Source organism: Marmota monax, unplaced genomic scaffold, assembly GCF_021218885.2.
Source record: "Marmota monax isolate L192 unplaced genomic scaffold, Marmota_monax_Labrador192_F-V1.1 WCK01_AAM20220418_F8-fsc00056, whole genome shotgun sequence".
In the NCBI taxonomy this organism is placed as follows: Eukaryota; Metazoa; Chordata; class Mammalia; order Rodentia; family Sciuridae; genus Marmota; species Marmota monax.
This window is the reverse complement of record NW_026695212.1, coordinates 5825181-5969359: the sequence shown is the minus strand read 5'-3', so window position 1 is coordinate 5969359 and position 144179 is coordinate 5825181. Positions and strand designations below refer to the sequence as shown.

The 144179-nt window shown below is 39.1% G+C and overlaps 3 protein-coding genes and 2 long non-coding RNA genes across 8 annotated transcripts; 2 read left to right on the top strand and 3 right to left on the bottom strand.

Moving 5' to 3' along the window:
* Positions 1 to 41035: 41035 nt before the first annotated feature.
* On the top strand, positions 41036 to 104193 carry Cpm (carboxypeptidase M). Of its 3 annotated transcripts, XM_046430624.2 has the most exons (9): positions 41036 to 41177; positions 41457 to 41619; positions 77045 to 77142; positions 82774 to 82946; positions 84261 to 84445; positions 85117 to 85287; positions 89087 to 89239; positions 93951 to 94099; positions 100192 to 104193. In XM_046430624.2, the coding sequence occupies exons 2-9, from the start codon at positions 41460 to 41462 to the stop codon at positions 100432 to 100434; spliced, it is 1332 nt and encodes a 443-aa protein (XP_046286580.1). In that variant the 5' UTR covers positions 41036 to 41177; positions 41457 to 41459; the 3' UTR covers positions 100435 to 104193. The 3 variants fall into 3 exon arrangements, with proteins under 3 accessions (XP_046286580.1, XP_046286581.1, XP_058430618.1); XM_046430625.2 differs by lacking the exon at positions 89087 to 89239; XM_058574635.1 differs by lacking the exons at positions 41036 to 41177; positions 77045 to 77142 and having other exon boundaries at positions 41480 to 41619.
* Positions 97745 to 99780, bottom strand: LOC131423682 (uncharacterized). Its single transcript, XR_009225553.1, has 2 exons — positions 99743 to 99780; positions 97745 to 98921 (listed from the first exon to the last, which is right to left on the bottom strand). It is a non-coding gene; the product is annotated as an uncharacterized LOC131423682 (long non-coding RNA).
* Positions 104194 to 107851: 3658 nt separating the features above from the next.
* Positions 107852 to 132227, bottom strand: Mdm2 (MDM2 proto-oncogene). 2 transcript variants are annotated; one of them, XM_046430615.2, is made up of 12 exons: positions 132088 to 132227; positions 131515 to 131586; positions 131288 to 131372; positions 128196 to 128270; positions 126014 to 126147; positions 122783 to 122832; positions 120658 to 120725; positions 120429 to 120525; positions 116982 to 117139; positions 113646 to 113801; positions 112884 to 112961; positions 107852 to 110915 (listed from the first exon to the last, which is right to left on the bottom strand). In XM_046430615.2, the coding sequence occupies exons 3-12, from the start codon at positions 131366 to 131368 to the stop codon at positions 110343 to 110345; spliced, it is 1470 nt and encodes a 489-aa protein (XP_046286571.1). In that variant the 5' UTR covers positions 131369 to 131372; positions 131515 to 131586; positions 132088 to 132227; the 3' UTR covers positions 107852 to 110342. The 2 variants fall into 2 exon arrangements, with proteins under 2 accessions (XP_046286571.1, XP_046286570.1); XM_046430614.2 differs by having other exon boundaries at positions 131515 to 131683; positions 132088 to 132222.
* A 177-nt stretch (positions 132228 to 132404) lies between these two features.
* LOC124083873 (uncharacterized) lies at positions 132405 to 136534 on the top strand. The gene is made up of 2 exons (XR_006848942.2): positions 132405 to 132783; positions 133208 to 136534. It is a non-coding gene; the product is annotated as an uncharacterized LOC124083873 (long non-coding RNA).
* A 496-nt stretch (positions 136535 to 137030) lies between these two features.
* On the bottom strand, positions 137031 to 141904 carry LOC124083871 (sperm motility kinase 2B). The gene is made up of 2 exons (XM_046430613.2): positions 137909 to 141904; positions 137031 to 137743 (listed from the first exon to the last, which is right to left on the bottom strand). The coding sequence occupies exon 1, from the start codon at positions 139585 to 139587 to the stop codon at positions 137926 to 137928; it is 1662 nt and encodes a 553-aa protein (XP_046286569.1). The 5' UTR covers positions 139588 to 141904; the 3' UTR covers positions 137031 to 137743; positions 137909 to 137925.
* Positions 141905 to 144179: the final 2275 nt, after the last annotated feature.

The following is a 144179-nucleotide window of genomic DNA, read 5'->3' as shown; positions in this document are numbered from 1 at the left end:
ATTCAGTTGTTTAATGGCCTAGTACCAAAAAGATGGAAGGAAGGAAGGAAGGAAGGAAGGAAGGAAGGAAGGAAGGAAGGGAGGGAGGGAGGGAGGGAGGGAGGACAAGCGAGCAGGAGGAAGGAAGCTGGGAGTCAGCCCTCCAGTCCCATGCACTGCGGTGGCTGGTGAGGAGCCAGCACCCTGAACTTATCCTTATCTTCACAGGTGATGTGTCCCTGCCAAGTGAGCTAGTGCCAAGAGGAAATTCATCACTTCTGTGGCTTCCTGACAACTCCAGCTAACAACAACTGATCTCACCCTCCCCTCTGGGAGGCTCAGACAGAAGCACCAGAGCCTTCTATGGAGACTCTAACTCCCTGCTCTATTTGCAGTTCATTTTTATACTTCCCCAAAGTTGTCTCACAAGGGTTATCCCTATTCCCAAACCAGACTATGAAACACTCATCACATGCGTTTTAGATTAGTCTTCTGCAGGAAGGCAGTTATGGATCAGAACACCACTAAATTTCATGAAATGTTACTAAGAAACCGAAAATGCTTCACCGAGGTTGGGATAGGCACTCATAGACAGTTGTTGGGGTGGAGAGAGCTATTTAAAGTGAATAATAGATTTTAGAAATATACTGCCAGATATCATGAGAATATCTCATTAGTCCCATGAGGATGGAGGTGACCCTTAAAGGAAAGGACCCCTGTCAGCTACCCTTAAAAGGGTAGATTAGAGAGTAGATCTGGATCTGGCCAACCCTTGGTGCTGTCTCTTGTTATGGAATTGCCTGGAGCACTTCTGTTGGGCTTGTGGCTTTCCTTATCACAGGAAGATAACCTGGGAGAAAGGCAGGGGCGGAGCCCTTAGGAAAGGGCCCCAGCCTGGCCCCGATGCAGTATGTTTGATTCACTCTCTGTGCCACGTGTCCTTCATGATCGGCACATCCTGTCCTACACTGGGTCAGGGAGAGGTCCACAACCAAGTGAGGTCAAAGTGATACAAGGAAATGTCAGGTCTCTTCCCTTGGGTTCAGAGGGCCACAGGGCTGCGCAGCTGCCAAAGCATTCACTTGCGGTTACCTTGGGCAAAACACTTAACCAAAGCATCTTGTCTCACTTCCTCAGTGGTAATATGAAAAGAAACAATGTCTACCTTTCAGGGTTGTCATGAGGATTAGTGCAAATATGTGCAAAGTAACTGGAATTTTATATGTTTGTTCACCTCATTCCACAAGTTGTAACCACTATATGCCAAGCATCAGGCATTAGTAATACAACAGTGAGCAAGATAGATCAGGGTACGGCTCAACCAGTGTTTATGTTCTGTTGAGGAGTGGGGCAGACAGAAACTTTTTTTTTCCTTTTTCTTTCTTTATTATTTATTTATTTGGTTTTTGGTACTGGAGATTGAACCCAGGGATGCTTCACCAGTGAGCTACATCCCCCATCCTTTTATTCCTTATTTTGAGACAGGATCTCGCCTCTCACCAAGTTGCCCAGGCTGGCTTTGAATTTGGGATCCTCCTGCCTTAGCCTCTCAAGTCTCAGGATTACAGGCCTGCACCACCACACTTGCCAGATAGAAACTCCTTAAAAGTATTTCCCAGCTTCACAACTTGTTATTTAATAAACACCATGCAACTTTTTAGGATCATTGTCAAGTTTTGGGGAAACCTCTAAATTTCTCTCCTATGTGAACAATAAGCTTTGAAAAAAAGCCCTACAGACTTGCTTCTGACTCCTCACATTTCAAATTCACTTTCCTCCCATATATTCTGTGTCTTCTCTGGGCATCTTCTGTTGCTGGGTGTCAAGAAACACATTCACATTGAGATGCCTGCACAGGATGATAATGACTGATGGGCAGTGAGTGATAGGAGAATTCCGGGGAATCACAGTTGCCCCAGGGCACCTTGCAACAACATAGCCATACAAGCAAGGACTGCAAACCTCTTACATAGTTCCTCTCAACTCAAACTAAATGAATCCCTAAATCAACAACCCCTCCCCCAAAATGCCTATGGCCCTCTAATGTCACCTGAAGACAGGAAGCGTGAGGGAGGGAAATTGGGGTGAAAAGATGCCTTATCCGTCCATTTTAGCTGATTGTGATTAAAATATTTTACTACTGCAACATTTCCAAAAACTCACAGGCAAGTGACTAGATTACTAGGTCCCTCCCAGGACTTAGAAAGAACTGGTGCCAGTGAGGGACTCTGAAATATAAGCTTCTTGAACTTCATAAATCCACATCTGCCAGCGAGCCGCTCTCTGAGGACTGATAGATAAGCTGAAAGCACTTAGATAACACTCAGTAAATTATTACTAATGGGGACTCTTGATGAATCAACTGTGGTCCTTGAAGGCAGAGATCACTGGCTCCACCCTGAGACTCAGACCAATTTAGGAAAGGACAGGAATATACGAACTTCCCCAGGAAGGTCTCTAAATAGAAGTTGCCTGCATCAGAGCCCCCTGCACCCATCGCCCCCACCCCAAATTACCCTTATGGCCATTGGCTTCTCATGCATACAGGTGATGAAATGGTAACCTCTGCAGTACTGGTTGGAATTAGTAAAGATTTAAAATCAGTGCATTGTTTGGCTGTGATTTGTCGTCTTTCTTCTTGGACTCGCTCTGGGTCTCTGGGTGAGGGAGACTATGCCTGCCAGGTGTTCTTGATTAAGCATGATCTCTCAGCCTCATCATTATTTGTTTGCCTGCCTATCTCATTTGCAAAAATGAGCTGTGCCAGGGCAGGGGCCCTGTCTCATTTCTGTTTGCATCCTAAGGGCCTAGTACACAGCCTAGCAGATAGACAGCAATAGATTCATGCTGCAAGATGAATGCATTAACTGTCCATTCAGGAGTGTATTAAAGCAGGAAAAAAATCATCCTATTAGTTTTCTTTATTTTATCTCCGATTCCCAAGAATAGGTAAGTTAATGCTTTATTCAATTTGGTCAATAATTTAATACTTGACTCTGAACTACTTAAGAATATTTCTGGTTTTCAGATCAGCAGAAAGTATGAGCAAGTTTACATAAATAATTGTCACTGTTTCATAGACACATTCACAAAATAAAAGAGAAATAACGTACAATATGCAGTTTTCATCCTGATTACACTGCACCAAAATATGGGACAGATTCCCTTTCTTATTTTTGAGAAGGACAAGAGAGCTTCTTGTGTTCCCTTTGTCAATAAATAAAAGGTCCTTGTGTTTGCAAGGATTTCACATGATGTACCATAAAAAAAAAAATGAAAAAGGCGTGTAAAGTTTTTTCAGAGCAAATGCGCTTGCTGAATTTGCTTAAACCTCCTAATTGCTGAGATTCAGGGATAAACCTACTCATGTGCAGTGTGCTATTAGAAAGGTCACAGATGTCTGTGTTTTTTTTCTCTGGGTTTCCTCTTTCCTCTCTAGCTTTCACAGATTAAAAAACAAAATAATACGCTTATTTTTAAATTTAAGCTGAAAATTTAAAGCTGACTTCTAAGGGACTAACAATATCTGACATTGGGCTAAGTTAACAGTAGGGAAAATATTTTTTTCCTGCATTTAAACTACCAACATTGTTTAGCAACAGCAACTTAAATCCTTTATAAAGTTTCCAAAATACTCAAATAAACACTGGACTAAGATAAAAGTCTATATAACTCCAAATATGTTAAAGGAATGAAGCAATATAGATATTTCCTTAATTAAATCTAGACAAATTCCGAAACCAGTAAATGAAGATTGACTCTGGATATTGGAAAAGATCAACACCTGTTAAATATCTATGTAAGGCAAGAAGAGACTTGTTTGTTTGTTTGTTTTGGTACCCGGCATTGAACACAGGGGCATTTAGCCTGTAAGCCACATCCGCCGCCTTTTCATTTTTTATTTAGAGACAGGGTCTATTATGTTGCTTAGGGCCTTGCTAAGTTGCTGAGGCTGGCTTTGAACGCTCAGTCCTCCTGCTGTAGCCTCCTGAGCTGCTGGAATTACAGGCATGTGCCATAGTACCTGGCAACATTTACTTTTATTAATGAAGGAATAACAAAGGCTGGTAATTTAACTTGGTTAAGTTAAGGTCAAGGGAGTGGGAATGGGAATAAGAAAGACAGTAGAATGAATTGGACATAACTTTTCTATTTTCTTAAATGAATACGCCACCTGTGAAACTTCACATCATATGAAGAATGGTATCCTAATTAGAATAAGTTATACTCCAAGTATGTATAATATGTCAGAATACACTCTAAAAATAACAAATTATAAAAATAATTCTTTGAAAAAAATTTTTTTTCTATGATGGTTTTGTTATTAAAATACTAATTCAATCAAAAAAATCAAGGTCGATTCTTATAGCTCCAGGTGAAGATGCTCACCTTACTGCCCTATTTCTTAGGGTAATTTTGAATGATATCAGAAGTTTTTGCCTAACTCCCCTAAACTATTTCTGCCCACTAGTCTATGATGTATGTGAAAATCCCAGGATCTACCTCATTATTGGGCTCTGCTAAAATACATTAGCTTTTATCAATCACTGACACCTTAGGTTGATAATTGCACTGGGAAGGATATGAAGAAATTAACAGTATGTTGGCAGGTGGGCTACAGGGTCAGGAAAGGGGACACAGCCAATGGTGTCCTAAAAGCAGTAAAAGTTACTGGCTCTAGGAAAGAGATATCCCCTCCCTGGTGGAACTTATAGAATGAGGTGGTCCAGAAGGACCCTGCAGCCTGTGATCAACTCACACAAGTCAGGCCCTCCTGGAAGGCTTTTCAGGAGATGACAGATACCCTTCTCCAGAGCCTGTGTTTCCTTCTTTCTCAAAGTGTTATTATAGTGGCCAAATGCATGAACTGGGCAGCCAGACTGAGGTTTAGTCCTCAATCACAATTTCAGTCCTATGACCCTGGATGCGACACATTTTCTATTTTTGGTTTATGCATGCTGGTCCCATTAAAGTGTAATTTTATGAGGACTTTTTGTTCAGAGCTATAGAAGAGAGCTTCCTGCACGGTAGGTGCTTAACACTTATTACTTGAAAGAATAAATGAACAATAAGTGAATAAAATGGAAGGATATAGTGCTTAGTCTCCTCTGGTCTAGTTTTCTTGTCTATAAAATGAAAATAATAATAGCACCTAGGTTGACATCAGTACAGGTAGAAACCAGTGTCAGGATGCAGGAACAGGCTTACCTAGCAAGGAGTCCTTTATGTTCTTCCTGTTTGGGGAGAACATGGTTTCCAGATGTGTAGCTACTGACAAAAGAGCAAAGGTCGAAGCAAATGCAGGTGGCTCCTGTTAGGCATCCTCTAATTGTGCCTACTCGGAAATTCACTCTGGCCTTTCAAGGAGGAGATTTGGTCATACAGATGTCCTTAGGTTACGCTTCTATTTTTGTTTTTCGTTAAATAGTCATTTGTATTTAATGAAGTGAAAAATGATTCAAATAATATGAGATTGAAGAAGGAAGGAAGGAGCAAAACTTTCCAGTTACCTCTCCTAGTTCTCCTTTTCTCATTTGACCTACACAGCTTGGGCGGGAAAATATTTTTAGAATAGGATATGCTCAGTTATAAACTAAGTGTAGAAATATTGGCATCTTTCCTACATATGACTGTGTTCAGTTGGAAAAAAATAATAATGCACATAGTTTTGTAATACCATAACTAAATATTAAACACTGGTGGATAAACTTTACAAGGAATATAAAGGCCTGAATGAAGGATAAAACTTGACTGAAAGACATAAAAGAAAACAATGAAAAGACATTTTATTTCTGGATAAAAAGATCGATTATTTGTAAAGACATCAATTGACAAATTATTTTATAATGTGAGAATTTCCATAGCATTTTTCTTGGACCAATTTTAAGCATCAAGAACTTACAAGAATAATCAATATTATTTTTTAATAATAATAAGAAGAAGGTTAATGGAGAATTTGTCTTATCAATTGTTTAGTAAAACTAATTATAAAGCTTTGATAATTAAAAGTATAATAATTAAGATTGCTAGTCATGACTCTCTTCTGTTTATCTTATAGCCTACTGAGGGTTATTAACTGGTTTGAAAAATAAAGATTTATAAATAGCCCCAAATGGACAATTTGGTTATATGTATTATAGTATGGTCACAATGCAGAATATATTTAGCTATTAAAAAATAATGTGGTAGAACTATATTTATTAGCATGCAAAGATGTTGACATTATGTTCGTAACTATATAATTTATTAGAATCACCCATTTTGAAAGAACAAAATACCATATATGCTTATATATGCAGAGGAAAAAATATAGACAAATAACTGCCAATCTATTAACAATAGCCTATTTATCTCTAGGTGCTAAGTAAATGAGTGAGTGAAATCTTTTTACTTACCTATAATGAATATATATTAATAATTCAAATACAGATTTTAAACATTTTAGACTTAAATAATGTATGAATTCTGTTTACCCTTTTTAGTCTAATTTTCAGGAAAAAAATGCAGATCTGGCCCTTAATATATATTTGATATTTATTATATTATGCCCTATCAAAAATATAGCTTCAACAAGAAATTTAATAAAGTCAAGCTTTCCTGACTTTCTTTAACATTAAATGTGTAGCAGTAAGCAATTCATAACCAAGATAAATACATTTTTAGTTGTAAAACAGAAGGCACTTTTTCCAATTCCTGCCACAGAACTTCTCTAAGAATAATACAGCTGCTTAGCTACTCCTGCCTTTGAAGGGGAAAAATATCATCATTCAACTGCTGCTTTGCCTGTCTATTCAAGTCCAGTAGCTGCTATGCAATACTGTGGCCTCTTGTCATGCTACCATGCTGCAGTGGTCCAGGCTTACAACTGGCTCTAACCACAGCTGGTAGAATTCAAGATTTATTTAGGCCAGGGCTGCTGAATAAAGCACTTACTCATGGGGACATTTTTACCCCAGGACATGTATACCCAAGGCAATGGGAAGAAGTCACAGACAGACAGTCTGGACCTGTGTGTTTATCTCAGGAGAACAGACACTGGTGAGAGAAGACTGCTTGCAGGTTTCCAATAGTACATCTTTAGCCCTGTATGATTGAGTTGCCTATGTCATTGATCTTGTCCTCTCTCACTGCTGCCCTGAATTTCACCCACTTGTCTGTTTTCTAGAAAGACTATCAAACACCTTCCAAATCATTTGTCTCAAGCTCAACATAGTCTGGAAAAGAACTGATTGGTAATATGAGGTCAATTTCATGCTGTCTTCAAATAATGACATTTCCAAGGGTAAAAGTTGATTTTTGATTGAGTTTCATAGGTCATGTCTCTACATGTTACAATTTCACTGTATTCAAAATTCCACTGGAAACATATTTTATATATTTATGAGTTGAAAGACCTAGAGGAGATTGTTGTCTACGGAAGCATTGAGTTAGGACATTTTCTGGTACATTGTCTGGCATATGGGAAGTTCCATAAGATGGGAAGTTTATCTATAGATAGTTTGTATCCTATTTCATTGTTTTACATTGTAACAGTGTATTCAGTGCTCATATTATCAATGTCTTGACAACCTCTTCTTAACAGCAGCATGTCATACCAAAATGTGATTATGCAATTATTATGTAAATCTTTTTTCCAATTTTTATATTGTTGATAGTATTATGATTGCTAATGTTATAAATTTTTTCTTCAAATTTCACATGATAACCCTAAGATAGAGTCCCAGAAATGGAATTATCATAATAAACATTTTTAAGGCTACATTGCAAAACTATTTTCTAAAAGGGTTGTTACAATGTTCATCTCTACCAGCAATATACTATCATTGTACTGTCACTTATTTTCAGCATCTCATTTTAAAAACATGAATAGATATAAAACTTTTTAAAAATATTTGCTATTTTGATAGGTTAAAAAATTTTGTTCACTATTGTTTCTAATTTTTATTTCTTTCTATTTACAGTAAAGATTGAACACATTTCCATATGCTACTTAGTCATTTGTATTTCCTCTTTTGTGTATTGTTGTACATACTTTTTGCCTGGACTATTTCCTTTTCAGTAATAATGAACATTAACTATTATAACAATTACTATGACATAATTCTTTTCACTCCCAGATAATGTATTTTTATATATTCTCATGTTAAGATTCAGGGTCTAGAAACTTCTCTTATCTAAAGTGCTTCCTTATCATACCCTACAAATTTATTACAATCATTTATTGCCAAGGATAGTATTACGATGATACTTCAAATGTAAGGACTTTAAATTTCCTGTTTTACTCTCAATGTGCCTTGAAAAGTAATTTTAACTGCTATGTTTAAGAAATTGATTTACACAGCATAAAATTTCTTTATGAACAATGCTGAATAAACAAATTTGTTTCAGAAAAAAAATTGAATTTTATTTAATTTGGAAATAAAAATTTATTTAGATCCTCCCCTTGCAAAAAAAAAAAAAAATCATAATAAGCTGAGGAAGCTGGAACTAACTCTTGATCTTGATCTCAGTCATGGACAGAGCTTCCATGAAATCCTCAGAACATAGTCACAGTGCCATGGTGAAGGCAGTCATTATTTTGTTTCCATGAGCTGGGTATTTTATTAAATAAAGGAACTTTAAATCAGTGTTCTTAAAACTGTGAGTCATGACCTATTAGTGAGTCACGAAATCAGTTAAGTGGGTCAGATGAATTTTTTTTAATGAAATAAGATGAAAGGGGGAAAAAGGGGAGCAAGGAAAGAGCATTGTATGTAATAAAGGTATTATTTCACGTGGATGTACCAGGTTGTTATGTAAAAATGTATCTGGTCAGATAGGTTTGGAAAACACTGAATTTAATAGCTTGTGTTCTTAGAAAAAAAAAATCCTACATTAATTCTATTCTCAACCCAATGATTACTCTCCATTAACATCAGCCTTTAATAACTTAAATTTGTTTTAAAGAGGATTATTCATTTGCTTCTACCACATGCTTGGAGCTGTTCTAGGCACTGAAGACATAGTGGCAATAAACCAAGATCCCTGCTCTCCTAGAGCCTCCATAGAGTGGAACTCGGATGAAATATATGCCAGACACATGAGGGGGTCCTGTGAGCATTAGGAAAAGAAGGGAGAATCAAAGGCAAGGGATTTGGGTGCCATTTTATATGAGATGTTCAAAGAAGGCATCACAGAGAAAGTGACATTTGAATAGAGTTCAACATTTTTTAGTCTAGCATATGAAATGCTATTTTAAATTTAAATGAACACTTTAATAAATAATGGTGTTGCTGACATTTAAAGCCCTATTATGTTAATTAACTTTTTGCTCATTTATTTAAGTCATTTATTAGACATATATTTATTTTATGCTTACTCAGGGCTGGTCTCTGTTCTGGGTTCTGGAGACTGAACTGAGAAAAAGACAAAGAAACATAGTTCCTGCTCTCAGAATAGTCCAATCTACTGGGGAGGAGAGAAAGAGAGAGAGGGAAAGAGGGAGGGAGGGAAGGAAATAGGCAATTCCAATGTGGGAAGTTTAAGATGGGGGAGTGTAGGTTGCAATTCCCTTCCTGGGAGATCAGGACAGGCTTCCTGGAGAAATAATATAAAACTTAGATAGTTTTGGACACGTCCTCATTGTAAATTATAGTTGAGACCACAGGCATTTCAACAGTGCTTAATAAGAAAATTGGGGTTGTGACAGAGGTGCTTTTAACGTCACTGAGTTAGTCATTACCCTCTGATGAAAAATTGACAGAAGGAGGTTAATAATATTTGCACACCTGTTGCCATTAAATTTAAGTTAAATCTATAATGATTCTGTATCTTGTAATCATGAAATTAGATTTCTCTCTGTTCAATAAAGAGTTTCTATAATGTTCTGAGGTGTGTTTTTGTGATTGGAAGGCTGTTGCACTGTAACCTAGAGACCAAGAGTGACTGTACTGCAGAACTGCATCTGCCTACTAGAGTGTTGCAGAGAATTGTGTTTGTTCACTTGAAGTTGTAAACTGCATTTGTCATATGAGGTCAAGCTTGCTCACCAACCTTGTGAAAATTTACCAGTAATGAAACTGAAGTTGGCGATGAAACTAGAGTCTCTGCTTTGGCTGGCAGGGGGTCTGTGTAAGCAGCAGGCCTCTGCAGCTGAGAAAGCCCATTTTAGTGTTAGCAGCTAATCAGTGAAGAACTGCTGGAGTCAGTTCCAAGGGTCACAGCTGGCAAAGTTGAATTCTTCTCCACTGCTATGGAGTGGCGTGTTGCAGCTCTTAATGACAGGCTATGTCCTCCACTGTCACAGCAGACCCCAGCAGCTCACCACTGATTTCTTTCTGAGCTCTTGTCTTGCAAATTCAAAGAATGAAATCTATGGACCACAGGGGAAGGAAAGAGTGAAAGGAACAGGATTTATTTTAGTGGGAAGAACAGAGAATTCCCACAGGGTGAGAGGGGACCCAATATAGGGTTGTCACTTAAGTGTACTAGTCCAGGGACTTATATAGTTACTGTTTAGGGACATTGATCATTATCTATGTTAATCAGTCTTAGAAAAGTACCAACACTATTAGTCAAAATCTATGCTAAACAGGTATTAGAAAAGTACCAATGTTATTGGTTTGGTCTGTGACTTTCTAATTGGCTGTGCCCTTTTAGCCCTTGAGTTTGAACTTCTCTGTAACCTCCATTTGGGTCCACCCTCACTTCCATTTTCCCTCCACTCTGGGACAAAGGTTTGGCTGGAATGTTTGGTGTGTTTCTACAGACTATTTTCATAAGAGTGTTAGCAACTAATTAATTTTAAATGCAATATTATTACATTAAAGAAAAACTTTAATCTGGACCTCTTATATCCTATCTCATTCAGTAAGACCTCACCGGGGCCAATATATTGAACTCAATCAGTATAAAAGATTGAGTTTTCCTGGGGTGAGCAAAATGGCTGAAGCCTTTTCCTTTTTGCATAGTATATGCAAAAAAGAATAAACAGGTAAAGCAAAACCAACTAACTTTAAGTACAACCCCAAATCTGGTTCTTCCATAGACATTAATGGGAAAGGTGGAGCCAAGAGTCTAGTGTTCCAGGTCAAGGGAATTGGATACAGCCAAAGCCTGAAGGCAAGAACCAGCAGGTTAGTTTCAGTAACTGAAAGTAGTTCAGATGAAAAGCTTCCAGGTGAAGAGGGTGGATAGAATAGATGCGTGTTATCTTCCTCCCTTTCAAAATTAATCCACTAACACAATGCTCTCCTGAAATACATTTCATAACCACCACCACCCAGTTTTTATCCAAAGTATTTATTACTTTCTAACATACCATGTATTTTATTTTCTGACACCCCTCCCATTAGAATGTAAGCTCATGGAGATCGATAATTTTTGTCTATTTTCCTTACTAATACTCCCCGGTAAGGGCCAAAGACTAAAAACTGATTGGAACTTCAAAGGTTTGGTCTATTGATTTTGGTCTTCAATCTAGGTTCAGGATGACATGGGTATACTCCGTGGACTCTCCTCCTTCTTACCTCTAATCCCATAGTAGTATCTTAAGGAATTTCCCCTTGGGGCTTGAAGGGAATTTTCTAGGGAAGAATCTGCCAATTTCCTGTCTGGAGGGTGAGATCTGACAAACTGTCACGTTCTCAGAGGGAGAGAAGTCTGGAAGATTCTGCATCATGGGCATCAGTGTGTAAGCTATCTGCAGAGGGTGTCATTCCTTCAACTGTGCCTAAGATCTCCACAGAAAATAAACTTCCAGTCTTGAAGGGGTCTGAGCCACTCATAGGTCTGGAGTTAGGCAACAGATGATCTGAAACATAGTGGGGGGAAAAATCACCTTTTTCCTTCTTTCATGATTAATCTAACCCAAAAGGAAACCAGATCCATGTGTATTTCTATTTTAAATTGTTAAAAGACACCTTACCACATTAACCAAAACCAATGAAATCCAAGGAAACCATTGCTTTAATACCCATTAAGAGAGAAGAGCTCCAGCTGCCTTAATAAATATTTGCTTCTCTTGATGTGCTTTTTAGGGCATACTAAATAAAAGGCCCCTCGTGAAACATTAAATACTAAGCTAAGCATTTTGCTTGAACCCATAAACACAATGGGAGGAGAAGGGTTTGGTTTAAATGTTTGACATCTTACATTTGTACAAAATTGATAATTATAGTAATTATATATGTCTGATGGCACAATGAAAAATTCTATTATCTGTGTTTAGGAAAATATTAAATTTCTCCTGATAACCCATGTTTCCAATTCTCTGGGGAGCACAGAGGAACTAAAAAAGATATCCAACCACTTAATGATTTGCCTGGGGATATTTCTGAACAGACTCAACCTTTTCTCAAGTCTGGTCCTAACACCTTTTATATATATATAGTCACCTTTTATATATATATTTAGTCATAGATGGACACAATAACTTTATTTTTTTAATTATTTATTTATGTGGTGCCATGGATTAACCCACTGCCTCACACTTGCTAGGCAAGTGCTCTACCACTGAGCTACAATCCCAGCCCCCTCACACCTTTTACAAAGTGATACCATTTAAACTAAAAGTCCACTTGATTCTTTAGCCAGAGTCTTCCATTACTCAACGTCCAGGACCTTGGTTAGATACACTTACTAGGAGGTGAAAATATTCATAGCTGCAGCTGGAGAAAAGGTTTAACTTCTTTTGGAAAACCTTCCCAAACCAGTAGATCTTAATGTTGCTGTGTTTCCCATCATAGTACAGACCACACGATGCCTGCTTCACTATCCCATCCCATACATGTCTAGAGTGAGAATCCTACTCACTAGCTTTTAGTGTATTATCAACTCCTCTACATTGCTTTCCATACCCATGGGAGCAAACTCATGTCCAAGTTAACTCAGCTCAAGACATAGAAGCAAAAAGCTGAATTCTTTGTCCTATATCTTCTCATTCTATGCTTCCTACTTCCGCCAGTTCCCTTCAACAGTCAGCTGCTCTCTGTTAGGTCCTACATATCAACTAAAATATCGAGGTACTATGTGTCTATCACTTTAAGTCTATAACATGCTCCATTGGAATCTCTGATCTGAGACATTGCCTCTTGTTCTTCATTGTCTTTCTATCCCAGATTTGCCACACCAACTTATTTAGGACAAGAGCTGTCCTTTTTAGGAACAGGACTTATTTATTTCACTTACACAGGAAAACAGATGTTTTGCACAATAATTGAAGTCATGTGTATTTCTGATCAAAGAGGATGAGGTGAAGGCAAATTCAAACAAAAGAACTGTCTGGAAGGCTGGGAGTTCCTTAAACAGCATATCCAGGATATTTATAGAAAGTTCATGAATTTCCTTAAATCTATCACATGTACATAAAGAGCCCATCTGAGTTTGATGAGCTTGATCCAACTCCATGAAGTCAAATTAGTAAGAAAAATGGTCTTCAAAATCAAGTCCTTCTTTGCAGAACTTTCCATTAGTTTCTACTGGTTCCAAGTTGTAAAGACAAGTCTAGGGCACTATTTAGCCAGGAGTTAGATGGGGGTCCCTGTTAGGCTTAGATAAATGATGACACCTTTCCCTAATGATGGTTTATCCTGCCATTTTTTTTAAAAAATTTCAGTCAAAACAATCTGCTGTTGATAGCAATTAAGAAATTTTGTTCAGTAGAATTTCATTCGAGAAAAGCACCACACTTGTTAAAAAAAAATTTCTATAATCCATTTTGAAAGTACAAAAAAAAAAAAAAGCAACCCAAGTGTCCATCAATGAATGAACAAATAGACCAAATATGATGGCAGGGACATGAACATGCCATCGCAAAATATGTACTTTGTCAAAAGGGCTATTTTGAGTTGAAGACAATTAAGAAATAGATGTAGAAGAAAACTCTGTCTTCCCCCTATCTGGCCAAAAGCAGGAAATAGAGTCCATTTGTACTTGGAAATTTCTCTCTCTCTCTCTCTCTAGGACATCTCTCAGTCACCAGAGAGGACAATAAACCTCACTGAGAGGATGCTGACTGACCAATCTTACTAAACCACCCTTTTCTTCCTTGACTTTTCCCAAATATTTTTCTTCCCACAATTTACCACTTCTCGAAAACTCCCCTTATCCTTTGTTTTGTCAAAGGATTCTTTTTTTTCCCCTTAAGACTCTTACTGAACTTGTGACCTTTATATCCCAATCCTTCTGACCACTGTCCTACAGCATTCTGTTTGGAAATGACTGTTATCAACCTACCAAGTCAACATTAACAAACTTTCCAAAGTTTTGACAAAAAGATGATAGTTCTCAATAATAAATTCTGTGACCTTTCAACTGTCTGATTGTATAGTAAAAAGTCAAGGTAAGTATTTATTTATTTGTTTGTTTATAGTGAGGTCCCGCTAGAAACCTGTGCCCTGGAAATTCCTGTTACATAGGTCTGCAGTGAGCCCAAGAATCTCTACTTTTTAAATTGCCCCCAGGCATTTATGATGATCTTCAAGGCAAGGGACACACCACATTAGATGGAAAGTATTAAAATATTTGCATGGGCTACTAATATCTAGAACTACTTGGGACTGGTATTTGGAGGTGTTTCTGAAGTTCTTACCAAAAGAGTTTCAACTTTAAACTGGAAGGTGCTCAATATTCTTACATTAGAAACTTGTTTTAAAGTTTTATTTTCTCTTACTTGAAGATCAAAATTATATAAAGAACTTGACTTTCTCCTTTAATTGTCATAGTTAATCAGCATAATTAATGGAAAATGTATTGATCTTTTTACCTGTTCTGCAGATAAGGAAAGGTAGGTTCATGATGGTTAATCACCTGAACAAGTCATATTAATGTTCTGGTCTGGAACAGGGAACTGGGCGGAGCAAGCTCTCTGGATTTGAGACCTGTGCCATGGGACCTGAGGCACGAGGCCCCTGATTTGAAGAGCACCACACTTGGTTAAATGTTCTGCTGTTGCCATTTCGAAGTTCTGAATATTTATTTAACAATGAGCCTGTCTTCACAGACCTAGTAAATTATAAAGAAAAGATTTTTTGATTCACAATTCTAGAAGTTCAGGGTTGAGGGGTCACATCTGGGGGGTGGTCTTCTTGCTGGCAGAATTCCAAGATTGTGCAGAATATATTATATGGTGAGAGAGAGCAGGGTATGTGAGAGACCTGGCCAAACTCTATTCTACAGCAGACCCACACTATGGATAACCCATTAACCCATTAATCACATCAATAATGATTAGATTAGTCCATAATAACTCATAAAGGAGAGTAAATTTCAGTGAGTTCTGGAGGGGACAAACTATCTTCAAACCATAGTGAGGTCTCATATTTTCATTTTGCACTAGGCCCTGCAAATCATTCCTATGTTCTGGAACTTGGATCACTGGTTCCACAATATGATATTCTAGAGTCAGCAGGAGAAGGGTCATATGAACAAAAAAAAAACCCCAGCATTATTTTATAATTCTGTTTGGAAATGACTATTATCAACCTACCAAGTTGACATTAACAAACTTTCCAAAGTTTTGACAAAAAGACGATAGTTTTCAATAATAAGTTGTGTAACCTTTCAACTGTCTGATTGGGTATAGTAAAAAGTCAAGGTAAGATTCTAACTAGCTATGCAAGATTCTAACTAGCTATTTCATACAAAAATTTTCCTCCTAGTTTTTCCATGTAGCACTGCAACGCTAACACTAACACCCACCATTTAAAGAGAAGCTGGAACACACTATAGTTATATCCAGTTTTCAGAGAAAAATCTTCACAAAGACGGATCTCATTTTTCTCATAAATATTTACAAGTTTCAAATAGTTGGACATTAATCATTCTGTTTATCTTGCAGTTTCCTTGTGAATGAAGCCCATCCAATGTCTACATCTGATTGAGAAAAATCTGTGAAGCTAATGCAGAAAGAAGAACCAAGAGTGCCAAAAATAAATGTTTCCATCCTGAGCCAAAGAATGAATCGCTTGTGCATTCACAAGTCATAGAAAATGTGATTCCTTTTTTTTCCAGTTTTACTAGACCAACACCTATCAGAAACAGGAATTCTTACTTTTACTGATTTAGTCTAGGTCTCAAAAGCCATAAAAAGGCCGTTCATGGAAATGAACAAAGAATGTATTTGTATCTTTATCTGAGAATTCTTGTCAGAATCCATTTCAAATCAGCAGAGTAACATTTGCTTTTACATTGGATGTTTTAGTGAATTTTATAAACCCTGAAGTTAAAAGACTTTTGCTTGTAGAGAAACCAACTGTTACTAGAAGTAGAGTCAAAATGTTTTTGCCTTATTTATTAAATATCTTTGCTCTCACCAAAAAATTGCCATAGTCAGTCTTCTCAGAAGGTTCTAAGGTGCAGAATTTATGTTTCACTTCCTCCTTATCCCTACAAACACAAACACAATGCTAGCATGCAGAATGAACTTAGCAAACCCTCTCTTCACCCTAAGGTAATATTTTGTACAATAACAATAACATTTTAAGCCAGCAGCCAATGAAGTAAGTCTAAAACCTGGAATTTCTCACTAGGCAGTTGAGATTTTTAAACACCTATGAGTCTCATTATTTAAGTGGCAGCCTATGAGATATTCATTCCTTCAATTATTCAATAGTCAAACAGGTCCTGAGGACTTACCCTGTGCCAGGGAATCCTTGCTGTAGGTGCAGGGAACACAATGTTGAACAAGATAACCAGGTCCTTATTCTCATTCTAGGGACAGGGGTGGAGTATATAAACAGATAATAATGAAGTATTTAGTAGTAAGTACTGTGATGAAGATAAGACATGGAGATGTACAGATTGCTGGAGGCCAGACCAGGGCTACAGCGGAGTGGCAAAGAAGTCCTCTCTGAAGAAGTGAAACTGAGAGATAAGAAGGAACCAGACTTCCATTGGACTGTCAAGAGGAGGGACACTTCCAGCATAGGGTGGAGCTCGCGCCAAGGCCCTCAGGAGAGGGCAGCTCCTATGCTCAAGGTGTGCTGTGGGTAGAATGCAGCTTTACAAGGGAGGTGAGGCTTGGGAGAAGGTGGCGGCTGGTTCCTGTGGGGTCTCAGAGGCCAGATTGCTGAGTGTGACTAGGAGCCACTGGAGTGGGAATGACACATGCAGCTTATGTTTAAAAACAACCTGCTGGCATGTGAGTTGTGACTAGACCATAGGTGGCAGAGAGAAAGCAGGGATGGGGTTCGACCAAACACGGTGGTGGCTTAGGCCAGGATGGCACCAGTGGAAATCAGCAGACGACAGAGTCAGGACCCATCAGGGAGACAGCGGTAACACAACCTACTGATGTATTTAAATATGGAGGGAGGATAGGGAGGGAAGGAAAGAGCAGAGTCAAAGATAATAACTCCCGGGGGTGGGGCTGTGGCTGTGGCTGTGGCTCAGTGGTAGAGTACTTACTTTCCTAGCATGTGTGAGGCACTGGGTTCGATTCTCAGCACCACAGAAAAATCAATGAGTCAAATAAAGGTATTATGTCCACCTATAACTAAGAAAGTGTTTGTTTGTTTTATTTAAAAATTACTCCTGGAATTCTGTTTTTGAGTAACTGGATGTATGAGAGTGTTATTCCTGAGAGGGAAAAGCTGTGGGTTAGGAATCAGATGAAACTGGTGTGGGATTGGGGGTGGGGAGTGGGGAAAGAGTTACATTTTTTAATTTTTTTTATTTATTTAAACTTTTATTTTGGTACCAGGTATTGAACCCAGGGTCGCTTAGTCACTATGCCACATCCCCAGCCCACTTTTTTTTTTATGCTTTAAGAGAGTTACATTTTTTTTTTAACATTGAGTTTGAGATCCCTGCTAGATACCCAAGTAGAATTGTCAAGCAAGGATTTAGATATGTCAATCCAGAGCACAGAGGAGAAGTCAAGGGGTAAATATTTAAACCTGAGAATCACTGGCATATCAATGAAGAGGGTAAATGGAGAAGACAAAGAATCCAGGACACCATCTCTTCACAGAGAAGTCAGCAAGAGAGCCAGAGGAGGCAGAGCTTTGAAGAAAGAAAAAAATTCAGATGGTGTAGCCAGGCTTGGTGACACACATCTGTAATCCCAGCAACTCAGGTGTCAGAGGCAGGAGGATCACAAGTTCAAGCCCAGCCTTAGCAATTTAGTGAGACCCTGTCTCAAAAATAAACAAATAGATAAAAAGGGGGACTGGTGCTATAGTTCAGTGGTATAGCGTTAGCTTCGCACATGTGAGGCACAGGGTTCAGTCCTCAGAACCACACAAAAATAAATAAACAAAATAAAGGTATTGTATCCATCTACAACTGAAAAATATTTTTTAAATATAAAAAAAATTAAAAGGGCTTGGGATGTGAGTCAGTAGTTGAGCACCCTGGGTTAAATCCCTGGTACAAATAAAATAAAATAAAATTCAGGCTGTGTGTCTCAGAAGCCAAAAGAGGGTAGTATTTCAAGATGAGGGAGTACCTTGAAGTACCCTGCCAATACCCATGAGAAGTTTCACAGGAGGCAGACAGACAGTGGCCCTGGCGGTCTTTGGCAACCTTAACAAGGCAGTTTCAAAGTTATAGGAACAGAGTGAGGAGACTGAAGGAATACACACCATATTCTCCAGGTTGGGCATTACCCCAAACCTGTGCAAGACCTAGAGCATAAGATGTTCTTAAAAGCTTTTAAATTTTTCTTTTTTTAAAAAAAAAAGGCACACAGAAAATACACAACCCAAAAAAGTGCTGTAAAATTTTCATTGCCATGCATATAGCTCATAAATCTTGAAATGCCATGAAAGATCTCCTAAATAACAAGCATTAATAATTTTATGGGGTAACTCTCCAAGACATCATGAAGGAATAACTAATAAACGCAACTGTAAAAAGCCAAACAAAAGATAGAAAAACTGGTTGCAAATAACTCAGGCCTGATGAATTTCTGTGTTGCAATTCTATTAAAGCTATCATAAACACAGGACAATGATTTTTGTGGTTAAGGCATTACAACAAATCCCACAATTGGTGAAACCTTTGTCTAGAATTGTGACAGACTTCTCTTTCACTTGTTCATAAAGTGCTCCTGAAATGGTATCATTTCATTAAACAAAAAACAAAAAAAAAATATATATATATATTTTCCATTCTGGAGATTGAACCCAGGGATACTCTATCACTGAGCTACATCCCAGTTCTTTTTATTTTTTATTTTGAGTCAAGGTCTTGCTAAGTCATTGAGGCTGGCCTTGAACTTGCAATCTTCTTGCTTCGGCATCCCAAGTCTCTGGGATTACAGGTGTGTGCCACCAGGCGTAGCTCAACAAATATTTTTATTGGGCAGAAGGAAGGAGAAACTTGCTGCTGAGGAAGACACAAAGATGAGTCATAATGGACCTTGTCTTCAAAATGCTAACAAGACTTCCCTCTTGCCAGGCACATTGGCACACACCTGTAACCCCAGCAGTTCAGGAAGCTGAGGCAGGAGGATCATAAGTTCAAAGCCAGCTTCAACATCTTAGCAAGGCCCTAAGCAACTCAGCAATACTCTGTCTCTAAATAACATATACATATTTAAAAAGGAGAGTGCTGGGGATGTGGCTCAGTGGTAAAGGGCTCCTGGGTTCAATCCCTGGTACCAAAAAAAGTAAAAGAAAGAAAGAAGAAAGGATTCCCTCTACCACCAGTCTGCTTCCATAATAAGGTCAGGGACTCTATGAATTATCACTGTCACTCAATACCTGGATGTAAAAGGGACTCAGTCAATATTAGTAATAAGTAAATAAATTCAAAATAGAGAAAGATAACTTTATCTAGTACATAGTAGATGCCTGATAAATTACTGAAAAAAATCTTAGAATATTGTTATGGTTTGGATGTGAGGTGTCCCCCAAAAGCTCCTATTAATGCAGGAGTGTTTGGAGGTGAAATGATTGGATTGTGAGAGCTGAAACCTAATCTGTCCACTCTAGTTTGAATGGACTGACCAGGTGGTCACTGTGGGCAGGTGGGGCATGGCTGGAGGAGGTGGCTCACTGGGAGTGTGCCCTGGAAGGGTGCATCTGCCCTACCCCTCTCTCAATCTCTCTCTCTCTCTCTGCTATCTGGCCAATAGGAAGTGAGCAGCACTCCTCTACCAGGCCCTTCCGCCATGATGTGCTGCTCCACCTTGGACCGGGGCAATGGAGTCATCCCACAGTGGAATAAATCTCCGAAACTGTGAGCCAAAATAAACTTTTCCTTCTCTGAGTTGTCCTTGTCAGGTATTTTGGTCACAGTGACACAAAGATGAATAACACATATATGGTACCAAATAAGCAGGAAAATCGTAAACAAAGGGATATGGGATGAGGACTGTCAGAAAAGATTATAAAACTCTTGTGGCTTCTAAAATTTGCCTTGAAATTTAGGCAGAACTCCAACAGGTAGAAATAGAAGGAAAGCTATCCCTATCATGGAGAAAGGAAAGAACTGCTTCTATAAGATCTTTAACCACAAAAGGGAGTGCTCAGGTTCTTCTTCTCCGGTTCTTGCTTAATAAAGGAGAAAAGATCTACATGCTGAAGGAGGTCCATTTTAACTAGGCTTCTGGAATGTGCTGTGTTGAGTTGATTTTCTAATATTGTACCAAATATTCTGTAGCAGCAATGTATATGTGAATATCTTGGCTGGGTCTACAGTAATGATACCCAGAGAATGTTGTTTACTTTGAGCTGGACGGTACCTATCTCCTCCCTTGTTTGATGTCTCCTTCTTGAAAAATAGAGGCAGTTTTGGTTAGGTCATATGTAAATTTGGAGTAAAGATAATATGCCATCCAGCCTCAGCAAGAACCCTGCAGTAGACCAGGATATAATGTAGACAGCAGAGTTCAAGCACCATGTTCTCCTGATCCACTAAAAGTATGGAGGAGGTATCCATGGTTAGCTATATATGGCCTCCCTCTCCACTTAGCTTCATGAGGAAACCAAAGCAGGAATCAAGGATGCCTGCAGGACTAATGGACAAGATGGCAGCTCCCTGGAATCTTGCCCTGTCTATCCTCTTCCCAACAATTGGGAGAAAGCAGAGACTCTGGGGGACACATGAAAGGATGCTAAACATGACAATCTAGAGAGAAACATCTATCTCTCCTCCTTCAGCTGGTACTCTGCCTTAAAAATTCCCCAGACATGTGTTGGAAAGAAGGGAGGAGAGTCAGCATCATAAGTGTGGGAGCTGCCCAGTTGTTGGGGTCCTTGGGCTTCAAAAGATGTCATGCTTGGTTTAATGCTCTGCTATCATGATCTTGAAGTTGTTACTTATTTCATTTTTCTCTGGACCAGTCCTGGAGGCGGAAGTCAGCAACAACCAGGCTTCATGGAAAGCAAGCTCAGGCCTGACTCTCCTAGGCCTTAACCTGGTGCTGTTTGACCTTCTCCCCCAAAGTATAACCACTGTCAGAGCAAAGGGAACCTCAAATTTACTAACCTGGGTCTGAGGGAGGAACATGAAGCAGCTCTTCGCAACTAAGACATTCCTTTGAAGACACATAGTTCAATGTAAAAAAAAAAAAAAAATATATATATATATATATATATATATATATAATGTTCTGTTCTATGATATAACTGTTGATTGTATTTCTAATATAAGGTATGTTTTTCTACTAAAAACAATCTGTAAGTAACACGGATGCTTCAAGAAGACACAGTCTTATCCAAAGTCCTTCTGGCCCCCAAAATAACCTCAAATGCTGCAGTGGGCGGGGGGGGGGGGGGGGGGCCGCCGGGCAGAGAAGAAGGTCCAGGTCAGCAAATACTCATGGGATTTCAACTTCCTCTCTCTCCTCACATGGTCTCCCCATGGTGTTCACGGCACATTGTGTAAGTCATGGCATTCAGCTCCTTTTTTTCTACCCTTCTTCTTCTCCTTTTCTTATAAAGTCATACTGACTTGCTAGAACACAGCCCTAAAGTAGGTTTGTATTTGTGTTCCCAGCCTAGGGGTGCTCTCATGGGAAATCTGGCTGGCTCCTGGTGAGGCCTCCTGGCTCCTGTTGGTGCTCTGCTCTCCCAGGCTCCGCTGTCTCTCAGTTATCACCACTTCTCCCTGCTCTGGACATAAGATCCATTGATGGTGGGAGATGGCATGGCCAAGATTTGCTGGTGCAAATGCTGTGCTGCCTGAACTCTAACAACCATGAGAAACACCAGGCTTTCTTACCTCTCAGGTTGGATTGCACAATGCCCTCTTCCTACAGTGAAGGAGGAAGACTCCCACCTGTCCTCAGGTCCCAGACACAAAAGGCCACATATGAATGATTCCATTGATATGAAATGCCCAGAAGAGGCAAATCCATGGAGACAAAAACCAGATTCATCCTTAAGAGGAGCAGAGTTACAATCTGTCCTTGTCCTCAAAAAGCTAACAAGTTGGTCTGTGTGGATAACCACTGTCATTCAACACCTGGATGTAAAAGGTACTCTGCCAATACTAGTGAACAAATGAATCAATTCAAAATAGAGAAAAAAACTGCATGGTGGCTCATGCCTGCAATTCCAGCAGCTTGGGAGGCTGAGGAGAATCACAAGTTCAAAGGCAGCCTCAACAAAAAGTGAGGCACAAAGCAATTCAGTGAGACCCTGTCTCTTAATAAAATACAAAAAAGGGCTGGGGATGTGGCTTAGTGGTCAAGTGCCCCTGAGTTCAATCTCCAGTACCACCACTACTCTCTGCCAAAAAAAAAAAAAAAAAGAGAGAGAGAAAGAGAAATTTATCCAATACATAGTAGATGTGTGATAACATTTTAGAATATGTTACCAAGCAGACAGAAAAATCATGAACAAAAGGATATAAGATGAGGACTGGGCCAGACATGGTAGCACACACCTGTAATCCCAGCAGCTTAGGAGGCTGAGGCAGGAAGATTAAAATTTCAAAGCCAGCCTCAGCAACTTAGCAAGGCCCTAAGCAATTTAGTGAGAAAACCTGTCTTAAAATTAAAAATTTTAAAAAGGGCTAAGGATGTAGCTCAATTGTTAAGCACACCTGGGTTCAATCCCAGGTGCAAAAAAAAAAAAAAAATGAGGACTATGAGCTTGTCATCCACCTATGCATGGAGTAGGTGGCATCATAGTCAAATGATTCTTCATGGCCAAGGACCTTTAGGTTTTCCATCTCTGAGTTTGGCAGGACAGGAAACCCAGAGAGTTAGAATAAGTTATTTCTGTCCTCCAAAGTTCCAGAGTCCCCTAGGAGTCACACATTTACACATGACAAGTTGGGTCAAGATAGAATGTGACCAAATGCCCAGAGAGAGGCCCAGGGATCACAGGTACTGAAGGAGGTCTGGCAGGATCTGAAGGGGATGCTGCCCCATGCCAACCAGATGAGCCAGTAGAGAAGTGACAGTGGACATAGAGCTGCAACGGCTCTGGTGCCCTGCACTGACCTTCTGAGCATAAATAGGATAAGTGCTTCACTCCCATCTTCCAAACCATGGGTAAAGTGTCTCTCCTGACCCAGTCAACCCGCTGCTATGCAGGGAAAGGAATTCTGGGAAAACCAGATCCAGCTTAGCTAAATCGATACAATGTAAATCTATGTGGCTCCCTCTCTGTTGTTTTACTGTTACAAGTTACAAAATAAGATTTCCGTTCCCTAAAACCCAATGTTTATAACATTAACATAGGGCATGTTGTAGTATATAAATGCCCCCGAGAATTATTTCCATTACCAATTTTTTCCCCATAAATCTCAAGGGAGAAGGGAGTTTACCTAGGTCAGTTCTCTGATCTTTTGTCTAGTTTTTCTGGGGCCCCTATTCCCAGAAAACAACTTGGAGGAGTTGTTCCAACTGAATTGGTTATCAAAAGCCATTGTCTATGTCCTTGGGAACTTGGATCTTAACAAAGAGGAACATGCCCTCCCTCACAGCATTGCAATCAGGAATTTGGACTTGTGAAAAGCTAGAGGAATGTAACAGGCTGCTATCTTTTTCTACACACTAGTTATTTACATTTTTCTATAATTTGTTCCTCAGTGTGCCCTTCCTCTATTCTTAGTCCATCTGGTTTGGAAATAACTATCCCCCTCCATCCACTCTAGGGGTGAACCCAAGCCAGTGAGTGTAGTGCCCCCACGGCCACAGCAATGGGCTCAAGCCCATGCACAGAGTCCCTAGTATTCAAGCCAGTAAGACCCAGCTCCTGATCACTGAGTTGACCTGGAGGGAAGCAAAACCTTACATCCAGGTTTTGGGCCTGGGGAGGACAGCTTGCCTAAGAATGAAGCTAACTTACCAAAGGCAGAGCCAGGACTGGAGGTAAAAATAGGAAGATCAGCTGAGCCCCTGGTGAGCCATCCAGAGCCAGCCTTCCACAGAATTTTCAGGTGCTGTGCTTACCTGGGTTCTTTTGCCTGAGCTCCAGCAGCATGTTCAATAATTAAACAAGTGGATACAATTTTCTTGAGCACCTACTGCACAACCCCTATTAATAATAGCCAGGCACACTGTTGAGTGCTTCATGTGGACAATTGCATTCAATCCTCACAACATCCTTATGAGATAGATGCTATCAATTATCTCCCTTTCTACAGGAGAAAACTGAAATGTAGAGGATTAAAATCAAGGTAGCAGATGAAGGTGGAATATGTTTTAAGTGGTAAATATGTAATTACGACTCTATATACTGAACCCACAGTGTATCCAGGTCTTAGGATTTGAACCCTTACCTCTTTGACTCTAGAACTTGTACTCACAACTCCCATAATATCTTCCAGTCTGTGCCCCAAGTGGGGTGCTTTTACCTCCCCTCCAACCTGCCTCTGGCTGCTGCACCATGGCTCCAAGGTTGGAGCATCATGTTTGGTCACAATGTCCACTGTCAGCTTACTGAGTTGTGTGGCAGCAATGAACAGACCCTGAACCAAAAGATGTGAGATTTGGGCAATACCATTTTACTTCTGGAGTGACTCCAGGCTTCCCACTCATTCGTGAATTACCCTGCATTGCAATTCCTCTTGTTACTGAGATGTTGAGAGTCGAATCACTAACACTGTTTGCTACCAGCTCTGCCGCTGCATGCCGGGAAACAAAACTTTATTCAGGTTGGGAATTACACTTCCTCAGATTGCAAAGCCAAATTCTGAAGTTCAAGAGAGAAAGTAGAACTGGGGTTGCAGCTCAGTGGTAGCATGCTTGCCTAGCACATGTGAGGTACTGGGTTTGTTCCTTGGTACCACATAAAAATAAATAAATAAAATAAAGGCTGATATCTTATTTTAAAAGATATTTTATTTTTAAAGGTATTGTGTCCATCTACAACTAAAAAAAAATTTTAAAGAGAGAAAGTAAACTTGGTAGAGCACCCCCATATACACATACACACACAATCCCAAAACATGGAAAATTTTCCCAACTCTCTATATACCCTAAAAGATAGCCATTAGAAACTAAATAATTGGGTGGGCTTGTCAATAATCCACTGGTTTTATATTCTGAATATTTTCCAATTCCTTTTTTGTGCCATCCATTCATGTCAAAAATCTTTTCCAGTTGTAGTGGTGAGCCCCAACTACTTGGGGGGGGGGCAAGGCAGAAGGATTCCCTGGGCCCCAGAATTCAAAGCTGGCTTGGGCAACATGGCAAGACGCTATCTTAAAAGCAAAAAACATTTAAATTCTCATCTCGCTGAGGCCTACAAAATTACCCCATTGGGTTCTCTTCTATCTCCCATACCTGCTACTTCCATATTCCCTAGTGAAGGATCAATCATTTAAGATCATAAAACAGTTTCACACTTTCTGTGTAAACTCTAGGAAACAAACTCTTATAAGTATCTATGTGATCCCTATATTCTAGCTGTTATAGAGAGAGAATAAAATCCAGGGTGCTTGGAAACACAGTCAAGGGCAAACTCATAAACTTGAGTTTCAAAGTTTCTGTTGATTCTGAAAAGGTGAAACTGAAATAGTTCATCTGTTGTCTGATGATTGTTCCCTAGCAGGAGTCAAATTAAAGTCAGCAAAGCTTGAAGTCCCTGGAGGAGTTGGTCTGTTAATGCTTTGGGATAGAAAAGCCACAAGATTTGTTTGGAGAATGAGAATGTTAGAAGACAACTAAAAATATTGCATTAGTATAAATCTGTTTTAAAATGAAATTATCCCTTATCTTTATATTGTTTCTAATATGTATGAAGAAATATAACAAAAATTGTATGAATGTATAAAATAAAGCATATTACCTGCTCTGCCTTGATCCTCCATTTCTCCATGCTATAAGTTTTCACTTTCAACAGACACATCCTCAAGAAGCTTCTATGACCTACTCTTGGGCCCACCTGATCCCCTAAGTGCTTTCTGTTAGTGTGTCTCCTGATGTCCTGAAATTCCCTTTGTGTAATGTGTATCAAAATGATACCTGAATGCTTGTTTATCTCAGTCTTCCCACAGAATACTTACTCTATTAGAATGACATCTGTTTCTCTTTTTCACCATCGTATCCACAGTGCTTAGTATATTAATAAATGCTCAAAAAATAATTATGAACAGATTGAATAAATCACTCACAATTCATTCAAATTTACAAGAGAATTTGTTTTGAGTGTTATCTAAGTATATTTACAATTTGATATGTAATGATATTGACAATAAGGAAGGTCATTGTTAAATAGAAAAGATTTAGGCTGTTTTCAAAAGGGTCATTGAAAAGTAAATGATTAGCTGGGTACAGTGGCACAGCCCTGTAATCCCAGCTACTCAGGAGGCTGAGAAGCAGGAGGACTGCAAGTTTGAGGCCAGACTTGACAACTTAGTAAGACCATGGGCTGGGGGTGTAACTCAATGGTAGAGCACTCCCCTAGCATTAGCAAGGGCCCCAGGTTTAATCCCCCACACCACACACACACACAAAAAAAAAATTGTAAATGATTAGATGAGTTTACAAATATCAACAATATTCAAATAGTCTGGTTTTTGTCATTCTTCTACCCTAATTTTAAAGTGAAATTTTCTTTTCCTTTATTCCTACTCTATTTCTTCTTGCTGTAGGTATGGGATATTAACAAGGTGGTAGATCCTTTCTCAAATTGAGAGGTTTGAAAAAAAAATTGCCATTTCTCAACATTTAAGACAAAGCTAGAGCAGAAATGCAATTCAGTGATTACCTGTTTTCTAAAGAGACAAGGGTATATTTTTCATACTCTTATGCCAAATAGGTTGATGTCCACATGATCCAGTGATCCTTTATAATGCTGCTAAATATTACTGCCTTGACTTTGCAAATTTGCCTTCTGAAGTTCAGGAAGCTCTCAAACCCATTGTACATATAATGTACAGCAGGAAAAGTGGGAATTACTTTTATACTTGAAGACCATGCATTAAGAGAAAAAGTCACTATTTTAACTATTGCTTCCTACTGGCAACTTATCACAATTTATTATCAATAATGCTCTATTCCACCTTGGGAATATATTGGAAGGAGCTAGAATATAGAAATAAAATAAATAGAAGCATATACCATCAATTGTATCCCTTTCTGTCTTATTCATTTTCGTTATGTTGTGTTAAAAATAATAATCATTGTATAAGTTTGGGACTTATAAAACATTAACAATATGTCAGGCACTATATGTTCTTAAGCTTTTCATATATATTAACTCATTTAATACATTCAATCCTATATGATTCCTGCAACTCAATAAGTTCTACGCCATGATTTAGTCCTGTTTTATAGATAGGACATGAAAGCACAGAGACACTAAGTAACTTGCTCAAGGCCCCTGTGAGTGACAGGTGGGGTTTAAACTATTCCAGTGTGGATCCCTAGACTTTGCTGCCAGCAATGTTCTACTTCAGTTTTTATGTATAATCTATTGAAGCCACATCATTCCTAAAGTAACAATTTTTTTAGTAATGTGCTTGTTGGCTTAAACACTAATCTGTGCCTAGGAAAGTTTATAGTGAAATAAGAGAATTCTAAAAGAATGTGATAATGAAGGAAATGGAGAGTGGGAGCTGGGCACTTCCCTTATCTCCAATCTGTAGGAGAGGATCTAAACAGAGTCACCTTGGTTGTAAAGCAAAAGAATGTACTCATAAAACATCTGAGGAAATCCACCTGCACAGTGGGCATGCAAACTGTATTCCCCCAGCTTCTAGGCAGAGTGTGGCCCTCCATTGTATCTAGGCCCACTGCCACTGAGGACTAAGTACTAAAGTGTCTAAAACCTCTTCCTTTGAGATTGGTAAGCAGTATGCTTGGGGCATTTGCAGCTCTGAGGTTACACAGCACTCTTTTAGCATCCATGCTATATCCTTCCCATAGTACAACTATAAACTAGCAAGCTCTGACCTAGAGGTCCTAGGGCAAACAAAACAATATAATGTGAAGCATTATACTCAATTTGGGATATCTTCCTGAATGAAATTAAATTTTACATTTGTTTAGATTTTTCCTGGCAGTGGTTTTAGGACTACCTGTCAGATCAAACTTGGATCTGGTTAAACATCAATTTTTCTTCACCATCAGTAGATAGAATGTTGAATTAAGGTCATGCAAGGCAGCCTATAATGTGGTGCAGACCACTGAGAGTAGACATAAGAGGCAGAAGGTCATGTTACACCAGCATTCTCCCCACAAGAAAGATTGCAGATGTCTGAGAACATGTGAGATTCTCCAGTGGAGGATTTTGGCTCTTGTGGAATATAAGCCATATGAGAGCAGAGATTTGGCCTCTTTTGTTCACAGTTGCATTGCCTCTGAGCTAGTGCAGAGCCTGCACAGAGTAAGCAATAAATAACGGGTTAATGAATGAATGAATAAAAATAAGAGAGTGGGGCACAGCAGAATAGCATTACTCCCACAGCAACACAGTAACAGAAGAGGGGTAATAGAAAAGTCATAATGACAATTGCTTTTACAGTCACTGCTACATATTGTTATTTTCTTCCAGGAACTATGGTTGTGCTTTTTGATGACTTCGATAGTATTTTTTTTACCCCCTTTTAATTCTTCCTGTGTGCTATCAAAAATTCTAAGGGGCTGAGGCTGTAGCTCCGTGGTAGAGCGCCGGTCTCGCATGTGTGAGGCACTAGGTTCGATCCTCAGCACCACATAAAAATAAATAAAGATATAAAATTTAAAAAAATAAATTAGATGTTTAAAAAAATTCTAGGATTTAGTTCATCAAGAGCACGAATGTGAGGGCTGGGGTTGTAGCTCGGCGGTACAGTGCTTGTCTCACACGTGCAAGACCCAGGGTTCAATCCTCAGCACCACATAAAAATAAATAAGTGAAATAAAGGTATTGTGTCCAATTACAACTAATATATATATATATATATATATATATATAAATTTTTTTTAAAAAAGAGCACAAATGTATCCATGAATATTTTTTGAATCCCCCAATGGAATGTTAACATAGTTATAGTTGTAGACCCAAAATAAAAGAACTATTCTGTTTGGATTTTGATGGACAATTTGCAAAACAAACAGAAAACACAGTCGTAGTTTCTAGAGAAAGGCTTATGAAAAAGACATACAGTTCTAAGAAACAAGGACTATTAATGTTTTAAAAAAGGACAATTTTTTAAAGATGTACTAAGTAGACTACAGAGTTCTTGTTTTAAACAAAGAGTGCTTGAGTTGAAACATGTTCTTTAAATTTCTGGGTTCCACTGCTTAGATATCGCTCTGGAATAGTCTAGGGAAAGGATAGAATCTTGGACCTTAATGAAAAACTTGTAGCTTTTCACTAACAATTTCCATATCCCTGGCTAAAAAACAGCAATCTTTCCATTATTTAGCATTATGAAATTAATTTCTTCTTTCATCTTTATCAAGAACTAAAAAAATCTAATTTTTGTGGAAGTATAGATCTGACTTGGGAGAACTAGTTTGGAGGAAGTAGATAAAAGTAATGAAGGTGGTACCAGGTGAGACAGGCTTAAGATCAATACCCAGCTGCTCTCAGATATGTGGAAGCAGTTGGTGATAGAATTGTTGAGCAAAATTACAGGCATAGTAATCTGCATCTGAAACTTCAAGGAACTTGTCCGTTTTTAAAAAAAGGAAAATACAACTTTAAAAAGTTTTCTTGTCTTATGAATTATTCCTGAGCAATAGACTTTAAAGTTTGACAAGACTGGGTTTCCCTCCTGACTGCCATTTTCTCACTGAGTGATCATGGGCAAGTTATTGAAGCTCTCTGAGCTTCACTTTTTTCATCTGTAGAAGGGAAGTAGTAATCTTTACTTTCTAAGGTTATTAAAAAGGTTCTATAAGATACATCTGCAAATCACTTATCACCTGACATTCATTCAACAAGTACCTATTAAGCACCCAGTATACATCAGGCACTCTGCTGTGTTCTCAACATACAAGAGAGAAGAAGACAGTTAAGTTCCTTTTCTTGCAGGGCTTTGGAATCTAGTGGAACACTGACAAATAAGCAGGCTACTTCTTTGTCATGGCATGAGATTTCACCCTACTTGCAAGCTAGTAAATTTCTGTGTCACAGATGCTGGCAGAAGATATGAGTTTCCTGGGACAGAGACAGAGGACTTTACTAATCATTCCATGATAAGAAGCATGAACTTCATGTTTTCTTTGGTTTCCCTTGGTCCCCAAGACCTGCAGGGGCAATGTGGATGTGCCCACGTGGATATTGCAATGTGGCAGGTTTGTATAGTAGCTGAGAAGCGCTGAGCTTGGGAATTCACTGCCTTTATCATAAGCAGAAACTGGATTGTTCTTTGTACTAACCATGTTATCTCATCTCAAGGCTGATCATGCAAATATAACCCTGATGAATGGCAGTCAGGGCCTTGCATTCTTGACATACTCAGTAAGGACATGCACTATTATGTTTGGGATATGAGGTGTGCCCCAACAGCTCCTGTGCTAATGCAGGAATGTTCAGAGGTGAAATGATTAGATTATGAGAGCAGTAACCTAACCAGTCAATTCTAGGCCAATTTGTCCCAGACATTGAATATAATAATCAAGCAAAATTTCCTCCTCACCTTCTGAATTCTTGAAATGGGAAACAGCCATAGGGTTTTACTACCATTTTATTAAATGTGGGCCTCACAACTATTATACTAGTCATTAAAAGTCTCTCTCATACTATATTAGCCAAAGCAATCAATTCAATGTAATCACTATCAAAACCCCAATGGTATTTTTCTTAGAAATAAAAAAAATGATCTTAAATCCAAATAGGTAAAACAATCTTACTAAAGAAAAAACAAAGCTGGAGACTTCCTGACTTCAAAACATACTACAAACCTATAATAATCAAAACAGCATGAGACTGGCATAAACACAGACCTAGAGATCAATGGAACAGAATAGAGAACTCAGAAAGAAACCCCTGTGTATATGGTCAAATGATCTGTGGCAAGGCTATACAGTTGGAAAAGGAAAGTCCTTTCACAACTGATGTTGGGAAAAATGGATACACACACACACACACACACACACACCCCAAAAATGAAGTTAAACCCCTATTATGCCATATAAAAAAATTTACTCAAGATGGATTGAAGGCCTAAACATAAGACCTGAAACTGGAAAGTTAAGGGGAAAAATTAGGGGAAAGCTTCATAGCACTGGATTTGCAAGGATTTCTTGTATAGGACACCAAAAGAATAATCAGCAAAAGCAAACATAGGTGAATGGGCTACATTAAATTTAAGAACTTCTGTGCAGCAAAGGAACAATCATCAGAGTGAAAAGGGACATATGGTACCAGAGAAAAGATTTGCAAACCATATCTGACAGGGGGTCAATATCCAGAATATATAAAGAACTTCTACAATTCAACACCGACAAAAAAATAGAAACAAATAACCTGATTAAAATATGGGCAAAGGACTTGACTAGACATTTATTTAAGGAAGATATACAAATAGCCAGAAAACATATGAAATGATATTCAACATAACTAGCTACTGGGAAAATGCAAATCAAAACCATATTGAGATAACATTTCTCAGCCATTAGGATGGCCAGTATTAAAAAACAAAAACAAACAAACAAACAGAAAATAACACGTTTGTGAGGATCTGGAGAATTTGGAAACTGTATGCACTGTTGGTAGAAATGTAAAATGGTACAGCTATTATAGAAAACAGCATGTAATGTCTTCATATAATTAAGAATAAAATTATCATATGACCCAACAATCCCACTTTAGCTGTGTGTCCCAAAGAGTTGAAAACAGGATATTAAAAAGGTATTCAGACATGTATGTTCATTGAAACACGAATCACAATTGTCAAGAGGTAGAAACAACCTAAATGTCCATTGGTGGATAAATGGATAAAGAAAATGTGGTATATGCATACAATGGAATAATATCCAGATTTAAAAAGAAGGAACTCCTGTCACATGCTACAATATGGATGAGTCTGTAGGACATCATACTAAACAAAATATTTATCCCCAAAAGACAAAAACTTCATGATCCCACTTATATCAAGTATCTAAGTAGTTAAACTCTTAGAAACAGAAAGCTGACTGATGTCGGCTAGGTACGGGACGGGGGAAGAGAAAAAGAGAAAGATGGGTATACAGTTTCAGTTTTGCAAGAGGTGAAAAAGTTCTGGAGGTCTATTTCAAACAATGTGCATAGAGTTAACACTCTTATACTGTTAAGATAGTAAATTTATGTATTTTATGCCACAATAATCTTAAAACAATATTAAGAAGGGTATGCTTTCAGAATATAGAGCAGACTTTTCTAAGAACAATTTACAATCCAATTTCAACATAGTATTAGTGGTCTCCTCTTATTTCATTGTAAACTACTAAAAGTGTCAATCTTAGTGCCTTGAAACCTCTTATATAAGTAAGAAGAACCTCAGAATGCCAATGCCCCCAGCACTGCTCATTTGGGCAATGGTCCACTGGAGGGTTTGGAGATTAAACCACCGGTAATAAGGAAGCTGTGTTGCCTTGCCTGGTGCTCTGGAACATGTTCTCAGGACAACCTTTAGTGGATAAGGGTCAAAGGTTTGGAATCCTGGGTCCCAACAGAAGCATGTCATCACACAAAATCACATATACCTTACACACAACATGAAAATAAATTCTAAATGGATTAAGAATAGAAACGTAGCCAGGTGCAATGGCATGCACCTATAGATCTAGTCACTTGGGAATCTGAGGCAGGAGGAATGCTTAAGTCTAGGAGTTCATGGCTAGTCTGGACAACATAGTAAGACACACACCCCCCACTTAATTAAATAAGTAAATAAATGTTGGGAAGGGAGTGAAAGATGAGCAGGTAGAACACAGGGGATTTTTAGGGCAGTGAAATTATTCTGTATGATATTGTAATGAAGGATACATGTCATTATATATTAACCAAAGCCAATAGCTTATATAACAAAAAGTTAACCATAAACTATGGATTTAGTAAATAATTATAATGGTTAATCTGATTTGGCAACTTGATTGAATTAAGAGGTGCCTAAGATTAAATGGCTTCTGGGTGTCTCTGGGAATAAATGTCAAGTGAGATAGTCAACTGAAGGGGAGTCTGTCCCCTAAGTGTGGGCAGCACCATCCAATAAGCTGGAGGCTTAGGTAGAATAAAAGTTGAAAGAACAAGGAAGCAACAGCAGATGAAGGCTCAATTCTTCTTGAAAGGGTTCTTTTTTTTGGGAGGGGAGGCAGATTGTAGCTTTATTTTACATAATACAGAATAAAGCATGCAAAGACAATTTTAGGAATGGAATATTTTGTTTTGTGACATCAAAGTCATGTTAGTGGGTAAATTACAGTTCTCATGCTTACATGTAGATATTTACTATGGAGAAAGTACACACATGCACACACATACACACATACACACACATATCCTTAGCTAATTTTTTGTTCTTTTTAATTATACATCACAGTACAATATATTTTGACATATCATACATACATGGAATATAACTTCCCATTCTTGTGGTTATGCATGATGTGGAATTACACTGGTCATGTATTCACATATGAATATAGGAAAGTTATGTCTAATTCATTCTACTGTCTTTTCCATTCCCACTCCCCTCCCTTTCCCCCATTTCCCCCTGTCCAGTCACGTGAATATCCACTCCCCACTCCCCACTGTGAGTCACATCTGCTCTCAGAGAGAACATTTGGCCTTTGATTTTTTTGGGATTGGCTTATTTCACTTAGCATGATAGTCTCCAGTTCCATCCATTTACCAGCAAATGCCATAATTTGAAAGGGTTCTTGGCTGCTATGATCCCTTGAGGACATCAGATTCCAGATCCTTCACTCTTCAAAAGTGGACTCTACCAGTGATTCTCCAGGGAATTTCCAGAAGCCTTTGGTCATGCACTGGCGTAACAGCATTGATTCCTCTAGTTCTGAGGCTTCAGCATCTTGTACTGCACAGTTACTGGTTCCTCCAACTCCCCAACCTGCAGAAGGCCACTGTGGGGCTATCCAACTTCTGGTTGTATAAGCCAAGCTAATAATACCTTTTTTATAATAAATAAATAAATATATATATATATATATATATATATATATATATATATATATACACACACACACACACACATGCATATATATATATAAAATCCTATTGGTTCTGTTCCTCTATAGAACCCTAATACAATAATAATGTATCAATATAACAAGTGTACCACACTAATTCAAGATGTTAAAAATAGTGGAACCAGTGTGTGAGGATGGGGTTTGTAAAGGGGTATATGGGAACTCTGGACTTTTCACTCAATTTTTCTGCAAACCTAAAATTACACTTAAAAAGTTAATTTTTGAGCAAATTTCATCATATGTATATATTGTTATAAGAAATAAGAATTAGAAAAAAAATGAAGATTTAAAATATCTCCTTGTGTGTCTGCAATTTTCTCCAAACAGTTCAATGTTAGGGTATAAAAATAAAGTTAATAATTACTGGGAAAAAAAGTTAACTTAAACAATGAAACAGAGAAGATGTGGGGGAGTAAATGTGAAACATAATGTCAAAGAACTAGAAGGAAATATAGACTAATAAATACAAAATTAAATAAAAATGAAATTTATACAATATATTTAAAAACTATAACATAAGAAGGAAGAAACTATACACTGCTAGAAAAAATGAGCAAAAGCTATAAACTATTTTTTAAAGAAGAGGAACAAATTGTCAATAGACATTTGAGATAATTCATTTTAAAATGATGAGATTTTATTTGTCATCTATGAAATTGGCAAATTTTAAAAAAGAGATAATAGGGATGGTGAGGAATCAAACAGGCACTTTCAGATATCACTGGTAAGGACTGTAAAGTAGATAAACTTCAGTAAGAAAAAATGATCCAGACCTTGGCAAACCAAACATAATTGCAATGTTTTTGTTTTCATGTTAGGACACCCCCTAACAAGTACACCCAAGGGCCAATTGAAAATAAATAAAATAAATAAAACTTTGACTTGTTAGTTATTATTGATTTACATATTTTGCAAGTATAAATGTAGACATTAACTTGTATAAAATTGTTAATATAATATTTTTGTTCAATAGAATATAAATAATTTTTGTCTTGCATAGGTGAAAATTTTTTCTGCTCTGCAAATAAGATAGCACCAAAGGCTATGGTTTATTGTCCTGTAGGACATTAACCAGGTTTACATCTAGTTTAACAATGGTTTAGAATAATTATGGTATTTTCTTTTTCCTTATACTGTTTCATATTTTTCTTTGAACCAGTTTCTTATTCTGGTTTCTTCATTATAAATAAAATAAAAACTTAACCTGGGTTTACTCAGGGTTTGTATGAGAATTATTTGTTAAGAATCTGAATATTATACAGGAGCATGTTTTGGCCAGATATTTTAAGTCTTAAAAATGCACATCTTGGGACTGGGGTTGATGCTCAGTGGTGGAGTACTTGGCTAGCACATGTGAGGTACTGGATTCTATCCTCAGCACCACATAAAAATAAATAAATAAAATAAAGGTATTGTGTCCAACTACAACTAAAGAATATACATTAAAAAATGTACATGCTCTTTTACATAATGATTTCAAATGTAAGAATTGCTCGGGTTGGGGCTGTGGCTCAGAGGTAGAGTGCTCACCTACCATGCGTGAGGCACAATGTTTGATCCCCAGCACCACATACAAATAAAATAAAGATATTGTGTCCACCTATAACTAAAAATTAAATATTAAAAAAAAAGAATTGCTCCTAATGGGCTGGGCTAAAAGTCAATGGTAGAGTGCTTGCCTCGCACGAGTGAGGCATTGGGTTTGATCCTCAGTACCACATAAAAGTAAATAAAGATATTGTGTCTATCTACAACTAAAACAAAAATTAATAAAAAAGAATTGCTCCTAAGAAGATAAAAATGTACTCAAAAATTTATCTCTAAGAATGTTAATGAGGAGGGGGGATAGTAGAGGATAGGAAAGGCAGCAGAATACAACAGACACTAGTATGGCAATATGTAAATCAATGGATGTGTAACTGATATGATTCTGCAATCTGTATACTGGGAAAAAATGGGAGTTCATAACCCACTTGAATCAAAGTGTGAAATACGATATATCAAGAACTATGTAATGTTTTGAACAACCAACAATAAAAATTTTAAAAAAAGAATGTTAATGAACACACTATATCCATTAATAGTGAAAAATCAGAAAGAAATGTGCAACATTAGGGGATCACTTAATCCCTAAATGTGATCTTAGAAATGACTTTGTTTCCAAGTAAGTAAAATTTGTAGATTTTTAAATTTCCTTTCATCTCTTTTATATTTCTTGTGACACTTTCGAAAGAAATAAAACAAAGTTTGAAAGTTACAAAGCCTACTTATGTTGTTTTTTTCCATTCTTGTTAAAGTCTGTAGAGATAATTTTTAGCCTCTGGCTGTAGAATTTCCCTCTGTTGCTATCTCAGGGAACTTCAGAGTCTTTAAGCAGAAATGAACAATGCGACACCTTACTTTTCAATACCCTAATATCCCATTTTTTCAGTAAAAAGAAATGGGGTCACTTCCAAATGTTTTAGATCCTGTCTTCATTCATAACTTCGCATCTCCAATGGTTCTGTGGCTTTTGCTCTGCTTTGCTTTTAGATTAAAATGCCTTCATTGCTTTTTCTTTCCTTTTTTTATTAAAAAGTAACATTTATTGGAAAAACTATTCAGAAAATACATAAATATTTCTTAAAAGAAAATTAAAACATTACAAACCAAAGATTGACACTCAGCATTTTTATAACTTTTGAAACTTTATGCTGGGAATATTTTTTTGATCTGCTGTACCTAAATGGGATCCCGCTATTCATTTTACTTTCTTTCTGTATACCTTTACTTTATTTGTTTATTTTTATATAGTGCTGAGGATCAAACCCAGGACCTCACACGTGCTAGGTGTGTGCTCTACCACTGAGCCACAACCCCAGCCCTACTCATTTTACTTTTATTATCTGTTTTTGTCACCAAATGATTTATCTTACCAAGTTAATTAATATCATTCTTATAGGGTATTGATTTAACATTCGAGCAGCCATCTTATGAGATAAGTTTTTACTTTCCTGTACTTTCTCCAAACTCCCCCCACCCCCATTAGTGACCTACCCCATGGTACCATAATCCTAAACCAATCCCATGCTATTCCCCACCCACCTATGTCTGCCACAAGCACCCACAAACCTATCCCATAGCACCACAACTACAACTCAAACCCCTACCAAACAAAAGCTGAACACCCGAATATCTCAGGCACCTCTCTCCACTCTATAGAGGGATGGCCTTTATTTGTCAGCTTTTACAAATAAATCTTTGTGTGGATCTCTGCCTGTCTCTGTCCTTCATTTCTTGCTCACCCATCTCTCGCTTTCTCATTTTCCTTTCAATTCTACATCATCATTAGTATAGCTGAAAAACAACGTATTATATGGCTACAATATTTTTTTTTTATCTAACTCAGGATGTGTCAACATTGACGACTGACATTTTGGGCTGGATAATTCTTTGTTGTGGGAAGCAATGTTATACATTGTAGGGTGTTTAGTAGCCTCTCTGTCCTCTGTATCTGTACTAGATATCAGCAGCACCTTCTCCCAAGTCCTGACAATGGAAAGTATCTCCAGATGTCTCACAGTGGACAATACTTCCCCAAATGAGAACCAATGATCTAACCAATCTGCTACTATTTGACTTTTAGGTTTTTATCTATTTTGTTGCAATTTAAAACAGCAACACTTGAAGTTCCTGACATAAAGAGCATAAACCCAGCACATCTTTCAATGATTTCTATAACCTATTCTTACTAAAGAATAGGACATTTAAAATTTTTATGTCTATTCCCAGATTGCCCACCAGAAAGACTGTATCAATTTACAGTACCACTGAAAGAAGTAAATGTCATTTCTCCTGTTTTAGTCAGCTTTTTCAATACTGTGACTAAAGGATCTGGCCAGCACTACAGAGGAGGAAGAGTTTATTTGAGGGCTCATGGTTTCAGAAGTCTTAGTCCATAGAAGGCTGGCTCCATTTCTCAGGGCTCAAGGTGAGGCTGAACATCATGGTAGCATGTGTGGCAGAGGGAAGCAGCTCATATCACCATGATCAAGAAGCAGAGAGACTCCACTCACCAGAAAATTTATATACCCCAAAGCCACACCTCACTTTCCATCTCCTCTAGCCACACTCTACCACTTCAGTTAATCCCATCAGAGATTAATTCACTGATTAAGTTAAAGCTATGACCCAATCATTTCTCCTCCAAATCTTCTTGCATTGTCTCACACATGAGCTTTTGGGGGATACCACATCTAAACCATAACACCCTGATCCCATAAATCTAGGTATTATCAATCTTTTTAATCATTCTTAGTAATAAATCAAAACAAAATATTACTTTGCCCTTTCAATTTGCAATTCTTTAATTGCTATCAAGGTTGATAACTTTTACTATGTTTATTGGCTATTCATATTACTGCACTTATGAACTATTAATATCCTTTGCCCATTCTTGATTTTTAAGAGCTATTAATTTCGTCCTTCAATTTATTTTCTTGTAACTTTCATGCTGTGTTTTCCTGTGCAGAAAGCATACATTTTTATGTTGTCAGATTATTAGCCTTTTGTTATGGTTTTACCTTTAATGGTGTAATATTTAGAATGATCACCTCTGAAATCTTAAACTTACGTTTTACTCTATTGGCCTTTTACTCTATTGGTCTTCCACACTCTGACATTGAACCTTTTTTTTTTTTCTATTTCCTTTTCCCTTAATATCTAGATAAGAGCATCTTAACTGTATGGATGCATCTTCTGAAAAATCTTTTGAAGATGCAGGCTTGGAAGGGAAAAAAGAGATTTTTGCATTTCCAACAAGGTATTGTTGATATCCCTGGACCCCAGTTTGGGTCACAAGGTCCTAAATCTTCAGACCTCAATCTTCTGTTTTCCTTATTCCATTCTTTGTCTGTCTCTGAATTTGCTTCCCTTTCTACCTATTATGTGCAACCCAAGGGCAGCAATTTCAACTCTAATTCACCCCTTTGTTTTTCTGGAACAACAATTCTGGCACTCTCTACCCCAGTGAAGCCATCATTTCTCCTAGTTGCTAGTCACAGCAAGTCACAAAGGTTCCACTTCCTTCTGTTATAAAAGTATGATTTCTAAAGTCCATCAGCAACCCTTCCCTTTGTTCCCAGCCACTTCCCTTTCCCATTCTTTATAGTAACTTTGCCTAAATAACTAATCTCCTCAAGACCTATTCCCCCTCTCAGGGCTCTTAGTCAATGAACAATGAAAAGGGAACTTCTTCAAATCATCTGGTGAAAGTCATAAGCATAGTAAGTACTGCATACCCCAAAAAGTCCACTCAAAAACAGTGTCATATAAAGATTTTCCAACAATTAGAAAATTACTTTTAAAAAAGAAAATTACCTTTAAAGATTTATGAACTAAACTGGATTATTTATTTAATAAACACCTCTATTTTTACAATGGGCCTGCCAACCTTATTTAGGTAATTACAATTTCCATTTTACAGACCAGGAAACCAAGACACAGTGAGTTGACAATGCAACTGAGATGTCAGAGCAAGGACCTGTACCAGCCTGAGACTCCATGGTTTTAGTTCTTAAAACTACTTGTGTTGCCTCAGCAGAGTCCCAGGGGAGCTCAGGGATTCCCTAGAGCTCAGTTCCAGGAACAGCATCTTTATCTGCAACAAAGGGCCAGGCAATCACTCTGGCAGTACTCAACTCTGGAAGGCACATTGGACTCACTCATGACTGTCTTAAATTATCGTTTCTTAAGCCTCCCCAAGAGACATTCTGCTCATCCAATTGAGGTGGGACCCTAGGATCTTTATTTTAACCTCTCAGAGAGGAACGTTATCTCAAATCAGTGGCTTTCAAACTTTCTGCATTCCCCTGACCCTTCCACATGTCCATAATACCCTGACAGGGCTCCTAAGATCCATCAGATAGATTGTGAAGTCTGTGGCCCCTGCCACAAACCACCTCTCAGGTTCCAGTGGTCTTTATTTTCCTTGGTGCAAATAGATCACCCCCCCCCCCATCCTTCTAGAAAGCAGAGTTTTTAGAAAGAGAGAACTGAAAACAGCCTAAGGAATACAGGGGAGTCAGATTTGTGACAATGGCTCTATATTTTTCAATGCGCGTTTTAAACTTAACTCTGATTTGGTCAGATCCCATCCAAATAAATTTGTCGGAAACTTCTGTATTCCACACTTGATGGCACTTCAAACTCCCACACACATACAAACTCGTTCTTCCTTTTTACAGTCCAGGCACTTGCAGAACGGGGCTGGAGAGCCTGGCGCGATTTCCGGCCGCGGTCCCGATTCCAGGTGGGCCAAGCGCCGCTAACCGCAGGGAAACTCGCCACAGCCGTCTACACTCGATGGAGCGCCCTGGGACCTGCCCTGGGGCGCAGCCATGGCCGAGGTCCGGGCATACTTCCAGCCCTGGCGCGGGAAAGGGCAAGTCCGCGAGCCGGGGCTGGGTTTCCAGCTGCCCTTCGACGCCCACCTGCGCAAGTCGCCGCACCTTAAAAGCCCGAGAGGTTCGGGAACCGGCTCTCCGAGGTGCGAAGGCGCCCAGGCCCCGCCCAGGAGAGACCTGCGCGGCGCCCAAGTGGGCCGGAGGGACGTCCGGGGGCGGGTCCCGGGTGCGACCGCCCCCTGACCGCGCTATAACTTCGGGCCCCGCCGGGCCACCGCGGGCGGTTGGAGACGTGCGCCTGAGCCCTGGTGAGACACGGCGCGCGGGGCTGAGCGCAGCTGCTGCAGCTGCTGGACGGCGGCGGGAGGTGGAGACGCCCGGAGGAGGATCGGGAGGGGCGGCCGATTGGGTGGAAGGCAGCGGGGGGCTGTCTGTGCTCCCGGTCGCTGGTTGCACTGCTAAGCCCGAGGGTGTTGCTTCCAACTTTTATCTCCCTAGGAAGCAGGGAGCGTGTCGGGAGACCCTGAGAGTAGGAGGCTGAGCCGGGCTCTTCATCTGTTCTCAGCTTTATTCTTATTCATCTCTAGAACATGGACTTCGCGTGCCTGTGGCTAGGGCTTCTGCTGCCATTGGTAGCTGCGCTGGATTTCAGCTACCACCACCAGGAAGGGATGGAAGCGTTTTTGAAGAGCGTTGCCCAAAACTACAGTTCTATCACTTACTTACACAGTATTGGGAAGTCTGTGAAAGGTATGACTCGTCTCCTGCACACTTTCCCAAACCCTCAGCCCTCCCTTTTATTCATTAAATATGCCTCCCCTTTCTGTCCCCTCTCTACGAAGTTACTCTGATGGGCTCCAAACAGGTAAACCAGTGCCTTGCAAGTTGGTGGGTTTCTGGTTTCGTTTTTTGATTTGTTTTGTCGGTGGAGTAGTGGGAAGAACTGAATGTTACTGAGCTTCTTTATTGTAATTTAGAGTCACTGAGTCCTTTGCATTTTTGGTGCCACGTTGTTTTGAATCATTCAGACGTGGTTTATCTAGGATATCTAGGATATGGGTCTTATTTATATATGGGTCTTAGGTCCTTTTCAGGATAAAACGTCCCCACAGGAGTCCGTTTATTCATTCCAGTTTTCCTTCTTGTTGGCTTCTTTAAATATGATTTGGACTGTTAGGACTATTTCTTCAAATCTCTTAAATTAAATTAGTGCAGTTTATTGATGAGATTTCTATCTTATGTATAATTAGCCCTATGGCTTAAAGTTCTGCCAAAAAAAAAAAAAAAAAGGTGGTTCTTTGACTATAGGCTGTATTTAAAATGTATCCATTTGAGGAAGACAATTGCTAGATAATAACTGTTAGCAGTGACTGAACTCTTCCTAGCATTTTCATTTGTTTTCTCGTTTTCATTTAGAAAGTATATGTAGTTTCATATTTTTGTAAACAGCAAATTCGAATTCATAGAAAAAGATTAAATTTTTTGTTGAAACTCACCCAGATGATGTGGATTTTATAGCCTGAACTAACTTCTGGACAAGACAAGTAATTTTATGAGATGTTATTTTCTAATCTTTTGTTACATTGATGCCCCCAAAGAGATTACCAGAAAACTTAAATTCTTTAGTTAAAAGTTTTTTAAGGCTTATACAGATCCCAACTCTGTAAGGTGTGTTCAAATCCTATCTGGATTTTAGCTCTGAATTTTTGAGTCAGTTAGGAATGTGTGTGTGTGTGTGTGTGTGTGTACATACACATACACATTAGGTGGACACATATCTTTATTTTATTTATTTGTATGTGGTGCTGAGGATCGAACCCAGGGCCTTACACATGCTAGGCAAGCATTCTACTGCTGAGCCCCAGCCCCAGCCCTTAATTACCATATTCTTAAGTAATTATTTTCCCCAAAAAATTGAAGTCATGGTTCTCATATTAAAGAAAAAGTATTAACATGCAATGCAGAATGAAAATCCTTGGTTGTGTGTACTAGTACCTATATTTTTAAACAGCATTGCCAAAGAGTTGGTGCCAAAATTACACTATATTGCTCTATAATCCAAAATTATAGAGGCTGGATGTATGAGAAATCATATCTTGAATCAGCATATGTATTTAATCTTTTGAAACCATTTCCGCCTCAGGCTAGAGTAAAACAATTTAAAAAGAGCTAAGATTGCTAATTATGTTAATAAAGGAAATATAGAGCACAACTAGTTTGAGTTATTGTTCAGTCATCATTTAAACCACTAAATGATGAGGGTGTTGTTATTTTTTAAGTACTAAATGAATTAGTAAGTTTTTAAATTTTCAAACACAAAGTGCTTGTGAAAGACTGTTAGGAACCCTTTGCAAATGTGAACCAGCCATTCTGATCTATCCATCAAGAAATCAAACCACAGGAATGGTGGAAAGCCAACAGGCTTAATTTTTGTTTACCTTGTAGGCACTCGTGTGGTTAAAGACTGGAGGGGTTATCATGTAAGAATAAAATCGACACTAGCAGTCAAATGTTTATGTATGTTGCTCAGAATAATTATTCGGATTAAGAAAAATCCCAAATCTGCCATTAGGTTCCAAGTGATCCATGAGTCAGTTGCCAAAGTGTTGGCATATTAACGTGGCAGTTGAGATGATGTTCCTTTGTTGTGTTTTTTCATTCTATCTTCTGGTGTAGTATAAGTTTGTGAGCAAATGCAATTTACTATATGTGTCATTTGTTTTTATTATTAAAATGGACAACCATACCCAGAAGAGAAAGTAATAGTCTTACCTGGCCAAGTACATTTTTTGTGTTTGTAAAACCTATTACACATACTTTTATTGCTATAACTATGGATCATATTCTGCCTTTTCCCCCATTTCCCATGATTTCATTAATGTATTTCCAGGAATTGACAAGGTCTGTAGATGTGAAATAGTTTTTCTGTAGTATCTTATCTTTTTAATGGTGTGAATTTTTTTTAGTCATTTACCCATTAAGGGCATCAGTGTGATTTCTGATTATCTCTTATAAACAATGATGATAGAAAACCATCGATATATGGTTACATGATACATGATAATTGCCTTCTATTCTAATTGGTGATTTTTTTTCCACCTTTCATTTTGGAAATTTTGAAACCCATACACAAGTTGAGCACACTTAGTCTTTTTGCCTAGATTTGGTCAGAGTAGATGGACCATGTTTTTTAACTTTTTGGAGGAATTCTCTCTACCTGGTGACATTGTAAATAAAATCTTAAGTGAAGCAAGAGAAGCAGCTCAAGAAAGAGACTGATGACTAAGTTGAGAAAAATCAGAAAAGGTACATTGTTCATCAGTTCATTCATTCATTCATTCATTCATCCATCCATCCACGGGAGCACCCACCTTTTTATTATCAACTCCTCTGTCTAGCAGAATGCCTGTAATATAATCAGTAGTCTTTATCTGATTATTTAATGGATTGAATATTTGCTGAACAAAAGTGGTGGGAAGCAAGGAAAGTGGTCTGTTCCCTGCCATCAGTAGCCTCCCCTTTCAAATACAAATGTAATTATGATGAATTTCTCAGACTAGGCTCTCCACACACACTCAAAACTCTGCTTAGGACTAGTTTTTTTTTTTTTTTTTTTTTCTCCTCTCTCATAAACTTGTTTTGAGGGTTGACTTTCAATAGATTGCCATGAGAAAGCTGCTGCGCTACATGTGAAATGAGATTTCCTCCCATCTCTTTTATAAGAATCTTGTCTTGACTCCTGCTAGGTCTAATCTTCATTTTATCTGATTAAGGAAGAATAAGGAAAAGGGATAAGTGATAACAATCTTTTTTATCCTGTGCTTTCCGTGCATTAGGTGTTTAATAGATCATTTCAATCTCAACAACTCAAATCAGGCATTATCCTCATTTTCAAACTTGTCAAATGAAGCCTGGAGAAATTAATTAACCTGCTGAACCTGACACAGCTAATAAGATTTAGGGGGAAGATTCACACTTAGGTCTGCCAGTCTTCCAAGCTTCAGAGAAACAACCTGCTACCAATGGAGATGGTTACATTACATTTTGTTTGTTTCTAAACGTTTCCTGTGTTGAGCAATGCTGTGGTGAACACCCTCCTATATAAAACAGCAGAAGTTGTCTGAGTACCGGCTTTGGAACCACCGTGCCCAAGTTCTAGATACTTAGCTTTGAGCTGTGTGACCCTGAGCCTTTAGAGCAATGTTCAGGACATAGCAAGTGTTATGTGACACCTGCTGTTAATATTTTCATTGTTGCAATAGTTCTAAAAGGAAAATTTTGAGTTTAAAGCAGTTTTAGGAATTTGATGCATATACCAAATTCCTCTAAAAAGATTGTATTGATTTGTAATCTCTCAGGAAATTCAGGAAAAATATAAAACTTCTAAAACTTACACTAGTTATATGCTCAATAAAACTAGCATTCTAGTTGTAATATCTAATTTTGTTATTAGTGATGTGAAAGATTACTTTTTGCTGCTAGGTTTATAGTATAAGGGAGAATGCATTTTTCATGCTTCTTTCTCCAAGAATGTTCCCTTTCCCATTCATTCAACAGCCAATTATTGAATTTCTCTTCTAGGAGTTTCACACTGTCTCAGCTGTTCAGAAATCTCCCTAGAATTGACTTAGATTCTTGCCCCTAAAAGGCATTTACTGTGTTCACATACACAGATCTTTCAAAGTCTCTGGCTCTTAACTAGATTTTAGCTAGTAGTTTACCCTCAAAAAGTCACGCTATATATAAAATTTAGGTACGATTCTTGGTTTTCTGTCATACTCTGCTCATTTCCCAGATATGGTCCTAATACCAATTTCTTGAGATCCTGTAGAAAATGCTTAATGTAATGCAAATATTAAGAAAACCATTAAAATCTAGGAATCTCAGTCATAATATACCTGTTTGTGTTGTGAAGTTATATAAGGTTATCAAACCTTTCCTTTCTGATATTAAATATAAAGCCCCTGAGACATCTAACAGATTTTTATTCCAAATTTTAAATCTCTCTAAACGGCAATGCTCTAAAGCCAAGTGATGTTTGAAGCTTTTATGAAATAATGGTGACAGCCAGCATTAAGTGAATTTTACTTTTTCCCTTGCGCTTTACATGTTACAATCATCCTAACAATAGTATGAAATACCATTATTATCACCCTAATATATATGTAAAGAACTGAGATTAAATAAATTATCTATTGTTAGTAGGTCACAGAGATTGGACTGGAACCACAGCCCATCTCATGACAAAGACTGAATCCTTAAGCCCCTTTGCTGTAAAGTTTCTCCGGCTATCTTTTTCTCTGTTCTTGTCTCCCTTGACTTGTCTCCTGCTCCTCCATCTGTACCCCATCACCCCTGAGAAAGGGTCTGTATTAAATGTTCTTTTTGTGCTGATATTCTCCCATGGAATTCTGTGGTCCCTTCTCAATAAATTCAAAGTAGTTTGAATTTCCTCTTTTGGTGTAGAGTTGGGATTCTCTCTCCCCTCCTGTTCCATGTGAAAAAGCTCTTTGATTATGAAGCAAAAGGAGAAAACTGTCTATTTGCACAAGTATTTCACTCCCCCAACCTGACTGCCATGTTGAGTTTAAGATATTGAGCTAAGAATGGAGCATCTCATCAAGGGCAGTACCGCCCCCTAGGGGGGAATTTAGGTGAAAGACCTAAAACCAAGCTGTTTTGTTCACACACATGAAACAGTTTATATAAATATTGAACTTTCCAGAAATACAACTGTATGTAACCTGAGGGAAAATTACATTTGTTTGCTCTTAACTTGATTTTGAGATATTTTATATTCTGAAAATATTGATGCCATTGTTCAGAATTAAACCAATCTTCATTTGTGATCTATGCCTTTACTGTGACTCTTGATGGAAATATAAGCATCTGACTTTCTCATTATGTCTCTGGTGGAGTCATCCCCAGATTTTTACATTCTGATGCTATATTTTATGTAAATTGCTCTATATATAGTTTTAACATTATGTTAATCTTCTAAATAGTGTGTAAATAAATGTGTTATGCTTTCTATGAATCATATACTAGCAGTGGTAAAGTGGAAGTTACAGAATATTGGATGCACAAAAAAAGAGGCATTGTCTTTAGGGTTAAGAACTATCAATCTAAAATCACAAACAGAGCTGATAAGGATCCACTTCAAGTTAATGTAGCCAGCATCCAAAAGGTGCTTATTTCTGTTCTTAATCCACAAACATGTGTGTCAATAACATTGGTGACAACCGTATCTGAAGTTGAGAGGTGATAACTGCCATTAGCTCTGTTTTCTCCTTTCAGTTTTCTTATTTAGAATGTCCTCTTCTCTGAGATCACAAAGAAAGTTGGAAAGAATCTTTAAATTGAAATGTTTTTAAAGGTTATATCAAATACCAACATGTATTTGGGGAAAGAAATTAAATCTAATCAAATTTTTATATCTAGTGATTTAAAGTAATTGACATTCTTTCTGCCTCCCTAGCAATTAAATATAACAGCAGTTTGCTAAGAGGCTAGTAAGGCCTAATTTGAGTTTGTGTTAAAATAAAACATAAGTTGCACATTAAAAAAGATTTTTCTCATCTCTGTTTTCCTTCTTTTCTTTCTATCTTTTTTTTTTTTTCCTTTTGATACTGGGGATTGAACCCGGGGTGCCACTGAGCTATATCCCCAGTCCTTTTTACTTTGTATTTTGAGACAGGGTCTTATTAAATTACTGAGGGAATAACTAAGTTGCCCAGCCTGACCTCTAACTTGTGATCCTCCTGCCTCAGCCTCCCAAGTCACTGGGATCTCAGGTATTTGCTGCTGTGCCTGTCCTCATCTCTGTTTTCTGAGGACTACTTCTTGTCAGATGTTTTAAAAGTACAAATGTCCTGATCCATGACATGAACCTTCACATACATACCTTTATCAGTCTCAACTGGAGGGCTTAATCCCCATTGCATCCAAAAAAAAAAAAAAGCAAAAAAGTCAACTTTGAAAAGCTGCTTCCTCAGTAGCTATCCAGAGGTGGATATGGCAGCCTCCATGTGGGGAGGCCAAGGTGTTGCCAAAGCCTTCATCCTATCCCAGAATTCTGAAGAAGCTAACTAAATCATCCTTCTGTTGGTTTAAATAAAGATCTTTCCATTAGTTGCTTATCCAGTTTTTAAACTTTCCGGATAGGAAATTCTCTATTAAAACAGAACCAAATTGAAAGATTACAACTAAGGTCACATGAACTGATAAGTGTCCAAACGAGTAACTGAGACTCCTTTCCTAAAAAATGCACAGGTATGTTTATGACTACAAACAGGAGAAATTTAGTTTAATATCATATTTTTGGAGCAAAAGTTTTTTTATATTCCCTGGAGCTGTCAGAATCTTCTGGTACTCCTCTTCCTGAGCATCCTCCCATAGCTCTGTCTGGAAGCCAGTGACCAGCTTTGTCCTGCTTTGTATTTGGTCCTAATGTGCTTGTGATATATAATATAGGCATTCTAAGGGACAAACTGGAAGAGTTTTCCATGCTGTTTAAGGGAAGCATAGGAGTTTAAAGATAAGTTATATGTTATCATAAAGTGTAGAAGTATAAAGTACATGTTTTATGTACTTTGTTTCAGGAATATATATATCCCTTTATCATACTCCTATTTTTAAAAATTTTTTTTAGTTGTAGATGGACACAATACCTTTATTTTATTTGTTTATTTTTATGTGGTTCCGGGGATGGAACCCAGCACCTCATGCATGCTAGGCAAGCCCTCTACCACTGAGCTACAGCCCTGGCCCCATATGCTCCTATTTATAATTACATGTATATAAGGACTTCATTCTCTCAGGAAATGAAATTGTTTTCTTGCAGTGTAACCTGTTTTACTAAAACTCATTTTTATGGTAAGTAGTACGTTAACTTAGGTAGAATTGGAATACCATACTTATGACTCACTCCAAGATAAGTCACTGAAACACAGATGGAGGCCTTAGAAATTAGTGTCCTTCAGGGGGTGAAGGACTAACTGAATTATTCACTGACAGGCCTAAGGTGGTTCTACCTGCCTCCTTTGCCCTCAGCCCCCCAAACATTAACCAAATGTGTGTTAGGAGAAGAGAGAGTCAATATTTACAAATCCTCTCATGGTGAGGTATGCACTCCTGTAAAAATGAAGACATCTAGAGACATTTAGGAACATATAATCATCTTAACATGAAATTCCACAGGTGTTTTCTCATTATTTTTAAATAAGATTTATTTACACCTTACTAATAATACCAAATGTACATAGAGTTAGATTGCAGATACAGGTTGCTCCATTGGGGAAAATATTTTTTTTTTTATATTACTCTTGGAGACTCTGGTGAATACCTTCCTGTGATAGAGATAACATAGGCATGCACATAGTTGGTTTATCTTTTATTACGGGAAAGTGCTTTTCTACATGTGAAGAAACAAAGATGAGTTGGGAAGGGAACATTCTAGCCTTTTAAGAATATGTTCTTCTAAATGTAAAAATGTGTTTTCAGAGTCCATGCTATACAGTTCCAGCAAACAGCACAATGTTTGTTGCAGAGACTTTCAAACATTTAAAATAGAGCTCTTTGGTCAAATGATCCTACAGGGAAGTAAACATCATTTTTTGTGCCAGGCTGTGTATTAGGCTAGGGCTGTAGCACTGAACAGCCTCTGCACTGATGTTTCTTATACATGCTAATAGGGACAATTGACAAAAAACAGAGTGAATAAAGATTTTAATTGCTATGAAGCACATAAATAATTTAATGGAGAGTAACAGTCCCCCTAGAATATAACTTCTGTGAAGACAGGGAGTTTATCTTGTTTATTGCTATGTAGGAGTCCCTTCGTATCCATGGTTTCAGCTTCATCCGTGGTCTGAAGGTACTAAATGGAAAATTCTAGAAGTAAACAATTCATAAGTCTCATAGTGACGTTAAGTGTTCACACCACTCTGAACAGTGTGATGAAGTCTCATGCTGTCCCACTTTGTCCAGCATGGGGTGTGAATCATCCCTTTGTTTGTCATAGGATGTACTACGGGTCCTGTTGTCTCTTAGTAGCCATCTCCATTATCAAATCAAGTGTCATGGTATTGCTGTGCTTGTGTTTAACTCTTATGTTACTTAATTACAACCCCAAAGCACAATTATAGTGATGTGCAAGAGTACTATAATAAATTACCACCTCACAGATAAGGGGGAACTACTGTATTCTCAGTGCCTCGAACATAGCAGTTATTGTTTTGAGAGAATGTTGCATGGAAAGACCATGATACTGAAAAGATGGTAGATTTGAGCTGAGATCTGAAGGGTGAGAGAGAGCTAGTCCTTACAGCCTAATTCAGATTGCATGAGGTACAGAGGCCTCAACTGCAGTAGGTTGGCTGTATTCTACAGAAAGATGTGAGGGCAGCATAACCAGAGCATAGTGAGCCCACCCAGGAGAGTGGTGTCTGAGGAAGTTGAAGAAATGTTCAGGGAACAAGTCATAGAGAGCCTTAAAATCCAACTCTAACATGAAAGTTTGAATTTTGAAAATAATGGGAAACCATCAAAGTATTTTAGGCAGAGAATGATGCCATAGGTTTAAAAAAAATTTTTTTTGACTGCTAAACAGAGAATTCATTAAAAATGGACAAGTATAGAAGCAGGGAGAATACTCCAATTATGGAAGTCCAGGCAAATGTTGATGATGGTGATTTGGATTAAAATGTTGTATTAGAAATGGAGAGAAACAGAGAGATTAGAGATTTGTTCTGGAAATAGAACCAACCATGTTGGATCATGGATTAGATTCAGAAGGAGATGAGTGTGAGGAAAACAGAAAAATCAAAGATGGCTGGGGGTGTCGCTCAGTTGTAGAAGTGCTTGCCTCGCACACGTGAGACCCTGGATTCAATCCCCAGCACCACATTAAAAAAAAAAAAAAAAAGTCAAAGATGTTTCTTAGGTTTTATGTTTTGGAAGCTCAGTCTATAAAGTGTTGTTAACCAAGGTGGAGAAACCAGAAAAGGACACAGATGGGGTAAAAACAAGAGCTCTGATCTGGATGGTTTTCTTAAAATTTTGAAATCTTTAATTGATATCCAGTTGGGATGTTCAGTAGGCAGTTGGGTATATAAGTGGAGTATGGGGGTAGAAATGAACTTGGGAACCATCAACATATAGATGGTATTGAAACCCATGCAACTATAAAATAATCTAACTAAGAAAAGGTGGAAATGAAATTGGCAATGAAGTAGGAGGAGAACAGGGAGCGGTATCCCTGGAGAGGGAGTAGCTCAAGGAGGATGTTTCAGGCGTTTCACAACCACCACTAGTGATCTGCTGGAAGGACAACTCAACATAAAGTTATACTCAAGACTGAGCACAGCAAAGGATACAGTGCAAGAACAAGAGGCTAAAGATCCACAATGTCAGAAACTAGAGGGGGCAGTGTAGGCTTCTTGTTCTCCCTCTGTAAGAATCTGTCCCACATTTTTCTTGGGGATACGTGTTTCTATGAACTGCAGAGACACATGCAAAATGTCTCACCTAGGGAAGCCCACTTGAGTCTTGGGAGTTCAAAGTTCTACAAAGGAACTGGTCACGTATCCATGTGACCAGCCAGAGTGCAGACTCCTAACTGGGTACCAGGTGCACATGAAATGATGCATCATGCTTACTTTGAACAGAGATTTTGGCTTGGTACATCCTGACCCACTGTCTTGGGGTACAAAAAAAATATGAATTAGTATACATTTCAAGAGTTTAGTGCTCAGAGTTTTGTTCAGGGTCATTGCCATGACTGTAGATGTCCCCAGAGATAAGCAAGGGATGAGGAAAGTAGATTGGCTATGGTAATTCTTTCCTCTCAAGGTCATGGTTAATGTTGTGTGTTGGCTGAAAGTCAAAACTGAGAGCCACAAAGTTAAGTGGTATATCCCAAAGAATAATTTATGAAATTCTTGTTTCTCTGTAGATTCATTTCTTTCTTTTCTTTTCGTTTCTTTTTAAACATTTATTTGAATGCCTAACATAGTCTTTTGCATGTGCTAGCACAGGAATATGAAGGTAAAGAAGTTAGGCATGGCCCCTGCCCCAACGGAATTGAGGCAAACAGATCTGGGTTAATGAACCAGATTTATCAGATAAATACAGATGCAATTAGCACCGTGGGGGTGAATGGCAGAGAACTAAACATGGAAGACCTGAAGAGAAAAGAGAAGTTAGCTGTGTGAAGAAGAGGAGGCAAGGCAATAAATAGCATCTTCAAAGGCCTGAAGGTGAAGGAGCACAATGAACTTGAGGAACAAGGGGAAAGGAGGATGAGAAAGGGAGGGGAAACTGAGGAGGAAGGGGGACGTGGAGGACTTGTCCACTTCATCTCGTTTTTTTTTTTCTTCACCCTAGGGGAGACACAAACATCCTAGGGGATATATGCCTGATAGAAAAATGACAGGTTTATTTTCTTGATTGGGAATTTTCTGGTAGTTTTACAATTTACTTTATATTACAGTAAAGGTTCCTTTTAAGAAATGTGGCTAAGGCACACCTGTAATCTCAGCAACCCAAGAGGCTGAGACAGGAGGATCAACAGTTCAAGACCAGCCTGGAACACTTAGCAAGACCCTGTCTCAAAATAAAAAATCAAAAGGGCTGGGAATGTAGCTCAACAGTAGAGCACCCCTGGATTCAATCCCCAGTACCACCAAAAAAAAAAAAAAAAAAAAAAACCCTCCATGATTAAGTTATTTACATTCCCATTTGACAGGTGAGAGCAAACAGATTTTATTTTTCCCCTGCCCATCCTCCCACCTTTCAGATTTTACAAATGAAGAAACTGATGACCCCAAATTATATCTTTTTTTTTTTTTTTTTAAGGATTGAACTCAGGGGCATTCAGCCCCTGAGCCACATCCCCAGCCGTATTTTGTTTTTTTGTTTTTTTGTTTTTTTTTTTTTTTTTAGAGACAGGATCTCACTGAGTTGCTTAGTGCCTTGCTGTTGCTGAGGCTGGCTTTGAACTCCCAATCCTCCTGTCTCAGCCTCCCAAGCCCCTGGGATTACAGGCATGTGCCACCACGCCCAACCCAAAATTATATCTTAGGAACCAATAGATTTGGTTCATTAACCTAGATCTTTTAGAAATTCATTTATGGGGCTGGGGATGTGGCTCAAGCGGTAGCACAGTCACCTGGCATGCGTGCGGCCCGGGTTCGATCCTCAGCACCACATACAAAGATGTTGTATCCGCCAAGAACTAAAAAATAAATATTAAAAAAAAAAAATTCTCTCTCTCTCTCTCCCCCTCTCTCTCTTTCACTCTCTCTTTAAAAAAAAAAAAGAAATTCATTTATGTATTCATTCAACAAATATTTGTTTATTGAGCTCCTACTGCCTACCAGAACTTTTGTGGGGGTATACAAGGAACAGGACATGGACCTTTCCCTTGAGAAACTAGATCATGTGCCCTTAATACACGGTCCCCATAATGGGAGAGACATTGCAATAGGGCTGTGCTCCCCCATCTCGCCTCCAGAGTGCTTGGTAAAGTTGTCAAAGGCTCATCAGGGAAGTTGGTGCTTGAACAGTTTCAGCATTTTACCAGACACACAGGTGAGAGGGGCAGAATTCCAGGTAAAGTGAGTGGGAAAACACCTCACTTGCTTGTATACCAGGGGCCATCCACAGAGACTGGAGTGGGATGGGTCTGCCCTGGCAGAGGCAGCAGAACCTCAAAAAGGAGATGGGATGTCTCTTGAATATATGATCCAGGATAAAAACTTGGTGGCAATTTATTCTAATGCATTTTTTAGCATTAGAATAGTTTTAGAAGGCCCCTGTCATTGTGGGTTTTTGTTTTTGAAAAGGAACTATTCAAAGAACAGTGATAAGTAAGGAAAATATTTTGACTCACGTAATTTCTCACTGAAACCGGCAATATTTGTAGTCCCAGGGGAACTATGTTTCCATAGGACATTCTGTTCTCTGTCTTTGGGAAACTGTCCTTTAAAAAAAAAAACAAGTAATAAAGGGAGGTATTTGAGGATTAGTAATAAAAGTTATATGCTTCATTGAATGCTTTCTGTGAACTGGTCCTTTTCTATATTATTTTAAATTCTGACACCAGCAAGGTGTCAAGTCATGTTCTGCCCGTTTTACAGATGGGGAAACCAAGACCAGGAGAAATGACTTGCTTGAGACAACTTGGCTAGTAAGGAGCAGAGCTGGCAATTCAGACCCACTCCTAAAAGGATTCAAAGCCTCTGTTCCAGTTTCTAACAGGGTCTTTAGGGCTCTGAGGCTTCTGTGGAGGTGGCCTTGGGTCCTTCCCAGGTGAGGAGAGAGTTGACTCTTGAGGTCCCCTTTCTTAACCTAGAGTAGCTCAGCTTCAACTGTTTTCCTTGGGTTTCCACATAAGATCATATTGGAATAAATTTCCATTCCCGGGTTGAGTAATATGGAATACCTGGTTGACCCTGGTACCTTTGCAAGAGTAAACTGAGGATGTGCCATGAGCCAGCTAAAGGGCTAGACTCTGCAGGGTGTCAAGGAGGATTCGTCCCTTCTTTTGGAATGTAGCATTCTAGTTGAGTCCTTCACATAGGTGATACTTCACAAAGGTTCAGAGCCCTCTGAAACAGATCAAAGTGTCATTATAGAATATTAAATGTATTCTGTTTATCAAGCCAAATGCTATGAGCTTGTGTATATAACATGGTGTCTTGGCTGATGACCTGCACATTGGGTTAAGCAAAAGATCTCGCTCCTTACCTCTACTCCCATTGTGACTATGTCCTGGCAGACAGCCTCTGAATGCTCAGGAACATTAACCACCTGTCCTGATTTATGCAGACTCAGAAGCCACCTCACAGTCATTTATGATTCAGATTTATGCAGATTCCTTGGAGGGACAAGATGGAATGAGAGGGTAGGGGTAGGAAAGAAGGAACAGAATCTGGCTTTCAGGAGCTCTGGATTTTCCACTGAGCACCACCAAGATCCCTTGTCTGCTACAGGCCTCTGGGGGAAGACTGCATAGACCAATGAGGAGTCTAATGGATACGAAAGAGCCCACTCAGCATCCTTTCCATCTGGGAGGAAGAGATGCCAGAGCAACATAGGACACTTGGGCCTGCCCTGAGCAGCCTCAACTCCTAGGCATTTTGCAAAGAAGGTGGTAGGATCACACAAGTAGCTATGTCATTATTCACCACAGGGGTCCCATTTACTAGAGAAGAAGGCTTTTCCCTTTTGCTAGATGAAGACAGGAAGGAAGGAAAACAAAATCACCTTGTGTTGGGTAGATTAACAGAATCCCAGGTGGCTGTAACACTGAGGCTTGTGCAGTCAGCAGCCCAAACTCTATTTCCTCTAAGGGACATGTTATGAGCTGGCGAATGGGTACATGCAATCTAGTGAGAAACCATTTGATTTTGAGATAGAAACTCGAGGGAAATAGAGTGAGCTAATGGAGTGGAGCATTGCCCTGTATGAAAACCAAGCATTTGGATTCTAAAACCCATTAGGCTCAGAGGGCACAGTATGATCCTAGAGGTTGTAAGTGACCCATGAGAACTTTAATAATGCCTTTTCTTATGCTCTCTGTTTTTTGAATATCCTTTATAACAACTTATCAATTGGTCATTTTAAAAGCAGGTTTCTAGGGCTAGGGATATAGCTCAGTTGGTAGAGTGCTTGCCTTGCATGCCCAAGGCCCTGGGTTTAATCCCCAGCACCACACACACACACACACACACAAAAAAAAAAGATTTCCAGGTGCTGAGTGTGGTGGTACATGCCTGCTGGCCCACCTACTTGAGAGGCTGAGGCAGGAGGCTCGCTTGAACCCAGGAATTTGAGTCCAGCCTGAGTAACATAGATGCTGTCTCCTGAAATAAGAAATAAATAAATAATTTTTTAAAAGATTTCTATGTTCAGTGATACGGTGAAAATGAAGTGTCTGGCAAAGTCATCTCAATTTTTAAAAACAGTAAAAAAGAGATCTTAGTATCAGATACTGAAGTCAAGGAGCTATCAGAATAGGGAAAATATCATATTTATACCCTTACCCACAAATACACAGATATTTATAAGCAATAATAGGCATTTTAATAGTGGTTAACAACACAGACCCTGAAAAGCATAAAGTGCCTGAGTTAAAATCCTGGCTCTGCTATTGAGTAGCCATGATCTTAAACCAGTGTCTCACCTTCTCTGTGCCCACTGCCTCTTTTGTAAAATGGAAATGATGGTATCCTCCTCCTGGATTGTTGAGAAGACTACATAGGTTAATAAATGTAAAGTGCTCAGAATTTAATGGTCACATAACAAATGCTGTAGAAGGATGTGCTACTACTATTACTGCTACATAGATGGTGATATTCGACAACTTGAACGTGGCACTGACGTAAGTTTTTGGTGCGTGACACCCTTCAGCCTTGAGTTTGCTGAACAGCTACGTAGCATTCCTGCTTTCTGTCACTGAGTCTGCACAGCCCATCTGAGGCAGGTAGCCATTTGCAGCTTTAGAGATCCACATGCCAGTGGTTAAGTAACTTGCCCTGGGCCAAGGCAAGTACCCAGCCCATTCAGGAGCTCCCAGTCTTCACAGCTTGGCTCTTGCCACAGTTGCAGGTGGAGCTGACCTTGTTCCTGCCCCAGAGGGCAGCACACTAGTTACAGCACCCTTGCCAGACCCCATTGTATAGAGAGGAACCTGAGGGCATAGAATTAATTGAATTGCCAGAGGTCAGTCTCCAATCAGACTGTGACATCCAGATAGGAAACCAGATCTAATACTAGGACTATGTCTCTTTCTGTAGGGTCTAAATGTTTGTGGTATGTTTGACAAAAGGGACTCAGGATAAGTTGTCAGATACTGGATGACACATTCTCTTGGCATCTAGCCTATGTATATTCAGATACCGGGTAAAAAAGCTTCTTTTGCTTTAATTAGCTTGTACTTAGATATTTGGCAGTGTGAATGAACATAAAAAAAAAAAAAAGTTCTGTGGGGTGTTTTTGCTTTGGGAAATCTCCTCTTCAAAGGGTTTAAAATTATGTTTAACAGTAATGTAGTAATTTTAGGTTAAGACCAGCCCATTTTTCTCTTATCACCCTTTATATTTGTCACTCTCTCTCTAAAGTGAGCTCTCTATCCTATGATAACATTTGCACCAAGTATATATGATTTACAGCATTATTTATAATAAAACGAAAATGACGCAGCCATCTAATTAATGCCTGATTTGTGTACTTACAATGGCTAAAATAACAAATTTAGTTATATGGTTTAGCATAGTTTTTAAAAGTAGTAATGTCTACTGCCATGTTGGGGGAGTGCTTGCCTACCATAAATTGCCTACCATGTGTAAGGCCCTGGGTTTGAAATTTAAAAAAAAAATAGTAGTGTGGTGTACCAAAAAACAGTGAACTGGGAATTGTATTGAATAAGTGAATTGTATGGCATATGAATTATACCTCAAAGATGTTTTTTTTTAAAAAAAAAAATACATACATTCATCAATAGGGAATTGGTTAGATTATTTCAAATCTGGTCAATGGAATATTATACAACCTTTATAAAAGAATAAGGTAAATTTGTATATTTTGTCATGGGACGATGTCCAGAATCTATAGTGGATAAAATAAGTTCATAGTCAAATATTTTTCTCTTCATTTATGTGTATACACAGATCTAGTTTTGAGTTTCATTCTTTTTTTTTAATAATACCTTTATTTATTTATTTTTATGTGGTGCTGAAGATCTAACCCGGTGCCTCACGCGTACTAGGCAAGCGCTTTACCACTGAGTTACAACCCCAGCCCACAGGTTGTGTTTCATTCTCACAAGTATTTTTGTGCAACTTGCCTTTTTCACTTATGTATGTTGGAGGCCAGTAAGTGTCGAGATGCCTCTTTGTTTTAAACTACTTCATACTATTCTGTGGTATGATTGGGGGTGGGGAGTGGTACTGGAAATCAAACCCAGGGCCTTACACATGCTAGGCAAGCTCTCCTTCAATAGAGGTATGCCCCTAGCTTTACCGTATGATTTTTTTTTTAATATTTGTTTTCTAGTTTTAGGTGGATACAATATCTTTTTTTTTTAATTATTTTTATGTGGTGCTGAGGATCAAATCCAGTGCCTCACACATGCTATGCAAGCACCACTTGAGCCACAACCCAAGCCTTTATGATGTGATTTTTATCATAGTTTATTTAATCATTTTTATATTGCTCAATATTTAGGTCACTTACAACTTTTAGATATTTTGAATGATAGTGCAATAGATACTATTGAACAAGCACCTCAGCTCAACAATTTCCCAAGCTAGGTATTGCTAAATCAAAAGGTACATGAATTTTTGTGCTTGATAGATACTGACAAATTTCCCTTCATAATAAGGTATATTTTTTAACTCCCAGCATCACATGAGTATGTGCATTTCCTCACATTATAACCAACACTTTAAATTTTTTTCTAATCTGCATGGTAAAAAAAAAAATCTCCATTTTAAATTGAATTTCATGATTACAAGTGAGAATGAGTATGTTTTCACACTTATTCAACATTAAATAAACATTGATGTTCCGGATGCAGGATCAGACAACAGTGAACAAATAGGTCCCTACCCCTGTGGACCTTGAATTCACAGTTTATTGGCAGCTTATATTTTCTCAAGCCTTTTGCCTATTTTTTTTTTTTTACTTACTCACAGACCTTCTTAGATATTTTGTTATCTATGTGGCAAATGTTTTCACCTGTTCTGTGACTTATCTATGAAACTTTGTTTCCAATGTCTTTTTCCTACAGAAGTTTTTAATTTGCATGAGGTCATGTCCATCAGACTTTTCCTTAAAAGCTTTTATGTTTTACATCTCATTTTAAAAAGCCACCTTTACCCCCAAGGTCATAAATATATTCCATACATTTTCAGTATTTTTATAGTTTTAGTTTTTAGCACCTAAATTCATCTGGAATCTATTTTTGAAAGTGGAGTGTAAGTGGATGGATTTCACATTCTATAGTGTATATTTTTGAACATTCACAAATTTTGAAGTGTGGATGACTTTTGTAAGCAGAAAGAGCCATGAAGAATCTGAAAAGACACTCAGGACGTGATGTCCAGAGGAGAAAAGGGAATGTGATGAGGAGAGCAGGCCGTGGAGTACACTCAGGTCATAATGGGACGAGGCAGGGACAGAGGCAGGAAACATGAATCAATGCCTGATTCACGTTTGCTGTGATCTGCCTCACAAGAGCCAGATCACAGCAAACGTGAATCAGACATTGGATTCTTTGGCATTTCTACTTATAACAGAATTTTTATTCCATAATTTGGGACAAAATAAGTTTGAGATAATGCCCTAAAAAAAAAAAAAATAACCCAGCCCTAGATTAATGATTGACTTTTTCCATTCATTCTAATAGCAAAGGTAGTGGACTATTAAACTGTATAGGCATGTTAATTAACATGTTTTTAGTTTCAAGAGATAATATCTTGTGACTTGAAGTATGATTAACAAATGAGCAAGCTTTGTGGGTAATTCTTTGGAAGGAGGGGGTGGGTAGGAACTACTCTAAGCTAATCAATCCAAATTGCCACTATATCTTCCTTCCTTTGGCATTGCACTTATATGATCCCTTAGTGTCTGTGACACTGATGAGTTTAGATATATGTTCACCTCACAAGCATGTTTTCTTTTTCTTTTTAGTACTTTTTAGTTGGAGATGGACATAATACCTTTATTTTATTTATTTTTATGTGGTGCTGAGGATCAAACCCAGTGCCTCACATGTGCTAGGCAAGGGCTTTACCACGGAGCCACAACCTCAGCCCCAAGCATGTTTTCTTACTGAGTACGTGCAAGCTCTGCACTAAGTGCTTTCTACATTTTAGCTCCTCTGCTCTTTACAGCAACCCATGTGCTACTATGATGAGCCTTATTTTACACATAAGGAAACTGATGTGTTCAAGTCAGCAAGTTAAAGTCACACAAAATGTAGCAAAGTTTCCATTTAGACCCAAATCTCTGGTTCCAGATGATCACAAGAGGCTAGCTACTTCAGTAAATGCAGTAGTCAGGGAAGAATTAAACTCTGACGAGCCTTCATGAAGCAAAACTGAAAAACCTGTGTCAGGAAAATATATTTATAATGCCTCCCTGGTTAATCAGACCACCCTGGAAGTTGAAAAGCAGAATGCTGCTTGGACCACCTGCACTTTCTTCCAGTCCTGTCTCCAGTTACAGTGAGTACTGCAGCTCCCGGTCAAGGTCAGCTTTGGGGTAAAAGCTGAGAAAAATGCCTTCAGGTATGAGACATCTTTTCACGTAGGGACATGCTTGGTTTGTGCCTCATTTGGGAGGATAGTGTTTTTCTGTTTGATTTGCACTCTATGACAGAATACTATGCGGGCCTGAGAACAAGAGGTTTACATTCACACTCACTACTGGTAGGAGTGACTCCACAATCCAGGACAGTGCCTATAAGAGACATAAGGGTGCCTCAAGGTACTGACAAGTGTATAGTTTATAAAAATTCACAGTGAGCTGCACAGTGTACAGTTTGCTATATATCTTATAGTCTGTGTATTCATTGTATTGCATCCAGTATACAGTGCTCTATGTATATTTTATTTCACTGAAGAGTTTTTAGTTTTTTTGTGTGTATGGTTCTAGGATCAAACCTAGGGCCTCCCACATGCTAGTCAAACTCTGTGCAATTTTAACAAATATCTCAGGCAATTCTGCTATGGGTCATTCACAGATATACTTTTAAGAAATGCAGGGATGCTGCTGACCTAGTCTTCTGTTGATCTGTTTAACTCTCCACATGAACAGAACCATACACATGGAGCAAACAAAGTATCTGAGAATGACTACACTCCATTGTAGGATATGTCATACACTTTCATTCATGATTAAAAAGAAAAGCACGCAAAGATGCAGAGGCATTACATAAAATTCCTGCAACATGATTCCTCGGAATACATATCATGAGAGATGCTTTAAAACCTTCCTGTATTTTAATGCAAGGAGGGTAAATGCCAGGCCTGGTCACATTCTATTAAAGCTTATTTCCATATTGGGCAGAAGTCCTTCCTATATGACTACCACATTGTGCATTTTCCACTCCTGCCTTCCATTCCACCTAAATGCAAAAGCTGTGGTTATAACTGCTCCCCAGCTTGCCCCGGGGCCTCCATCATGCCATTTCATGCCATTTCATGCCTGTGACAAGTGTGCTAAATGAAAGGGTGGCTTGAACAATACCTTATCACTGGTCTTCAAGAGCTCATCTAATTCTGCATGATGGTTGGGCATGTCTTGAGGTACTGCCCTATTAGTAATTGTTGCTCAGCATGGCTGACTTGTTGAGCAATGAGAAAACCCTAGCAAATCTTGTTGCCCCTCCTCCTGTTAAGAGTGCATCATCCTTTCAGCCCATTTATTGAGCGTGGTGAAGTAGATGACAGCTTATATAAGGTCCCTGTCTACAAATTTCTTAGACTCAACTGAGGTAAGTAGAGGCACATTATCAGAAAGGATAAAGCTTGGCCACCATGTACAGCAGATGATGGGTGCAAAACTATGATTGTCCCGCTAGATTTGAGATAAACCAGGGCTCCATTGATCCATTGTGAGAAGACACCTAACAAAGTCAAAAAGTGTCTCTGGGCCAGGCCTGGTGGCACACACCTATAAGCTATTCAGGAGACTGAGGCATGAGGATCACAAGTTCAACTTAACCCCTGTCTCCAACATAAAAAAAATTAAAAAGGACTAGGGGTATAGCTCAGTGGTAGAGTGTTCCTGAATTCAAAACCCTTCCCCCATACTGAATGATAATAATAATAATATCTGGGTGTGTAGCTCAGTGGTAGATCACTTGCCTAACATGCTACAGTTTTTTTTTTAATCAAAAACTGCAATTATGAATACAAGGTCCTTATTCCCAGTATCAATAAAAATAAATAAATAAAAGTGTCTTTGGAATGGCTCCTCAAACATATTTGCACATTCTAGTAAGGTTTCTGTGTCACAGCCCATGGAAAAGTAGGTGTCTTGCAAGAGGCCTGACTGGTGTCATATATGCATGTGCATGAAATTAGTGCTAGACCTTTGAAACTGGCATGTTGCCCACTGTTTATTGAGAATAGTTTTCCATTGAGCAATGTGCTGTGTGACCAAGCTGCCTCCTGTCCTTCATGAAGTTGGCAGGGCATAAATTGTTAATTAAATGAATACAAACTAAGATTAAGATAAGATATGCTTTAAAAGGGTGGATAACTCAGATGGCTTATTAACAGCTGCATTTCCTCATGCTCCTTCTGAAATGGGCATTTCTCAACCTGCATTTTAAGGTAGGAGCTGATCTAAAATGCAAGCTAATTATATAGTTTGATGAAGCCACAGTGTTGAGTCTGGGAGATTTTCTGATCTTAAAAATTTCTGTGGAGGTAGCCCAGGTAATCTTGGGATTGGCACACAGTTCAGAGTCTTAACATTCAGTGTGGCTCCTTGAGACATATTGAACAAAAACTGCAATTATGAATACAAGTTATTTTTTGTTTGTTTTTACAGTGCTAGATTAAACCCAGGGCCTCACACATGCTAGGCAAGTGCTCTACCGCTGAGATACACCCCAGCCCACAAGGTGGCATCATTAAATCTACAATCTTCAGTGTTGGAAATACCTGTGATCAGGCAATTGTCAATGTACAGTTGGGAAACTTAACCGATTTCTGAAATAAATTCTCATTATACATAGGCCCACTTTCCAGATAACATTGACTTTAAACTGTAAGCAGCACCTCAAAGCTCTTACAGACACAAAAGAAAAGAAAACACAGGACATTCCAGAAAGCAGCTTCTCATTGGTGAGTCTAATGCCACTGTTGGCAAAGTGACTTACTAATCACTCCATTTGTGAGGTAGGGAGAGGACTGTGAGAAATGGAGTTAGATGCCCCAAGTTTTTTTGTCCTAAGAAAGGTAAACATTAAGACATCTAAGGTGGTAACAGAGGATATTCTCTTATACATAGGAAGAAAAACATGAACTTTACAGTAAACAAAACCCAGCCCAACGCCCAGCTGCCTGAACCTGTCCCTTATTGGTAAAATGAGGGTAATAATACCTACCTTCTTTAGAAATTATGTAAAATGTCAGTTTTGGCAGAAAATCTTTGCGTTCCTGAAATCTTTGAATTCTTCCTCTGACCCCATGACTATGACATCATTTAGATATGTTCACCCCTCTATGATCATAACAGTCAAAGCTCAGTGAAACATTTACTGTATGAGTCCAAAAGCAGTAGAAATTACTTACTAAAGCAGCTCACCCATAATTGGCCCCACGAGTGATCATTGTTGGTGGGTCTTCAGAGATCATCATTGCCAAATGCTGTGATAAGCTTGAGTAGTCTGTTGAGAATTTCTGAAGGTAGGGTGGTACGGTGGTGTGATTGCTTGGGCACAGGTTTTTGTTTTATTTTAGGAAATATTTGTATTTGTAGTGACTTTGCAAAACTAGTTACTGAAAATTTACTGCTTTGTTACGGAGACTACTTTGTTACATGTTACATTGTTGCAGAAATTACTCAGCACCACCTAAGTAATCTAGAATTGTAATATAGTGTGTTAAAGTATGCTCATATTCTTCTTGTCTACATAAAAATACAAATAGAAATAGGAATGTAACTATTTATGCACTCCTTGGAAAGATGATGAGTAATTGTCATATAGCTTCTTGAGCTTGTTGACAAATATATGCTGTGATTTTTGTGAGATGATAAATTGAAACGATTTGTGAAAGTGACAACACAGTTCTGCATTGATGCCCTTTAAAGAAAAACTCCTCAGTCTGAGTTCATAGAATGAATGACATTCAGCAATTCTTATACTCTCTTCCCAGCAGCCCCTGTCCCAGTACCCCCTTCCCTTCCTCTTCTTTAATGGTCCTGCTACTTTGTTCTACCCAACGACTAAAGGGGAGTGGTGATTAAATTGAGGCAGCAAATAATAACTTCAGTTATTTACGTTTTTTTTCCCCCTGACCCAAAACCCAATCTTAAGGAAGATGTGGAGGTCATGATTAAAACTGCCCAATATCCACACTTTACTGATTCCTTTTTCTCTTTCTTTTTAGGGGTGAGAGGATTGAACTCAGGGATGCATTACCACTGAGCTACATCCCTGACCCTTTTTATTTTGAGACAGGATCTCTGTAAGTTGCCCAGGCTGGCCTAGAACTTGGGATCTTCCTGCCCCAGCCTCCCATAGTAAAATCTTGATTCCTTATCTAGTATAATTCATACAGTTTTGTGTTTTCATCAGGAAGAGTTGCCTGTGAATTCCTTACCTTGGGGGCTCCATTCTCCCTCCTTAAGATTTTACCTTTTGGATGAACAACCCTGACCTCTTGACCCTATTTCTCACCTTCACTAGATGCCAATGAATTAAAGCCTGGTTTCTTACCATGATCTGTTTTATACTTTTGCCCACAGTGGCTTTTTTGTTGTTTTTTTAGAGCAGTTTTAAGTTCACAGTAAAATTGAAAGGAAAGTACAGAAAGTTCCCATGTACTCCTGTCCCCATGCATGAACAGTCTCCCCATAATTAACCTTCCTCACCAAAGTGATACATTTGTTACAACTGATGAACCCCTGTGGACACATCAGTCACCCCCCTAGTTTGCATTAGGGTTCATTCTTAGTGGTATGCCTTCTGTGGGTCACTCTTAATGTTAGACAATCTGTATGTTTGGACAAATGCACAATGACATGCCACTACCTTTACTACAGAGTAGTTTTACTGTCCTAAAAATCCTCCTTGTACTACCTTTTCATCCCTCTGTTTTCCTTGACCCTGGAAACCATTGATTTTTGCTCTCTCCATAGATCGATCTTTTCTGGGATGTTCTACACTTGGAATCATATCTTAGGTAGCCTTTTCAGGTTGACTCCTTTCAGTTGGTAACATGTATTAGGTTTCCTCCTTGTCTTTTCGTGGCTTGATAACTCATTTTTTTTTTTTTTGGATGTTTTGCATTTTTCCATTATTCCAATGTTTTTCCATTATTTCCAGCATTCCATTTTCCAGTGTCCTGATATACCATAGTTTATCAGTGTCCTGATATACCACTTATCTACTGAGTTGCTTCCAAGTTTTGACAATTATGAGTAAAACTGCTATAAACATTCACGAGCAAGTTTTTACATGAACATAGTTTTCAGTTCACTTGAGTAAATAACAAAAAGCATGATTGCTGGATCTTATGACAAGAAATTTGTTTTGTAAGAAACTCCCAAACTGTCTTTCACAGTGACCACACTATTTTGCATTCTCATCAGCAACGACTGAGAGTTCCTGTTGCTCCATATCCTTGCAACATTCAGTGATGTCAGTGTTCCAGATTTGGGGCATTCTAATACATATGAAAGGATACCACGTTTTAATTTGCATTTCCTTGGTGATACGTACATGGAGTGCCCTTTCATACACTCACTTGGCATTTGCATATCTTCTTTGGTGATGTGTCTGTTAAAGTCTTTGACCCTATTTTTAATTGGGTGATGTATTTTTTATTGTTGAATTTTAAGAGTTCTTTCTGTACTTTGAGTAATAGTCCTTTATCAGAAGTGTACATACTTTCTCACAGTCTCTGGTTGTCTTTCCACCCTCTCTATTCTTTCAGCTTTGTACTAAACCATTAGAATTGGTAGACAGCATGCCTTATCATCCCTAAGTTCTTCAGCATGCATCTCCTGAGTGTGATTTCTTCCTACCTAGTCACAACATACAATCATTAAACTAAGTAATAAGAATTCCATAACATCAAATAGCATACTGCATTTTTAAAGCTTACCAATAGTTTCAAGAATGTTTTTATAACTCTTTCTCCCAGAATCAAATTAAGGCTTACCTGCTGCATGCTGTGTATATCTTTTTGTCTCATAATCTAGGAAGGTCCCTCTGCTTTTTATTTTTATTTTTTCAACATTGGCCAATTCACATTGAACCAATTTAGGTCATTGGTTTATTCCTAACAAACCAGTTCATTTTCTAAAAGCTGTGGTTGTCTCCTAGAATCCCTCTGCCACAGCTGGACTCGAAATTCTTAACATGGATTTCCAGCTTCATAAGCATTGAAATAGTTAAAATATATGGGATGGCCACAATCATTTTGGAAACAGGTCAAGTAAGAAAATATTATGAAAGAGGTGTTTATGATCAGTGGTTAGCAGAGGTAACTCGCTTCCTGCCCTGCCCTCATAGCAACGTGGATATATTGCTCCCAGGTTGGGCACTGTCCTCTGGCATCATGCCCTGGGGATTCTGAGTGAGATGCAGTCCTTGGAATTAAGAAGTAAATTCACCCTGATGCCTGATGGTGTGAATTTTTTTTATAATCTAAGAGATTTTGAAAGATGTTGTGTCTCCAAATAGCCCTTCCATTTTATGAATCCGTATTTCATTTTCTTTTTTAAAAAACTTCAATGAATGTGGTTGACCTATATCCTAACTTACAGACCTTCTGGAACCTAAATTTCTACTGACTTTTGGCATAAGTTCTCTATCTACATGTTATGGGCACTTTTATATTTGCAATTTTTCTCCAATTGTTTTGATGCTGCATCATCTACTAGGGTTTTTCTTTTGTCCTCAGCTAATGGATCCATTTGTGAGACTTGAACATTAGGATGCTGAGGGTGGTGAGAAGTCCACCTTCATTAAGCCATCAAATGTCCTAGATTTAGGTCAAGCTCAGTCCTCGAAGGAACCTTGTTATGGCAACTTCAGGGAAGTTGAATGCTGAAAGTAAGTCTTTATTCTCCAAAGAAATTTATAAGGAAACTAGTGAATTAATTGTCATTGTTCCTTGCCACTAAATGATGAGTTCTAATAGTAGCAATAAAAAAAAAAGTTTTTTGGGTCAATTGTTCAAAATTAACTTAATTATAAATTATAGCTGTGTGATATTTATAGGCACTGGTAAGAAAGAACAACACCAGTTGGGCAAAGTAGTACATGCCTGTATTTCCAGCAACTCAGGAGACAGGGGCAGGAGGATCACAAGTTCAAGGTCAGCCTGGGCAACTTAGCAAGACCTTGTCTCAAAATAAAATATGAAAAGGGCTGGGAATGTTTCTCAGTGGTAGAGCACCCCTGTGTTCAAGTCCCAATACTGGGGGTAGGAGGATGGGGGAGATAATGAATAAAAACTCCCATGTAGCAGAAAGAATCACGACCTCAACACTGAACCAGAATGTCCCTGACATCCTATAAAAGAGGAAACCCCAAATGGACAGCAACTATGTAGTACTAACTATAATGATCGTATATTTTAAAATAACATTTATAGGACTGGGTTATACCTCCGTGTCAGAGCATGTGGTTAGCATTTACAAGGCTCTGGATTCCAAAAAAAAAAAAAATTTAGTTTAAAAATTTAAGGAATATTTTAAAGTACTAGTTTGTACTTTAGGGTAATGCTCTATTTTACATTATTATTGTCAAACTGTCCTTCTGAAAAAATGATCTTATTATGTTGACCTCTCCCAAGAGACCAAAAAGGGAAGTTCTCAGCTTTTTATAGTGTGGGTCCTCTGGGGGTTTTCACTTTGGGGATTTAAAAACAAATTTCCTGTCTCTTTATGAAAAAAAAAAGGCTAGAAAGGAACATAGAGAAATTATAAAGATTGGGGGGTATGAGAATTATGTCTAGTTTTTAAAACTTTTAAAATTGTCTTATACTTTTATAATTTATAGTTTAAAGTGCTTACAGGAAGGGGAACAGATGTATCTGCCTCTGACCTGAGAGTAGAGTAGGAGACATAGAGAAGGTAGGGTTGCCAGAGAAAGAGATGGGGGGATTGCCTATGATCTTCCTGTTTGGGTTGATAGTTGGTGATTAATAAGACAGACTACTATTTCTCTGGGAGCTTTGAATGTCTTAAAATTTGAAAAGAAAAAGAAAATTTCATTCCAACTTGATATATCTTCAGATTTTTTTTTTTTTTTGCTCTTTTTTTTTTCAATTAAAAATGGAAATGTCCCTGATTCAGGAATTGAATCCTCAAAAATTCCCCATTTATCTGTTCAGGAAAAAATGAAATGGAATCTTATATCTCCATTTCTCAGGTATGATATCAACACATTAGTGCCATGGGATAAATGTGTAAGCAAATGAAACCCCATCTCCCCATAATATTGGAAGAGTCTAACTTGAAGCCAAATATTTTGTTTGGATCTAAGCACTCTCTAGTATGGAAATACTCCAAGAAGGTCCATTTACTCTGGAATTAATCTAAAAAATTGAGTTCTTTCCAGAGCTCACTCAAGATGGCACCTTGTAAACTAGTCACAGGTTTTTCCATCAATACTAGAAAACAAATTCATCTAATTTCTGAGCCAGGGGTGACTCCAACTGGATTTCCTTTGTTTGGTTTGTTCATTTAGACATTCACTTATTCAGCAAGCATTTTTCGATCATATACTGTATGTATGTACGCGAGGACTACACTTAATTCAGCAAGCACAGAGATACACAGTCCTCTGGTTTCAATGAGATTAGGAAAAGGGTTGCAGAGGTACTCTGAGAGTTCAAAGGAAGCATCTAAGTTGGGCTGGTAAGGAATGGGGCTGAGCAGAAGAGGAGTAAGAAATGTGTTGGATGGACAAGGAGTTTTACTTGAGCCTAAAAAGGCGAGTGGAAGCTGGCTACTTTGATCAGCAGGCTAAGGACTATTCATGCAGAAGAAAGAGCCTGCTCTGGAGGAGTTGAGACAGAGGGTTGGCTCCTTTGGGAGCTACACACAATGAAGAATGCTCAACCTGGTGTGTGGGACTGTGCTGGGAGACCTGTGGCCGGACGGGGCAGATCATGAGATGTCTGATGTACTGCTGAAGGACCCGGGTTCCATCTCGAGGCCTTGGGGAACCACTGCAGGAACAGCAGTGGAGCATGTGATCCATCTCACATCAGAGTAACCCCCAAATAATAGAGTCTATCCAACATGCTTCATTTGGACTTCACTTTTTTTAAATGATGAAAACAGTGTCAGAAAAAGAAAATTACTGTTTTCCAGGACAGTTTGGTGACTTGCATTTGTTTGAGCTGACCAAATGCCAGGCTCAAGATAGGCATCTGTAAATATGGGTGTCAAATGAATAAACAAAAAGATGGTAGGTTAAGCCTTTGTGCAAGAATGGTTCTTTACACAATAGACATGTATCCGATTTCTTTAAAGCCCGTGACAGTTCTGGTCATCTTTGGCAGCTGCACTTAATGCATCAAGGCTGCAGTGACAGGCCACAATACAAACTGCTGCTTCAGCTTTGTCTTATATCTGTGATTTAGCCAAAGTCTTTGCTGTCCACTTCCTGATTCCTAAGGTTGGACCAGCAGGTTATTGACTACCATTTTGCTAATGGCTGTGCTTTCAGTGCATCCTACCAGGACCTCCTCTGCTCGCCTTGCCCCCTTTACTTACCACATGGCAACTATCTGTGCCCTTTTGTTTTCCTCTTTTTTCCTCTTTTTATGCCCAACTTTGCACTATTAGAATTTCAAAGTGTTACTTCAGTCTGGAATCACATCCATCTACCTACAAATTCTATTTGTTGGTACAGGCAGTATAAGAAGATATAATAAGATAAGGAAACGATCCCAAGAGATAGGCTTTGCCATGTCTTACTGTGGTGTTCCTTTTTGATGTAATGCTTGCAAGGCTTTGAAATAATATTGATTTTGTTGTTGTTGTTGTTGTTTGCTTTGGCTGCCCACCATCAATCAGCGGATACTCAGAGGCATGACACTTTTCCATGGTATGAAAGCAAAACTCTATACCATGTTTAGAAGTTGATCATTTGGATTGAGTAGTTTTAAGATAAAATGTCTAAACTCTAGGTCACTTCAACAAAAATCTTATGGTCTGGGGACCCCTGTCTGAAAAGGCAGTGGTATCAGTAGTGGGCATAATGCACATTCAGCAGGGGGCAAGTTTTTGGTTTGGGCTGGTTAGAGAAAGAATGTCCTATAAGATAGGTTTGACTGTACTCCATAAATTGAAGACCCCTCCCTCCAAATCTCAGTGGTTTATAACAGCAAAATTAAGGTTTAAATTTCACATTACATGTCCGTCACTGTTTGGTTGTGGCTCTGTTGGCTATCGTCTTCCCAAGAACCCAAGCTGACAGAGCAGTCTCTATCAAACACAGCCTGTCTTGTGTCAGTGAGAAAGGAGATGGCTACCATGCATTGGCTCTTAAAGCCGCTGCCCAGAAGTGATATGTCATGTCAACCCACATTTCGTTGATGAAAGCAAGTCACATGACATACCTGAGTTCAAGAGGGCACCAGTAATACAGCCTACCTCAGAGGTCTTTACTAAGATGGTGACCTAAGCCCAGGTGGATGACCATAATACACCATGGGAGGTACCACAGGGGAGCAAAAGAACAGGATGGTTCAGGCAGCAGTGGTAACATGGTTAAAAACCACCAGACTGGCCCACATGAAACCTGAGGAAACTGATCAAAAGGCAGAATGCTTTGCAATGACAGGTCTTGTGATGCCATTTTGTCAAAATATTCTGGTGAGTTAGAGTACGCTGGGGAGATTTCTTAGAATTAGGTTTGTCTTGAATTTGTAGAATTTGAAAAAGCAGAAAATCCAGCAGTGGCCATATTAGGCTGAGCAAAGACATAGATAGGACAGCCAGATCCCAGAAATGCAGCCAGCCCAGTTTCTACACCTTGGGGGCAAACAAAGTCATTAAGGATTGTCTGTAGTCCTTAGGAAAGCAGTTTGGGGGACATAACAGATAACAGACTATTCTGAACCAACAGAGCTAACAATAACTTCTCAAACTATCCTCAGGTGTCCCCTTACCTTCCTCCTTCCATTTCCAATCCTCCACAGAAAGAAAAATGTCTCCACAACAGAAGTTGGACACACAGCAACTTTGGCTCATAAGTTTGTGTTCCTTTGATTCTTCATGATTTCGTGTGTGTGTGTGTGTATTTTTCCATTTCTAGGTGATGAGCAGTATAGTACAGTAGTCAGCAACAGAGCAGAGGCATTGTGGGTAGGCATCCCAGGCTTTTTTATGATGGTCTTAAACTTTTGTGTGCATGAGAATCACCTGAAGAGCTAATTAAGACACAGATTGCTGCTCACCATGCCCAGATCAGTACTTATTGATCCGTGCATCTGAGTGGAACCCAAGAATGTGCATTTCCAATAAGTTCCCAGGTGTTGCGGTTGCTGCTGGTCCTAGGACCACACTATGAGAACCACTGCCTTATGAGGTTAAGGAAGACTGTCTCCTCATGTGTAGAAGCATGACACTAATACTGCTTATAGTTCTAGCGTTAAATGACTGAGTATATGCAAAATGCTTTCAGTTGTGGATGACTCTACACAAGCAGAGCCAATCTGGAAACTTGCCTATGCTTTTTGTCTGTTTTGTTATTATCTACTAGAATTTATGTTAGTTATTTGTTTGGTTTTTGTAATGACCTGCTTTATGGGGACCTCTTTTCCTCTATTTCACATCCAGAGGGTGTTTGAACTGTGGAGACTGATTAAACCGACATGATTAGCATATGATTTCCACTCTTCTGTGGACTCATCCATTATTTCTGTGCCATATGTGATCAACTTCTCGTTTGTGTAGGGGGGGTGGGGGGAGGGGGTAATGGGAATATGCATAAGGGAAACCAAAGGTTTGGTGTCAGATCTGTGGATTATTCTTTGGGAAGGTAAAAGGAACTCACACTGTTGATAAACCATTGCCGGGACAGTCTTAAAACAGCCTTACCAAGAGGGCTGTTATTCTCACTGATCTTTGAAATAGAAACTCAGTCTTTGGGCAAGCTCTCTCAAGCTCTGACTTAGGTCAAAGGTTACGCCTAAGAAAACACAGAGAAGTGCATATCTGAGAAACCTGCAGCTGATCCAGCACTCTGGGTACAAGTTCATGTGTCAGGCCATATATACAAGTCCCATGACAAATGACCGTGGCTCTGCTCCAGTGTCAGGGCCACCCAGGGTCTCTGCACACTTTATACTGAAACTGTCAAGGTAGAGGTAGACCGATGGTGGTGTTACATCAGCACCCTGCGTGGATTGTGCCCATAAGTTAGCCTTGGATTTGGTTGTTTTGTCCTAGACCAAGCAGTCCAGAGCCAGGTAGCAGGCAGGACCCTGTTCCAGGTGCAAACCATAGCATCACAACACTGAAAAAGCTGCCTGGAGATTTCTTCCTGAGACCAGGGTTCCAGCCTATCCAGTACTTCTAGGAAGATTGGGGCTGTGTGGTGGTATTGAGGTGCACAAATCTTGGGCTTAGTCGAGTCTGCATTTGAACCTGGTTTTGCCATTTCACTCAGCTATGGAATGTGGCTCTCACCCCCTACACAGAGGTGTTATGAACGTCCAGTAGCAGACAGCATTTATTTAGCATAGTGCCTGCCCATAATATCCAGACTTAATGAATGATAAATTTTGATATTTTAATTGTTCTGTTCTTATTAAAGAAAAAAACTAAGAAAAATTTATTTTTTTTAATTTTAAAAACTGCAAACATGAAAAAGAAAAATGAAGTCACTTGGTTTTTATCACCCTCTAAGCTCCTTATCACTGACGTGCTATTTCCATCTCGTATAGGGATTCCTCCATTATTTTAGGCTTTATATACTGTGGTGCCATATGTTTTTAATGAACAACCTATTTTACACGTTTTTTTTTAAATATTTTTTTAATTGTTCATAGACCTTTATTTATTTATTTAATATGTGGTGCTGAGAATTGAACCTAGTGCCTCACACGTGCTAGGCAAGTACGCTACCACTGATCCATAGCCCCAGCCCACATTTTGATGTTACATAATTTTTCATTGATTTTTCTCAAAATATAAATAGTTTTATTTATTTGTTTGTTTGTACTGAGGATTGAACCCCAGGCACTTAACCACTGAGCCATATCTCCAGCCCTTTTTACTTTTTATTTTGAGACAGGGTCTCACTTAGGTGCTTAGAGCCTCACTAAATTGCTGAGACTGCTTTGAACTTGCAGTCCTCCTGCTTCAGCCTCCCAAGCCTGTCTTAGAAATCTTTTTAATGTTAGATTCTGTACTTAATTTTAGTGAACATGGCACAATTTGCATAAAATTACTTCTTGGTGGACCCCTAACAAGAAAGTATTGGTAGAATAAATGGAAGGGTGCTCATATAACAAAACATTTAGCAGCCATCCTAAAAGGTTCAGTAGAAGTATATCTCTTAACATAGAAACAGATTCATCATTATATGTAAAATGAGATGGTTTTACCTAAATTGGCTCCCAAATCTATCTGGACCATTCAGTTTCTTTTAAACTGTAATAATAATAATCAGCAGGGAGGAGAATAGATGTTCACTAGATTAGACAAAGGGGAATGAAGGGAAGGGAATGGGGTATGGGAATGGGAAAGACAGTAGAGTGAATCAGACATAACTTTCCTATGTGTGTATGTGAATACACAACTAGTGTAACTCCACATCATACACAACCACAAAAATGGGGTTATACTCCTTGTATGTATGATATGTCAAAATACATTCTGCTGTCATGTGTAACTAAAAAGAGCAAATTTAAAAATAAAAAAAAAAACAGTAATAGGCCTCAGAATCACCAAAGGGACTTATTAAATGTCTTAGACTTTACCCATGGAATTCGATTTAGTAGATGGAGGTTGAAGCTCAGGAATTGGTATTTTGAGGGGACGAGGGATGTGGCTCAATGGTAGTGTGTCTGCTTTGCATAGTGCAAGGCTCTGGGCTTGATCCCTAGCACTACCAAAAAGAGAGAACTTAGGAAATGGCCTGAACTCCTCTAGTACATTGTAGCACTTCTGGCTTCCTTTCTTCTCTTGTGTGTCTTTGTGAATCCTAAACTGTAAATCTTTTCCTGATATTCTGAGCAACTCAATTTGGCACCCAGGGCCCAGGGTTTGTGTTAAACCCTGAGTGAGTGAGTAAGTGTAGATTCTGAAGTATCTGGAATCCAAATTTAATTTACTTTGTAATGAAGAGAAAAAGGCAGAACACTTCAGAACTCTTTATCACACCTGATACTAGCTCGAACTTGGGAGAATAAAGGTAGTCTTTCCAACCTTGATAGAAGAAGGAAAATCTTGCTTATATTGCCCTTGTTTTGACTACCAGGTTGTTGGAGGTAAGTGGTTTGTCTTTTGTGTTCTTCCTCTGGTCTTAGCCAGAGATGGCCGACGTTGGTTGGAGGGGAGGTGAAAGCCCTTCGAGAATCAGGTCACTGCAAAAGGATTGTGTGTATCCACCAGGGTTGTGGGTTGATTTCATTCTCAGACTTAGTGCCAGTGAAGTCATTCAAGGTAAGTTTCTCATCTTGCAGTTCACTTAGAGGTCATTTGTGCTAAAGTTGGATTGAATTACCCACCAAAAGATGTCTTCACTTGGTTTGATGAGTTTGATTTCCTTCTTTCCTTAAACTAAGTGATATTGGATGTCCACATCAGGTTAGGGTTTTGCTGTCTACTCCTATGATTTGTGTTAAAAAAAAAAAAAAAAAAAAAGGCTGTTGTAGACTCAGAATTATATATTACAATTGATAAATATTATGTTAAGATAATATTGAATTTTTCTCTTGCCCAAGAGGGAACAAAACTATACTCTGTACAAATCTGTGATTATGGTAGCTTTAAAAGCATTAATAGTTACAGAAAAGAATTCCCCAGAAACAAACCCAAAGAGCCAAGTTTAACAGCTCACTTATAAAAAGTTCTTCCTTGTTTCATATGAAATGTTAGCTTTGTAAGACTGAGTTCCAGATGAGCAGAGAATTAATGCCATTGGTGAAAGAAGGGTTCTAATTAATCAAATGCTTCTGGTTGGGAATGACTAGATGGAATGGACATGTCCACATGGCAAACTCAGAATGCTTGCTTTTTTTCCCCCTTTGGTGGTGGGGATTTAACAAAGGGATGTTTTACCACTGAGCCACACCCCCAGGTCTCTTTCTTTCTTTTTGAGATAGAATCTCACTAAGTTGCTTAGGGTCTCACTGATTCTGAGGCTGGCCTTGAACGAACTTTTCTTTTCTTTTTTGTAGTGATAATGAGCATCTTTATTTAATCCCCAATCTTTTTGTTTTCAAATCCCTAATCTTTTTTTTAAATTCTAATTTGTTATGCATGACAGCAGAATGCATTACAATTCATATTACACATATAGAGCGCAATTTTTCAAGTCTCTTGCTGTATACAAAGTAGAGTCACACCATTCGTGTCTTCAGACATGTACTTAGGGTAATGATGTCCATCTCATTCCACTGTCTTTCCTACCCCCATGCCTCCTCCCTACCCTTTCCTCCCCTTTGCTCTATCTAGAGTTTGTCTATTCTTCCCATGCTCCCCACCACCACACCACTATGAATAAGCCTCCTTATAGCAGAGAAAACATTTGGCATTTCGTTTTTTAGGATTGGCTAACTTCACTTTGCATTATCTTCTCCAACTCCATCCATTTACCAGCAAATGCCATGATTTTGTTCTCTTTAATGCTGAATAGTATTCCATTGTGTTTATATACCACATGTTCATTATCCAGTCATCAACTGAAGGGCATCTAGGTTGGTTCCACAATTTAGCTATTATGAATAAATAAATAAAACAAAGAAATTGTGTCCATCTACAACTAAAAAAAATATATGTTAAAAAAATCATTGGGCATGGAGCATGTCACTGATCCAGGCTGAATGTCTAGATGTAGTAATCAAATAAATAAATGGAGGTGACCTCTACACTGAACAGGGGGCCATCAATCAGACAAACTGCATTTGGTGAACATTTTCTGAAAATTCCTAGTTACTGAATTTAAAGCATCAACTTGTTCATGGCAAATTTCCCTAAAAAATTGTTCTAATAATATTTGAGTAAATGTTGAAAAAGACAATCCAATATCTGCTTTTCCTTCAGCTACTCATTGCAACTGAGTGTTCCCCAGCCTGTAAGATCCCTGATTTGAGGAACTAAATCAGAAATTCTGCAGAAACCCTCTCAACATTAGCCTATTAGTTGCTGTTAAATTCCTTTCCCGGGCTCTTAAATTCCACATACAGCTGAGTTATCACAGATAATTTGAACTTTGTATATACCTGATAGATATCAAACATAATCCCAATCTCCAACTTTAAACTGTATTAAAAACACCAGACAATTTTAGAATTGAAAAGGACTTCTTTGCTCTTACTGGTTGGGAAACCAAGCCTCCTGAGAGATGGATAGTTTTTGTTAGTGAAAGGAGCACTAGAATTGAAATCAAATAGACCAGGGTTCAAGGCATGGCTCTGGGGCTTAAGTTGTGGTCTCTTTATTCCTGCATGATCATAAGAAGTTTACTTAATATTTTTGATAATCAGTTTGATTAATAATCCATCTCAGTGGGTCATGACGGTATTGCTTGAGGTGATGTGAACCAGGTACCAGCTGTGATATAGGCACAGACACAGTCCTGGCAGTTCTTGATGATCTTGTTTCTGCCCTTCCAGTCTAAGGCAGAGCTGGGATTTAGAAGTTTTCCTTGGTATTGTTAGCACAGGTTGTGGTTTCTAATTTACTTTGCAGAACTCATGCACATCAAAAACACAGCCACAGGGTGCTTGTCACTTTAGCATTTGAATACAGGATTCAGGATTTCTTACTTTAAAAACAATCTCCCTCCTGAGTTACATGTTTTATTACTGTTGCTTTCTTCATTTTGTTTGTGCTGCAAGTTATGGCCCCCTTCCAGTCAACCATCAACTGTAATTTAACTTTGTTAAATTGTGTGCCTTCCCAAGATTGTTTCTATGAGGCTCCAGGTTCTTAAAGTGAGGTATATAAACATTTTAGAAAAGTAAGATCTATGTAACCTAATAAGTGTTCAATTTCTAAAAATCACGTCCTAGAATAATAAATATTTGTATTGAATTGAAAGGGTTTCCCTAAATTCTGACAATAAACAAGAACATTTTAAGCACTTAAATGTTAGTTATATGAACTGAAGTCACCATGAAATGTTAAAAGTAAGGTGGGAAAAACAGCATCGCTGGTCTATTCTCATTCTCCCAGAGTTCATTTGTCATTTTAAGAGATGAACTTACTTTTCTCTTTTTTCTTCCCAATAAAGGTAGAAACCTATGGGTTCTTGTCGTGGGACGGTTTCCTAAGGAACACAGAGTTGGGATTCCAGAATTCAAATACGTAGGAAATATGCATGGAGATGAGGTATGGACATGGCGTGAATTTCTGCAAAGTCACCAGACACACTTCCCCTCAGGTCTCTTGAGCTCCATGTAAATGTTAAAGAGGAAACATAAAGAAGACTCACATATTGCAACAAAGAAGTAAGGCCCTGCAAGGTCTTTCTGTGAGACCTTCTGAAGGAGTTTAAGGAATCAGGGTCCAGCAGCAGCACAGCCATTTGGTCATATACCTGGTGTCCTGTGAGAGTAACCTGACGTGTTTTTGTTCTTGAAGCTGCAAACAGTGCTCTAGCTTTCAACTCCTCCCATCCAAGTCAGCATAAAGGTCACCCAGCAAAGGAGCTCTATTTATTTGAACTCAGAAAATTCCAAATAGCTATCCAGATTCCTAACATCTGGCTTTTGAATACTTTTGTGGCTCTTAATCCAATACTCAGTATTTTCTTTCTCTCCCTCCCTTCCTTTCTTTCTTTCTTAGATTGAACCCAGGGGTGCTTAACCACTAACCTACATCCCAGCCCTTTTTACTTTTTCATTTTGAGACAGGGTTTGCTAAGTTGCTAATGGCCTTGCTAAGTTGCTGAGGCTGGTCTTGAACTTGCGAACCTCCTGCCTCAGCCTTGGATTACAGGACTGCACCACTACCCCTGGCATACTCAATGGTTTCAATGTTCACTTTGAGGTAGCCACACTTAGGGTTCTCTCAGACCCATCATTCCACAAATACTGTTGAATGCCTTCATAGTGTTTGACCTCTTTTTCACATTAGAAGAAATAAATTCTTTTTGTTTCACAAAATATCCTTTTGCCACTCTTACCTGCCCAGCCATCTGGCACACAGTTGAAGATGTTCATCTCCCTTTCTCACCTTACTTCCTTAGGCTTTTGAGAACATGACAACTGCAGTATTTCCCACTTTCCAGGATTCAATAAGACTGGGCAGTCAAGTGTAGAAAGGTAGTTTCCTGACATCACCATAAAAAAAAATATGCACAGGAATGTGCAGAATGCATTATAAAACATGTAATTTAAAGGAATGTCAGTGTAAATGCATATTCCAATAAGTACAACCTGCTCACTTGTTGGAACACTACAGATTTGCAATAGCCTGGGTGGCTTGCTCTCATCAGTGCTAAGCTTCCTGACCTGGCTTCACCCTCCCCGAGCCCAGGCTCCTGGGAAACTGGCTCCACCCTTCATGACACACACAGCCTGCCCTTGCCAGGCATGCTGACCAACCTGCCCAGCTTAGAGAAGGTACTTTTCTTGCAGCCAGAGCAAAGATGCAAACATCTACCTCTCAGAAAAGAGTAGGTATCTTGGGGGCCAGTGAAGTTCGATCCATCTGTGGCTTTCTGAACATAATGCACTGTTTCTTTAAAAAAAACTTGAGATTGCTGGGAGTCCAACCAAAGTTGCTTTTAATAAAACAACTATTAGAGTAGCCCAGACGTCTTTCCCTTTTGCTGCCCAGTCTATTGATCAAGGTCCCTTGGAATCCATTTTTAATAAGAGACAGATGGCATTCTTTGCCTTCAGTAGTTTATTTATTGAATTCCTGGTGCTTCAGGACTTGCAGTCTGCAACTCAGAAATTAACCCTCAGAACTGAAACTTCCAAAGATAAGAAGAAACACTGCCCCCCCACACACTAATTGGCTATTCTTTCCATACAGTTTCCCAATTTTCTGGTGTAGTTAGTGTGTCCATAATGTCAAGTCTCTCTAGTTCACCCTGCTTATTTAAGGAATAGTGAGGACTGAGATTAGGCAGAGGAAAAAGTCTTGGTGTGTTTTGATGTGAGGATCTGAAACATGTAAACCCCTTTCATGTCCCAGCTGGTAGAAGCATCTGTGGGCTCCATGGGACTGCTAAGAAAGTTATTATTTTTAACTTGAAGACTTCAATAGTCAGCCATCCTGGTGCCACTGGGAGTTAGAAAAAGCAATGGTCTAACCTAGGAGCAAAAAAGTCACTTGGCACAGGGTCTAATCACCACCTTGTTCCTTACTTAAATCTTTTGGCACTGAAAGCATTCTCTGTTTTTCTATCTTATTAAAAAGCAACAGGGATGAAAGGTGGGAGGGAAAGGGAGAGAGAAGGGAAATTGCATGGAAATGGAAGGAGACCCTCAGAGTTATACAAAAGGCTGAGGCAGGAGGTTCGCAAGTTCAAGACCAGCCTCAGCAACTTAGCAGGGCCATTAGCAACTTAGCAAACCCTGTCTCAAAATGAAAAAGTAAAAAGGGCTGGGATGTAGGTTAGTGGTTAAGCACCCCTGGGTTCAATCTAAGAAAGAAAGAAAGGAAGGGAGGGAGAGAAAGAAAATACTGAGTATTGGATTAAGAGCCACAAAAGTATTCAAAAGCCAGATGTTAGGAATCTGGATAGCTATTTGGAATTTTCTGAGTTCAAATAAATAGAGCTCCTTTGCTGGGTGACCTTTATGCTGTTTACATTTAGTAACATTTGTTTATACTTTATTGTATTCCAGATATATAGGTTGAAAGAAAAAACATTTCCTATAAATAATGAGCATATTTTCAAACTAAAAATAAAGCACTTCGACTTTTACACATCTCAGTATAGAAACAGTTTATGTGATGCAATTTGTATATCTAAATGTTTGTACTTAGAGGGTATTTTAATGGTTTATGCAGACAATAAGGCATATCTGAAATTGTGCTTGTCTTAGAAAGTCTGGGATGTGTAGTCACCATAAGATAGAGGTGCCAAATTTGTTCGAACAAAAATGTAAAAGCTTGTTCTTCCAAAATTTTTTCCACCACTTTCTAGATAGCAAACTGTTCTCAATTATACCACATGACTTTAAATAGTTCTGTTTAGATTTAGACAGAGCTAATGGTTATTCCAGGTGAAGTGTCAGATTCATTTTTAGCATGTAGAAGATTCCTCAAATAGTGATCTGTTTCTCCATCTCTTTTTGGTGAGGCTGAGCTGGTGTGACCAGATATTTAGATTTCTTGTCATAAGCAGAAATGTCAGCCCCCCCACACCCCTGTAAATTTTGTTCAGTACTGAAAATCCTTCCAACAAAATGACTGTCATTTTGAACATCTCTTCTTCCTAAGTACTGTGGATCTTCGTGTTTTCCAAAAGTTCTTTCTCCGGGTTGTCTTGACCTTGTACTGGATTTGTCAACAGTAACTAATTAACAATTACCAAATTCATGATACACCAGGAAATGTGCAAGATATACCAGGGATACAGAGGGAAATGGTTCAGATCCTTGCTCTCAAGGCTTAGATGGTGGAGTGGGGAAGGGGTGGCCAGCTAGGTTAACTGTAACCTATGTGAGTGGCATTAGATAGCGTAGTGGTGGGGTGTGCGGGGGCCACACAGGCAGGTCGCTGAACCCAGATGTGGGAGGCTAGGGACTGTATGTTAGATAATGGAATCTGTAGGCTCGATATTTGACCAAGGAGGATTAGCTAGACCATCAGGCAAATGAATTAAATCTGTAACACACCATTGTGGAACCCCAGAACTGAAGTTTCTGCCTGTCTGTGTCTGTCTGCCTGTCTGCCTTTCCCCCTCTCTCTTGCCCCCTACTAACGGTGTTGTGGATTGTTCCTTCAAATTTTCCCCATTGTGTTATAAACATTCTTTGAAGATCTAGACTCATTTTTATTTATCTGGCAAATTCCAAGTTGGCTGAATTGAACTAAACCTGATGGAGACTTTATTTTCTGCCTTCTGGGTTATTGCCATTTTAACGACCGTCTGAATCACCAGTGAAAGGCTCCCCACGCAGTGTGTGTGCTCCAGGCCTCCCAGGCTCTTACTGGGGGTCCTTTCATGAAGTCCATACTCTCACAGAAAGGAAGTGAGCGTGCTGGATGAAAGGCCGGGTAAGCTAAGGGACACTGTTTTCACCACATTCTTTCTTAAAATTTGAACTCTCCAAGGTTTCATAGTCAAAGGCTTAATTCTAAAGTTTTAAAATTGGGAAGGGAAGGAGGTTTATACATAAAACATGAGTGAATGTTTGAGACATTTATATTAAAGTTAGGAGGAATTAATTTGAATAATATTTGGTTGAACTCTGCTGTTACAGAGGCAGCAAGTATGGACCAACCGAAAAAAGAGATTTTAACTCCCTCTGAAATTTCATCTGTTTGCCTCAGCATTTTTCAAATTATCTGAAAATTATTCTTTGTCATATTCCCAAGGTTTTTAAATACCCTCTCCAGTTGAGCACTTGTGACTTCTTGTGGTATATTGAGACAAACAGAAAATACTTTGATTACACACTTTTGTACCTGAAAGAATCATGACTTTTTTGTTTTTATAAAAATGACAAAAAGATACTAGAAAGTAATACTAGAAAAATAAGAGGTAACAAGTTATCAGAAATACTTTCACCCAGAATAACCTTTATTACTATTTCTCAGACACTTGTATATTTCTATTTTATATTATGAGTTGGTAGCTTTTAAGATGTATAAAATGTAATCATATTCAAATTGACCTAAGTATGATTATATTTAAATCTTTAAACTTAATCCTACTAAAATTTATTAACAGAAGAATAAAACTGAAGTGAAACTAAAAATAACTGGTTAAATTTTGACTGTAAGTAGAACTGATGACTAGTTCTACTGTTAACTGAATTCGCACTCAACCCAAGCCTTTTAATCCTGGCTTTCTTTGCCTTTGGCTGGTGAATCTCATTGTCAGCTCTTGGCTTGAGTTATTTTCTTTTCTTTCTTTCTTTTTAAAAATATCTCCTGTGTTTTATTTTTTATTTGTTCTTTTTAGATATACAGGACAGTAGAGCGTATTTTGACATATTACACATACATGGAATAGAGCTTATTGTAATTAGGATCCCAGTCTTGTGGTGGTACATGATGTGGAGTTTCACTAGTGGTGTATTCATATATGAACATGGGAAAGTTATGTCTCATTCATTCCACTGTCTCTCCTATTCCTGTCCTCCCTCCCTTCTCTTCATTTCCCTTTGTCTAATCCACCTGAACTTCTGTTTCTCCTCCCCACCCTCCCTAGCATCTGCATATCAGAGAGAACATTTGTCCTTTGGTTTGGGGGGATTGGTTTATTTCACTTAGCATGTTAGTCTCCAGATCCATCCATTTACCAGCAGATTTCATAAAGTCATTCTTTTAATGGCTGAATAATATTCCATTGTATATACGTATCACATTTTCTTTATCCATTCATCTATTGAAGGGCACCTAGGTTGGGTACACCCACCGCCCTTTTTAAAAGTTTTTTATGAGGCATGGTCTCCTTGCTAAGTTGCCCAGGATGCCCTCGAACTTGCCATTCTCCTTCCTTAACCTTCTGAATAGCTGGGATGACAGGTATGCTCTACTGAACCTGGCTGTAATTCTTTTTTAAAATAATTATTCTTGTTTCAATCCCTATCCCCAAGATAAAAAGTAAACTATTTACAACAGAGTAATTTTGAGTAACAAATACTTTGCAGCACATCCAGGGATTGATTACCACTTGCCTGATTGCCCTGTGCTGGAGGAATTAGTGGTCCTATGGACTAGTTTTGGTCCAATATATCATGCATTCAGGCCCCTACTGAGGGGATTTGTGCTCCAGGCATGGTTTTCCTTATTGCTTCTGACCTAAAACACCCCCTTTCTCTTCCACCACAGACTGTCGGGAGGGAGCTGCTGCTCCATCTGATTGACTATCTTGTCACCAGCTATGGGAAAGACCCTGAAATCACAAATCTGATCAATAGTACCCGGATACACATCATGCCATCAATGAACCCAGATGGATTCGAAGCTGTCAAAAAGCCTGACTGTTTCTACAGTAACGGAAGGTGAGATGGACTGGTCTAACTTTATTTTAAAACAAGACAAAACGGAAAGGCTCCCATCAGGTACCTGCTGGCCCTAGAAAGAGGAGTTAGATGACAGTGAAGCATCTCACAGCCAGCACTCTGCCGCAGTGTGCTGGAGCTCCTGCCCCCTGTTTGCAGGATGAATCTTGAAATCCTCAATACCGGTGCCGCCTCCACTGGCCACGCCCCCTGCGCCCTGGGCTCCTGCCTCTCTGATCCTCCTCCCTCTTCTCCCAGTACTTTCTGGGCACAGGCGTCTGGCACCTCCACTCTCTCTTTACCTCCTCCCGCTGCTGACATAGCATTTCCTCAAAGACTCCTTCCCTGACAAGTATCATATATTAGGCTCCCTGGTATACTCTTAGGTCACTCAGCTCTTTACCTTCATAGCACAATTTGTAGGGTCCAATTTCTTGTGTAATCTCTCTCTCCCCACTAAAAAGCAAGCTCCCTGAGGGCAGGATCATGTCTGGTATGTTCATTGCGGTGAGCTCCCCGGTTGCCTGGGGTAGTACACGCCCTCAATCATTAGTGGTTGATTTATTAAGCCAGTGATCTAACCACAAAGAAGAATCAGTCTTACAGTAGTTCTGGTTTAAACAGTTTCTGTTTCAAGCTGTCTTGGAAGGTTTAGAAATTTTCAAATGTTTATCATACATTTATATTTGTGCAATTTAGAAATATTTTGCTTTACTAAAAATAAAATCTCACTACTGGATTCTCTTCAGTTTTAGGGTTTTTTTAGTATATTTAAACATTCCACTTTTTAGAAATATAAAATAGCTCACTCCTCCTGTTGTTTCTGCTACATAAGGAACCATTCTTAAACTAGTGAGTTGAAACAATAGCTTTTTTTTTTTTTTTTTCCCCTGTAAGTCAGGAGTTTGGGCAGAGCAGAGCAGAGCTGGAATGGCCAGTTCAAGTGCCTCACCTGGGTCCTCATTCTGGCTGTCCCCTGGGCTCTTCATTTCTCCATGTGGACTCTCCATGTGTCTACCACTGGAGTCTCAAGCTCCAAAAGAAAGTTTTCTAAGGGCAAAAGTCCCAGAATGCAAAGACTTACCAAAAGCTTCTGCTTAGGTTACAATAGCTAATGTTCTATTGGTAAGAGCAGGTCAGACAGGAGGAGGAGACCACGTAGGGTGTAAATGTGTGTGGTTTGTTGGAGGCACCAAGGCTGCCATCTACCACATTTGGGAAACACCTGGAGCCTAATCCAAAGGTCTTTGCACTGCAAGAATCTTTTCCCTTGTAACAACATCAATGAGCCCTAAAAAGTTCTTTCTTTTAAAGGGAAAATTATAACCAGTATGACCTGAATAGAAATTTCCCTGATGCCTTTGAATATAATAATGTATCAAGGCAGCCTGAAACTCTGGCAATCATGAAGTGGCTGAAATCGGAGACATTTGTCCTCTCTGCAAACCTCCACGGTGGTGCATTGGTGGCCAGTTACCCATTTGATAATGGTGTTCAAGGTAAGCAAATGTGGGACCCACTCTGGCTTTCTAAGTGCAGAGCAGAGCTACAAATGTAGTGCCTCTATGTGAGGAGGAACCCTTCTGCCATTGCTTAACATCTCTGGCTGGGTTAGAAGGAGCTTTAATTTCCCAACCCTAAGCCATCCTTCCTATAAATTCTCAAGCAGTGGATGTGCAGTGTGGCTGAACTGAAGCCAGTAGTGTGATATTCATGAATGAAATAGTAAAATCAGACTTAGATCATCTCACAAGAGGCTACATGGCTAAAACAAAATAAAACTAGAACAAATTACATTTCTTTGCTAATCATATGAATGGTAATCGCTGACTCCTTTTAAAACTCAAGGACTTAAAATATTACTGGCTTCCTTCAACCTCCTGAATACCTAAGGAAAGTTTGCCAACCTTCAGAAATCAGCAAGAGTACCAAGAGGATGTCTAATTTTTAAGCTGATTTAGGAGAAGTCTGGATATGTATCTGACTTATTTTGTGAGATATCACCTTGTATTTGTTTATTAAAAAGTGGAAAAAAGAATAGAGGGAGCATTCATGGAAATGGGTGGATCTCTCCGTGGAAATGAGAGCATTTATGTGCAACGTGAGTATGTATTTGCTAACATCTTACTACAAGTTAATTAAAAGGTCTTGATGTCTCTTTCAAATGCAGCAACTGGAACATTGCTCTCCCGAAGCTTAACTCCTGATGATGATGTTTTTCAACATCTTGCGCATACCTATGCTTCAAGAAATCCCAACATGACTAAAGGAGATCAGTGTAAAAATAAAATGAACTTTCCCAATGGAGTTACAAATGGTTACTCTTGGTATCCACTCCAAGGTGAGTTTCTCTTCATTTCTTCCATTCTCCTTATTGTCATCACCCAAGGGCACCAGCTGGTTTGTGTCTCTCAATCTTCTCTCCATTAGCTAATACCACAGAAGCAGTGGAGGTGAGAGATGCTCAGACATGTCCCTCACTGCCAATGGCCTTTTTTATTCATTCACGTATTTATTCAATATCTGCGTGCTGTGAGCCAGAACTGTGCCAAGAAAGATGAACAAGACACAGCAGATCTTACCCTCAAGGTTAAGGCAAATAAGTAATTGTGATTGTGTAATTAGAATAAGAATAAAGATTTAGAAAAGATACCTGTGTACCATAGGGATATACAAACCAGTAAATAAACAATAGCTACACAAAAGACAATAGGAAAATTGTGAAGACCTTAGAGAATTGCAATGCTTATGTCCCATCTCACAGAGACAACTGATACTTAGATCCAGCTTATTATTGCCATGCAGTAGTGGAGAACCAATATGGCTAAACATTCCAGGTTATGAAAAGCTGGATATCGGGAAGAAGTACCCTTCTTAGAAAGCTACTTTGCAGGCTCAATAAAAGGGCTTTTCAGGCAGGACACAACAGACAGGGTCCTCCAGTTTCCACTCTTGGAATAGGATGGCAAGAAGGAAGGGAGGAAGATTACCATGTGGGGAACATGGAAGGAAGATATTCTTGCAAGAAGGAGTACTGTAAACAGCCTGGCCAGCCTGGCCCTCGAGCTGCACTTCTGCACACAGGCCACTTCCAAAGGTGCCTTCACAAGTTATCACGATAGATGCACAGGCTGCCAGTAATCTTGCACAAGCTAGTACTTTGTGTCTGGACAGCTCGTTGACAGCTTTCCAGATAATGTAAATGAGCATAGATGATGATTTGAGGGCATGCAGCCAGAAGGTCCAGCTAGACACCACAATACCCCAAACTCTCCCTGCTAAGACAGGCCCCCCGTTCCCACCCTAGGTCTCCACTCTAGTCTTGTTCTTCCCTCTTCGGAGCTAGGAGAGGACCTCACTCCTGCTCAATGGCAGAGTCGTTCTTAATGTTCACTGTCTATAACTGAAGACAAATTCAAATGTATAGGAAATTGGAAATTTCCCAAGTATGTATGTATGAGCTGTGTATCTTTCTCAAAAAAAAAAAAAAAAAAAAGGCAAAGCCAGCTGCGTTGGAGTAGAGAGCAAAGCCTCCTGGCCCTCCTACAGGTTTTGTTGCCAAGCATGACTGGCTTTATCCAGAACTTTGATCACTCTCCATGCTTGGCATTTTCAATTGGGAATACTTTGCTAGGGATCCTTAAAGCACACCAGTTTTGCCATTTAAATTCTTTCTACCTGAGACATATCCATCCAGTCAAAAATATTGTTTTCTTTTCTCTCTTTTCCTTGTTGTTTTGTTTTTTGTGAAAATAAGTTCAGAGAGAAATATAAAAATCTATAAGATAGGCTTTTCCTGGCTAGAATCTGGGCCTACACTGTTATCACTTGATATCTAGTATTTTTCATATTTTTTTAATTGTTGATGGACCTTTATTTTTATTTATTTGTTTGTTTATTTGCAGTGCTGTGAATCAAACCCAGTGCCTCACACATGCTAAACAAGCGCTCTACCACGGAGCCACAATCCCAGCCCAATATATCTAGTATTTTTTTATTATTATTATTTTTTCAAAATAATTTGATTTATTCAATCACATGCCACCACCAGGTGTCCAGTATATTATTATTATTACTACTAGGGATTGAATTCGGAGGCACTCAGTCACTGAGCCACACCCTCGGCCCTTTTTTGTATTTTATTTATTTATTTTTATTTTTTTTATTTTTTTTTTACCAACATTAATTGACTTTTATTTTTTTTTTATTTTTTTATTTTTTAAATTTTTTATTGTTGGCTGTTCAAAACATTACATAGTTCTTGATATATCCTATTTCACAATTTGATTCAAGTGGGTTATGAGCTCCCATTTTTACCCCATATACAGATTGCAGAATCACATCAGTTACACATCCATTGATTTACATATTGCCATACTAGTGTCTGTTGTATTCTGCTGCCTTTCCTATCCTCTACTATCCCCCCTCCCCTCCCCTCCCCTCCCCTCCCCTCCCCTCCCCTCCCCTCTTCTCTCTCTGCTCCCTCTACTGACATTCGTTTGTCCCCCTTATATTGTTTTTCCCCTTCCCCTCACTTCCTCTTGTATGTACTTTTGTATAACTCTGAGGGTCTCCTTCCATTTGTATTTTATTTAGAGACAAGATCTCACTGAGTTTGTTTAATGGCTTGCGAAGTTGCTGAGACTGGCTTTGAACTCACAGTCCTCCTGTCTCAGCCTCCCAAGCCACTGAGATTATAGGCATGTGCCACCGCACCCGCTACCTATATATAGTAGTATGTATCAGTATTCTGATATACTCTTTTAATCATTTTCTTGAAATCAAACTGTTTTTCTACTTCAGTGCTTCCCAAATATCCTGATGGAATTGAGAATACATATTTTCTTGTGCAGATATCAAGTGTAGCAAATTAAAATCTACTTCCTTTAAAGTTACTGTTATTCCATCAAATCCAAGATGACATTGATTGTAAAATACGATAAACCACCAGGAAAGGAATAAAGTGTTTTCAGTTAAAGCCATAATTTTTTCAAGCATGCCATTTAAGATATCTCAATTCAGAGAGATTAAAATATGAAAATATTTTTATCTTAGAAAATAAAATTGTAATAACCCTTTGAAAATAGGATCTTCAGAAGGTTAAAAACAAAAAGATGATGTAAGCAGTGGCAGCACCAGAAGCCACAGGGCTCTGGGTATTTTTCCTCCTGAGAGTCAGTGGCATTCTTTCTCTGACCCCCACAAGCACCTTGGCATAATAGGTAAGAGCATGGGAACTCAGGCTGAGTGCTGAGGCACCCAACTATATTCCCAGTGACTTAGAGGCCAAGGCAGGAGGATCATAATTTTGAGGCCAACCTTAGCAACTTAGTGAGACCCTAAGCAACTTAGTGAGAGGTCCTGTCTCAAAATTAAGGGGAAAAAAAAAACAGCTGGGGTAGGGGGACTGCAGATATAGTGGTAAAGTGCCCCTGGGTTCAATCCCCAGTACCAAAAAAAAAAAAAAAAAAAAAAAGCACAGGAGCTAGGGCAAGGTGGCCTACACCCTAGTCTCTGCTGTCCACAGGCAGGAATTTCTGGACACATGACCTAACATCTGGGATTATATCTCCTGCTTTGTATAAGGCAGTAATAATTGTCATAAGGATTCAATGAGTTGACCTAAAGCACTTTGAACAGTACCTAGCAATAGTGAACACTAAGTAAATGTTGGCCATTATTATTCCCTTAAAAGTAGTGTTCTTTGGTTCATATAAATGAGTTTACAAATGAATGATTTGTAGATATATTCGAAATTCTATTCTAGTTTATGTCCATTTAAAATGTAATTCAAGGAAGAAGTGGAATTTGAAGAATCCTTTCATAATATAGAACTTTTAAAAATAAAAAAATAAAATAAAAAATAAAAAAGGAGCCTTCCTCCACCCCTCATTTAATTTTGATGCACAATTGAACTTTAGTCAACTCTGATCCAGTTTTGCATATGGAAATATTTAAGATGCCTAGTCATGACTCATCATGTCAATCCTTGATTTTTCATGCTAATATGTCAAATTTGTCTTTTCCTGTTTACGTTCATTTCCCCTGCAACTGTCTCATCCACTCATCCCCAAGGTCTGTGATACTTGGCTTCACTCCAATTTTAGGCCTTAACAAAAACTAAATATGCTTGTTTGTAGGTGGAATGCAAGACTACAACTACATCTGGGCCCAGTGTTTTGAAATTACACTGGAGCTGTCATGCTGTAAATATCCTCGTGAGGAAAAGCTGCCATACTTTTGGAATGATAACAAGGCCTCATTAATTGAATATATAAAACAGGTGCACCTAGGTTTGTAAGATTTTATTATTCCCTGTTAACACAAAATAGAGCAGGACCTTTGGGCTGAGCAAATACAAGTCTTTAATTATGTGTTCCAGGTACAGCCTCATTTCAGTACCAGAATTCATACAGAATTCTCTCTGTACAAGTATCTGCTGTGTGAGAATACAGTGTTCCTCCAGCAAACAGGATGTTATTCTTTTACATGATCTCCCAAGGAGGAAAAAGCCAGGTTTGCTTGTTACTTGCCACACAACACTGGACATTACAATTTTGCATTTTTTCCCAGAAACCGGGTGGTGATCTAGCACGTTTACTTTCACCCCTCCCACCCCTCACCTCTACCAAATGACCAGGCAATAGAAATCTTCCCAGCCTGTTTTCTGAAGGCTGTCCAGCCTCTATCACAGATGAACAAAATAAATGTGGCAAAAGAAAAGTAGCTCCCAAACATAAACATCAGGCATACGGGGAGACAGACTGCTGGGCCTCATCCCAGAGTTTCTGATTTTGTGGGACTCGAATTGTTAACATCTTCCCAGGTGATACTGCTAGTCCAGGGATATGCTGAGAAAACTCTTGCACTAGAGAAACATGTTATGTGTGATGATGGAATCATGTGCAATCCAAGTTTGCTAACCAGTCGGTGTCTCTTTGGGTGGAGTGTGGAAGACTCTTCTGTATGGCCAGGGCCAAGGTTATTTTTCTCAGTTCAGAAAGGATTGGGGGAAGAAGCATATTAGGGATTGTCATAATAGCTGTGCCACAACATCAATCCCAAGTGAAGGGTGGGTTTGTGTGAAGAGGTTCACTGCACGGCCCTACTGGAATCTCCTGCATGCTTCCCATGCTCTCTACCTGTTGAGAGTAGACAGGGAAGGATGTGGGCTATGGGGAGCACAGGGCAGGGAGCTGAATACAAGCATCATTAAGACTATCCCTTGGCTGCACATCCCTAAAAATGCATGCCTCGATCCACTTCCTTACCTTTGTCACCAACCTCCAACCCCAACCTGAACAGAAATACACAAACATTGTTGGTGAACTCTCAGGGCCCTGTCTAACTGCTGAATCAGATGATTCCCTGTGTAGGGAATGTTACAAAATGTCACCTTTTCACCAGCATCTTCATCAAGGTTATAAGCAGATCACTAGATTTTTCTCCTTTATTATGTCATAAAACTTGGTTTGGGGTCTTGTTTTGCATTCTGGCATTTCATTCTCCACTAGCTTTGCCTCATGAAGCATGGATTAGTTTAACCTTGGTATTATATTTCCACCCATGTAACCCTTTGTGTGTTACAGTGTATTCTTTTCTGAAATTCATCTTTTATCAGTATCCACATGGGAATGAAACTGAATTGAAATATACTCTTATAAATGTACTACTGTTTTCAGAATCTAGTTGTAAAGATGATTCACCAAGCGCTGAATTAAGGTGGGCTTCCAAGTGTTATGCTGACAGGATACTGCCAGTGAAGGAGCTTTGTAAACCAATAACATACAAATTGCACTACAGTCATCGTTATTAATTTGGAGGACTTACAAGTCTATTTACACTAGGTCATATGAGGAATATTTATCTACCTGTCACTGTAATCAGATGTGAACAACTCACTTTTAAAAAGACATGGATTAAGAAATTGTGCTGGAAACATACACAATGGCGTTCTACTTATCCATAAAAAAGAATGAAAGTATGGCATTTGCCTGTAAATGGATGGAAATGGAGAATATGCTAAGTGAAATTAGCCAAACTCAGAAACTCAGAAGTGCAATGTTTTCTCTCACGTGGAGGCTAGAGTAAAATAAAGGAAAGGGGGAAAGGACAGGATAACATAAAGAACCAATTAAATACAAATTAATAGGTGACCAATTAAATACAAATTAATAGGGAAGTCTAGTAGAGAAAGGAGAAGTGGAGAGGGGAGGGAGCATAGAGTGGAAAGTGGGGTGGAGTGTCATGAACTGAAATCGACCCCCATGCACATGTGAGTTTATCAGATGAACTCAACTACTTTGTGTAACTATAAAGCTCTAATTAAAAAAAAAAAAAAGAAGAAATTATTTGTGTGGGGGGGGGGTGGGGAGGTGTATGTACAAGCACATCAAACCTGCCCCCTTGTGGTTTAAGACAATGGCATTTTTTCTCCTAGTTTAATAATGAAACTATATTTCAAAATACTGATACAGTGTGACTATTACTACTTCATAGAAAGTCTCTTTCTATAAGGGCACCAATGGGGAGAACATTTTTGTTTGTAGATGATGGGAGCTAACACCCTCTGTTGGTACTGCTCTGGTTTAAGGAAATTAATGGTATTTGTCAAGCTGTGCTGCATTCCCACTTGCTAGGATGCTTCTGAGACTGAGATTTTTGACCCTTCTCTGGAAGTCTCTGACCTGCCTTATCTGGAAAAGAAAGGTCTTTTGTTCCCCACCCACCTTGCTGGGGATGGAATCCAGGACCTCTGCACACTAAGGCCTTTTGCTTTAATGAAGGGTCTGCCACCAGGGCAGGAGCCTGGGTAGATTCCTCAGGTATTTTGTCATCTGGCTTATTTGAAACCTTGAGCAAGCCCTTCTCTGGACCTCAGCGAAGTCAAATGAACTGGGAGTAATAGTGCTGGCCTTGCCTCGCACCAGCATCTTCTAAAGCTCCAGCACAGTTTTCTTTCAGCAACTCCCTCTAGACTTCAGTCTAAACTGGGCCTGGTGGTACCATGTGGTCATGTTTGGAGGTGTGGCTTAGGATAAGGGTGTCTGCAGACTTATTGAGGCCAAGATAGCAAAGGAGGACAAATCTGAATTCTAGGCCTAGATTGTCCTGCTTGGCCCCCATCCTCTGGGGAGAAGCCAAGATGCACAAGATGCAGTGTCACCTGCTGTGGCCCTGTCTCTCCCCTAGACTCTTAAGGCAGATCCAGACCAAGAGGTCTGGGGAGTGACTCACAGCATCCAGACACCTAAGCAACTGCAGCATCTGGCATGTGCTGAGTTCCAGAAACCTATGGGACACACACAGGGGTCTTTCACCAGATCCCAAACAGGTGGCAACTGTGATCTTGTGGGGACATGGCACAAACAAGCAGTCTCTCAAGTGCTGTCCCAGCTCTCACCCTGGATTGTGGCCAGCAGAGTCCCCATTCTCACCCAGCAAGGACTTATCATTCATGAAGCTAATACCCAAGGAAGGAGAGCCTTTCCTTTCTCCTCACATCTCCAGCTATGGCCACAGAATTTGAGTCTCGGGTTTTATCTCCATCTTTTGTTTATTATCTGAGCTTTTTTCAAAATCTTATTTTTGTTCCTGATATGATAACTTTCTCTGATTTCTTTGGGTCTACTGGTCTTTGGGCAATGTTTCCACTTCAGCATACCAAATAATAGGAATAACAAAAGTGAGATTTTTAAAGGGGGTGGGGGAAGGCAAGCTGGGCATGGTGGTACACTCCTGTAATCCCAGTTACTTGGAAGACTGAGTCAGGAGGATTGCAAGTTTGAGGCCAGCCTCTGCAACTTAGCAAGACATTGTCTCAAAATGAAAGATAAAAATGGATGGGGCTGAGGCTCTGTGGTAGAGCACCCCTGGGGTTCAATCCCCAATATAGCAAAAATAAGTAAATAAAAATGAGAAGAGGGTCTAGGGTATGCTCAGTGGTAGAACACTTGCCTAGAATATGAAGGACCCTGTGTTCAATTCCCAGCAACACAAAAAAATTCTACTCCTAAAATTTTGAAGTTTGTATGTGGTGGGGGTGGGTAATGCTATAATGGATTCATTGTGGGCTCAGGAGATTACAATTATGCTTACATCTGTATTATGCCACATAGTTGGCTGTGTGAGACTGCAACTTATTTTAATCACCCAAAACCTTACTGTTCTCATCTATAAAATTGTGATTATTGTATTTGTTTTTGTTTTGTGCTGTTGAGAATCAGATGCAGGGTCTTGCACCTGGTAGGCAAGTTCTCTACCACTGAGCCACACCCCAGCCCTACAAAATTGTGATAATAATATTGTCTGCCTTGTAGAATTGATGTGAGGATTCTATGAGAAAATGCATATTGAACACCTAGAATAGAACCTAGAATATACTAAGCACTCAATAGTGCTGGCTGCTAGTATTAGTAATAAGAAATCATTAATCAATTCCATGCTTCAAGCAGATTTTTGTTTGCAATTTTGCTACTTACATAGTTTTCCTGACCATAAGACAAAATTGTCAATTCCTTGTATAGATATACATCTTCTAAGTTAATACATTAACATTATTTTGTTTAGGATTTTATGGAATCCACTGATTTGGCAGTATAGTTTAGCGATTGAGTTAACAGTTTGGAAATGACAGGAATGGATTTTAGATTATGTCATATGTGTTCTCTCATTTTGATATGCGTTATAAATGGAATATTTAGCAACCAACAATCTACAAGCTATAAGTCAGATTAGTAATTTGACTGTAATTGGTAGTCATTGATTTTTTTTTTATAAATAATTTTCCTTTTTTTTTAAAGAGAGAGAGAGAATTTTTTAATATTTATTTTTTAGTTTTCGGCGGATACAACATCTTTGTATGTGGTGCTGAGGATCGAACCCGGGCTGCACGCATGCCAGGCGAACATGCTACCGCTTGAGCCACATCCCCAGCCCTAGTCATTGATTTTTGCAATGTGCCATAAAATGGTATTTACATTTGATTGTCTTTTTGTCCTACAGGTGTAAAGGGTCAAGTTTTTGATCAGAATGGAAATCCATTACCCAATGTAATTGTGGAAGTCGAAGACAGAAAACATATCTGCCCATTTAGAACCAACAAATTTGGAGAGTACTATCTACTTCTCTTGCCTGGGTCCTATACAATAAATGTAAGTATGCAATCCTGGTTGTTATGAAGATAACTACAGAGCTCACAGTACTCACCCAGAAGGAATATAGAATAAATCTGGAAAAACCCAAGAGTAAATACATCAGGGCAGAAAGAAATGGAATCATGCCTGCAAATGACAGGGGTGCAGCGGAGGTAAGAACAATAGGAACTAACCAAAAGAAAAAAAAAATCATGTTTTCTTGAGTGGCAATCTTCCTTTTGTGTCATACTGGGGATTGAACCCAGGGGCCTCACACATGCTAGGGCAAGTGTTCTCTGCCACTGAGTTGCATCCCCAACCCTTAATTTTTAAAGTAAAGCCAAATCCTATTTTGGTGAGAATCTTTATAATTTAAGAAAAAAAATGCAACCTTATTAGTAAGAATAAAAGGGAGCCAAGATGGCTGAAGAGAGGTGCCTTGTGCCCTCTGCCACAGGATCAAGGCAGCAAAGGAGCAACTATTTCAAGGAATGTGAGGGAGAACTCTGGAAATCCACAAGGCAGTGAAGCCTACACAGCAGAGGTCTCCAAAGAGCTCCCAGCAGGCAGTGAGGAACCAGCATGGTGGGAAGGAGGTGAGCTGGAAGTACCAGCAACCCTGACTGTAGCTGCAGACCAACAGTCCTAACTGCAGAATTCCACAATCCTTACAAGCTTTAAATCTAGTCTGGGGAACTGACTGGTCTAAAAGTGACTCTTCTGCTCCAAAGAAAGTGCTCCTTTTGGACCACCTTCAACCCCCAGAACTCAAACTACAACAACCACTACTAGATGCCATATTGTTTTGGGGCTGGCATCCAAACCCTTGACCAGTTAGAAGCCTTGGTGTACACTTCACTGGGAATAAGGCAGCCCTCTCAGCATCCTGCAGCTTCAGGACCACCCACTGACTACAGCCAAGAGCCTGAGCCCCACTCACATTTGCCCTGCAGGATCAAGGGAATATGTCCTCCCAGTCCACAGCCTTGGGACTGTAGCCACTGTTGCAAAATCCCAACTTCACTCATGCCTGTGGGTGTAGGGGTTTCTGCAGCTCCAGAAATACAGCTGTGGTAGCCTGAATACCTGCTTGACATCTGCTCACCTGCTAATCTAGGAAAAGTCTCCTTCTCAGCTCAAGTCCTTGGATCTGCAACTGCAGATGCAAAAAGCCTCTACTTCACTCAAGGGTACAGCTGGATGGGGGAAGGACCCATCTTCAGGACTGTAATTGCTAACTCTACAAGCTTTGTTCCTACCAGAGCTTGCCCTAGGGACATTCTCACTCATATCCTGAAACTCCAAGACTGCAGATAACAAAGCCACAGGCCCCATAATCACTTGTGCTCAACCTGAAGGACCTAGGGAAGATCTCCCATGGATACCGTACCACTAGCCCAAATGCACAGGCCCCGGGAAACCTAAGGAACATCTGTGTAACCCACAGACTTCAGACCATAGTTCTGGTGCCAAAAGCCCTGGATCACTCTGTGCTTATCCTCTGGGCTGTCAAGAAAGTAACATCTGGGTCCCACAACTCCAAAAAGCACCTCATAGCACTACAAGCCCAGCACCAACTATAAATCACCTCATGGGACCTAGGGGAAGGGCCCTTTGTGTTCCCAAATCTAAATTTCATGGTTTCCAGTGCCACAGACCCACCTGTGCTCATTCTGCAAGACTTCAGAACTGTGGCTGCTGATACTGCAGACCCAGACATCTCCTCCATTCATCTTGAGAATCCTAAGGAAGGCTTCCTATATGTCCTATGGCTCAGGGACCATGGGTGCTGAGGCTACAACCTTTGATGTCACCTGTGCTTTCCCTGAGGGACCAGAGGGTAGGCCTCTCCATATTCTACATCACCAGAACTGTTGTCAGTTGCCACCACTAGTTACAGTGCCATCAGGGCTCAACTCTGTAGAGCCCAAAGTCACATACCTTTGGAAGTCATGTCCACTGCAGTCATACAACTACCCTTTACAAACCTCTACAGTCTAGGCTATTGAGGTGCTCATGGACTCATAAAGCACACAGAAACTATACTTTTGAGCTCCCTTATATCCAAACCCAAAGCCCCTATCCAAATGACAGCCTTTACCCCATCTAAGCAAAAAAGAATCTTTTTCTACTGAAGTTATTTCATAAAATTGGAAGAAATGAACATTATACCAGATGAGCAGACATCAACACAAGGACACAATAAACATGAAAGGAAACATCACACTTCCAAAGGAGAATGACAGTTCTCCCGAAATAGACCCCAATTTGAAGGAAATATATGAGGTACCTGATAAAGAATTAAAATGATGATCCTGAGGAAATGCAATGAGATGCAAGAGATGATATATAAGAAAAACAATTCAGCATATGAATGAGAAATTCACTGAAAAGAGAGAAAAAATGAAGAACAATCAGATATGTTGGAACTAAGAATTTCAACTAATGAAATGAAAAATAACTTTCACAAGAGACTAGAACAAGCAGAAGAAAGAATTCTTAAAACTAGGGACAGATCTCTTGAATTTAGTTAGCCAGACAAAAAAGAGAAAAAAGAAGAATTTAAAAGAATGAGGAAAGTCTACAATATTATGGGATACCATTCTCATTTTGAGAATTTTTGTGAAGAGGAGAGGAATTGAAAATTTATTTCACAATAGCTGAAAATTTCCCAAACCTTCAATAAGATATGGACATCCTGATTCAAGAAATTCAAAGGATCCCAACAGACTTCCATGTTTGGCATATTATAGCCCAAATATCAAAAATGTAAGACAGAAGCCTAAAAACAGCAAGAGAAAAAGCATCAAGTCACATCCAGGATACATATACAGCAGATTTCAAAGAAATCTTATGGTTCAGAAAATAATGGGAGGATGTATTCAAAATACTGAATGATAAAAACTGCCAACCATGATTTTATTATACCCAAAATTATCCTTCCAAACTGAGGGAGAAATAAAGTCTATTCCAGATAAACAGAAACTAAGGGAATTCATCACCACTGAACCAGCCCTATAAGAAATACTGAAGAGTCCTACACTAGCAATAAAAGGATGAAAACTACCATCGTGAAAACATATGAATATACACCACTAACTAGAAGAACAGATACACAAAATGGACCAAAACCCTAAATGTTAAATAGAAACTGAAATTACTAAAAGAAAATGGGAAACAATTCAAGACTTTGGTGTAGGCAATGGAGTTAAATCAAACCAAGGAGCTATTGCACAGCAAAGGGGAAAATCAGCAGAATTAAGAAACAGCCTACAGAATGGAAGAAAGTATTTGCAGACTCTTCATCTGACAAGATATTGATATTCAGAATACATAAGGAACTCAAAAAGCTGAATATTCAAACAACAACCTAGTTTTTAAAATGGACTAAAGAACTAAGCAGACTTCTAAGATGATCTACAAATGGCCAACAAGCATAGGGAAAAATACTCAATCTCACTAATCATCAGGAAAATGCAAATCAAAACCACAAAATGTTATCTCACCCCAGTTGAAAGGGCTATCACCCAAAACTGAAAAATGCTGAAAAGGATGTGGAAGAAAAGGAACTCCTACACACTACTGACAGGAATATAAATGAACAGTCATTATGGAAAACACTATAGATCTAAAGGAGGTGAAATCATTATACCAAAAAGATACTTGCATTTCCATGTTTATTGCAGTACTATTCACAACAGCTAAAATGTGGGATCAGCCCAAATGCCCTTCAGTGAATGAATGGATAAAGAAAAAATATATATATACACAGTGGAATATTATTTGACCATAATAAAATCTTTTCATCTGCAGCAATTCAGAGAGAACTGGAGATCATTATATCCAGTGAAATAAGTCAGACACAAACTCTAATGCCACATGTTCTCACTCTTTTGCAGAAACTGACAAGTCAGCCTTGTAGAAAGGAAAGGAATAGTGATCACTGAAGATTGAGAAGTCAGGAGTTGAATGGGAAACAGAAGTTCAGTTAAGAGGCACCAAAACAGCAGAGGAATCAATTCTGGTTCTTCTTTAATACAGTAGGGTAACTATAGGTTGAAACAATCTATGATATATTTCAAAACGTCTAGAAGAGTACAAAATCCCCTACACATAAAAGTGATCAATGTTTAAAAAGATGAAAATGCATACTATTCTGATTTGATTATTATTCCATATACATGTATCAAATTACCATAATATACCCCATAAAGATACACAAATATTATATCTAAATTTATAAAAACAAATAATGTAGCAAAAGTACTTCTGAACTTCATGGAATACCATTTAACACCCATTCCATAAGATACAATTTCTATCATTACAAAAATAATTGAGGAGGGGAGGTGTAGCTCAGTAATCAAATGCTTGCATAGTAAGCACGGCCCTAGGTTCATCCCCAGCACTATGGGGTAGGGGGCAAATAGATTATGACAGTTTCCTTAGAACAAGTAAAATTTGATCCACAAATTTTGACAGTATATTAAGCAAGTGATGGGCATAGTTTGCAGCCCTTTTTCCAATCAATTGAAGTAAAATCTCGATTTTTAATTCCATTACAATGTATGTTTCTGAGTCATTTCTTCCTAAGACAAGAAAGCATGATCTCATTTGAGTCTGGGTAGGCTTATGTGAGTGAACTAAATAAGTACCTGATTTTGTTGGCTCGATGGTACTTTTACCTCTTTGATTTTTCTCCAAAAAAAACTTCAGGATTCTGCTTTGCTTAGTGGGACCAAGGCCAATCGTAGCAGTCCCATTTTGTACAGAGCTATTCCTAGAAGAAGGTAGTCATCTCTTCTGTAGTAGAAAGTGGCTTTGTATTTCATTATTTCATCTTTAGGACATAATGAGAGACATGGTTTTTAGTTTGTGAAACTGTAGAATTGAAAGCCTTTCTGTTCCATGTTATCCCCATAGTGCCCAACAGTGGGGCTCTGTGGAGCTAATCCTCTTCCTGTGAATCCCTGCTGCCACTGAGAAAACGAAAAGAGCCTGAGAAAAACTTCAACTAACTGTGAATCTTTGTCTTAAAAGGCCCTTTATTTTTCCTTCTATTTACTATCCATCCTATGAAAGAGTTTCTCTTATAGTGAATTTTATTTTTATGCAGTCTCATTAATAAGCCATATCTTTATAGAATAGTTACGAATTGCTCATTTTCCATTAGGCAAATACAGTACATGTTAGCTATAGGTATTATTAGTTCTAAGACAAGATTGGAAGACAAGACTTTGGAAGTTGAAATAAATGGTAAAATACATCCCAATTAGTGGTTCTACAAACGACTATGTTCACCATTCTTTGCCTTCTCCATCATATACAATAAAAGCATTTCTCAGTAGATATAGCCTATAGTTAGTTTAGCATTTTTCCTGGGTTTTTGTTTTGTTTTGGTTTTGGTTTTGTTTTGTTTGGTACCAGGGGTTCTTAACCACTGAGTCACATCCCCAGCCCTTTTTTATACTGAGTTGCTTAAGCCTTGCTAAGTTGCTGAGGCTGACTTTGAACTCATGATCCTCCTGCCTCAGCCTCCTTGAGCTGCTTGGCTTACAGGCATGAGCCACAGTACCTGACCTTTCCTAGTCATTTCTTTCATCAAAAAAGCAAATCTAGCTAAAGATTCAGACTTGTGAACAAAGTCAAGTAAAATCAAACCTTTTTGAGAAAGCAATATACTTGTACACGTAGATCAGCTGCAAAAAAAAAAAAAAAAAAAGGAACGAATTAAGAGAATAATTTTAATAATATTAATATCCAGTAAGGACATAAGTATAGACTCAGGACAAAGTGAAACAATCAACTCTCTTTCCACACCATGAAAATGAGAATCGGTCTACAGCTTCGTTCTTTCTCCTGACTTACATCATCAGATAAAATACCTGTCTCTGCTTTTATTTCATTTTGTAACTCTTGGCAACAGCATTAACTATGACCTATGTCAATAGGCATTGGATAACTCATCAATTACTGGCCTGGAAGTCAGTGGATTGTTACCTGCATTGCACAAAGGCTGCATTTTAGGGGTGGCTAACAGTGTTTTTCTCAGTATTGGCACCACAAAACATCTGAAATCACTCATACAATTATTTCTTGTTTCCTCTCAGGTTACAGTCCCTGGACATGATCCACATCTCACAAAGGTGGTTATTCCAGAGAAATCCCAGAACTTCAGTGCTCTTAAAAAGGATTTTCTACTTTCATTCCAAGGGCAAGTGGATTCTATCCTAGTATCAAATCTTTCATGCCCAATGATTCCTCTATACAAAACATTGCAGAGCCTCTCAGCTGCAACAAAGCCTAGTTTGTTCTTGTTTTTGGTGACTCTTTTGCACATATTTTTCAAATAAAGTAAAATGTGAAACTCAACCCCCATCACCACCTGGAATCAGGGATTACTCACTCCAGGTGACTGCAACTCTAACTCCCTCATGGGATCTCAACTGGATAAGCTCCAGTCTTCCCTAAGAAGAGAAATGGATATTTCCAAATCCTGCAATAAGTAACATGTGGTGATAATGAAAGGAATGATTCAGTCTTGAATGACAGATGGAAGATACCTGCCTATCAAGTACTGCCCATTTACAAATTAATCTTGAAGTCGTTTTAGAAATGTGTAATTTAAACTTGAAAAGTAAAACAGAAGTTCCTGCAAGGGGTGGGTGGGTGGCAGGGGGAAGAGCTAGTCATCTATTGCAAGAGCCAGTTGACTATAAATAACAAAGATGAACATTTATTGATCACTTACTGTATAACAGACCTTGCCATGAGTACTGTTTGTGGAGACAGTAATAATTACGGAAGAAATAAGACAATAGTTTTGCTGATGTTCTAAGAAGATATGAGAGAAAACAGGTAAACATGTCTCAGTGGTCCAAGAAATACAGCCCTGGTGGGATAAAAGGTTGTGTCTACAGAGTCCCAAAGAAACATGTCAATTAAGGAAGTGTCTCTCCTTCCAGAGTTGGTGTCCCTGCCTTTCTGTACCAAGATGCCACAATCCTGTGATGATGACTACCCCCAAATGTGTAACTCCTGAGCTTCAGATGCACATCCAACTAACTGCCCACTAGACTTATTCACCTGGATGTGACCTAGAGATGCCTCACATTCTTCATGTTGAAAATTGAGCATAATTTTCCCCCTAGTGCTTTTCTTCTTACTACCTTCTGTGACTCATTTACTGGTATCGCCATGCCAAGAATCTGAGAGTCATCCTTCATACTTCCTCTTTCTTCCTCATCTCCTACCTTCTGTCACTAAAATTGTAAACTATCAACTCTGATTCCACCCTCTCCTCTCCGTGGCAGTTAGTATTGACGTGTAAGCCCTCTCAGCTCATTTGCACCCCTGCAACACTTTCCCATTCTAGGGTCTATCCTATGCATAGCACTAGAGAAGGGGGATACTTCAACAATCAGCTGTTTCTATTTCCTAAACATGTCACATACTGTATTGTTTGTGTCCCCTGTATCTGGAATATCATTCTGACTCAATACATCTTATTTCCCACTCCTCCATTAAAACTCCAATTATCAACTTCACCAGGAACCTGTGACCAGGATCTCACAAAATTCCATTCTACCCCTTCCCAGGCAATCTGGGGATAGAGACCCTTCCTCTTTGTGCTCCAGAATCAACTAGTTATCTCTATTATTGGATTTACACCACTGTAATATGATCTTCTACTTCATGTATGCCCCTCAAATACAGTATGTTTTCTACTTGTTTGAAAAATTCATTTTTATATCCTCAGAGCTCAGCACAAGATAGAATAATAAATGAACAAAGGGTTCCAGTAACCTGCTATTCCCAGACCCTTCCAGAAACTATAAGGCTTTTCATCCTTTTATGAAACTACATCTTATGGCAATCTCCAGCTCACTGGTAACAATGACAAAAATGTTTTCATGTGTATTTCAAGAAAATTCCAAATACAGGACTTTTACTTGTATTTATTGTAAGATTTGTAGTAAGAGTATTTTACTTGTTAATGATACCACAATCTATATTTTCTTACCAGAAGACAAAATTTTTTGCCATTAGCAAACAATTTGAAACTACTGTCCTTTACATAAGAAATAAGGAGGAGGAAAGGATCCACCAAAATGCAATCACAACTCTGGTGGGCAGAATTCTTTAAGAGTTGTGTATTGCTCATGAAAAATGAGTTCCCTTGTTTTAAATTGAAAATTTTGCAGGATCTGAAAATAAAACCACACTGCACTTGGAAGGCCTGAGAACCACAAAGAATTGAGGTGCTACATGGGCATTTAGGTGTCAAGCTTATTCTACATGCACAAAACTGTACAGGCTGATATCAATAGCACTTGTGAACTTTTAACCACTTAGGTAATAACCTGAATATTTTAATCATTTTTTTATTTAAATAAGCAGTAATTTATTATATACTTAAAGGTATGGATTAATAGTACCAAAATTGTTTTTGGCATGTTATATATAAAAGCATATAAGACCAAACTTGATGTATTATCAAACCTTAAAGGTTTTCAAGATAGTTTTTAAAGGAGCATAAACTAAAATCAGAATTAGTTCATGACCCTTAATATAAATTTCTTCTGAAATGTTTAAATCAAATATTTCTACCAAAATCAAATTTTAAATCATTAAAAGATAAACAGGGTGTGGCTCAGTGTGCTTAGCATGCATAAACCCCTGGGTTCAATCTCCAGCACACCTTCCCCCACAGAAAAAGACAAAACACAACCTGGCATTCTGTGATCAGACCAGCTCCCCAAACCTCCCTAACACCTTTCCCACTTTGTCCATACTCACAGCGCATAGATATGCTCCTCAGGCTCAAGTTCAACTGTAATCCTTCTACTGTAGAAAATATGATAAAGGTTCTGAAGATAGGAGAAAAATGCAGGAGTTATAGGAGCCCTAATTCACCACACGTTTAGTTACCTAAACTAGACCCCTGCTGGACTGCAAACTGGTAGGAGAAATCATACTGTGGTGCCATTTTTGATGCTTGTCCAAGTGAAGGAAGGATAATTAATATTCAGGTTGACAAATATTTTGAAGGCAACATAATACACCTTATTAAAGGCTAAATCTTTGACTGAAAACCAAAATATTGGTTACCAAGAATGATCATCTAGTAATATTACGGAAGCTTTCATGAAGTGTTTAGCTTTCTCATGAGCTTACTCAAATGGTGATCAACATTAATATAAACCTAGATGGTAGGGAGTATTTTAGAGAAATGTTAAGTCCTTGCAGACAAATGTCAGTGTTGATTTTGGTGCTTAATTTATTATATTCAGAAAAGCTGCTGAATGTATCAGAAATGTTAAAAGCCTCTTAACATTTCTGAAAGTATTTCTAAGAAATACATTGTGTTTTGTTCTAAAAGCAAATTTGTATTTGTAATGTTTCTAAAATGATGTAAATTAGCTTTAGGTTTACAAAGTATAAATATCTTATGAATTGAAAATATATTTTCCTAGGGAATCCAGAAAAATAAACATAGTGTATTCTCATTACAACAGGGTAAGTTGCTCAAGTTTGGTTCTTATTCTGCATAGTAACAATACAGTTGATGTTTATGACAAATCACATTTGTATCTTCCTTGTGACTTTAGGTGTGGGGAGGGGAAGAAAATTATGATGGCCAGATTAGGTAAAGAGCACTAAGAGTTCCTAATACCTAAAATAGAAGCCTAGGTTTGCTGTAGACTTTACATTTAAAACTAATAAGCAGATACTATATGTATTGTTCAAACTTTTATCATATTTTAGCTTATGAAACTACAGTCTTCTATATGTTTCATAGCTGTTTTATAAGCTTCCTCAGTGACTTTCTTTTATACTATAATTAAGAATTTATTAAGGGCTGGGGATGTGGCTCAAGCGGTAGCGCGCTCACCTGGCATGCATGCGGCCCGGGTTTGATCCTCAGCACCACATACAAACGGAGATGTTGTGTCCGCCGAAAACTAAAAAATAAATGAATATTAAAAAAAAAGAATTTATTAAAATGCACAAATTGTCTAAGACTGTAAAGTTTATTTGGGAGGGGCCATGACTACCTCTAAGTTTAGTAAATTTAGAATATTTGATTCTCAATAAAGGATATTCACTCAGTGGTTGTTGTTTCTTTCCACTATCTTGTTAACAAATTGCAAGTGTAACAAAGTCCACATACTAGAGAAAACTGATTACCACCAAATAAACCCTTTGGAAAATCAAATTTAATGCACTTTTATGTGGCAACAATATTGTAACAACTTCAAAAGTCCACGTGGTCGTTCTGGAAAAAAATTTGTATGTTGTTTATATTATATTTCAAATTAGCTTATTAGAATGAGGCAATGTATTCCACCAATAAAATGATGGGTGAAAAGTGCACCTTCTGGTCAAAAGTTGGGGGGCTTGGAAGTAGCTCAGGTTAGAAGCACTTATAGGGCCCTGGGTTCAAACCCCAGTACAAAAGAAAAAAATCAGAATTCTAATACATTAATGTAGTAAAGAATCTGAGAAATCATGCAGAAAAAGAAATGGACTTCCCAAATATATGTAAGCATGAAACCATTTCTTAAATAATGTATCCTACTACTAACTCCTTGAACAACCATTTCTAGATTTCCAAACATTTTAGGAAAGGCTGATACAAAGACTTTTGTTCTGAAAAACAGATTTGATTTTCAAGTGCTTTTGAAACACAGAGCATAATTGTAAACAACAACAACAAAAAAATGGCCTCCAATAGGAATTGGAAAACAGCTTAACCTCAATACAAAGCCTATTAATATGGACTTTAATCATATGACAGAGGTTGGGTTCAAGTGCACATCTGCCCTACAAAACATGCTAAACAAATAGTTTGAGAGACATGGCTGAGTAAAAACAGCTAAATTAGTTACCAACTTCTCAAAAGTGGTATCTTAATTTAGAAAATAAACTGGGAATAATTTTTTCCATTTTCAAAAGAGAATCCATTATGGTGTATTAGGAAACCCTTAGGCAGAAGTTCCCTGAAAGATTTTTGCTAGATTTGAATATTTAAACTGATGAATATGAACCACCAGCCCAGGAATGTTTAATATCCACATTTTAGTAGTGACAAAAAGTCCTATTTGTGAAAAAAGTCTGCAGCTATTTATATTACAAAACCCTCTCCCCCAAAAGCAGAGTAGAGTTTAAAATGAAATACAATTTTAAAATACTAAACACGAAGGAAAAAGTTAAAAGTCTAAGTACCTCATTCATTTTGGGATGGTAGAATTGATTTAATTTTCCCATCATTACTTTTTATTTTTTGTGGTGCTAGGTTTGAACCCTGGGTGTCATGCATGCTAGGGCAAGCACTCGGAGCTACATTCACCGTCAGTCCCAAGGTTTTCCATACACTGCTGCTTCTGTAAGCAACTGATTTACATAGAATCTCAAATTTTATACCCATCAGTTTATATAAATGACCGTTAGCCTTCTCACATATTATTCCCAGAGTATACTAAAATAACACTTTGGTCGAAATTTATATTTTTCCTAATTGTCCTTCGACATTGAAGAGTAGTATTTTTATGCAATTTTTTTTAAACTGACAACTCACATTATTTTGATTTTTCTTTTTTTAATATTTTTTAGTTGGACACAACCCCTTTGTTTATTTTATTTTTATGTGGTGCTGAGGATCGAATCCAGGACCTCACACGTGCTAGGCAAGTGCTCTATCGCTGAGCCACAACCCCAGCCCCATTACTTTGATTTCTAAGCTAGCAATTTCTCTTCTTGAACTATTCTCTCAGCACTTTCAGGATTCTATGATTAGTGGCTACCTGAATTCAGTCTTCTCAATATGATGCTCCTGCCTTGCCATGAAGTCCTCAACTCTGGAGATCTGCTCTTCTCCTATGCAGTATTTAAAAAAAAGGGCTGGGATTGTGGCTCAGCGGTAGGTAGAGCACTCACCTCACATAGGCGAGACCCTGGGTTCGATTCTCAGCACCATATAAAAAAGTGAAATAAAGGTATAAAAAGAAAGAAAGAAAAAGAAATGGCAAAAAGATAGTATTTTTCTATAGATTTTTTTAAAAAAGCTTTTTTGGTTGTTAGAATTCTGACTCATTATGAACTCTTAAAGATCAATTTCCTTAGAATGCAATTATTTGTTATAAAGCCTTTTTTTTTTTTTGACATAAAAAAAATCTTCCTCTTCAAAATCAGAAAACTGAGGCATGTTTTCAATGCCAATCAAAATTCTCTACTGAATGCTTATGGTGTACAGTCCATTTTATCTAGCAGTTAGGGGAAGGTCACAAAAGGATGTCACAATCTGTTATGGAGAGAAAATACAAAGGAACATATTGTGAACAAAGCTGAGTTGAGAGAATGTATAAAAAGCTACCTCAACTGGGTTTTGGGAACTAGAGTCAGGAATGGATGCAAGAGAATACTATTAATCCACAATTTATCATAAATGCCTATTACCTGCCAGAACCTATTCTAGGTCTATATGTGTATCATACTTGCTTAGGTTGCTAAGCAAGCACGACATCTGTGATTTTGAATTCAGCTTTCCCACTAAAGAAGCTTATGAGTAGCGTTGGAGCAAAAAGTATTGAAGAGAGAGCACCCATTTCAGAGTTCTAAAAGTCTAAAATAATCAAGCAGAACATCACATATACTACCCAACAAGCAGTCTTTCTCAGTAATTATATCAAGGATGCGATACTACAGTGTCTGTAAAATTATCTACTTAAAAAAATGGGAAAGATAAAAGGCATTGAAGTAGCCTGGGAGCATACCAGTGGTAGAGTGACTGCTTAGCATATATGGCCCCTGAATTAATTTTCAGCTCAGGCACGCATAAGTGCACATACACACACACAGGCATTGAAGACAATTTAGGGAGATGTTACTATGACCTTGAAGGAAGGCCCACAATTAACAATGGGTGGCAGCCTGAGAAGTTGTATACCAAAAATAAACCCACACACAAGTACTAAAATTTAAGTAATAAATAAAATTCATCCAATATGATGGTAATTTTAAAAATTAAAAAGATGAAGTTTTGAAGCTAGGAAGGTGAAAGACACCATTTTGATAAGTTGACATTAAGTTTTTAGGACATTTAAGTAGTACTCTGAAAGTCATAGCAATGAGGGATTGAAACAAGAGGAAAATCTTGTTTTTCTAAAATACCAATTTTTTAAAAAGTTAATCTTTTTTTTTAAAGAGAGAATTTTAATATTTATTTTTTAGTTTTCAGTGGACACAACATCTTTGTTTTTTGTATGTGGTGCTGAGGATCGAACCAGGGTTGCACACATGCCAGGCGAGTGTGCTACCGCTTGATCCACATCCCCAGCCCTAAAAAGTTAATCTTTAAATGAGATTTTTTTTAAAAGCATAGAATTTAAGTATGTTTCAGTACCACCTCTTCCCTAAAAAAAAAATTGCTCTCATTTGCCCAAAATACTATTCCTAACAATATAAAAATACATCATTTCAAATGTATTACCTGTAATAAAATATTGAACTCTCATCTGCTTATTGCTTCAGTTTTTGCTTATTTGTTGCTTTCCACTAGTCTACTTTACAATTTATTAACATATGCTTCCATACACCTTCTCTAGCAAGTGCTTTCAAATATTTATCTTTATAAAGCCTTATTTGTAAAAGCAAAAATTCCCTATCATAAGGGCTGCAGATGTAATTCGGAGGCCCTGATATTCATCCCCACCACCACACACACACAATCCATATTAAATAATTGAAAGCAAGCAAAATGATAGAAAATATGGACACAAACTTTTAATTTATTCCCCTCAGTGCTGGGAATCAAACAAGGAACCTCACACCTCACACGTTAGGCAAGTGCTCTACCACGAAACACACCCCCAGGCCGCATGAACTGGTATTTTTTAAACTGAGGACATTTTTTGTAAACACTAAAAACCAAATTAGCATCCAACCATAAGCTTCAACTATAAACTTTTCACAATACAATGCCATGATTAACTTGGTAGACCCACACACTAATTAAAACACTTATTAGAAATTGCAAAAACCTAAGCTAAATATTGCCAAGAGTTACCCCTCTGGGTGTAGGGCCCACATACTCTTGCCAGCTTCAAGATTCAGGTCCCAAGGCATTTAATAAATTTGTACTAAACACCTACATCAACACATTACCATTAAAAAGTTCCTGGCATTGTGGACTTTAGTTCCAAAAATAACCACAGAAAGCCAGGCACATGCCTATGGTAGTCAGTGGTAGAGCACTTGACTCACATGCACAAGGTCCTGGGTTCAATCCCAGCAGAGAACATGTTTACATAGTCATACATGACCAGATAAGTAAAAAGGCAACTATAATTGTTAGATCATTCACTATTATTTATTAGAAACCACTTAAGCCAGACTGCCATGTGCTGACCCAAGTGTGCAGCACTAAAGAAAACAGCAATTTCTACCCCTACTAACCTGCAATGTTTGATCTGTCTCAGAGACTCCAAACTGCAATATACTTTCAAAGTAGGATGGCACGGTGACTCCAAAAAGAACATTGAGATCTGTGCCTCTGATTACCCATACAGGCTATTATGAAAAATTGCATGCAAAATCCAATAATCACATTCTTGAAACCATTCTTAAAACATTTAATAAATTGTTTATTTGTAAATCAATAAATAGTATACTAAACATAAAAATGTAGAGACGTTAGTAATCAATGTACATACAAAGGATTCCACTCTCAAGGATGAATGTTGAGTAAACAGAATTCACTGCATACATATAAATGTGTGTCATTTACGGACTCGCCTCAGAAAGGATGGATTATTCTTAGTTCTTCCCTAGTCTTATAAATTCCAAATTAATAAAGTTTTATTGTGTTTTGGAACTTCCCTAAAGCTAAAGTAGACATTTGTTTGCTACTTATATATGTATACAGATGGGTAAGTCACGGAGGTACGAGTGATTCTGTTTTTGAAGTTTAAATCAACAATGTATTGTTAGTAGTTAGCTGTACAAAATTATCCTTTGGTTCCATTCTAAATTTACAATCCAGGTTTTTTAATGCCCTCCTTTGAGTATGTACAATTGTCACACATGAGTAAAAATAAGTACTTAAGACTTTAAATTAAGGTGATTATTTTTGCTTAAGATTAATTATAATCAAGTTACTTTATATAGACTGAGAGATAATTTTAGAATTCAAAGCTCTGGCCCTGTCTCTTTTTTTTTTAAATATCTTTATTTATTTTTATGTGATGCTGAGGATTGAACACAGGGCCTCCCATGTACTAGGCAAGTGCTCTACTGCTGAGCCACAATCCCACCCAGCCCCTTACCCTGTCTTTCTTGAAGAAAAGTGATGCACAATTTCTGGATAATTCAAAAAAAGTTACAACTTTTCCAGCTAGTTTTAATAAACAGTTGTTTATCAAACTTCTGAATTCACTGGTTTCTAAAACAAGCCTTAAACCAAATTCTGAAACCTAGGAAACTATTAAGAACCATATAACCTAGTCCAAAAGGTGTTTCAAAGTGTCTTAGAATCACTTTTCAACTTATAGGAAACAGAGGCTGTAGAATAAGTTTATTTTTATTTACATAGCACCAAATATAACTATTAACTTATGAAAGAACTTATGAAAAAGATCAGAAACTTTCAGAGTATCTAAAAATTATTTTTTGGTGCCAGGGACTGAACCCAGGTACTTAACCACTGAGCTACATCCCCAGCCCTTTTTATTTTTAATTTCAAAACAGAATCTTTCTAAATTGGTGAAGCTGGCCTTGAACTTGCAATCCTTCTACCTCAGCTTCATTACTAGGATTACAGGTGTGGATCACCACATCCAGCACAGAGTATCTAAAATTTAAATATTATGTTTCTTATACATATTTTTCTCCTTACATGAAAAGTACTAAGTAATTTCATTTAAATGTCATATTTTTTTAAAAAAAGAAAATTAGGTACTTCTCACTTAAGAGAGTTGAAATTATTTAAAATGAGGGGTGAGGGTAAAAAAATGAGCTATATATATCTAATGTAAATTGTATTAAAAACCCAAATATAAAATATAAACAGAAGGGAAACTTTCTTAGAAGGCAATACATACTAACTACTTTTCCTCCCAAGGTAAAAATTACATTACCAAGAAATCTAAGCAGTTTGAGTTTCTTGCTCTTATAAATGTAATAAGTAAAAATAAAATCCATAGGGTCAAAATATTTAGGGTTATAACTAGAAATATATAATTCTACTTTTATGACAAGGCAGCTAGTTGAAATAAGTTAACACAATCATTTGAATTGGTTGTCTGCACACTGGACAGGGCTTATTCCTTTTCTTCAGCTTCTTTGCACATGTGAAGCATGACATAAGATGTCCTGTTTTACCATGAACAATGCAACCATTTTTAGGTCGACCTTGGCAAATCACACAAGGTTCAATGGCATTAAGGGGGAAACTAGATTCCATACTTTCTTCTTTGTCTTGTGTTTCTTCCTTCTCAAACTCTTTGACATCTTCTTGACTGCTATAAATAATGCTATTTGAAGTTGATGGCTGAGAATAGTCCTCACTTTCTTGTGACTGGGAGGCTTGTGTGATCTTATCATTTTCCTCAAAACATGATTCTTTGGAATCATTTGTTGTAATTTTTTTACCATCAGGCACATCCAAGCCCTCTTCTGCCTGCGTTGAGCTTTCTAATTTGGCTTTCTCAGAAATTTCCCCTTTTTCTTTCCCTTTATCTTCAGGAAGCCAGTTCTCACGAAGGGTCCAACATCTATTGCAATGTGGTGGAAGGGGAGGATTCATTTCATTGCATGAAGTACATTTCCAATAGTCCTTCAATGAAGAAATACAAAATTAATTTCTGTAACCCTTTAATTACTAATCATAACAATGCTGGTGACTGATATAATTAAGGTAAAATGTATCACAGTTCAATTTTCAGCATTTGTTTTACATAAAATAGTAAATATGTGCAAGACAAATATAGTTATTATCAAATATTGGAAATTCACTGAGAGATTTTAGGTACTTTTACCCACCCATGTAATTGAGATGATGAATGTTCATGTTTGACTACAGACCCTGGGTTTGACCCCCAGCACCAGGAACAAACAAACAAACATACTGCACACTTCAGAGAGACAACAATTTAAAAAAGAAAAAGAGTCAACACTGGGATGGGGATGTAGCTCAATGGGAGTACTTGCCTAACATGTACAAAGTACTGGGTTCAATACCCAGCACTGTGGGGTGGCAGGGAATGTCAATATGTGTTCTCTCTTCATGTACTTAATAAGTACTTTTTTTAGCCTTATCATGCTGAAAAACCCCAAAATTAAAAATATGTTATTATATTTTAGAGTACCTAAAATATATATTATATTAACTGTGTATCTATGAAGTTTTTTTTTTTTTTGGTACCAGGGAGTGAACTCAGGGGCCCTTGACCACTAAGCCACATCCCCATCCCTTTTTAATTTAGAGACAGGGTCTCACCGAGTTGCTTAAGCACCTAGCTTTTGCTGAGGCTGGCTTTAAACTCGGGATCTTCCTGCCTCAGCTTCCTGGAACCACTGGAATTACAGGTGTGCACCACCACTCCCAGCTGTGCCTAACTCATTTTACAAGGCCAGCAATACCTTTTCGAAGACACAGTCACAGCGGTTCATTTAGTTAAGGATGTTTTCTTCTGTACTGAGGCCTGTATCCACTCCCTTAAAGGCTCAATCCTGGACACTGTTGTACCTAGTCTACCTAATCAATCTACATGAAATCTGCCTTTCCTAAAGAAAAGTCACCCAAACCATCAGTGACTAGGACTCTAAGATGTGCTCTAAAACCATGATTCAACTGAGTGTTCCCTAACTCCATACACAAAGGAAATGCTTTTTAAAAATCATTCTTGTCAGCAGCCACTGCCAGGTAAAGACTACCATTCTTGGATACAACCCCAAATGTATACCCTGTACTTGTCTACCCTCTCCTGTATTCTCTTCTCTCTTAACTGCTCAGTGCTTCTCCCTTACCCTAACTTCTTGAGGCCTGACTCACTTGGGATGATAAACTCCCCCTCACCACACCTCTTACTGAATAATGAATAACTCCTTGTCTCCTTGCCTTAACTGAAGCATGGTCTTGCCTGAGGACATTTTACATGTGAAATTTGCTTTAAGAAGTCCTTCCTATTGGACGTGAATAATATAACAAGTTAGATTGCCTGTCAAATGACCTAACACAGTAGCAACAAGAGTGGAGATTATTCATTCTCCTACATTGGTTCTCTGTTGTCAAAGGTGGCTACCGTTACCTCCTAAACTAAAACTAAAGGTCTTGCTGGATGCAATGGTACATGCCTATAACTCCAGTCACTGCAGAGGCTGGGGCAAGAGAATTGCAAGTTTGAGGTTAGTCTTGGCAATTTTGCAAGACCCTGTCTCACCAAAAAAAAAAAAAACAAAAAACAAAACAAACATTGGGAACATAACTCATGGTAGAGTGCTCCTGGGTTCAATCTCCAGTACTGCAAAAACAAAAAGCAAAATAAAACTAAAGGTCTTGCAAAAGCAGGGTGGTGCTTCAAAAAGAGTTCAAAATATAAAAAAGTTCTAACTCCCCACATAAAACTAAACAAATGTAGTACCAGAGTTCACCATAACAAATTAAAGAAAAATACTTTTAACCATTAGACTTTAAGTTTTAACTTAAATCACCCCATTTCATGAAGTAGGTTAGATATATTCTTCTAATCTTGACCTTGGTATATATTTTTTTAATTCCTTAAAGAAGCAGATAAATACTTACAGCTAAGGAAATTTCAGGATCTTCTTCAAATGAATCTGTATCACTTTCCCCTGCCTGATACACAGTAACTCGATACACCTAATAAAGTAAATTCATTAGTGTCAATTCATCACCTTTTCTATTCTACCAGGAAAGTTTCTTAGTAAGTCCTAAACAGATAGTATACACTACTACTATATATAAGAATTCTGAGACTGAGGGTATAGCAACAGTAAAGCACATGCCTAGCACATGTAATGCATTGGGTTCAATCCACAGAATGCATGCGCCCACACGCGCACACACACACAGAGGCAAGAAATTCTGAGACAAACAAAGGTCAAATGCAGCAAGTACAAACAAGAAAAACAGTTTCCTAAACTGGTCTTGACTCACTCACTCTCCTTAACTAGAAATAATTTCATAGCAATTAAATCCTCACCCACCATGGAAAAAGTCAATAGATAAATATAGGGGTAACCCTGGACTCTGCGATGTTTTATTTTTATAAAAAGTAAGTTAGAATTAAAAGGTAGGAAATTAATTCAATATTTTAAAATATAGACCATTACAAGAATGCTTATTATGGTCTATTGAGTTCTTGGCATTAGTAATTCAAAAATGAGACAATAAGGAAATAGGTAAGCTCAAGTCCACAAACCAATATTCTAATTTGAACAAATCGAGAGACAAGGATTTCAATCTAAATGTATTACATCTTTAAGCAAAGTCAATTAATATGCAAAATATTTAACAACTTTCTAATATAATTAAAGAAAATACCTCATCATCTTCATCAGAGAGTTCTTGTCCTTCTTCACTAAGGCTATAATCCTCTGAATCAAGAGACTCAACTTCAAATTCTACACTAAATTGATCTGAAACTGAGTCCTGATCCAACCAATCACTGGAATGTTCACTCACACCATCTTCAATATCCTAAGGGGAAAAAACAAAATTAATATATGTATCTTGGCCTCTGTAACAACTTCCTGACTCATCCCTGTGCCTTTTTTCCTCCTCAGATCCATCCCGTATATCCAACGTAATCTAGACTAAGGTTCAAAGTTATTAGTATTATTTTCCCTGTTCAAAAAGCCCATTACTAGGCTGAGGTTGTAGCTAAGTGGTACAGCACTTGCCTAGCATGTGTGAAGCACTGGGTCTGATTCTCAGCACCATATATAAATAAAATAAAGGTCTATCAACAACTTTAAAAGAAAAAATATCAGAGAAAAAAGGCATTTAAAATCCCTTTGCAGTGAAGGTACATCTAGTATAATATTAATATTTCATTCCTCTCCAACTAGGCACTCCTCCTCCTTTACTAAAGAAGGACACTCAGAGACTGTTTCCTAAACTGGTCTTGACTGACTCACTCTCCTTAACTAGAAATAATTTCATAGTTTCTAAATCATACTCATCCTTCTTTGGCTAAATCTCTGCCAACTGAAAGAGCTCTGACACTTTGAATTATCTTTACTACTTGTATATTACTGATACACATAAATTATGCAAGACAACTGCATGTTTGTCATCTGAATTATAGCAATTTTGAGAGCTAAGACCTGTCTTAATCATCTTTATATATTCAGATTGGTAGAATGCTAGACAGACATATTTACACAAATACAAACTTAGTATTGGTGATTTTTAATGAATTTTGAAAATAATTTGTTTTGAAGAGCTTCCAGATTTAATTTTTTAAATTTATTTTTTAAAATTATGTATCTGTATTTAATTCCTCATTTAAGTTAATTTTTCTTCTTCTTTCTTTGGTACCAGGGAGTGAACCCATGGGTGCTTAACAACTGAGCCGCATCCCCAGCCCTTTTTATTTTGAGATAGAGTCTAAGTTGCTTAGGGCTTTGCTAAGTTGCTGATGCTGGCCTCAAATTTGTGATCCTCCTGCCTTGGCCTCCAGAGTTGATGGGACTACAAGTGTATACCACTTGCCAGGCTCATTCACGTTTTAATAAATTATGTAACCTAATAAGACCTTCAGGTCCTTAATATTTGTTGTCCATGGCTGAGGGTAGCAACACACTAAGCAGAGGGCTACAAATTTTAAAAGTATATTGGTCTAGGAAGCCTGGATATAGATATTATTCTTGATTTGCCACCAAGCAGCCATTTAACCTTGACGCATCATTTAACTCCTAAAGGCTATAGTTACTCTAAAAGGAGTTTAGACTAAATGATCTTTAATAGCTCTATCATTTCTTTTTGTTTTTCCCCTGCAGTACCAGGGACTGAACCTAGGGCCTCATGAATGCTGGGCAAGCGCTTTACTATTGAGCTACATCCCCAGTCCTTTTTTATTTTAAGACAAAGTCTTATTAAGTTGGCCTAGAACTTGGGATACTCCTTCCCCAGCCTCCTATGAATAGCTAGCATTACAGGACTGAGCCCATTTTTTAAAACAAAACTAAACAGTGGATATTATTTTACAATCTCTAAGGTCAAAATATTTTTTTAATGTGATGTTAGAAAAATAGTAGAAAAAGTAACATTCATCAGCTTGATGCATCTTAAAGAGATCTAAAGAGAATCAGGTTAGAGTATATAACTTATCTAATAAAGTGACCCCCTTCAATTAACTAGTCTTCAATTAACTAATCTTTAGTGAACAACTATTATGAGGGAGTAAATCACAAGAAAAAAATTAAATCTTAGAAAGCACATTCTGTGGCAACGGTCTGCACTGTGGGATATTACAAATCTATTTTAACAAATAAAGTTTTAACAAACATGGTTTGCCAATTTGTTTACCTGTTATCTATGGCCACTTATTGTTATGGTAAGAGTTTAGAAACTATGGTAGAAACCAATGGCCCTTAAAAACTTGCTTCTCATACTGAGCAGGAGCTCATGCCACCTAGTGGCTGACATGAGTAACAGCTCTGTTAAATACTCTGGAAGACACAAACATACTCCTATAATCACTGTTTTGGAAGAAAAAAAGCAAATACAGAAGTAACAAGAACACATAAAATGTAAGAATAGGATTATTATCATAACTGGTTCAATCTCCTACATCTTCTAGAGAACTATAAAATAAGCCAGGCACAGTGACTCATGTGTATATAATCCCAGCTACTTTGGAGGCTAAGGCAAGAGGACTACACATCTGAGGTCAGTCTAGGCAATTTAACAAGCAAGACCCTGTCTCAAAATTTTAAAAATTCCATTTATCAAAATGCTTAACAAATGGAACATTGGAATTTTCTATTAGTATTAGAAAGTACTGATACTCTTACCAACCAGGCACAGTGGCACACCACCAAGGGACTCGGGAAGCTAAGGCAGGAGGACTAAAAGTTCAAAGCCAGCCTCAGCAACCAAAAAGTCTTAAGCAACTTAGTGAGACCCTGCTCAAAATAAAAAAGATTGGGGATGTGGCTCAGTGGTTAAGTGCCCCTGGGTTCAATCCCCAGTACCAAAAAAAAAAAAAAAAAATACTGACACTCTAATCATCCATGCAATACTGAACCGACACTTCAGGGATCTGACAGACATTCCCTGATGTCTAGATCTATGTATATAGCAAATATTAAGTTCAGACTATGCTAACTTATTTGTTAATGGCTATAATGAAAGTTTAGGGCTTTGTTTTGTTTGCAGTGCTGGGGATTGAATATATGGCCTTGCACGAGGCAAGCACTGTACCACTGAGAATAAAAAACATTTTAACTCTAAATATTCAAGATAAATTTGCCTTAGAAACCCAAGAAACATAATTGAACTAAACTTATAGTCTTGTTTCCTTATTTTTAAAAAAGTACAACTTTCATATTCTTAGACTATACTCCAACATATATGAATTTACTATTAGGGTAGTAGTTCACAAAGACTCTCTAATATAGGGCAACATTAAAAACTATGAATATTCGTACTACTTCACCCTTACCAGAGTTATTCCATTATCTTTCACCCTCTCCCCAAACCTGGAGTTAGAGGTGGGAAATCTATGTAATAATTATATTTGAAAGTTAAATTTCCCCGTGTTCAGTAGCAACATCACACCATACATGTGCATTCTATCTGTATGCTTATTATGATTGTCAGGCCTACATTTAAAATACAAGAACTTTATTTTATTTGAAACAAGAGTATTACCGGATTTGATGGAGTCTCTATTGATTCACTGCTACTGCTTCTTTCACAACATATTTCCCTTATTACACACAGAGCCAGGCTTTCATCAAAGGAAAGGGAAATACTATCAGATTTGTGACGCTTTCGTCGTTCACCAGATAATTCATCTGAATTTTCTTCTGGATATGGAAGGAAAAAGAGGATGATTAAATTTATGTACTGTAGGATTGATTTAAAATTGAAATGTCTTTAGCATGTCTATCATATAGTATTGATGAAATTAAACAGAAAAAAATGATAAATTACTATTAATGTTTCAATAGTCAACATTTTCACTAGATCTGTCCACCTAAAAAGTTATAGCAGTGCATTTTTTAAAATATTTTTTTAGTTACACATGGACATAATATCTTTGTTTTGTTTATTTTTATATGGTGCTGAGGATTGAACCCAATACCTCACATGTGTGAAGCAAGCGCTCTGCCACTGAGCCAGAGCCACAGCCTCAGCCCAGGGCATATTTTTATAAGTTTTCCCATCTTCAAGAAATTTGCCTCCATAAGTCACAATAACTTTAATCCATCAAAAGCATTTACTAATCAAGCAATTATGATTTTTCTGTCTAAACTTTAGGAAGTAAGATTTCTTTTCTTTCTTTTTCTTAAAAAAACCAATAATGTCTAATTTGCATAGAAGGCATTTGGGAGTTTTTGTTGGTAGTGGCCTTTTACAGTATTAGGGATTGAACGCAAGTGCTCAATTACTCAGCACAGAAGAGTTTTTTTTTTGTTTTTGTAGTGCTGAGGATCCAGAAGGTATTCTTTATGGTTCAGTTTCATCAATACCCTGCTTTATTCTGTATTTAAGAGACAGAGTCTCACTACATTGCTCAGGCTAGCACCAAATTCCCCAACTCAAGCAATTCTCCTGCCTCAATCTCCAGAGTAGCTGGGACTACAGACACAACAACAGCATGTCAGGTACCCTGTATTTTCAACACCAGTGAAAACTTTCACTTTAAATAATAAATTTTCTCTAACTTAAAAATAAAAAGTCAAGAGTGCTAGTCAAATCTGCCAGACATGAATGAGATATCAGATATTGAAATAGTATAGGTCACTGGTAGAGCACTTGCCTAGTACATGTTAGGGCTTGAGTTCCATACCCAGCCTAGCAAAAGAGAAAAAAAAAAAAAAATCTAAATAGATCAAAAAGCCAAACATATACAACAAAACTATTCAAAAACCTAAGAAAACATTTTTTTTTTCCATCAAGCATGCTAATAGCACTCTCCAGCCCAAGAAAATATTCTTTTAATATAGGATGGGGAAGCATGCTAATAGCTGCATCTCCAGCCCAAGAAAATATTCTTTTAATACAGGATGGGGAAGTATAACACTGCAAAGCACTCAAGAAAGTATCAATATCAAGAGCAGACCACAGGGCTAGAGTTGTGGCTTAGTGGCGAGCACTTGCCTTACACATGTAACATTGGGTTCGATCCTCAGTACCACATAAAAATAAGTAAACAAAATAAAGATAGTGTGTCCATACATAACTGAAAAAATACAAAAAAAAAAAAAGAGGAGACCAGAGGAGCTAAGGTGTAGCTCAATGGAAAAACATCCAAGGAGAGTGCACAAGTCCCTGGTCCCTGGGTTCAGTATCCCCAGCACCAAAAAAAGGAAAAAGAAAAAAGACAAAGCAGAGTGGCAGCATACACCTATAATCCCAGCAACTCAGGAGGCTGAGGCAGGTTCAAAGCCAGCCTTAGCAACTTAGCAAAACCCTAAGTAACCTAGTGAGACCCTGTCTCAAACTAAAAAATAAAAAGGTCTGGGGATGTGGCTCAGTGGTTAAGCACCTCTGGGTACAATCCCCGGTACAAAAAAAAAAAAAACTAAACCATGTTAACGTTGCCATGGCAAAATAAAATACCATCAATATAAGCTAGAGGGCAACTAGAAGAAAATATCTACAACATACACAATAGAAAATGGCTAATACAGCCACATTATACAAAGTCCTCCTTCCAAAGACTTGATTTTTTTTTAAATTCAGAAATAGGAAAAATAAAGTCATAGAGAAATGCAAATGGCTAAGAAACTTTGAAAAATCTCCTACCTATTGAGCAAGAAAACGTAAATTGAAATAAGACATCATTTTTTGCCCATGAGAATAACACAAATTAAAAATGTTAAGATTTGAGAGGAAAGATTTTTATACACTGTTCATAGGAATATAAAAATGGTACAACAATTTGCAATTTATCTTACAGAAATGCCTACATAATTATTTAAGTTTATATATGAAACTATGTTCACTGCAATCTTTCATCATATGGGATTAACTAAAATGTAATCTATGTGCCTGGCTGAGTGTGGTGGCGCACACCTGTGATTCCCGTGGCTTGGGAAGCTAAGGCAGGAGGATTTCAAGTTCAAAGCCAGCCTCAGCAACAATGAGGTACTAAGCAACTCAGTGAGACCTTGTCTTTAAATAAAATACAAAAAGGGCAAGGGATGTAGCTCAGTGGTCGAGTGCCCCTGAGTTCAATTCCTGATACCTTAAAAAATTAAAAAAAAATATATACATATATATATACAGACACACACACACACACCACTTTATATATATTGCCCAGGCTGGCCTTAAACTTTCAAATCTCCTGCTTTAGCATCCCAAGTAGCTGGAATTATAGGCATGCAACAACACTAAGCCCAGTTAGTTATGAATTTTGATCAGGCAACAGCCCCTTCCTCCACTATCTTTTCTCTGTAAAAATGTTCTCAGCAATTTTAACATTTTCTTTAATTCTAAGATACTATTTACTTTGTTTTAAACCCAATGGTAAATTTTTTACTTATTAAAAATAATTATTAAAAAAATTTAACTGCTGCCAGGTGTGGTGGTGGGAAGCTGAGGCAGGAGGACGAGAAATCTGAGGGCAAACCGGACAACTCAGCAAGGCCCTGTCTCAAAATAAAATTTGAAAAAGGACGGGAGATACAGCTCAGTGATAGAACACTTGCCTTCTATGTGCAAGATTCAATCCACACTGTGTATATGTGTCTCTCTCTCTCTCTCTCTCTCTCTCTCTCTCTCTCTCTCTCTCTCTCACACACACTCTCTCTCTCTCTCTCTCTCTCTCACACTCTCTCTCTCTCTCTCACACACACACACACACACACACAATTAACCACAATGGTAACTAAGAATTTTGGCTACAATAAAGTTTATCCTTGTCCCCATTATGGAGTAAACTGTGCCCATTGTCAACCAGAAAAAAAAAAAAAATGTTACTAAATGCTACTAAAACTGCTATCCTATAGACCAAATAAAGTAATAAGAAATTCATTCAACTAAACCAAAAGCAGCAAAATAATTTCACTAATCCTAAAAGTACTAATTTCATTAGAGAAAACACCACACAGCTGTTTACTATACCAAATAAATATTCATGAATACCTGTCTCACTAATTGCTCTCCTTCTAGATGAGGTAGATGGTCTAGAAACCAAACAGGAAGATGAAGGCTTCTCTTCTTGTAGTTCTTGCACAAGGTCCTAAGCATTCAAGAAAAAATAAAATATGTCAATTTAAACTTATAATGCCAGGAAGTTAAAATTCTGTTTTGTATAAGTATCTGTGCAATTTTCAAGAAACATTTTACTAAAATGAATTTATTTAAAAATTACCTTCTGATCACTCCCACCTTCAAGGTGACACCTGTTCTCACTCACTAATGTGCTGGAATCTGATGGTTCTAAGACAAAATAAAAATGGAAATCACAAACTAGGAAAGAAAGAGCTATCCAACATAAAGCCCATACACAATTTAACCTTTCAATAAACATTAAACAAATGCTTTCCAAGTGCCATCCACATGCTATGTAGTTATATGAGAACTCAATTTTAATATAAGATACCTGAAAGAGTAATTATAAACACATTAAAAGAATATACAACAGCAAAGAAGGTAAAGCGATGATTATTTGATAGGGGTGGGGGAGGGGGGGTCTGAGGAGCAAACAATCAGGAAGGATTTCATAATAGAGTAGGTGAAATAGGACTGGCTGGGAAGGACATTCCAGATTGAGGAATAACATGTGAAAAATCATTCAGATGCAAACTAACTGTTGCTATTTTAGGAAATTAAGGACAGTTTTACTAGAAATCAAACAATCAGAAATGTAAAGGGTCCTAATGTCAGACCAACAGCACAAGGATGTCAACAAGCAGTGCGTCATTGCATTCCTCCCAGTAGACACTTCAGAATCTTCCTTAAGACAGTATCGAAGCCACTCATCACTAAGGGGACTTAGTTCAAGAAATAAAACTGATTTCCTAGCTCACAGATCCATTATCTCCAGAGAACAATCAAACCCCTCAATTACAGTGATAAACTGCTCTGACAAAACAGTAAAAAAGAAGAGAGAGAATAGAGGCAGGGAAACCACTGTTAAACAGCAGCCTAATAATTACTCTTATTCTTGGATCAGATGGTAATATTCTTTTCTGGATTTTAAATCCTGACTATGGTATAGTAAGTATTCAATTCTACACAAACTAACACCATATTAATAAAATACTATCCTGTATGATGCAGAATGCAAACCTCAATGAGATAGGAAAGAGAAAAGTGCAACACAACAAAATAACCAGAGCAACAGAAAACAAAAGAAACTGAATATAGAATAGTGGGATCACAGGGGAATGGTCAATTCATTCTGAAAACTAAGCTACTGAGAGCTTTTCTTAATTGTAGTTCAAGGATGGACATTTGGAAAGCTATAGCATATTGGAGCCAACTTCTAACAACACTCAAAAAAAGCACAGTACATTTCTTCCCAACTCAACGTTTATAATCTGAAAATGAGAGTGTTTACACCATGGAATCAGCAACCACTTCAAATCAAGAGATTCTCCCATGGAAAATGGGTTAAACATTTATCAGCATACTCCTGTATATTTATTTACATATGCATCTTTCTGAAACAAAACCCCAGGGCCTTCATCAGATTCTCAAAGGAAGATGCAACTCAAATATGACCAGTTAAAAACTTCAATTGAAGGAATTAAAATGCCATTTACCTACAAAAAAAAAAAAAAAAGGGAAACAAAGCTTTTGTCTACTATAAAAAGGAAAATACAAAAAAGAAGACTTATCCTTTCAAAGAGTTCAAACTAAGTAACTATATTCCTTTCCAAAGCATCTCAACAGGATTCTCAAGGTTTGACACACCTCTTCACTGAGCAGAGCTTTTGAAATTATCTACCTCTCAAAATAAATCCTGATATCCCAAGATTTAAACTAATATAATAGGATATTTGACTTTATATTAGAATCTTCCTACTATTTTAGTTCACATCTATTTCTTTCTACTAAAGTTTGTCATAATTTTATTTAATATAGAATTAAAGTAACAAGAGAATCAAGTCTAGGAGTATAGCTCAGTGCTAGTGTTTGCCTACATATATAAGGACCATGGGTTTGATCTCTGCCATAACAAAATAAAAAGGCAGATGCAGTGATGCACACCTGTAATCCCAGATAATTGGGAGGCTGAAGCAGGAAGACAGTGACTTTGAGGGTATCCTGAGTACCTCAGGAAGACCCCATTTCAAAAGTTAAATGAATATATAAAGAGAATCACAATTATAAAATATAAGCACAGAGAAGTATCTTCAAAACTTTTTTTTTTGCCATGCTAGGGATCAAACCCAGTGCCTCACATATGTTAGGCAAGTGCTCCCCCATTGAACCATACTCTCAGCTCTTAATACAAAATATTATATTTATGATGTTCAAAATTAACTTACCCTGCTGATTGACTACCACCAAATTTTTGTAGATCATTGTATATATTTTCCTTGTAAGAAGAAAAAAAATCAAGAGATATACATTTTAAAATTTAAGTACATATTTTGTATGAACTACTACACATACTCAAAATGACACTTTTCAAATTATATTACAGGCAGGCTTTTAGATTTTAAAAAACAACTAAATAATTAGTAATAGTGATGACAGCTATTTTCAACAATCACAAAGGTTTCTCTAGCTTAAAGATTCACATCTCCATTTCCTGACATGAGTTTTGTTTAGACTTTATCACCCCAGCAACTTATGCAAACAGAGGGTAGGTTAGCATATTTATTTTTTTTTAATTTTATTTTAGTTGTAGATGGACACAATACCTTTATTTTATGTGGTGCTGAGGATCGAACCCAGTGCCATACCACATGCAAGGCTAGCACCCTACCACTGAGCTAAAACCCCAGCCCAGCATACTTATTTTCAAATTTCTAGCACTCTGCTTAGAAAGTAATAGGTTATATAAAACCCATTTATAAGCTGAGCATATTGGCACACACCTATCATTCAGTTACTTAGGAGGCTGAAGCAGGACAATTACAAGTTTGAGGTCAGCTTGGGCAACATAGCAAGGCCGTAACTCAAAAAAATAAAAGGAGCTACAGATGTAGCTCAATGGTATAACACCCCTGGGTTAAATTCCCAGTACCATAATTTTTTAAAAAAATTTTTTAATTATATAGGAATTGGATTATAATCCTGACTGTATGTTACTCAGGACTGAACCCAGGGTCTCATACCTGCTAAGCAAGTATTCCACCACTGAGCTATCCCCAACCCTATAATCCAGACTCTTACCAAACTTAGACAGTCAATGAATGGATTTTCTTTCTTGATTTAAAATTTATTTAAAAATAGAGCCTCCTCTTCACTCAAATACAGACTGGGAACATACTATAAACTAGTCACTGTGGAATGAGAAATCTCTGCCCTCATGGAGATTATACCCAAGAGAAAGACAACTCTTATTCTAGTATTCATTGATGTCATGATTCAGTCTTCTCTTTCGTTTTTAAACTAATGATCAGACAATGTTATTTGTTGCAAAATACCACTGAGCTACATCCCCAGTTCCTGAAACAGCAATTTAAACCAACAACAACCAAAAAAAGTCAATATTCTTATTCATATTCAAGAATTTTTTTTCAAGTCAGTAATTTCCCCATTTTCTGATCTCTCAACCTATCAGAATTTAAATCAAGCATAACCTCAAGATTATACTTTCAATATCAGATACTACATCGCCAAACATTATCAGAAGATTTAATACTGAAAATGGTACAAAATCATCAAGTTATTTCTTAAACATACAAAGTTTCATATCCCAAGGCCAAGGATAAAATAACAATGAATGGATATTAAACATAAGAGTTTACCAATGGAAAGATGGTTCTATAATATTAAAGAGATTAAGGGGTAGGGTTGTGGCTCGGTGGCAAAGCGCTTGCCTCGAACATGTGAGGCACTAGGTTTGATCCTCAGCACCACAGGAAAATAAACAAACAAACAAAAAAGATATTGTGTCCATGTTTAACTAAAAAAAACAAAGATGAAAGCTGGGGATATAACCCAGTGGTAGAGCACATTCTTAGCATGCCTTGAGTTCAATCCCCCATATTAAAATATAAATAAAACTTAAAAATAAGTAAAAATAGCTTTTGGTGACAAACTACACTAATTTTTCCCCTACTCTTTTTGAGCTATGTCTTTTTCTAGTGTTCAATAATGAATATATACATTATGCTTATAATGAAATTGTTTTAATGACACAAATATTCTATTTAGTTTCCATCTTTGTAGCTACTTTTTTCTTGTGATGCTAGAGATCAAACCTAGAATCTTATGCAAGGGAGGTAAATTCTCTACAATTGAATATACCCCCGATCATTATATTAATGAGCATTAAATATTAGTAGAATCTAGTGAATTGTTGCAAATGAAAAGCATCTATCCCACTTACTAAGACATAAATGCTAAGGCTCAACACAGACCAACTAGGCTAAACCAACTGCAACAAATTTGAAAGGTACGAATGACTAAAAAAGTAGTTTTCAGTTCCCAGAATAATTCTGGAAATGTTAACTGCCATAATGGTAGTATGTGACAAAAAACAAACACAAAATAAAACTGATTTCCAAAGTAACTGAGATTCAAATTTAAGCTTTATTAACATGATGGCATAAAGACTACCTTTGGCCTGGCATGATGGCACACACCTGTAATCCCAGCAATTTGAGAGGCTAAGGCAAAAGGATCACAAGTTTGAGGCCAGCCTGGGAAACTTATGATCGTAATTCAAAATAAAATTTAAAAAATTTTAAAGAGCTGAGAAAAAATTTAAGTGGCAGTTCAATCCCCAGTAATACTGAAAGAATAAATGAGTAGATTATAAAGACTGCCTTTGGAAGTGATCAGAATAATAATTTAAAATATATAATTGTAGCTAACAATCTGAATGCTTTCCATGTGTCAAACAATATATATTTTTTTTTTGGTAACATGTCTCTTCATGAGTTATTTATAACCTCTACACAAGGTATTTACTTATCCCTATTTTAAAAATGAAAAAACTAAGGCTTAGAGAGGTTAGATCAATTTACCTATTCACACTGCTAGTAAATGACCAGGCTAGGTCTCAAATACAGATTTATAAGAGTCCAGAGTTCATGTTCCCCAACAATATACTATAGAACTAAGAAACCAATTTCAGGGCTGGTGCTGTAGCTCAATGATAGAGTACTTGCCTAGACATGAAAAGCCCTCGTTTGATACCCAGCATGCCACCAAAACAATTAAAAATTAAAAAAAGAAAAAGGAAAAACTCAATTCTAGATTGATTGATTGATTAATTTATACACACATACCTGGTATTGAACTTAGGGGCACTGGACCACTGAGCCACATCCCCAGCCTTGTTTTTTTTTTATTTAGAGATAGGGTCTCACTGAGTTGCTTACTGCCTTGCCATTGCTGAGGATGGCTTTGAACTCACTTTCCTCCTATCTCAGCTTCGGGAGCCGCTGGGATTACAAGCATACGCCACCGCACCCAGCTTATTAGCATCTTTTATATATACAGCATTAATTATTTATTACTGACAATAGGAAGTGAGAGTGGAGGTCAGCTGAAATGTTTGCCCAGCTGGCTTTTTATAATAGCTAGAGAGAAGAATTTACCTGTGCTCTTTCACAGAGAAGCTTGGCACTCCAAACAAATCTCCTAGAAGATCATTTGAACAATATACAATATGTTGTTGCTTCTCATCATATAATCGTTTAGTCATAATATACTGGCCAAGATAAAATATTACCTGAAATAGAAATACGATATCTGAGCATTAAAGAAAACTAAAAGTTGGTTTCAAATATATTCAACTAATATCCCATTTATTCAAACAGGATTAAACTACCAGCAACCACATCCATAACCATGTAGAATAACCACTATCTTGTACTTAAATGTGTTTTTTTATTCCTTGCAAATCTTAACTCTGGCTCAGCTATCGAGGTTCTAACACTTAAGAATAGAAAAAGCAGCAAAAGTTTAGAAACCAATTACCTCCCACCCCCAAATCAACTAAAATATGGCAGTGTCCTAGTGCCATTTAGTAAATAGTCACAAACAACACACACCTCAATAGCCTCTGAGGTCATCACAGAAAAGAAAGACAGGAAAATGACCAATGACATCAACTCAACAGTTTGGGAGAATTCAATTAAATAAATCCAGATATATTAATATACACTATAATAAATAATAAAAATGACCCTGAACCATTATTATATTATATTCCATGTGCTCTATTAAGACAAAATAGGCAACATACTTTTCAATTATCCCAACAACCACCTAAATATGTACAGCGTTTTACAGTTTACAATGTACTTTAAACAAGTATAGTCTCATCCTTCTGGTATTTCACAGAATGATTATTACTGTATTAGAAATGAAGAAGGGTCTGGAGCACAGCTCAGTAATACAGTATATGGCTAGCATGCCCAAGGTCCTAGGGTTCAATCCCAGCATCAAAAAAAAAAAAAAAAAGGAACAAAGTGAGGAAACTGATCCCTCTTCTGACTCGAAGCCTTGTGCACTTTCTACTACCCCATCTGGCTTCCACCACTTCCCAATATGATCCTAGACAAAGATCCTTTACCTGAAAACTGCATCAGACACAGCCCTCTAAATGTGTATGTTTTGCAACCACGGATCCAACTAACCATGGGTTAAAATTATTCTAAAATAAAATTTATCGAACCTAAGCAGAATTTCTTATTCCCTTAACAATACCACATAATACCATGATATGAGGTATTATAGGTCATCTAGAGATGTTTCACGTATATGGGAGGATTTGCATAACTTATATGCAAAAAACACACTATTTTGTATAAGAGACTTGAACATGGGTGATGGGGGCAGGTTACCTAGAATCAACTCCTTGTAGATGGCAGAGAAGGATTATACTATGTTACTGCTAAACAGTTTTGCAGAAGTATTCTATGTCTTAATGAGGATCTAGAGTCCTAGCAAATATCCCTTGAGGTAATTTATAAAAGTGTGGCTGGAAAGAAATTATTAAACACTATGTTTAATAATTTCACAAAGTTTAGGACCTCCAGAAGTGGGGGTGAGGGCCAGGCGTGGTGGTGCATGGAATCTCTTCCTGCCCTACTATCTATCCTGTCATAAGAAAAGAATCTTTAGTGGTTTGAGTAATTCATATCCCACAAAGTAAAAGGAAGAGATGGGGAACGGAAACATTTCATTCACAGTGAAATTTTGCCCAAAATGGCCCAATCTCTCACTGAAAACCTTACTTCTATAAACTTCAAGAGAATAGATTGAAATGCTGTAGCCATTAAAGAGGACATATGTTCATGAATCGGCTCACCTCCAGCCCAGAATTTCAGTACAGTATATTGTACTTGTGTATCTCTGGTGCATAAGTTCTTAACCTGGGATCCAGGGATGCCCAAGAAGTCCTTGGATAAAATTCAGGGAATCCATATATATATATATATATATATATATATATATATATATATATATATATATGTATTTCTATCTTTACTTTCACTAAATTCAAACTGAAATTTAGTTTTTAATTATGAGTACAGGCAACAAATCACAACACTATTAGCAGTACCTGTGATTTTGTCACCAATAAAAACCACAGTATCAAACTATGCTTATGGCAAACACATCAAAATATCACTTCATTTCCTCATTATACTCTAATCATATTTATTAGTTCATTAAATTAGCATTTAATGTGTTAATTACACAGTATGTCAAATGACCATAAATAAAGAAGGCCATATATTAAAACATTCCTTATATCTTAAATCAGCTTACCTCTTTCATAGTGTAAGTGTCTTTTTGTGCACCAACAGACTTTAACAACTTCAAAAGCAATGGCTTTGGTCTAACCTACAAAGAAAAAGAAAACTATAAGCCTTGCAGCAAACACATGCAGAATAAAGTTGTCAGTAAAGGTAGTAGCAAATAACAACAATAAGGTAACAAACACTATGTTTATTGATTTCACAAAGTTTAGGACCTCAAAAAGTGGGGGTGGGGGCCAGACATGGTGGTGCATGCCTATAATCCGAGCAACTCAGGAGGCTAAGGCAGGAGGATCACGAGTTCAAAGCCAGCCTCAGCAATTTAGCAAGGCTCTAAGCAACTTAGCAAGTTCCTCTCTAAATAATATATAAAAAGGGCTGGAGATGTGGCTCAGTGTTTAAACACCCCTGGGTTCAATCCCTGGTACCAACAATAACAACAAAAAAAGAAAAAAGCAGCAGGGCTGTGATGTGTTTGAGTGGTAGAGCATTTGCCTAGCATATGTGAGGCTCGGATTTCCAGCCCTGGTTTTTAAAAAAAAAGGTAGCAAATAACAATAAAGGTAGCAAACACTATGTTATAAGGTTTTACTAAATACAATAAATAGACTATATAAATTGAATATCACATACCATGGTTAAGGGGATTAGAAAAAAATGTTAGAGACTAATTATTATGCTAATTATCATGGAATCATCAAATTTCTAAGTTGTGAATCCAATTCCAAGTGCATGCTATCTTTTCTCCTCTAGCTATTTCTAGCATTTGCTGCTTGCCTTACAATCATAAATAGTAGAGATCCAATGAGCTTACTGTAAGCAAATTTACACAAGAGAAAAAAGTCCATCTTTGAGGTGATTCCTAAAGATTTAAGGTGTGTAGTACATGTTCAACAACTGTTTGTCAGATATATACTTGAAATATAAACCAACGAGGAAGAAAATGCTAAGTTGTGGTTGAGGGACAAGAGTTACATTCTCAGATCTGCTCTTAATTATCCTTGTCAGCTTGGGTTAGTTATTTTAAATTCTCCAGTATTAAGGAACCTAATCCATAGAAGATCTATTTATTGTAGTACTAGAAATTTAACCCAGGAATTTTGCTCTATCACTGAGCTATACTCCCAGCCCTTTATTTTTATTTTGTGACAGGGGCTGGATAAATTGCTGAGGCTGGCCTGAATTATGATCCTCCTGCCTTAGCCTCCCAAGTGGTTGGGATTACAATCAAGTGTCACCATGCTCAGCCCAATAAACTTTTATTTATAAAAACAGGCAGCAGCACAAATTTGGTCCAAAGGCTATAGTTTGCCTGACTCTAGAGTTTTTTCAAGTGTTATTAATAATTGACATGGGGGAGAATATGCTTATGTTCTTTCTCCTTTCCTATTGCTATATCCAACTCTGCAAAGCTCAATCTTTACAATTTGCCACCACCATACAAACCGGTGTCTCTACACCTCTCTTCAATATGGCCTGTCCTGATTCTGAAATCTGACAGCATGCTCAATTAAGATATAATGCTCAAAACCAGATTTAAGAAAACTGCCTATTTCCAGCTAATCAGCAAAACAAATTACTTAATAATTGAAAAACTTAAAAGTACCCAGGGCCTCAAGCATACAGGGCAAGCACTCAACCTTCTGAGCTATATCCCCTACCCCATAATCTTGTATTTAAGAACAAAAGATAAACCCCAGGTGGTGATCTAGATGTAAAAATTAAAATTACAGGTGATACATGCATAATCTTGGGACAAGAATGATATGAAAATTCAAAAGCCAACAACAATTAACAAATAAAACTTCAAACAATGTTCTCAATGGGAAAAAGATAACATCAAATTAAATGGACTATTTTTAAACAACAAAAATTCAATACTCTAGAAATGCTGAAAACTACTCAAATTAAAAAAAAAAAAAAAAGAAAAATGGACAGACCAGACCAGTCAAATCCCAGAATAAGCAAGTGATTCAACAAATGAAAAGATGCCCCACCTCCTCAGAGACTTGGGACATATAAATCTGAACAACAGCTTCATACTTTTTACACACACACAAAAAGTCAATAGTAATTAGACTGGGTCACAATTTATTTTACAAACAACAATTGTTAAATGTTTAAGGACCTGGAAATGCTAATTATCTTGATTTGATCATTACATGTATATATATTAAATTATTACACTATATCCCACAAACACTGTACAACTGCATGTAAGTTAAAAAAAAAAAAACACAACTGGTAAAATTTAGTGTAGGCAGGTGTAAAAACTGTCACAATCTTTTGGTGAACAAGTTACCAATCAGCCTATAATTTGGGACTCAGAGTTCTATTTCTAACTTACAGAGAAGAAACACATAATAGTTGCACACATAAAGCAGTACTATTTGTAACACTCAAAATTGAAAGGCAATTTTAAAGTCTATCAGTAATGCTAGAAATGTAGCTCAGTGGTAGAGCACTTGCATAGCATGCATAAGGTCCTGGTTTTAATCACGGACACCTGCCCCCCCCCCCAAAAAAAACTCTATTGGTAAAAGCACTGGTATACCATCAACTATAGGATAATATGTAGCCACTAAAAGGAATTCTATAGATTTTACAAGTTATAGAACAACTCTGGTTTAATCCTGTTTCAGTAGAACAAACAGTAACAGCTTCAAATTCACACATTAATATATGCACATAAAAAAATTTTAAAGGAGACATGGAGAAAAGACTGCAATTTTCAAGTATTACTTTATATATTTTTCTAATGCTTAAAACCTTTACAAATAGTATGAATTATTTTTGTGACTTTTAGAAATCACAAAGTTAAATACAACAGGTCAAACTAGAAAAAAACAGTAGGTCACATAAACACAATGTCAATACCCATGCTTAAGAATGGAAGTCACTCCATTTTGTGAAAGACTAAGAAAATTCTGATTCTTTTGGTTCACTTTTACTCCAGACAATTATCCCTGAGAAAGAATTTAAGTTACATACCTGAAATTTCACCTTAAAAGCCTGGCTATAACTTGGGTTTATATCATTTACTTGATCATCTCAAAAAGTAAGTTATTTTTAAAAGTTAACACTTCAGACAAAAATACCAACCAGGGTCTCTTGTTCCGAAGCTGGAATCTGTGAGGTGCTTACAGCACCATCAGTAGACACAGACATGTTGGTATTGCACATTGGCCTACAAGTAGGGGAAAAAAAAAATACACACACGATAAAAACTTGAAATAAAACATGTGAAAAAACCCGAAATCATATATAAAGGAGATAACGTCTTTAAACAATACCTTATGAACCAAAATTATTAGCAAGTCGATCCTTACCTGGATCAGTACATAAAATGTGCCGCACGTCTGTGAACACGGGTGTCTATCTTCAATCGCCAGTGAATACAACTGGGAAAAGGAATGGTTTAAATAGCCTCAGCCGTAGGACAAGTCAGGACTTAGCTCCTCCAACGACAGTCTCGGAACGTGTCCGAACTTGACCAGCCTAAGAGGAAAAGCTGAGTCAACCAGCCCAGTCTCGCCCAGATTAGGAGCTGGGTTCACACAGGCAACCCAAGAGGCACCTGTCACCCTCCCGACCCCCAGCCGGGAGCAGTCGGGGGCCCGGAAACCCCCAGTGGCTGCGGCCTCTACCCTGGGCTCCAGAGCAGACCCCCACCCCACCCCCACCCCCACCCCCACCCCCACTCCAGTGCGCGCCCGAAACCCCGCCCACTTCGCCGCCGGCGACAAACAGGCTTCTTTCCAACAAAAACTCCACGAAGCCACGTGCCCCCCACCACGAATAGCACAAAGGGTGCGCGCGGGAAGGGGTTGGACTCCAAAGCCAGCTAACCGACCCATTCACCGCCCACTACTAGAACTGAACCCTCCTTTCCAGGCCCATACCTGCTCAACACTGGGACTTTTGGCTTGGAGGTGGGGGGGCGCGCGGAGGGTCCTTCAAGGCGCCCCAGTTTCCTTCACCCGGAGCGCTTGGGCCTCGGCGACGATCCCACTCGCGGCCCAGACCACTGGGCGCTTGAACGCACTAAGTCCCGCGAGAAATATAGTTCCTGGCGGCGGAAGCGACAGGAACTCGGCTAGAGGGGTTAGGGCTGCCCCTCGAGTTAAATTTTTGGCTCCATTTTCTCCTCGGTACACAGGGCCGCAGAGACCGGCGCAGAAGCCAAGGGCCGCATAAGCTAAGCTCCGCGGTGAGCGCCCCCTACCGCCCGCGGGGAGTGCGCCGGAAGCGGCGGCCCATCCGGGCTTTTGCGCGCGTGCGCGCGCGTCCGGCTCCACCGCCTCGACCAATTGGGGACCGGGTTGGCGGCGCGGCCTTGTGGCGGGTCTACAGGTGGGGATCCGGCGCTGCCCCAACGGAACTCCAGCTCGGGCTAGTTGGCGCAGCGCCCGCTCCCCTCCCCGTTTGGCGCGGGACGCTGGGAAGACTCTTTTAGTTGTGCTGTTTTTCTATTTCATGGGTTATTCCTCCCGACTGCAGTGGAAACTAGGCAAATGCGTATCTAAGTGTCGCTGCCACCAAAAAGAAACCAAGATTAACAGACGTATATTTTAAGTCCACGCCGGCAGCCGCTGGAGGTGTATACAAATTTCAAGACTTAAAAAAAAAAAGATGCAAATCAGCATATGACATAGACTTATACACCGGTGAATACCAGTGTTCTTAGTGGGGGGACAGGGGGTGATTACATAGCACGCTGAGCTATGGAAAGAAATAGGGGCTTAGGGCCTTTATGGGTGGCAGTGACTTCAAGTTATGGAAGGAAGGGTGAGAGAAGGAAACGCTTAGTGAAAAGGTCTTGCTATACAGATGGTCTCAGGTAATAAAATTAAGTAGATCAGCCCTAGCAACTGGTACTTTACAAGCGTATTATAAATTTCCTTTATAAATGTAAATTTCTTTTACAAAAGGACATTTCAGAGCCATACCTGCAGTTTCTGAGAATAATGATAGAACAGTATATTATGCATTCAGTTCTGACTCACCTGTTTTCCTTCATAGGTGTGGCAAGTGATATTGGTGCAGTCTCATGAAGAACTGAGTTGGTTCAAGCCAGCAAGCAGACTTTGCAGACCAGCTTCACAGGCCAGAATGTGATAAGTCTGTGAACAAATACTTCTTTTTTTTTTTTTTTTAAATAAAATTGTATCCTTTCCTTCCACTCCCTATCTACTAGATCAGAATCTTCTTAAGCATTGTTAAAACCAAACTCTGAAGAAGGAGAGATATCTGAAATAAAAGGTTTTATTGAGCCATTACAGACGCTAGCCAAAAAGAAAGGACCAGTCCTGGGACAAGCTCCCTCAGCCACCCACAGCTAGGCCAGGTAGTGGAGCCAGAATTAGTGTAGATTAGTTAAATGGAGTCAGGTGGGATCAAGGAAGCCAATTTTGAGTGAGTCCGAAATTGGAGACTGTTCCCTGAGGAATTGAAATATTAATTCCTTTAGAGCCCTTCCTCCAACTTTATCAAGAACCTGCCCTAGCTCCCTGTTGCTAAGGTAACCTATCCCAGGAGTTGCCCTTCTCTACAGGGAGCTATAAGGTTGTTAATTAACGTGTCTTGGGCTGCTCCATCCTGCCCTTCCTCCTTCAGCCCACCTGTTTCCCACCTTTTGACCATCCCACAGAGCATTTTCTAGGCCTAGTCACATATGCAGAAAGGAGAAAGATGAAGAGAGCAGAACAAAGGAAGCCTAGGACTTATAAAAAGGGCAGAACACCTCACTTCATGAGATACCTGAATACCAGCTATGGCCTCCTTCCCTCTCCTGGGAGAAGTCTGTTACCCCTATTAAATAAACCCGGCTTTATATGCTTGCCTCAGCATGCTTCTCTAATGTTCAACTTCAACATGCAAGGAATCAGAATTCATTGCTGATAACCAATGGTATCAGTAGCATTCGGAAAAATGTCAGCTGAATCCAAGAATCCAGAGTACTTTTATAATGAAAATCTGAGAAAAACAGGCATAAGTTATTTACATTGCATCTACATTGACTATGGATAAGAGGAACAGGATTGCGTAAAGCAGGGGACAGTCTACCAGGAGAAGCGGGCTTGCTTCTGGATGGATTGGGGCTGCAGGAAGGATGCTGTAGCATCTAGGGGGTTGCCAAAGGATTTGAGTAAAACAAGGGGGTTGAGGTTTGTTTGAGATGGAGTCTTAGTATATTGCTTAGGCCGGTCTCCAACTCATGGTTTAACCAACCCTCCTGTCTTAGCCTCCTGAGTTGCTGAAACTATAGGCATAAGCCATCCCACCCAGCTGAGTTAAGTAAAAAACTAAAGAATGGAGAGCTGGGGGTGCAGTTCAGTGGTAGAACATATGCTTATCATGTGGGTTCAATCTCCAGCAATTAAAAAAAAAAAAATCTCAAAGTCAAAAACTTAAATCCAGCAAAGTGGCATGTGCAGCATCTCACTGGGAGGCTGATGAGGGAGGATTGCTTGTGCCTAGTTCAAGACTAGTCTGGGCAACATAAAGACATCCCATCTCAGAAGAAAACAGAGAGAAAGAATGTAAAATGGTCTTCAGGGTCTGTAAATTTTTTCCGATTAAATTTCCTCCATCTCCTCCTTTCTATCTCCTTCCAGCTTTGTAATTAAACTTAGAATATCTCAGAATTTTTTTCCTGAACAGCCAAGTCATCACTCGATTTAATTGACCACATTATTAACTTCAGAGGTTTAGTGTGGCTTATAAAGATATCATCTTTTGTTGGGCAAGGTGGCACATGCCTGTAATCCCAGCAGGTCAGGAGACTGAGACAGGGGGATCTCAGGTTCAAAGCCAGCCTCAGAAAGTTAATGAGGCTCTGTGTCTAAATAAAATACAAAAAAGAGATGGGGATGTGGCTTAGTGGTTGAGTGCCCCTGGGTTCAATCCCCAGTACCAAAACAAACAAACAAAACAGAGATCTTTATCAGATCAACTATAGTGAGATTTCTGTTTATGAGACCCAGTGCTTGACACTGGTGAAAGAAAATCTCAAGCAGGGGAGAAAATATATAAGCATAAGAAGATAAGTGATCATATTAAGTACCAAGTGAATAAACTAGTATGCATAGCCATAAGAGTTCAAAGACAAGGCTAGGGATGTAGTTTAGTGGTAGAGCACTTTGTCTTGTGTGCACAAGGGTCTATCTTCATTTGGTCCTTAGCACCACAAAAAGAGTTGGAAGGCAAAATTCTTAGAAAATGCTGGGGGCAGTTTACAAAGACCTCAGTGACCATCCACACATATTTTATGCCTTAAAGAAAGACTTAAAAATGGAGCAGAATATTCCAGGGTACAAGAAAAATTCTATCAAAAAAAGCTGGAAGCAAAGATACAAGAAGACTGTTTGAGAGACAATAAACAGATCAATTTGACTTGCATATGAGTAAAAAAAAAAAGTCCTAAGAATCTTGAGTCTCCTTAAATGTCAGGCAAGAGAATCTGGGCTTTGAACCAAATAGTGTGCAGAGTTTGATAGCATATAAGCAGGTGATTTGTTTCAAACTGTCTTAACAGGACCACTTAGAGCAGATTTAAACCAGGCCAGCCTCTTTCTGGGCTAACTTTTCCCCTTCTTGTTGGCCCTGTTTTCAAAAAATTCTCTTGGCAGAATTATTAGAGCAGAAACTAAGGGCAGAAATTATAGAATCTGTCCTTTTTCTAATAGAACCAGGAAAGAGGAGGCAAAAGTGAATAAAATGGTAAGATTTAAGGTGTTAGAGAAAGATGAAATAAGGGTTTAATCTTTCAAGGACTTGGTAGTCAACATTTACCATGTGTACTATGGGAATTGAAAATATGCCACTCCCAATTATACTTCTTTGGCATATTTTGAGATGGATTTTAGAGGAAGGGCAGACACAGGAATAACTATGCAAAGTTGTTCCTTTGGAAAAAAAAAATTTACGCCTATCTACATGAATAAAGTATAAAGTTTGTGGCAAACAGTGGCATTCTCTGAGACCTCCTTATCTGCCTAAAGGTGACCTAAGGAAGCTCATTTCACAGGATAGGAGACTAGAGATCCAAAACCCTGCCCAGATGGAGATTGCTACAGGCTGTCACCTATTCTTTTGAATGCAGTTCTGAGATTACCAGAGAGTCATCTTTATCTGCATGATACAACAAACTTTTATTCATTGTACATTCTTCCCCTCACCCTCCCATAAGCTGTATCTGTCTGTTCCCAGAATTCCCAAGCATCTATTCCTCTCTGTAGCTCAGGATATTTTATAAGCTTCAATCATTTGATCTTTCTTTGAGTCTTATATTTCATGAGGCTCCCATGCACATGCATGTAATAAATAATACACATCTTTTCCTGGCAACCGACCTACTGTCTGTTTATTCCAGAGACTCAGATTATTGAGGTTTTAAAGACTAGAAGGGAATTTTTAACTCCATTTCACTACCAAGCACTACCATAGGCCCAAAGAGGGGAACAGCAGTCATACTCCTTGCTGGCATGGAACCTAGCAGAATAAGAGTGCAGGAATAAAAAGTTGCGCTGCTTTTGAGGCCCATCTTCCTTCCAAAAGATGGAAATAACTTGAATGTCTTTATAGTCTCCAGGATATAAATTCTACAACTTTCTGCACTATAGACTTATCCTGGACTTTATACCTGTATTTATTAATGACAGCTGACTAATCTTTAAAGCATGGTGACAAACAAGATTTCTCAGAATGCTGAGAGTTTTGCAATATTTATGAGACCATCTAAAATTACAGAAGTAGTTCAAATTCCACATTTTCCTAACATCTGGAACTAAGTAGTGCCCATTAAAAAGCAAATTCCCAGCAAATGATGGAATATAAACACAGGGGGTTTTTTGGTTCTATATTGAGAATTAATCAACTATCTTTTTATGTTGACAAGTTTAAATATGCAGTAACATCCACAGAACAATTACTAGCATCAAATATATTTTAAAAATAAAGCATTCCCCAAAAAGTTGAAATTCCCTTGTTCTTAATCCCATTTTTCTATTTTCTCGTTTGTTTGTTTGTTTGTTTGTTTGTTTTTGGGGGGTGGGGGTTTTGTCTTTTCGCAGTGCTGGGGATAGAGCCAGGGCCTCTTTGTACATTCTAGGCAAGCGCTCTATGCTTGAGCTATGCCCCTAGCCCCTATTCTTCTCTCTTGAAACAATCATAATGATCAATTTGATTGATCATATCCACTGAGCCCATGTTTTGTATACATTAACTATAAATTTATGAATTTTTTTTTTTTTTTTTTTTTTCCCCACGGAGCACCCAATTTATTCCAAGATCCGTGGGACACGCGAATGGATGAGGAGCTTATCAGGAAGCATCTCTGCCCCAGAGGGTGGGAGAGAGAGCAGAGGAGAGCAGGGCGGGGCACGTGTCCAAGGAGAAGTCCCTGAGGTGGGATCCGGGTGGGGCGCAGGGGCCCACTGGTGTCCGGGTGTCTTCGGGTGTCCTCCTGCCTGAGGGGTCCGGGAGGCGGCGGCCAGGGCAGGTTGCACATCTCGCTCCAGCAGCTGGCCCTCGTGAGGTAGAACCCGGGCCACCTGTCTGTGGACAATGAGAGGGGCTAGGAGTCAGAGTCGCCCGCCCTGTGGTGCCCAGGTGGACCTAACCCTGCTGGCACCCCCCAAGGGCAGAGGGTGTCCATTCATCCTTTGGAAATGACACTCATCAAGGCACACGTGAGACCTAAGGCAGCACCGCTCCACCTACTTGGCTCCGTGGGCGTCTCAGCTGGGCGCTGGCCGGGGAGCCACTCTGTTTTTGAAGAATCTTCTGAGGGCCTGACCTCTGGTGGGGGCAGGTCCCGGGGGGTCCCTGGGTGCTGGTGCTGGTGGCGCGGGCCCTCCAGCTGCGGGAGCCACTCTGTTGGAGCGTCCGGAGCCAGTCCTGGGGGCCTGCCCGCAGCAGCACAGCCTCGCCAGACAGGTGGCCATCCTCCGGACCACTCCCCTCCATCCCCTGGCGGTGTCACGGGTCAGGCCAGGGGTCCTGGAGCCAGCAGGGGGTTGCGCGGTGGAGGAGGAGCTGGGATCCGGTGCCAGGGCCTGGGAGGACCCGGGCAGAGGGGCCGTGGGGCCGGGAGCAGGGACGCTGGCCGACAGGCTGCACAGCATGATGGCGGGCAGGCTGGCTCTCCTGCTGCCCACCTGCCCTGAAGGCTTGAGCTCCTCAGGCTGCTGCTGCTGCTGCTGCTGCTGCTGCTGCTGCTGCTCACAGGCCGAGAGGGGCCAGGAGCGCATGGCCGGCCTGCTGACGCCCCACCTTGGGCCCAGAGTCAAGTTGGAGGGGATGCATAGGGACGGGCAAGGCCCCACCTGTGGCCACCCAGGCATCTGCAGCCGCACCTGGCAGCCCGCCCCCCGGGTTTTCTGGTGGCCCAGCAGGAGGTAGGTGGCCATGGCCTGGTTGAACTGGCGCGTCGCCACCGACACCCAGGTCTCCTGCAGCCCGTAGCCCAGGTCCAGCATGGCCAGCAGGATGGAGGTGTCCGCGCGCTTGGGGAGCAGCTCGGCGGGAGGACTCGGGCAGCGTTCCCCATCCTGGCTCAGCCACGGGTGCCCCAGGATCTGCTGGAGCGTGGGCCTGTGCGCGGGCTCCAGGGTCAGCATCCAGGACACCAGGCTTTGCGCCTCGTCGGACAGGTGGAACGGGAGGTGGTACCTGGCCTGCAGCACCTGCTCCTTGGCCTGCTCATAGCTGGCCCCGGTGAACGGGACGCTGCCCGTGAGCATGAGGATCAGGAGGACACCCAGGCTCCAGACGTCCACCGCGGGGCCGTCGTAGGGCTCTCGCCGGTGCAGCTCCGGGGCCCAGTAGGCCACGGTGCCGCAGAGCAGGCCCAGCTTCTCTCCGGCCCTGAACCTGCAGGCCAGGCCGAAGTCGCACAGCTTGGCGCGGCCCGCGGCATCCAGCAGCACGTTGTCCGCCTTCACGTCCCGGTGCGCGATGCCCTGCGCGTGGCAGTAGCCCACGGCGCTGGCCACCTGCCCGAACAGCACGCGGGCCTCGTCCTCCCACAGGCCCACAACCTCCGGGATGTGCTGGCCCAGCTGGCCCCCAGCCATGTGCTCCATCACCACGTAGGCAGTGCCGGGGGTCTCCACGATCTCCAGCAGCTGCACCACGTGCGGGTGCTCCAAGCCCTTCATGATGTCCAGCTCCGACAAGACCCAGGACAAGGTGGCCCCCGCCCCCTTCCGCAGGACTTTCACGGCCACCTTCGTCCCCGTCAGGATGTGTCGGGCCAGGAAGACCTTGGCAAAGCTGCCCTGCCCGACGACCCCCAGGGGCTCATAGCGGCCCGTGAGGGCTTCCTCCAAGGAGGAGCTGGCCGCGAGGTCCCGACGCACCCTCCGCACCACACTACGCTCACTGCTCTCTCTGGACATCCTCCGCCCCACGCCCACTAAGCCCGCTAGCTAAAAACAAACACAACAAACAAAGCAAAGAACACAAGCAAAACTAACACAACAAAGCCCAACAGAAAGCCCCAAATCAGAGAACCAACCTGAGACCGCAACCAGAACCACCAAACCACCAACCACCAAACGCGCTAACTATGGGAGTCCCACAGGTCACTGCCTAGAGCTTCCTGTGCTTGTGGACAAGGTGCCAGCCTCGACCCGGCCTTATATCCCCGCTGGCTCAAGGGCCTCACAATGCTGGCCCCTGTGAGGTCACAGCCAGGAGTGGCCCACTCACACCTGGGGGTGGCCCACGGTGGCATCTCCCACTCGGGCCTCCGGGACCTTGGCCACCTTCCTGGTCAGAACAAGGAGGGTCTGTGGAACCTCGGTGCTCCCGTGTGTTCGGGACCCCGACCTCTCCTTGCTGAGAAAGGAGGAGCTGGACCAGGCCCCGGGGCCCGTGCCTCGCCAGTACACAACTCTGTCGTGGCTTTCGCCCCGTGAAGACCCCACCCCAGGTCCTCTGGAGCCATTCAGCGCCTGTCTCCTCCAACTCGGACAGACTGGTGTCCAGAGCGTGGTAGCAGTCCCCTCACGCCAGGACGCTAGTGCGGGTCGCTCTGCCCCCTGAGATCCAGGGCCACGTTCCCGACCTCTGTGGGGTGTGGGGGCCAGGGCAGGGTGCCTGCCTCATCATTGCCACACAAGGTCCTATCAGGTCACTCACCAAAACCCTCCCTACAGCCCACAGGAGAGACGGTGGGTCGCCTTCCAGCGATGAAGACCGAACCTTCCAGCTGAGAACCCTAGGGCCAGAGGTGCCCTTCCTGGGGTGCAGAGAGATGGAGGCGTCCCTGTCACCCAGGTCCCTTCCCCTGCTCTGTCCATAGAGCCTGAGCTGGCTGTTTGGGAACCTCACAGACTGACTGCTCCCCCCTCTGGGACCTGAGGCGTCCACGTGTCAGGCACCAGGAGGCCGGGTGTCCAGGGAGGTCTCGCTCTCTCCTTCCAGCGAGGGACCTTGTAGCCGTGTCCCACACCACATGGCTGAAAGGCCGAGGACTGGGCTCCTTCAGTCCCTTTCCCTGCTCTCCTCCCTTCTATCCTCCTTGGTCATAGTCATGGAGGCCCCAAGGTCACGCATGTGAGGCCAGCGCTCGACTCCCGAGCCACTTTCCCAGCCCTTTCTAGTGTCTTTGACGAAGGATCTCACACACTTGCCTGGGCAGGTCTTGAACTGCCAATGCCCCTGCTTGGCCTCCCCAACCCACAAGTAGAAAGGCAGTCACCACCTTGCCCACAGTGACATGTCTCTGTGTCTGTGTCTGTCTCTGTGTGTTTCTGTGTGTGTGTGTGTGTGTGTGTGCATGAGCACACCTGAGACCAAGCGCGACCATGTGTGGTGCAGAGGGTAGAACCAGGGCCTAGTTGCTGGCCAGAGGAGGTCCAGCCCTGAGGCGCACATCCCCTTGGGAAGCCAGGGCCCCAGGGCCTCACCCTCCTGAAGGACCACAACACCACACCCTCAAAGGGAGGGGAGTTTCATCAGCACTTTTGGAGAAACACACTCCTCAAACCACGGCCCTGGGAAACCAAAGGCAAGGGACTCGGTCTCCCCTGCACCTGCCCTTCAGGACAGGAGTCCCTGGTGGTGGACTGAAGGACCTTAGGCAGGGACTCAGAGATGGGTGAAGACACAGGGGTTTCTGGAAAGGCCAGTTCCTGGCAAGTACAAAAGCTGGCCTCACTTTTCTTGTCCACGGGGAAGGGACCAATTCAGAAGAAAACACTCAGTGGAGGGTCTGCGGTACCAAACCACCAGGAACACACGGGTGGCTCTGTGACATCAGAGACCCAGGGGGAGGGGGGGTCTGCATCTAGTACAGGATGGAAGTGAGGCTGCCCTCCATTCACTTCAGACTGGGATCTCTGACCCACGTCAAATGGAAACCCCGCGGGGATCACAAAGAAAGGGGGACAGAGCCAACACCCCGAGTTGAAGGGATGGGAATTGAAAGGTTCACTCCAAACACTAGACCCGGAAAACGGCTCCTCCCAGCCAGCCCTGCACTCCTGGGGGCTGGGGGCTCTGGCCACACACCCTCCCCTGCCCACACCTGCGCCCCAGCTCCCCCACCCATAGGTGGTCCTGCTCCCTGCTCAGCAGCCCTGGGGAGCTCAGGGTGGCAGGCTGAAGGGCCCGTCCCTGGGTCAGGACGCTCACAGGGACAGTCCTGCGCAGCCGAAGGCCTAGAGAGGATAAAGCTTCACCAGGGCAAGAGCCAGGCCCTGGCAGGGACATTCAGAGGAGGGACCAAGCGGCAGCCTCCAAGCCACTCTGGGGGAGGCACCCACAGCTCTACCCTGACTGCCCCCGGGGCCTGCGACACGGTGCCTCCTCGTGCCACTCTGGGTGTCCCCCCAGGATGGGCTTGGGCTTGTGGCTCCTCTGTCCAGGGTTCCCTTCTGAAAGTGGTGACCGGGCACCATCAGTGTCAGGCCAGGCACAAGGTCTGCCTTTCTGCCCCCCACCCAGCCTCCTCCCCTGGGACCACTCTGGGTCACGTGTTGCCCTTGGGGACCTCCGGAGGGCTCCCTGTCACTGCTCCCTTACACCTTCCCCACTGTGACACCACCACCCACTCTCCCACTGTTGCCAGGAGGCGGCCAAGGAACGCAACAGCTGATCCCCACGGAGCACCCAATTTATTCCAAGATCCGTGGGACACGCGAATGGATGAGGAGCTTATCAGGTGAAAAAGCAGGAACGTAGACTTCAGAGCAAAGAAAATGACTAGAGACAAGGAGGGAAATTACATAACAAAGGATGAAGCCACCATAAAGAAGTATCCAACTAGGCCTCAAGATACTGCAGCAAAACTAACAGGGCTGAAAGGAGAAAGCCAAGTCCACAATTTCAGCTGCAACTTGGACACTGACTTCTCAGCAATGGACAGGACTACCAGATAGACAATCAGCAAGGATACACACTCCAACTGGCTCTCACATACAGAACACCCCACCTACTAACAGCAGAACACACAACTTTTTTAAGCATTCATGGAACAAATTCATTGACAGAAAATATCCTGGGCCTTAAAACATAACAAATTTCAAACAATCAAAATCATAAAAAGTGTGTTGTGACCATAATGGAAACAAACTAGAAATTAGTACCAGAAAGACTATAGGAAAAATTAAGGAGTTCTTATGAAATGTCTTGTATTCTCTCAATGACACGAGGCAAGGTAGAAAGAAGAGGGAAGAAAGAGAAAGGAATAAACTAATAACTGAGTGCCCACTGTAGGCCAAATACTGTGCCAGACATGGCACCAACCCAACAGGTAGCCAAGTTTGCTCTCGAGAACCTTCTATGCCAAGGTTGGGAGTTAGAAAGGATGACAACATAAAAATGAAACAAAATGTCGGGTGTGTTTAGTGTTAATATAGAAAGAAGAATGAGGGAGAAAGTAGCAGACAAAATCACAAAGGCAGGAGAGGAGATCAGAGGTGCTCTGTGTAGTACACACTGGGTAAGTGGAAAGGTGGAACCAGAGGTCAGCAGGAGGCCCCTGCAATACAATAGGCTGCAGTGACAGGGCTTAGGAATGGCTGCAGTAAAGCAGAGAGAAGTGTTGAGGGTATGGCAGATAGGATTTTCTGATGAAGTGGAATGATCCAAGAGAAATGCAGACTCTAGGACAATTCAAGTTGTCTGGCTATGCTCCAGGTAGAATGAAATTGCCGTTTTATGGGACAGGAAGATCTGAGGAGAAGGTTGAGGTGTGAGTGTATACGTATGGTGGTAAATCAAGACTTCGGATAATGCAGTTTAGTTTTAATTAATGTAGTTTCAAGTTTTTAGCTTCTCCCATTTTCTTAATTTTGAAAAAAATTAAAACCTACAAACTGTTAGGATTGTATGAACACCCATATCCCTTTACCTAGATTCACTAGTTGCTAATATTTCACCAAATCTGCTTGAGCTTTTTCTTTTGCTGAACCACTTCCCCTCACATACTTATATCTATCTCCTCAAAAAAGACATTCTCCAGCATAACCACATTACAATTGTCACACTCATTATTACATACAGTACTCTTCTCTGATATACATTTCTTTAAAGTTTTCCTGGAGCCAAGATTCAACCAGGGATGAGTGTGTTCAGTTTGGGAAGCCTAGGAAGCATACATGTGTGGCTGTGTCAAGAAAATAGAATATATGCATTTGGAATTCAGGGATAAGGTCAGATTTGAAGATACATTCTATAGTGAGAATATGAATTACTTAGGAAATGCAGTTGGACTGGGTACCCATTTGAAGTTAATAATTATAAATTTAAGGTGAAATGTGTCTGTCGAGTTATGATTTTCTCTAGTAATAGTAAGTTGAATGGGCAGAGACACAGTGACAATATGCCTAACCATGGTTAGCTTAAGTAGAGGTAAAAAGAAGCAAGGAAACTGACAGCCTCTTTAATGGAGTGATTGTAACAACAGAGCGTGGGTTCTGTTCTGGATGAGAAGGAAAGCAAAGATTGGAGGTGATAAGCATTGTTCTAAAAGTCTATGATT

Excerpts from the sequence above, each read along its gene's own strand:
- Cpm (XM_046430624.2), top strand. The coding sequence starts at position 41,460 with ATGGACTTCGCGTGCCTGTGGCTAGGGCTTCTGCTGCCATTGGTAGCT. Across the intron at positions 84,446-85,116 it reads ATTTGATAATGGTGTTCAAG|CAACTGGAACATTGCTCTCC; the intron begins GTAAGCAAATGT and ends TTTCAAATGCAG. Across the intron at positions 94,100-100,191 it reads CTGGGTCCTATACAATAAAT|GTTACAGTCCCTGGACATGA; the intron begins GTAAGTATGCAA and ends GTTTCCTCTCAG.
- Mdm2 (XM_046430615.2), bottom strand. The coding sequence starts at position 131,368 with ATGTGCAATACCAACATGTCTGTGTCTACTGATGGTGCTGTAAGCACC. Across the intron at positions 120,726-122,782 it reads GGTGGTAGTCAATCAGCAGG|AACCATCAGATTCCAGCACA; the intron begins GTAAGTTAATTT and ends ATTTTGTCTTAG. Across the intron at positions 120,526-120,657 it reads AAGGTGGGAGTGATCAGAAG|GACCTTGTGCAAGAACTACA; the intron begins GTAATTTTTAAA and ends TTGAATGCTTAG.
- LOC124083871 (XM_046430613.2), bottom strand. The coding sequence starts at position 139,587 with ATGTCCAGAGAGAGCAGTGAGCGTAGTGTGGTGCGGAGGGTGCGTCGG.